This window comes from Crocodylus siamensis, chromosome 12, assembly GCF_052110815.1.
Source record: "Crocodylus siamensis isolate JL-2025a chromosome 12, ASM5211081v1, whole genome shotgun sequence".
Lineage (NCBI taxonomy): Eukaryota > Metazoa > Chordata > Crocodylia > Crocodylidae > Crocodylus > Crocodylus siamensis.
This window is the reverse complement of record NC_143406.1, coordinates 2,550,916-2,679,601: the sequence shown is the minus strand read 5'-3', so window position 1 is coordinate 2,679,601 and position 128,686 is coordinate 2,550,916. Positions and strand designations below refer to the sequence as shown.

Below are 128,686 nucleotides of genomic sequence, written 5' to 3'. Positions count from 1 at the left end.
TATGGATGCAGGTGCCCAGCACCAGGTACTCTGCTGCCACAATTTGGACCTTACCATCACTTCACCAGTCAATACCGTGAGGATAACACAGTCCCTAAACACGGACATTATTAAACCATGTTAATACATGGGACCTTTCAATCAAAGATGCTATTTAAGTGCAAAAGCACAGTCTGTCTGAAAGCAGTACTAGTGTCTGGCATTTACTATATATAGCATCTCATGCTTTCTGAGCACCCTGCAACAGCTGACTAATCCATTAATTAACCCATTAACACCTACATGTGAAACTGGGAGGTATTGTGCTTGTGATTTCTATCATCCTCTCCTTACTCAGACAAACGTATGAACCACAAGAAAAATATTTAAAGGATTTATTTCCCACTTCTTGTGTGGGTTCCTGAAGCTGCTTGTAAAGAGGAATGAATCTGTCACCGCTCAGCTGCTGCTGGAACTTGAATGGAGAAAACACAATAAATCTACCTGTAAACTTGTATAACTGCTTCTCCTCTCGTGTGTGGGGCTGTTGAAGTATAAATGTCAGATTTATTACATGCTATTAGGCTAAGTACCCAGTGCTCCTGGTGCTAGCACAGAGGACTCGAGAAGTGCACAGTGCCTGGAGGGAGAAACACGGACGCTCCTCCTCCTGCGTACGCACGGCAGCCACAGACTTTCTGTGCAAACTGTCTGTCTCTACCATGCTTATATGGACCCCTGCCCCTGTCATATCCAAGGGCTCTTTGTCATTCTTTCCCAGTGCAATTAGTACTGATTAACCATGACCATGATTGGAGGCAATGGGGATAGGCAGGAGGAGAGTACCTCTGAGATATATGGTTAACAGCTGGATGGTGCAGAGTTATTCCAATTCCCTACTGTGTCCTGGGATCCGAGGGCTTGCAACCTGTAAAATTCATGGGAAAATGGAGCAGGGAGGTTGTGCCATCCTCTTTCCTGGAGGGTTTCAAGAAGAGGCCTGACAGGTATCAGTCTGGGATGGCTTAAAAGCAGCAAACCTGACATCTGGGCAGGAAGCTGGACCAGATGGCTTCCAGTCAGGTCCCTCCCAACCTTATATTTCTATTACTTTGTAGTCTTAAGAGGCAGAAGAGAGGGTATAAGCTGTGTGTATCCTCGCCTTGTTTTACAGCATTTCCTTGGGGAAGAAAGCGGTCCATTTACTCCGTGTCTGCCAGCCCGCTCTTCGTAGGGATGGACAAAGCCACCAGTGAGGGCAAAAGTTGTGAGTGGGTAAATCCACTGCCAGGACACGGACTGGACAAGTGCTCTGTTTCATCAGGCAAAGATCAACATTAATGCATCACCCTCAGCTTTCCCCCAGTGCTGATCACCTGAAGTCAAGTCCTCACGCCCACAAATGGGTTCCAGCGACCATTTTTGCTTCTCTTTAGTAATATGGCACTCACTTGTAAATGCTGACATTTCTATGGCAATCATCTTATCACATAGGCTACAAGCTCTTTGGAGCACACCAGCCTTTTGTTCGGTCTTTGTAGAGCCCCTTGCACCACTGGGTCCTATACTATGGAGTCCTTGGACTACAACAGTATAAAGACTAACTCCTCCTCCTCCTCTAACTACTATAGCTAGCAATATGTTGTATTTGTAGTAGTATTTAATGTGCAGTTGGCCTGAGCATGCTATTGCAATATAGCTATTATTTAATTATAATAATTCAGCAGCATATCAAACAAACCTCATTTCTGCCCAGTAAAGTAAAATAAGAAATATAAATTATCCTATTGTTCCCTATTAAAACCTACCGTGGTGTCTTCCTGTGCTTCTATCAGCTCAGAGCACATATTTATTCTTTAACACAGTTCAATTCTTGACAAGTTACTCATCCTGAATTGTTGCTGCCTCCTGTTTCTGATGGCCAGGAATAGCTCCCATTTCGGAGGGCTGTGCACTACCTTTTATATCTCTAGGTGTCTCCGACCGCATGTGGTTGAGTCGACATTTTTTGGAATTCCTTTTATGCCTTCAGTAGCCCTTTCTGGGACATAATGATGCATGATTGTGCCTTTTTATAAAATCCCTGCCATCCCAGCAGCAAGGAGACCAGGTGTCTCGCTTGGATGCCTATCTCACTGGGGTGATCTGACCCTTGCTGACTTCCTGCCTCCTGGGACCTGCTGGACCTGATGGTATCGTTAGGTCCCTTCCAGCCTGATGTCTCTGAAATCTATGAACCTCTAAATCTAAATCTGAAATCTATGAATCTCTAAATCTAAATACAAAATTATGACTGATGACCAAAAATCCGATCTAGACTTTCCCAGGTTCCAATTCAATTTGGATCTACAGTTATTTTAGCAGGTAGTTGAAACACAAAGTACCAAAGGCCACTCATAATGATATGGGGTCAGAGAATTCTCAACCAGTGGATCCCCAGATATTAAAAGGCAGAAGGTCTTACCTGTGTATGTCTAGGAAGACCTCTGTGCCCACCACACAGATGGCATTTCTTGGGTGCAAAGGGGATACCTGTAGGACTCGTTGCTTGGTCATGATGAGCCTTGGACTGTAAAAGTGTGTGCAATTAGCAGCTGTGCTCCCGTTTTATCAGCAAACCTGCATGACTGGTTAAGAGGCATGGGAAGTTTAGCTCCTCCTTCCTCCCATAACTCTATCAATTGATGGGCTGGAGACACTGTCCTCTCCACTTCCGAGATTTCCAACTGTTGGGGTTTTATCATCAGAGGCGTGGTTAGAAAAGGCAGGACATATGAAGCCAACCTCTTGCTGGTGCAGCCGGTCACTGCAAAGTACTGGGTGCGCACGGTGGTTGAGTCATTTCAGATTCAGAGATGAGCTTAAAAACAGGCTGGGCCATTAGGCAGGGAAATCTTGGGCAACTGCACGGTGTGGCTCCTAAAGCTAATAATATTTCTAAGAGCTTAGAGAGTTGGAGCCTCTGAAGGACCCGTTGAAACAGGCAGCTATGATTATTATATATCTGAGGTGACTTGGCAACTTTGATCTGATGGGAACTTGGAGCTTCCAGCACAATGGATGATCCAACATCTCCCGCTGGTTTGATTTCATAGGCATCAGGGCTGGAAGGGACCTCGCGAGATCATCAGGTCCAGCCCCCTGCCCCAGGGGCAGGAAGTCAGCTGGGGTCTAAGGATCCCAAATGTTTCTTAAAAATCTCCAGGGTAGGTGCTTGCACCACCTCCAAAGGCAGTCTATTCCAGGCCTTGGGGGCTCAGACAGTAAAAAAGTTTGACTTCTTTTGGTTCCAGTTTGGAGCAAAAAGAATAAATAAGATCCCATAAAACAGAAGTGCCAAAATCACTTAGCTCGGGGGAAACGATTTACTTCAGAATGTAGTGCCCCAGCCCTGGCACAATCTGTGGGCAAGGCAAGAGCCCCCAAGGGCACACTTGCCTGCCTGTACACTAGTGCCAGGAGCCTGGGCAACAAGCAGGACGAGCTCGTCCTCCTGCTCAGTGCAAAGAAATACGATGTCATTGGGATAACGGAGACCTGGTGGGACTCCACCCATGACTGGACCACGGGTATAGAGGGCTATACACTGTACAGGAGGGATCATGTAGACAAAAGGGGCGGGGGTGTAGCTCTCTATGTGAAGGAAAGCTACACGTCCCTGCAAGCTGATGTTGGCGACCGGCATGGACAGCTAGAGACCCTCTGGGTAAAAATTCGTGGGGAATTCGGCACAGGGGACACAACGGTGGGAGTCTACTACAGACCTCCCACTCAAAGTCCCGAGCTTGACCAGGAGTTCGCCCGGGAACTGACTGAGGCCGCTTGCTCCAGGACCTTGGTTGTCATGGGTGACTTCAATTACCCGGACATCTCCTGGGAAGATCACTCAGCTAAATCCGAGCGGGCGCAAAGCTTTCTCTCGTGCGTGGATGACCTCTACCTGACTCAAGAAGTCTATGGGCCAACGAGAGGCAAAGCGCTGCTTGACCTGGTACTGGCTACGGGGGACGACCTAATCGGCGACCTAGTGATCGATGGGAAGTTGGGTGACAGCGACCACGAGCTGATCGCCTTCACCATCCGCTGTAAAGCTGGCAAGTCAGTCAGCAACACATAAGTCCTTGACTTCAGAAAAGCCGACTTTGACAAGCTCAAGAGGCTAGTCGGTCAGGCCCTCAGGGACCATGACCCCAGGGAGATGGGAGTTCAAGAAGAGTGGTTGCTTCTCAAGGAAGCGATCCTCAGTGCACAAGCTAAATCTATTCCAACACGGAGGAAAGGCAGCAAGAAGGCACAGCAGCCCCCCTGGCTCTCCAGAGACCTAGCGGACCTCCTGCGACTAAAAAGGAAAGCCTACAAAGGATGGAGGACGGGATTCACCTCCAAGGAGGATTACTCCACGCTGGTCCGGTCCTGCAGGGACCAAACCAGGAAAGCCAAGGCTGCAACTGAACTCCAACTCGCTTCAGGCATCAAGGACAACAAAAAGTCCTTTTTCAGGTATGTGGGGAGCCGGAGGAAAAGCAAGGGCAACGCTGGACCCCTGCTAAACCAGATGGGGCAACTGACAACTGACGCCCAGGAAAAAGCCAACCTATTAAATAGGTACCTTGCATCAGTCTTTCATCAGTCACATGGGATGCCCATGCCTGCTATGGGACAGGGAGATCTGGGTGAGGGGGATCCCCTACCCTCCATCAATGCTGACCTCGTGAAGGAACACCTTGAGAAGCTGGATACCTTCAAGTCAGCCGGCCCTGACAACCTGCACCCCAGGGCACTCAAGGAGCTGGCGAGCGTCATAGCCCAGCCCCTGGCACGGGTCTTTGAGAGCTCCTGGCGCTCTGGTGTAGTGCCCGAAGACTGGGAGAAGGCCAATGTGGTGCCGATCTTCAAGAAAGGGAGGAGAGTGGATCTGGCTAACTACAGGCCCATCAGCCTGACTTCTATCCTGGGGAAGATCTTAGAAAAGTTTATTAAGGAGGCCATCCTTGAGGGACTGGCCCAGGCTAACATCCTAAGGGACAGCCAGCACGGGTTTGTTGCGGGTAGGTCTTGTTTGACCAATCTCATTTCCTTCTATGAGCCGGTGACCTATCACCTGGACAAGGGAGAAGAGATTGATGTCATATATCTTGACTTCAAAAAAGCTTTTGATCTGGTATCCCATGATCACCTCTTGGCCAAACTGCCCAGTTGTGGCCTTGGCTCCACCACGATCCGCTGGCTGGGAAATTGGCTCCGTGGTCGGACCCAGAGGGTTGTGATTGATGGCAGTCACTCATCGTGGTGCCCTGTGACCAGTGGGGTCCCTCAAGGCTCTGTCCTGGGACCCGTACTGTTCAACATCTTCATTAATGATGTGGACATTGGAGTCAGGAGTGGACTGGCCAAGTTCGCCGATGACACCAAACTTTGGGGCAAAGCATCCACGCCAGAAGATAGGCGGGTGATCCAGGCTGACCTGGACAAGCTCAGCAAATGGGCAGACGAGAACCTCATGGTGTTTAACACCAAAAAATGCAAGGTTCTCCACCTTGGGAGGAAAAACCTGCAGCACCCTTATAGACTCGGCAGTGCTACGTTGCACAGCACTACAGAAGAAAGAGACTTGGGGGTCATCATTGACCACAAGATGAACATGAGCCTGCAATGCGATGCTGCGGCTAGTAAAGCGACCAAAATGCTGGCGTGCATCCATAGATGCTTCTCGAGCAAATCCCGGGACGTCATTCTCCCCTTGTACTCGGCCTTGGTGAGGCTGCAGCTGGAGTACTGCGTCCAGTTTTGGGCTCCACAATTCAAAAAGGATGTGGAGAAGCTTGGGAGAGTCCAGAGGAGAGCCACACACATGATCAGAGGTCAGGAAAACAGACCTTACGGCGACAGGCTGAGAGCCACGGGACTCTTTAGCCTGGAAAAGCGCAGGCTCAGGGGTGATCTGATGGCCACCTATAAGTTTCTCAGGGGTGACCACCAGGATCTGGGGGAACGTCTGTTCACCAGAGCGCCCCAAGGGATGACGAGGTCGAACGGTCACAAACTCCTGCAAGACCGTTTCAGGCTGGACATAAGGAAGAATTTCTTTACTGTCCGAGCCCCCAAGGACTGGAACAGTCTGCCAGCGGAGGTGGTTCAAGCACCTACATTGAACGCCTTCAAGAGTAAACTGGATGCTTATCTTGCTGGGATCCTATGACCCCAGCTGACTTCCTGCCCTTTGGGCAGGGGGCTGGACTCGATGATCTCCCGAGGTCCCTTCCAGCCCTGATGTCTATGAAATCTATGAAAATCTAAGAATGACGCCATTTTCCAGAAAGGACAGGCTTCATTTTGAAACACTTTTCCTGGGGTCGTTTTCACCAAAATGATGATATCATTTCACAGAATGATGACTTTTGGGGAACAGCATTTTCTGACCCTTGTCCCTCCCTGCAAAATACCTTATCTGGACTAGTTTCCAACCCTTGCTAGCTCGTTCATGGCTCGCATTCAGCGAGGTTTCCTGACTCAGTTTCAAGGCGGAATCAGGGTTTTGGTTGAAGCTTATGTTGGCAAAATTCAATGAGATTTTGGGTGTGTCTGAACAGGAAACAAGAGGTTGTCATCTTGTTCTGCCCGTGCACAGCCTCTAAAGCAGTCTGTGGCTGGGACTCCTCCACCGTACCGTAATATTAACCTTTGCCAACCCCAATATGGCTCATACTTCATCTTACCCAACGTAGGATCAATTTTGCAGCCTAGCAGAGGGAAGAAAAGGAAGTCTTTTCAGTTCTGCATTTTAAGTCTAGGAAGCCGTGATTCGGAGGCTGCACCCATCACTCCCGTGTTCAATAGCGACAGCTGCCCCTTTCCTCCAAAAACATGTCCAAGCCCTTTTTGGATCTGGCTGAACTGTCAGCTTCTCTGCCGCCTCATAGCAATGAGGTCCACACTTTCATTACAAGCTGTGTGAAAAAAAAAACAACAAAAAAACCTTTCTTCTGTTAATTTTAAACTTGCTGCCTACTAGTAAGGTTTTTAACTGGGAAAAATATTTTTCCAGCAGACTCAGAATGGTGAATTAAAAAATGTACTTGGTTATGGAAAGGAGTGGGAATATTGCAGCTTGTATTTTTTTTTCAAACACCTTGTGGCAGAATCGTTATAAATTTAGTTGAAGGCTGTTTGCTCAATGGTGTGATCTTATGGGCTCCCATTTCATTATGCACAAATCCCCACATTTTCAGATTTTTCTTTTCAGACGTATTTTTCAACCTAAAAATACTTAATACATAAGGTTTCACTCAAACAGACTTTCTTTTCTCAGCTGGGCCATTAAAACTGCCTGCAAAGAGGACCTTTTCATTAAAAAGAAGGTTATTATTAAGAATAATTAACCGTAGTTTTTCTTAACCTCATTTAAAGAAGATTTGGGATTGTTGCATATTTATGACTTAATTTTTAACACCTAAAATCTCCTATCCTTCCTCTTACCCCTTATGATTTTTATGATGTTATTTATATCATTAATAGAGAAAAAAAGTTTGTTTAAAAAAAAAACTGTTGAAATTTTCCATTTATTCTTACAGTAGTTGACCTTACCACCAGGACAGCCTCATTAGGATGACTGCTTTAATAAACTGTATGCCAAGTTAAAATCTAATTAATTATTGTTGTGATTCCTCCCAGCATAATAGCTTCTGTATAAATTGCTGAGGGAAGAAACTGGAAAGCATAGCTCATTATTTGGGAGGGGAAATGATAGCAAGCGTCATAATTTTATGGAGGGTGAAGAATCACTGATTTCCATAAACAAAAGAAAATGCCTGGAACATGGCTCACGAGCTGGATCTGATCGTGCCAGATATATAAACTCAGAACAAAGCTAATCCCTGCCCCAAGGCATTCACAGTATAAACAGCGGCCAAGGAAATGGGGAGCCCATCTAGGGCTTCGTGTCCTGCAGAGATTTTGGTGCTCCGGAAGATGAACCTTCAAGATTTTTTTTTTTTTTTTAAGGCTTCTTGACAAAGTCAAATTTCCAAGAGGACTTTGCAGGTGGATAATTTGATGGTTTTGTGAAGCTCCTTGCCTGTGCGAGGGGGCGGCATGGGAAAAAGCACAATGGGGCTTGTTTGAAAATTGTAAAGAGCAACCCTAAGATTTGGGGCTGACCAGGGGTGCAAACTGGCACCTCAATAGGCAATGAGAGGTGAGATACTAGGTATGATCCAGTGCCTCTTCTAGATACACACTTTGCACTGTTAAACTGGTGCAGCCCCTAGTGCAGGCACAATATATCAGCATCAAGGTGCCATGCACAGTTATCATTTTATTCCCCTTCCCTTTCACTGTTATGGCTTATTCCTACGTCTCTATAGCTAGCTAAATGCATCCTCCAGAAGAGGCACATTGCTTTAACTATCAAAGCAACATGTACAGGGTCCATATGTAGGCAAAGCCTGCATGAATTTGTCTTGGGACAGCGCGACATAGAAAATGGTCTGATATTCAGTAATTGCAGTTGGTTAAAACCTCTGCCCTTTGCTGGCCACATATAGTCTGATGCTGCCCCATGGAGGTTGGTCCCATGGTCTTCAGCAGTCTTGGGAGCAAGCTTATAATGAGCCAAACATTTAAAGATCACAGTGGGTCCTAAACTTGTCTGGTGCCCAAGTTTTCGTGCATATAGACATTTTAAAAAGGGGGTTGGACACAGATCTGTCAGTACAGGACCTTCCGCAAAGGGTGACGGAAAATGAAAAAATGCCAGGCACTGGTGCAGATTTGTATTGCCCACATTAGAAGTGAGCAGCCCTTTTGACACTAGTTTGGTGGGCAACACTTGGCATGGGTCCCTCATCTAAGAGCAGCAACGCATTTGCAAACCATCCCGTTGGTGAAGCCCAGAGCCCCATGTTGCCCCAGTAACACATCCCCATGGATCCCTGCTATTCCAGTCCATAAGCCAGAATCTTAAATGAAAAATGTAGACAATCTGATGTTTGTTAGCGTCTCAAGAGACCCCTAGGAAAGAGTGTAGCTTGCCACCGACCTTTAATGTCATAGGAGCTTTAGTGGGGCAGAGTCTGCTCTCAGAAGCATAAAGCCCTTCTTTCCCCCCGCTAAGGCAGTCATTCTTCCCAGGTACAGAGAGGATCTTTAATAGGCACTGTGACCACTTGTGATCTCCCTTACCTGCCTGCTACACACCCACCTGTTCCCTCTCCATCTGCCAGTACCTCCTGTCTGCCCACGCACCACCCGAGTGGTTAAAACTTTAAATCATGTACTCTCTCAGGCCTGAACGTTTGTCAGTAATTACACCTTGCACCGGAGGTTGCTAATTAAAAACTTGGAAGGCACCCAGATAGGGGTGAGAGGAGGAATTTGGACCATGGAGAGATCGGCAAATGCAAACCCGGGTTCCGGAAATGGACACTTGGACCTCTTCTCCTATGCCTCTTCTTCTCCTGTAACCCACTCCACCTTCTCCTGGGACCTTTGTGTCATGATGCGTCAACAGACTGCTGAGATGCAATCATCCATGAGAAGGTAGTATTAATCCCCCCTTCCCCCCAGCACACTGAACTGGATGAACTGGGTTTGGACTTGGCAAAATCCCCAAAGAGGCTGGTTTGGTCAGGCTTGTTTTTCAGCCCAGTGCATTCCCCTGGATCTGGATACAGCCTGAGCTGTTCAGACTGCCTCTCTGCATGACTTGAATTCGATCCTGGATTCAGGCAGGCAGAGTGATTATTCCAGTGGTTCTCGACCTTTTGTGGACTCGAGACACCCCTCAGAAAATGCCAGAAAAATAACAGGGCCATTCTTCTGTCACAAAGAGCTGACTGACCACAGCGGGTCAGACTGTTTTTGACACCGTGCAGATTCCTATTTGAAATCTCTGGCTTTGTCTTCTTGAATCGGGTTTGCACACCTAACAGTACTAATGTTGCATAGCACCCCATAGCACCCTTGAAAGGATCTCAAGGCACCCCAGGGTACTGCTGCACTGCCCTGTACTACGCCAACCAAATGCCAGAATCACTTCATGTGGTGCTGCATGGCTCTTTGCAGCTTAAGCAGAGAAATACAAAGGGGCAACATTAGCTACCTCTGCAGCCTACTGTATTTGAAAGTGGTCCCTTGAAGCCAGAGAAATCAATGATCCAGGATTTGTCCTTGGAAGCAGGGATCCTCTAAAATGGGTTGCTACTGACCAAATCTCCAGGTAGCAGCCGCCTCCGTACAGCACCTATAAATGTACAGGTGCAGTCCACATGCATGAAAAAATGAGATAGTAGAACTGCCTGCAATGCAGAACTGATTCACAGGAGGAAATGTATGCCATCATCATCATTATTACTATTATTATGGTAGTACCCAGTAATCCTAATCATGGACGATGAGCTTTCTGTACCAGGAGCTCTACAAATGCAGAACAAAGGTAGTCCCTCCCCACAAAAACACTGTTTAATTAGGATATCCCCAAACGGATACATATACAATTGGAATTTGCATTGGTTTCATGCAGCTGTTCCAAGGCTATTAGTGCTATTAGGTAGTGGGGAAGCAGGTAAAAGCCTGTCTGCTTCGAGCAAATGTCTGCCCCCAAAACAGATGTGGACAGAAAAAAACCTTAAAATGGTATAATTACCACCAGTTGAGCTTTTGCCTCCCCCACCCCACCCATGCTTCCAGGGGTAACTCTCCATCACTTTGGGTGAAGTTACCCTAATTTAGCCGTTTGCATTGACTTTCCCCTACTTGTGTTTGCTAATATAATGCCAAGCACTTTGGTATAAATGTTTCAGCGCTCTATGCCCTTAATCTCAATTGTATTTCACAAGTCTCTCTCAAGAAGGAAATGACACTGCCTAGCTTCCTAAGAAATTGTGGTGTAGTGAAACCATCTAACATCACCCTGGAGATTATGCACTTGATTTATGTGCAGTGGCTGAGAGAACTGGGCTGACTTAGTCTGGAGAAGAGAAGATGGAGGGGGATTGAACAGCAGCCTTCACCTCCCTGCCGGGGGGCTGCAAAGAGGATGGAGCTGGGCTGGTCTCAGTTGGGGCAGGTGACAGGACAAGGAGCAGTGGGCTCAAGCTGCAGCAAGGAAGAGTGACTGCCACAGAGTTCAGTTCTTGGTGCCATGGCCAAGGGAAAGGACTGGTACCCACTCAGCCAGTGCTCTCCAGTTGCCAGTATTTAATCCGGAAATAGAATTTGAGATGGAAACATACCTCGGTGTCTGTTAAATACTTCCACTATGGTGAGGGGTTCTGCCTTTTCCCCTGTTCCAGCCAGCCGCATTTCAGCAACGTCCCATCTAACAACGCAGAAACAGCAGGGTGATTAATTATTATTACTCCGTGATACCTAGACCCAATTCCCACAGCATCACAGCCCCCAGGTGTCCAAAGCCAGTGTGGACCCCTGTCGAGCGGTTGTTGCCATCAGCCTTGCCAATGATCCTTTAGCCTGGAAAAGTTTGCTAATCTCCATAAGCTGATAATTACACATTATTTATTCCTCTGAATGTATAATTGCAGATGGCAATGTTCAGAGCCTCATCAGTTAATCCCTTGCAATAAAGAAACGCAACAAAGTTGATATTGCATCCCGTTCTCATTGGTTTAAGGATTTGTCTAATTAGCTGGAGAGCTGTACCGGACAGAAAGTCTGTCTAGCAAAGGCAGAACCCCCCATGAAGTTTGGCAAGGACACAGCAGGCACTTCAGGGTTTGAGGGATAAAGGCAGGGTGTGTTTGCACGTAAGAGCTCGTCATCTTCTGTGTTGGTACAATGGGGTCCCGTGATGCGAGCACTTTTCATCACCCTGATGTGAGATTGTAAAGGATCATGGGTCAGAATCCCTAGTTTATGCCTATACATCCCAAGACGGCTTGTGTGGGAAGCAGATTCCAGCCATGCATCGTTGCTGCAGCTTTAGGAAAGGGATGGGGTAGGGACACAGAGGCTGGGTGGGTTTCTCTAGCCGCTGGGCCGGTGGCTCCCCCCCATGCCAGCGTCTGCTGTGCTCCAAGGTGGATTTAAGGAGCATGTGGCTTTGTGCATGTTTCCAGCAAGACACCTTGGCTGGCATCAAACCTGGCAGTTTCCTCTCCCAAGCATGTTCTGTTCCCTTCCCCGCCGGATGCCAGCCACCGTGTCTGGCGTGCTGTCAGGTCTCAGCTGTTGTTGAGGAAGAGTGATGACGAAAACCCGTTGCCGCCTGCAAGTCACGTATGTTCCAGCTGCCGTTTTCATCCCGTGAAGAGTCATTTTTGTGGCGCCTTATCTCAAGCTTTGCTGCCTATGTGCACCTGTTCGCAGCCTAAATGCAAAGGTCAGCTCTTGGAAATGTGGTGGGGGATGCACCCACTTCCCACTCCACCCACAGTGCTCTCTCTTGCACCGCCTTACAATAGAAATATCACCCATGTCATTCAGTAAAGTGAGAGCCCCAAAGCCCAGCCTCATTTTGCCAGGAAGGCTAATGCAGTGCCGGATTTAGGCTTAAGCTACTTAAGCTACAATTTAGGGCAGAGGCTGGCAATTATTTTGGGCGGAGGGCTGCTTACTGAGTTTTGGCAAGCCATCGAGGGCCACATGACAGGCAGCCAGGGACAGATAAATATTAATTCTCTAAATTTTTTAGGGGTCTCACAGGCCAGATAGAGTGGCCTGGTGAGCCACGTCTGGCCCGCAGGCCACATTTTGCCCACCCCTGACTTAGGGCCTCAAAATAGGAGGGGCCTCTATATAAGAAAAAAACCCTGGACATTTTCATTTTAATATGACGAAAATATACATATATATGGATCCACATCATATATAATATATATTATAATATATATTATTACAATAATATTTATTATAATTCACATTAAGTTCATAAATTTGTGCAGAAATAACAATAATTCATCTTAAAATTCCATGACAGTCCATTTTTGTTGATTTCGTGGATTATTTTTATCATATGGGGCCTTTTAAGCTGAACATATCTTGGGGCCTCGGCATGTCATAATCCAGCACTGGGCTAATGTCTTTTAAATCATACGTAGGGACAGCAGTTGAGCAAAGGAGCAATGGTGAACAATCAGGTTGAACACCCAACCCTGAACAGAAAACCTGGATTCAGTGGAGTCAGAGAAGGGAAACGATAAAAATTTTAGCAAAATTCAGAAGGTGATTGCACGTCCCCCCAGGAAACAATATCCAAAGCTGTCATCATTATGTGGGAGGGATAGTCATTCCTATACTTCTGGGTTTCATCCTATCTCCAGCTGAGACCTTATGTGGGCAGTGAACTATGCAACACTGACTTCTTCAGTGGTTTCGCGGCTTCTTCCGAAGCACCAGGTCTGGCCACGGTGAGCCAGGACGTTGCCTTTGGTCCAAGCCAGGCTGGGGGTGTCTGTACAGAGGCGCATGTCTCAACCCATGCTTATACAGAGGGGTCAGCTGAACCCTTCAGACTCCTTGACCCATTATCACCTGCCTTTGCCCTCTCCCTCTATCCAGCCTAGTAAAATATAACTTGCTTACTTGACCAGGATGAATTCTCATTCTGTTTAGCTGGTTGTTCAACATTATGCTGTCAGTGCCCATCAGAGCTGCTGTAATTTTGTTCTGGTAAATGCTCATGACAACCTTGGAAGGCTTCTTCTGAAGCCCCAGCATTGTATAGCTGTATCAAGAGGTTTTGTATTTAAAAGGCACCGGTTTGGCAGTATGTTTCCAGGCTTGTGAGAAGGGCCAACACCTGGCTTCCTCCACCCTGAACTCAGATTCCCTTGCCGGCCCTACGCGGGCTGCCCTTTCCCTGATGGTACAGGATGAAGCCCACGCCGAGAATAGCGATTCCACCCAGTCACATCCACATTGCCATTCTCAAGCAGGGAATGGACCCAGGGTGTGGAGACCATTTATTTAGCAACTGGTTGAGTCAGTTTGACATGCTTGATGCTCAAGGTTTTTGCAGGATTTATTGTCCCCTGCTTCGCACGGAGCAATGGAGTTGCAGGCAAGCTGGGTGGGGGAGGAGAGGCACCTAGGAGCATGAGTGCCGGCTCCGCTCGTGGCAACCTCCTTTTTCCTTCCCGTCAAACCAGTCCTTCCTCTGGTGCAGTGAAGGGAGTGGGCTGTGAGTTATTTCTGGGAGGACAGCTGACCCTGGGCTGGGATTGATGGTCTAGGTAAGCCGGCAGTGCTCTTCTTCTTTGGGATCTCATTTCTGGGGGAGGTAGTCTGGTATGATAGCTGGGAGTGGAGATGAAGAAGGCAGTAGGGGAAGACTTGTGTGATGGCAAGTATCTATGCTCTCTCTGTGGTGTATGGGGAGGGAGCTGTCTTCCCTCCTTCCAGACCCCCAACCCCAGGGCATGATGCAGTGGACCATCCTAGAGGAAAGTAGGGACGTGTTTCTTGGCCCCTCGGTTCCTGCCTTGAGGAGCAGGGGCCCTTGGGCAAGAAGGCGCCCGCCTGCAGAATCGCTGGGCCTTCTCGTGCGGAGCTGGCAGGTGCTCCCCCAGAGGCAGTTCAGGCCAAGGAATTAAAAACGCTCTGCCAAGCCAGCCAGCATGCTTCAAGGCTTTTAGCAAAAGGCAGAAACCCCACACATTTCCACTCTCTGGACACCAAAAATACGCCTGTTTGGAGTTTGTGGTTTTCCAACAAAAGCCAGAATGCTTCTGGTAGGGGTGGAAATTTGTTTTTGTCAAAACTTCCATTTGCTTAAAAATCTGCCTTTCTGTTTCTATCCCCCTCCACCCAGGTCAAGGGGCTCAGCTCTCCTTAAAACCAGGCCAGGGACCGACACAGGCATGGGCGAACCAGGCACCGGCAAACCAGGCGAACCTGTTGTCTGGTTATTATTATCATTATCTCTGGCGAATGGGGGCCTGATACTAAAAGTTTTCCGGTGCTGAGCCAGTCCTCCCATTGTCTCTGCCTGGCTGTCCTAAACCAGAGGCAGCAAAAAAGCAGGGGCAGCAGCAGTGCATTTAAAACTGTAATGACATCCTCTGCAAAGAGCCACAGGTGATAAGCTCAAGTGCCCCTTGGGAAACACAGGCTGAGTATTGCTGCTCTCAAGAGACCGACTGGGGCTATCTTGGGGGATGTAGCAGACAAGGGAGTACTCTGAGTAGTTCAGCATCCCACCGGCTACAAAGCAGCCACAATGTGGTACCCAGGCGACATCTAATGGTACCTGAGAGCTGGTTGCTTATGTGACTTCCAGCAAGTGCCGTTCAGGGGATTTCTTGAAGCATCCAGGCCCCCAAGCTGGAGAAAGTTGTTGTGAGTTACTGAGACCAAGAATACATGCTCTGTCCTAGCTATGGGTATATGCAGGGGAAGGGGCCTCTTCACTGGCTTAGGGCCACTGCAGTTTTATTCCCTCCCTGCATTATTTACTGTCATCCCTTTTATCGCCCTATCTTCCTCCTGGTCCATACACTGCAGCTGAGCAGCCTGGATCCAGCTGCAAATGCAGGTGGATTGTCATCGTTGTCTTACTTTGTCGGGTATCAGAGACCAACTCCTAGCTCCGAGAGCTGCTGCCCGGTGTTACCACGCAGCGTGCAGATTTTATTTGCCCATCTGGGCATTTGTAGAAACTGCAGCTTTCCACGGAGAGCTGTGTTGTTTGTTGGACGCTGCATTCACGCAGGTAGCTGTCCGAGATGCTCATCTTGTACACTGCTGTTTTGAAGCACCCGTATCCAGATCTCAGTCTGTTCAGCTTCTTTGTCAAGGTCGTGTCCAAGGAAGGACTCGTTAGGTGTTGGTATAAAATGCTGTAGGAGGAGGTCTGACCTTTCCCAGTGATCGGCCCACTCCCTTACAGCCCATAGGTTTGGTTCAGCATCCCCAGTCTCTTCCAGGAGCTTGTGGGCTTCATGTATAAATGGTTTATGACTTTTAAGCCTCTTAAGCCTCCATCTGTTCAGGTCTTCAATTCACAGTGGACGGAGCAGGTGATTTTTGTCATCTCTTGCCTCTCTTGCCAGTAATGATGGTAGGGCCTTTCCGCTTTTATCACTTGGTCTAATGCCCGAGGCAGATCATGATTCCCCCCAGCTGGGAGTCTGCCTACAGTTGTTTTGGTCTCCTCTATAACATCCATCTTTCAGGGGGAGACTCAGCTGTTTAAGGTCGAGGTCATTCTCATGGCCAACAGCCAGCCAGACCTCACTCTTTAGGCTTCTCTTAGTGTTTCTGCCCCAGATTTCTGATCCCACTTTGTGGACATGATGTGCACAGGAGCTCATAGCGCTGGGGCATATCAGATCTAGCCTAGGGAAATAGTCTACCAAGGAGGCCAAAAGGAGGCATGGGGGAGAAGGCAGAGTTTATTAAAAGCGCAGTGGTAGTGTTTATAATCTTCCCCTATGACCCAGAAGGTCATTCCCAATACACATGTCCCCCAAACAGGTCTCCTTACCCTGTTCGTTTAAATAATAGCATCCAAGTTTTGGCCCTTGATCCCAAGGTGTATTTAGTGAGCACATCTACATGTGCTTTTTCTACATGCACAAAAGCTTAATGCGCATTTACCTAATGTGCATTAAGGTGATTTAGGCGCTCGTCTACATGTACATGCACTCAGGCATATTAACATGGTGTGCATTAGTCCCAAATCAGTAAATATACACAGTGTTAATGCACCTTAGTGCATCTACACATGCATTAAGGCACTTTAGCTATTCCCACTTAAATTGGATTCTTGCTTTTGCTTTTGCAGGTATCAAATTTAGGCACGAATAACCTACATTTGCCATTTTAAGGTGCATTAAGTACATGCACATGTAGACCCACACCCTTACTGCACTTTAAAAATGGATAACACACTTTAAATCAGCATGTGTAGAAGCACCCAGTAGGTAGCATTTTCCCTTCTGTTATCCTGCTAGCAAGGTTGATAGGAGTTTTATTACATTCAGGAAAAAAAAAGGATTTATTTTCTGAGTGCTACCTGGGGATTGGTGTGAGTAAGAAAGAAAAAAGCTCTGTGGTATAAGGAATTCCAGCCAGCAAAGAGGAAGGAGCTCAATACCAGTCAGTGGATGTGACTGGAGAACTAGCTTTATGACCCTGCACAGAGGTTTAGAGCTATTCTCTTGACTCACCCGGATGCTAGATTGGATGGTTCTCATTTGTTCCAGACCAGGAGTATAAAAGAAGTAAGACAGCAAGAGGGTGGAAAGGAGGAATACAGAAATACCTAGCTCCGGAGGGAGCATAAGTGCAGTCTGTAAATCTAGTCTGGCTTGGGGGCTTCATGCAATAAACTGAGTGCAGACCCTTGAAAGGATGTGAGTTTGGCCAATATATGGAGAGTGTTGTACAGTGAGAAAACAGATAGAATAGACTGGAGGGAGAAGACACAGGGAACCATAGAGATTTCATCAGTGGGGGATGCCTCCCTTTTATGGACCAAGGTGGGAGGCAATGCACAGAGGGAAGGTGAAAGGAAATCTGGGCATGCTGAGTCCACCGCTGCCCTGGCGAGCTCAGCTGCAGTAAAATGAAGGAGCTGTAGAACCAGAGGATGCTCCTGTGACTTTGGGCCTGCTACTGTCCACTAATAACAACACATCACGTGGCTTCCTCTGTCTACGGGTAAGGTGAAGAAGACATTCGGATAACCTCTGGGAGGACAAAGGATGGGCGGTGTTGACAGGCGGTAAGCCCCTGAGCCTGCTCTTCTATTTTAAGATTGGTTGGGGGGTGTTTGGTCTGCGCAGGCTGTTTCAGAAATGCTAGATCCAGTTCTGCCGACCAAAGAGCTCTTCCTTTGAGCCCGAAAGACAAGACATCAGGAAAGAAGTTGGGCCGGCTTTGTGGCCCACATAACTCAGTCCATGTAAGTGCACCAGCCCTTCAGTTCAAGCCTCCCTACATTTTCCAGCTGCAGGATTCCTCCCTCCATTGGAAGGAGCAAAACTCTGCCGGGAAGAGGAGATCTCCCCAGGCACCACCTGGCAACCACTGTACCCACTGCTTGGGGCAATAACTGACAAAGTGGGGAAGGAAGATAGGGAGCCTCCAGGAAAGAAGAAATGCACTTCTCCTGGTTTCCCCTGTGCTGAACCCCGTAAAGAGGGTGGGCCTGGTTTCCCCCACTTCCCCCCCTCCCCCGGCAGAAAAAAAGCAATGGTCTCATAGGACCCACAGGTCGAAAAGACGTCCGAGGCAAGGAATAAAACCGCTTAGACCTGGGGACCTGACTTGGAGCTCTCTGTTACCCTGCGGGGAAGCCCCTGAGCAGTAGCAGCCTGTGGGGAGGGCAAACCATGTGATTGCCTGGGGCCCCACACTTTATAGAAATAAAAATGAATTACACTGAACGTTGGCATTATCAATATTGTATGGAGATACTTTCATTGCAGTTTCAAAGTTTCATAGTTTCATAGTTTGTTTGTAGGGTCGGAAGGGACCTGAGCAGATCATCGAGTCCGACCCCCTGCCACGGCAGCAAAGAGTACTGGGGTCAAATGACCCCAGCAAGATGTTCATCCAGCCTCCTCTTAAACACCCCCAGGGTAGGAGCCTGCACCACTTCTCTTGGAAGTTGGTTCCAGCTCCTAGCCGCCCTGACCATGAAGTCGTGCCTCCTGATATCTAACCTAAAACTACCCCCTGCCAGCTTGTGACCGTTATTCCTGGTCACTCCTGGCGGTGCTCGGGGAACAGGGACTCCCCCAGTGCCTGCTGGTCCCCCCTGACTAGTTTGTAACAGGCCACAAGATCCCCCTCAGCCTTCTCTTGTGGAGGCTGAACAGGTTCAGGTCCCGCAGCCTCTCCTTATAGGGCCTGCCCTGCTGTCCCCTGATCATACGAGTGGCCTCCTCCGGACCCTCTCCATGCTGTCCACATCCCTCCTGAAGTGCGGCGCCCAGACCTGGACTCAGTACTCCAGCTGCGGCCTGACCAGTGCCGCATAGAGGGGGAGGATCACCTCCCTGGCCCTGCTCGAGATGCATCTGTGGATGCAGGACAAGGTGCGGTCGGCCTTCCTGACCGCGTCCCCACACTGCCGGCCCATGTTCATCTTGGAGTCAATGATGACCCCCAGATCCCTTTCCGCCTCCGTGCTGACGAGAGGGGAGTTCCCCAACCTGTAGGTATGGTGCCGGCTGTTCCTCCCCAGGTGCAGCACCTTGCACTTGTCTGTGTTGAAACCCATCCTATTCTCGTCCGCCCATCCTTGTAACCTGTCCAGGTCTGATTGTAGCCTGTTGCATCCTTCCAATGTACCCACGTCCCCCCACATCTTAGTGTCATCAGCAAATTTGAACAGGGTGCTTTTTACCCCCTCGTCCAAATCACTGATGAAGATGTTGAACAGTGCGGGCCCGAGGACCGAGCCCTGCGGGACCCCACTGCCCACGTCCTTCCAGGTTGAGAAGGACCCATCCACTACCACCCTCTGGGTGAGGCCCTCCAGCCAGTTGGCGACCTCGGACTGTGTGGGTGTCTACACCACAGCCCCCCAGTTTCTTAATGAGAACGGGGTGAGAGACAGTGTCAAAGGCCTTCCGGAAGTCCAGGAAGATTATATCCACTGCTACCCCTGCATCTAACGATCTGGTGATCTGATCGTAAAAGGCCACCAGGTTGGTCTGACAGGACCTTCCACTGATGAACCCATGTTGGTTGCCCCATGTTGGTTGCCCCAGTTTCATGAACTGGGCAAAGTGAAATGGAAATGGAAAATGTCCAACTTGCTTATAGGTCATCAGGATTAAGCCTCTAAGTGGCCCAAATGACTCTCTCGCCCAGGACCCCAACAACCCTACGGCCACCACTGCCCTGAGCATCATTAACTCATAGAAAATTGTGTGGGACGGGAGGGACCTCAGGACATCACATCTAGTCCAACTCCCTGCTCAAAGCAGAACTAGCCCCATCCATCCATGCTGCTTCCATCCTTGAAGGGAGGGAGGGAGGGAGGGCAAAGAAGCCACTTGATTAAAGATTTTGTAAAAATACCTTGCTAGGAAATAAAGGCTAATACTACACAAATAATGCACACACAAACACACAGCTAGATGTATATCTGTGCAGTCCAATCTTTACCATTGTAACAGAGAGACTTTAAAACCCAAATGCAAAATTGTAAAAATACCTAATGAATGGCTCGCTGGTGGGGAAATCTTCCCCAGTCTCAGGCCCTGAGTTCTGCAAAGCCCTTGAAGGTCACACAGCTGCAGATGGGTCTATGTATTGGCAGCTACAAAAAAAACATCATCTCATCACAGTGCCTCTCTTTTTATCCCTTTCACAGTCTAAAGCTTGCAAAATTGCCAGAGGCAGCACAGTGGTAAGAAACAGCCAGTAACACTATGCTCAGGCTGGAAGTGGCCGGCCTTAAGCTACTAACGTGTCTCCAAACTGACCTAGCCTTCTCCGGACCACTCGCTTCTCTCTCCTGTAATGCAATTCCTCCTTTTGCTACTGCCCTCAACCTGATTTACATGACCTTGGCCTAGCTTAAACTTCTCAGCTTTTAGAAAGCAACCTGAGGCCTTGTGAACTCGCTACACAGTGCAAAAGCTAAACACCCCCTCCCCCCAAAAAAAACAAACCAACAGGAATCAGATTTGTCAAATGTCTACAAAGCCACCTTTCTGTAAAATGACATAAAGGCAAGAGCCTGTAGCTGCTTCGGGTCATCATGAAAGCTCACTTGGCACTCTTCACAAGGCTTTCAGGGCTGGCCAGAACAGACAGCGCTCCTGCCATCTTCAAAGAGTCCCTTCCAGAGCTCCAGTCCTCAGAAAAGACAAATGTTGGCTGCATTGAGCTTTAAGCTATTAATTGACTTCAGTCCCCTAAATACATACACAGCAATAGCTCACTAAATGACATGATGCATAGCATGTGTGTCTTTCCAGGACTATCAATCTCTCCCGTAGTATCTTCATTTCTGCCTCCCAGGAGTGAAGGACTGCTCCCTGCATGTACATGGCTTTTCTGCATGTTGTTAGACATGCCTCTCCCACAAAGATCAGAGACATCCAGCCACTGAGAAACAGCTTCATGAGACAGTGATGAGATTTTCTCGTTTTCCGAGATGTATGGAGTTCCAGCAGAAGTATGTCAAACTTGTACATACTCACTGCTACTCTGGCTGGCTTGAAATACAGAACACAGTGGGTGTGTCTACATGTGCATTTAAGCATGCTTAAATTTAATGGGCATTAGTGTAATGCACCTTAAGTGGGTTTATGGAAATTAATGAGGCTTAAACACCGTGGCGTGTACAAGTGCCCTACAAGCGCAGGCATTAAAGAGCATTAATGCACTTTAAATTAACTAAAGTTAGTCCCAAGTCCATCCGCACACACAGTGTTAATACGTTTTCATGCGAGCCTGAAAGGAACCTCACCCACATATAGTCTCTAGATCAGTAGGGGGGCAACCTTTTTAGCAGGTGAGCCACAGATTAGCCCTGCATCCTCCCTGAGTGCCACCCCCATCCCCTTCCTCTGGACAATCTCCTCTGCTTCCTGCCCTGCAGTCCCTGCCGGATTTCCTGCTCTGCTTTCCGCTCCCTGCCCTGTCTGCTGCCGTGCTGTCTGTCCGCTCTCTGATCTGCCACGACGAGAGACCGCTTTCCAGGTTGGCCACCCCTCCTTGAGAAGGATGTTGCCTTTATATCAATAGCTTCTCCTTTGCAACATGAAAGATTTTGTTTCTGGGAATAAGCATGCTTCCTCATTGAAAATAGCTAAATGGGAAGCAAAAATGTCAACTTTGGCAGGCCAGGTGTTTGTCTGAGACGTTTCTGGTGAAGCTACTCTCGGATGGGCTGAGTCAATTGAAAAAGAAGCTATTTGGGAATGGTGCATACCTGCCTGCCACTGTCCTTACTTGACATCCATTGAGCACCGTTAATGATGACGTATCCCTCCAGCCCTGGCCTTGTGACCATAGAGTCATAACAGACCGCTGTCAGGATCTGTGACCCTCCTCGGGCTTGTCATTCATTTTCCATAAATCCCCTGGCCAAGCTCCTGCATTTCCTTGCTTTCAGCGAGAGGCCCCCTCCCTGGCACTGGATTCTCTTCCATTGACCTTATCTCTTAATTATGGCATTTCCATCTAGCACGCTGGCACGACTCAAAAGCCAAATGGCTCCAAGATGCCACAGACTTTTTTCAACACCTAATTTTACTCTAGCTGACTGAAATGAGCTGGGGGCCGACAGCTGTCTCCTCTTCCCAGACCACGTGGCAGGTTGTTTTGCCTCTTCCCATTTCTATGGCTCCATTAGACAGCCTGTTGTTTGGTTTTTTTTAAACAGAGGTCATGCATATCTTTAGCTCCTGGTGGCTTTAATGGGACTAATTGGTGTTTGCTAATGGTGGAAAACCAAGTCAGGAAAAAAAATTGGAGTTGAAACTTCATCTGTGTAGCATCAAGGCATCAGTTTTGGGTCTCCAGATAGAAGGGGCAATCTGTGTTTCTGACTTGGTAGGACAAGCCGACAGGCTGTTTGGGGGGCATTTCTTTGAGGAGTTCACTTTGTACCATAAACAACAGGAGCATGGTTCAAAAACCTGAGTTTCTTGTAGATGAGGCCACTAGAAAAAGAGGTCTCTTCTGCTCGGGGTGATGGGTAGCACCATAATGTGCTTGAGTAACGTTTCCCCTCTGTTTTACATTGCTGTGAGTTGATGTTTGCTGATCTGATGTTTCCACCCCAGAAGCTGCTGCATTGTTAGGGCACTGGATTTATACCCTGTGTCAACTAGTGTAAAAGCCCCATGGACAAAAACGCTAGGGAAATGGAAACCTAGTAAACAGGCAATTAAAATGCTGAATTTCAAATATATTAGGTAGGTAGCTTTAAACCATGCTAACAAAGGATATACTCTCTCATTGGAGGAACAAACTACACACTTGAATAGATGACTCATCTTTGACCAGAGAAAAAAACCCAAACCAAACCCCAAAACAGCCTTTTCCAAGGAATGTAAAATATCCACTGATGTGACTGGAAACGATTTAAAGGGATTTTGTTGGGTCAGATTTGGTCACTTTTGTAAAAAAAAAAAAAAAAAAATCAGCAGAAATGTTTTAATTAATTTTCAAATGTCAGCAGTGGGGGTTTTCTTTCTATTTTTGGCCTTCAGTGCAACTGAAACGTTAAATCATTGGGCGAAGGCTGGGCAATCTGGAAGTGAAAGTGGCAAAAACTGAAACGAAATATTTTAATTGCTGAGCCTCTTAAAAGCTCACCATCTCCAAGCTAGCCCAGCAAGTCCTGGCCATTTGCAAAGCTTTGCTCATAGTTCACTGTTGTAAGACTGCTTTCAGGAAACCATCAGCTCATCCTGGCTAAGTAGATGTCCTCTGGGGATTCAATCAGATATGCTCTGCCTAAGCCTAGAAGGACTATCCAGCTGGTGCAATGAAATCAGGCCAGTTTTCATAGCCAGTGATGGGACTATCATCACCTCCAGTCTCTTGTCCTTCCCCAGTCCGAATGACTGATGTACAGCTGGGCCAGCTGGGACACAGCTCTCACCAATGCATGCCTAGGGGGTGGGGATCCCCCACTGCAGCTGGTGCAGCTGGTTCCCAAATCAGGGCCAAGAGGTGAACCAGAGAGAGGGTGCCGCAGCGCCTGCTGAGCACAGAAAAGGAGTTAGCCCAGTTGTTCTGCAGGGTGGTACCGCACCTGGCAGACAGAGAGATGTCTGGGGTGGTACCGCACATGAGACACAGAAAGCTGCGCGGGGTGGTGCTGCACCTTGCAGACAGAGAGCTGCGCGGGGTGCAGTTACACCGGGGACGCAGGGAGCTGCCCGGGGTGGTACTGCACCTTGCAGACAGAGAGCTGCGCGGGGTGCTGTTACACCTGGCAGCCAGGGGCTAGATGCCCGGGGTGCAGTTACACCGGGGACGCAGGGAGCTGCCCGGGGTGGTACTGCACCTTGCAGACAGAGAGCTGCCCGGGGTACGGTTACACCGGGGACGCAGGGAGCTGCCCGGGGTGCAGTTACACCTGGCAGACAGGGGATAGATGCCCGGGGTGCAGTTACACCGGGGACGCAGGGAGCTGCCCGGGGTGCGGTTACACCCAGCAGCCAGGGGCTAGATGCCCGGGGTGCGGTTACACCGGGATGCAGGGAGCTGCCCGGGGTGGTACTGCACCTTGCAGATAGAGAGCTGCCTGGGGTGCGGTTATACCGGGGGCGCAGGGAGCTGCCCGGGGTGGTACTGCACCTTGCAGATAGAGAGCTGCGCGGGGTGCGGTTACACCGGGGGCGCAGGGAGCTGCCCGGGGTGGTACTGCACCTTGCAGATAGAGAGCTGTGCGGGGTGCGGTTACACCTGGCAGCCAGGGGCTAGATGCCCGGGGTGCGGTTACACCGGGGACGCAGGGAGCTGCCTGGGGTGGTACTACACCTTGCAGATAGAGAGCTGTGCGGGGTGCGGTTACACCGGGGGCGCAGGGAGCTGCGCGGGGTGCGGTTACACCTGGCAGCCAGGGGCTAGATGCCCGGGGTGCGGTTACACCGGGGACGCAGGGAGCTGCCCGGGGTGGTACTACACCTTGCAGATAGAGAGCTGCGCGGGGTGCGGTTACACCGGGGGCGCAGGGAGCTGCCCGGGGTGCGGTTACACCGGGGGCGCAGGGAGCTGCGCGGGGTGCGGTTACACCTGGCAGCCAGGGGCTGGATGCGCGGGGTGCGGTTACACCGGGGGCGCAGGGAGCTGCGCGGGGTGCGGTTACACCCGGCAGCCAGGGGCTGGATGCGCGGGGTGCGGTTACACCGGGGGCGCAGGGAGCTGCGCGGGGTGCGGTTACACCCGGCAGCCAGGGGCTGGATGCGCGGGGCGCGTTACACCGGGGGCGCAGGGAGCTGCGCGGGGTGCGGTTACACCCGGCAGCCAGGGGCTAGATGCGCGGGGTGCGGTTACACCGGGGGCGCAGGGAGCTGCGCGGGGTGCGGTTACACCTGGCAGCCAGGGGCTGGATGCGCGGGGTGCGGTTACACCGGGGGCGCAGGGAGCTGTGCGGGGTGCGGTTATACCCGGCAAGCAGGGGCTGGATGCGCGGGGTGCGGTTACACCGGGGGCGCAGGGAGCTGCGCGGGGTGCGGTTACACCGGGGGCGCAGGGAGCTGCGCGGGGTGCGGTTACACCCGGCAGCCAGGGGCTGGATGCGCGGGGTGCGGTTACACCGGGGGCGCAGGGAGCTGCGCGGGGTGCGGTTACACCGGGGGCGCAGGGAGCTGCGCGGGGTGCGGTTACACCCGGCAGCCAGGGGCTGGATGCGCGGGGTGCGGTTACACCGGGGGCGCAGGGAGCTGCGCGGGGTGCGGTTACACCCGGCAGCCAGGGGCTGGATGCGCGGGGCGCGTTACACCGGGGCGCAGGCGGGAGACGAAGGCCGGCGGGCCGTATTTCCTCGTGTAGCGCCGCCAGGGGCGCGCAGCCGCACGTGCGCGGGCGGGGCCGCGGGGGCGCTGCGGGCGGGGCCGGCTCCGCCCGGGGCGGGCCCGCGGCGCGGGGGTTAAGCGGGCGCGGGGCGGCGCGGGGGCACCGGCGGGCTCGGGGCCGCGCCGGGATGCTGCGGGCCCGCACGCTCCGCCTGCACCAGGGCAGCCGCATCGAGGCCGTGTGCGTGCTGGGCACCCCGCTCTGCACCGACGTGTACGGGTGAGAGCCGCGTCCTGCCGCCCGGGGAGCAGCCCCGGGCCGGGTCTTGCGGGGAGGCTGGGCGGGGTGCAGAGGAGCTCCAGCCGCTGCCTTGGCTTCCCACCTCCGGCATGCCAGCCCTCCTCCCGGGCGCTCTGGTGCCAGGCGGAGGGCTCTTCTTTGGCCTTGTTCCCATGGAGGAGGCTGTCCGCTGGGCAAGCGAGTGGGTGCAGGGCCAGGCTCGCGCTGCCAGTCTGTGCCTGTGAAGCGTGGGGTGGAGGTGCACATCGGCCTGGGGGCTTCTTTAATATAAGCACAAGCTTCGGTTCCCTCTGCGGGTCTCTGCGCACAACCTGGGCATCGGTGAGTTCCTCGCGTGCTAGTGAGACCAGTGTTATTCCCATTTATTCCTGGCTGTTTTATAGTTGGTTGGGTTGGAAGGGACTTGAGCAGATCATCAAGTCCAATCCCCTGCCGTGGGCAGGAACAAGTGCTGGGATCATAAGACCCCAGCCAGATCTCTATCCAACTTCCTCTTGAAGACCCCCAAGGCAGGGGAGAGCACCAGCCTACTTGGCTTCCCAGTGTGGCTCCAAGGCATCACATGCTGGGACCACGAACTAAGTGGAGATGTTTTTGTCTGAAGATGCGTGTGCGTGCATAGCCTGCGGTACGTCCTTATGACAGCACAGCTCGCTTCCAGGTCCTGGCACCACCGTGACGGAGAAGGGTGGATGGCTTGGGGCAGGGAGGAGAGTGCAGCCACGCAACTGAGATCTTGTGGGGCTCGGTCAGGCCCTGCTTTGGATGCTCTATTTAGCAACAGGGTGGTTTGGAGGAAAACCTTGGGATCAAGCAAAGTGCGTCCTACTTAATATTTCCTCTGTCTAACAATCGTGTTTTGGAGTGTGGACGCCATGACCCCAGTCCTCTTCCATCATTCACACTGGTGATCCTGCCCTAAATTTTGCTGACCTTTTTTTATAGTCACCTATTATTTCTAGAAGCTGTCCTGCAGCTGGTACAGCTCTTTTGCAGAAACCCTGGCCAGCAGGTGGTCTAAAGTCTGGGAAGGGAATAAACTTTTAGTGCCCTTTCCTAGTCCACGGTGTACGCCGCCTATATTTTTAACAGCCAGACATCAGTTAAGAGCTCTTTTAATCCAACATAAACCTCTGTTGTCATTGTAAGCTCTTGTTTACAGCTGGGCATGCTCTGTCCCTCTGTTCGGCTCGGCACACCCCCAGGCTGTCTGCCAGACCGTGGGCAAATTGTCCCTTGGGCTTTATAAATCTCCCCTGGCAAGTGCATGTATAAGCCTAGGGGGAAACCAAGCTTTCAAGACCTCAGAGTGAAGTATTCACAAGAGGCAAACTACCAGCTACGAGTGGGTTAGGTACAGAGATCCACTGCAGGAATGGCAAACGCCATTAACTGGTGATATTCTCCAGTAAAACTTGATCTCTAAAATGATCCGGGCAAATAAGGGTCCTGTGATATTGATGGATTTACTTATGTGACCCTTACGATGATCACGGTCATGGTTTCTGAGTATCTCCCCGAACAGCGTTTGGCAGAGATTTTCTTCTCCACACGTCCCTGCAAGGTAGGGAAGGCAATCTCCACGTTACAGTGGAGGCATAGGTTAGTTTTCTCTCCTCCTTTTGACTACAGAAAAATAATAGAGCAGCTTTTTCCATTGCAAAGATCTCAGAAAGACCACAGCAGGTCAGAAAGTTTGTAACACTCTGGATTCCTGTTTGAAATCGCTGGGTTTGTCTTGTGAAGCATGTTTGCACACCTGTTGCACCTTGAAAGGATCTCAGGGCTGTAGGATCTCAGCACCGTAGGGTGTTGCAGCGCGCCGGTTGAGAATCACTGCTTTACGGTGAGAGTAAAAAGGATTTTTTCCCCCTAAAATGCCCTCATCCTAGAAACACAGGATCCCTTCCAGTCTCTTCTTGTGTGAACCTTGTTCATTTCAGCCGTGGAGTCAATGCTAATGATGAAAGAAATTGTAAATAGGAGGAGTTCCTGATGCCTTTTGTGACAGGTGCGGAGCCCCGGGGGCCTCAGTGTTTCATCCAGTTTATGGCTGGGATTTCCCATGGAGCCAAGGTTGTTTGGCACCTAAATCCCATTGATTCAGGCTGTGCTGTCTCCCAAGAGCTCCTTGAAGATCCCAGTCGATTGGTTTTAATTTTTTTTGAGAGCCACATCCTGGCCTGCCATAACTTGACTTTTTCCACTGAGTTCAATCAATGTAGTCATGTAAGTAAAGGGAGCAGCATTTGATCCCCAGCTGGAGATTAAGCAGTCAACAGGCTTCAAGATGAACAGAGATGAGGGAAAAGGTCCAAAACCTGCTGGAGGCAGAACAGCCTGCATTTCTGAAAGGCACCACAAATGCAGCACATCCATCAGACCCTTCCTTGACAAGGCATGGCTAATAATCACTTATTTGCCCACATTTCAGCCCGTTTTGGAGGTCGGGGTTCCCAGGTGGCTATTCCAGAGAGATTCTGGCTTTGCACTGGAGAACAGAAGCTGGTATGTTGAGGCTGGTCGTCATAACCCAGTCACTAGCAGCTGGGGCTGCTTTTCCAAAGTTTCACAACACTGCCAAAAAAAACCCCAAACCACACTACCCCAGAGCTTGCGTAATTGCAGAACCACAGCAGGCTGGTCACGCAGCTTTGGGCACGGGGGTCCTGTGTTTTTGCATGAGTTGCCAGGCCCTGAATGCTCACTTGCCTGCATTCACAGCTTCTGCCATAGCTTGGGCTCCAAGTGATGTTTTGCCAGCTGCCCCAGCCTTGTCATTTTACAGGGTAGGTATACCCACGGCACTGAGCTGACTGCCTCCCGCACAGCCCTGGTGACTGCGAGGGGAGAATGTGCCCTTTCTTTGTGTATCACATGCGCTGGCAGGGATTGTGCTGAGCTCGTACAGCTGTGGGCGCAGTAAATCTCGGGCTGGGTGGCCTTCCCCCTAAGTGTCAGGCTCCTATTTATTCTGGTAGCCTCCAGCACGCTTCAAGTGTGCTGGGACTCTGCTCAGGACAGAGAGCAGCTTTGTCCACTGCAATGCTGCTGCATGGCTTGGTACTTTTATCAGTCCTCCACTGTAGACTACAGCCAGTGCCAAAAAATAAGATGATAGAGGAGGAAGTTTGTTATTGCTGCCTAGTCGCTTCTACTTACCCCAAGGTGAAACCAGCAAGCCCAGAAGCTGCAGATGTGCTATTTGGGTGCCAGTTCTGTAGGGGGTGTTTGGACGCCGGGTTGGGTAGAGAGCACATTGCATTGGAAGTTCATAGGCTTAGTGCCTCAGCCATTAATGACGGCGGTCCAGTCACCCTGAGCTCTTTGCCCAGCTTGGTTTGAGCATCTCCAGGTAAATACACCAGGAGCTTCGGGTGCTTGGAGATCGCAGTCTCCATGTCTTTGATTGGGCTCTTTAAAACCTGAGATGCACAAATTATAGCCAATTTGTATACGGCAGAGCCTGGGCGAGTTCAGAACAGCCCTGTAGCAGGAGTCCCGGCACCTTCTCCTTCCCCATGGCTGGGGGTGATGGCTCAGCTCTGACTCTATTCCTATATCGCTTAGCTGCCTTGGAAATCCCGCTGTAAAATATAGCGGTGTTAAAAAGGGCACAGCTAAATCTGCAGGCTCCTAACTGGGGGATTACAGAATTCAGGGATGTGCAAGCCTGATGTGCCCACGTTTTTGATTTGATCATTTTAGGAAGCCTTGTATAACATCTGGCCGGTGCATTGCTCTCCTCTTCCCCTAGAGTTGTGGTTTTCAACCTGTGGTCCACAGACCCCTTGGGGCTCCCCAGACTGTCTAAGGGGTCCATTAAAGATGACTATGATCAATCCAGAGGATGTGAATCCCCACACTTACAATTCAAAGAGGTCTGCACCTCCATTTGGAATTTCCAAAGGGGCCCACAGATGAAACAGGGCTGAAAACCACTGCCCTAAAATGACTGGCTTGGTCTTGCCTCTATGCTCACTGGACCCGGGGGAGTCTGATTGCAGGATGCTTCATTTGTCTCAGTTAGACACTTTCATCAAAATCAGTGTGTTCCCGCCATACATTTTCGTTCAGACCAGAAAGGTTTCCCTATGGACACTTCTGCAAATGGGTTCAACCAGCTCAAGTCACTAATGGATTGTTTATAAAATGGGACTTAAAAAAAAATTAGACAAAATAGCGGTAAGTAAAAGCGAAAAGCCAGCTAGGGATAGATGGAAATGTGTTGTGGTCCTGGACCATTGTATCCAGCCCCTGCATTCACAGGCAACCATTTATCTCTAGTGGTGGTGGCTGACCTGTGTGCTGTGGCACACGTGCCAGGAGAGCTGGCAGTTGGGGTTGGGTGGGAATAGGGAACAGTACTTGGCGGGGGGGGGGGGGCGTGGAAATTGAGGGTTGGTTCCGGCTTGAGGGTTTGGCCCCACAGGGCAGACAAAGGAAGCACCAATGCTTTGCACCAAGGCAGAAAAGTTAGTGGGTTACTATATGCTTGATGCATTCATTTATTCATCTAAATAACTTCTTTGCAAGAGATCCTCCCTTTCCACAACAAACATCATCCCTGGGCAAACTCCACTGCACTTGGCTGGAAAGATTATCAGCCATAAAGATTCAGAATTTGGAAGTGACCTTGACCCAGCCAGATGCTGGACACTGCTATCAACCCCTGATGCTAAGATGAAAAGCAGCTATTTGTGCTTGCAGCTGGACTCTGCTGGGAGCTGGTGCAATGGTGGCATGGCCTGCTCTATACCAGGGATAGATAGCCCTGGTGTTTGCTACTGGTGGTGGGAGCCGGGACAAATCCCCGCCATTAATGAACGTGAAGAAATTAAAGTGCTTCTCTCCGGTTCTTTGGGTAAACCTGATATCTTTTATCAGACCAACTGAAATAGTTGGAAAAATTACTCTTCCCCAGTATAGCCTAAACTGAAAAGAGTTGTCTTCAGAGGCCAAGTCCCAAGCGGAGACCTCTCCACAGCTGATCTTTTTAGGAAGGGGTTGAGTCTCGGGTATGCAGTTCAAGCAGACTTTCTTCCATGCAGGAGGTGGGTGGGCAATTCTGGGAGCTGCCTCTTCCTCCAAAGACCAAAGCTGGTTTGCAACGGGGTATCATCATTTAAAGACACAGGGCTGGGAGGCTCCAGGTCTCCCAGAGACAGGTTGCACACCAGGTTGGTTTTAAGATGCAACCACACATGTCTCTGGCCTGGCATACTCCAATGTGTTGTAAAGTACCCAAGGGGAATGGAGGGGACTGTCGCTGTCCCTGCAGAGACACACTACCATCACCCTCCACTCACTGCAAAGCCACTGGTTGAATGTCTCTCTGAAAGCTGAGAGGCTCCAGTTTCTAGGCATGAGCCGTGGGGTTGGAGGAACAGAATTAGTTGCTTTGGTAACTGACAGTTTCTTGTTACTTGATGCCCCATCATAGGCTGGTTATAGGATTATCTCAGCATTACCTCTCAGCAGGAGGGAGCTTATAACATGACCTGGTAATGTCAGGGTGAAGCTTCAAGCTCTGTTTGCTGTACTGAGCCTTGCGGGATGGCAGTGACTGGCATGTGGTTGTAGGACCCTCTCCCATCCTTGAGACCTGGGAGACTGGTGGACAGCCCCAGGGCTTGAAACTCGCACCTGCCCCATACCTTGAAATGATTCCAAAGTCTTGCTATGGATCCGCCCCGCTTCAGACCACCTGGGCTCTTGAAGACATGGGACTGAAAATCTGCATTGCCAGATATCCTGCATTCACGTAGTTTAGGCTACAGGCTTTCCTCAGCTAAAATGAATGAAAGGTTATCCTCGGATGTCCTACAACAGGTTTCTTAGCGGCCCATTTTATGAAAGGTGAGGGAGACAGACATTCTGGCAGGCTGATTAGCACTAATTAACCTATCCCTGTGCTTCTTAGATGACCCATGGTGCTGTGCCACAGTCTTTCTGATTTAGGAACTAGTCCTTGAGCTTGCTACTGCCAAGCTCTGTAAGTTTCCAATGGGGACCTGGCCCCCGTTTTTCCCCATCTCAAAAAGGGGGCCCTGCCCCTTGGGGGAGAGTAGTGCATTGAAGACTGCAAAGTGCTCAGATCCCGCAGCAGTGTCTAAGGCAGGGAAACATCTAGATAGCAATCAGCTCCAGCAACTTGCAAAGAGGGGGAGATGCCCCCTGCCATGGCTTTTTCTGAGCCAGCAAGCCCATCTCCTGGTGAGAGAGACCATTCCCTACATCTGACCCGCTGTACATCAGCTGGGTCTGCTCCTACGTGCCTGGGTCCGAAAGGAAACTGAATCTGTCTCTGCCAGCATCACTCTGCTATGAGAACTTTGCCCTTGGGTTATTTTAGTGACACCAAGGAGGATGCAGCTATGCAGGGCATGTTGGGAACTCTTGCATGTCAGACTTCCCAGGCGTAACTTGGGCTGACCATTAAGCTACTTGTATGGTTGCAATGAAGAGCATTTTGTAGCCGAAGCCAGGTGCAGCACAGGGTCCCTGCTCCCTATGCTGCGTGGTGAGTGGCTGAAGTGGTTCTGTGCCAGGTGGTTAAATGCAGCTCCCTGGTCCATGATCCCTTCCATTTGGGCCTGGATTTGGACTGCAGCAGAGATCTCTGCTCCCACTGAGGTTGGCAACAATCAAAGCAGCTCAGCACCTCGGAGATTAATTCCTAATCAGGCCATATAGTCCAAGGGGCTGCTGTCCTGATCCTGAACCTAGAGGCAAATTCCCCATGGAGGTCAAAAGGGTGACGTTGGCCCAATGGTGATGGAAACGTATACGCCCAGCAAGCTCCAAAAAGGACCTCCTGCAGGAGCAGGCAAAACATCTGCCAGGTTTTCTGTGCTGCTGCAGGACTATTATCCTCATCTGCTGGGAGAGGTCCTTGGGGTGTACATGAGTTCTGGGTTTGGGGGAAAAGAGGCTCAGTGTGGAGACACTCGAGGTGGTCTGCCTTCATCCAGGAGCTTGGTCCAGAGGTAGCTGTCCCGCTCACAAAGAGCAATGGGCTGACTTTCCCCAGAGGGCTGATGTTTCAGTGGGCCACAGGTATTGGCACTCAAAAGGGATGGGTCGGGTGAGGATGATCCTTCCTTGAGCAGGGGGCTGGACTAGATGTGACGTCCCAAGGATCCCTCCAGCCCTTCCACTTTCTGAGCACTCTGCAGTCTTCAGTACATTACTTGGCTCCCCTGGGAGTCTAGCACATCAAAGAGTCCTTCCAGCCTATGATTTGATGCAATTGCTGCTGTCAACTAATTGCAGCCCATCAGATGGTCTTGAAAAACAGCACTTGGGTATGGCCAACCCAACTGGAGCAAACCTGGAGCCAGTGGAGGGGACTGGGCTGCTGAGCTCTTCATGGTGACTTCTCCAGACTGTCACCCTCGCTTGGTGCAGTGTGACAGTTTTCCACTTGGGGAGTGAAGAGGATCAGTCTGGTGTGATGTTTTTCCAACAGGAGGAAGAAAGGCAGAGGTGAAGTGAAGCATTTTTAATGGCGATGTCACCTGACAATCCAGGGTCAACTACACATCCTGGGACTCTGAGACGTACTGCCTTTTTTCATGGAAGAACAATGACCTGGTTGGGTTTCAAAGCATTTCCTCCTTTCCCCTTCCAATAAGTATCTTTTCAGCCTTACTGGGTGTGTCTACATGTGCAATTAATACTATTTAGCTTTACTGTGCAGTAGACTACTGCACAGTAAGTGCCTGCATGTGTAGACAGTGACACTTTACTGCATAGTAGATTAGTCTACTGTGCAGTAAAGTGTAGATGTGGTCGCTAAGGCTGAGTTTGAGCCAGCTGCTCTCTAGGCAGGGGCTGACCTGTCATAAAACATCTCCATCATAGTAACAGTGGTAACTGCACTGGTGCAGAATGAGTGATGCAGGGGTGTAACATCAGGGTCGTGTTGTTGGTCAGCAGTGAGTCTTCCCTGTGGAGGGGAACAGCTGGAGATACTGCAGTGCTATGCTGTCTTCCCTCGTTATATCCCCAGGGACACGCTACACTGCGATGGACTCTGCGAGATGCCGAGAGGTCTGCTGAGATGTGGCCTCGCCAAATTTTGCCATCTGGCTGGGGGACTTTTGAATACTTAGACCCCACAGACCTCCTCCACGCTCCCCTGGAGCCAAGACTCCTTTGCACTAAAATGAATGGCCAGCATCTGCCTGACAGCAAAGTGGATAAAGCTGGGTCCTTAATTTGGCTCTGAAACCACACCGCTGAGCTTGTCGATTTGTGAGACAACGCAGATCCTGCTCTTACTGAGTCTTTGGCCATATTGTCTTTGACAACAGCGGAAGAAAGGATCCCATAGTATAAAGGACTTCGGTTTTTCTCCTGACTTGGACCAGCTCATGGGCTTCTGCCTCGGCCGTTTCTGCAGCTATGTCCCCTCTTCCTTCCTCTGGGTGTCAACTCCAGGTGGCTGCAAAGCGGAGGGTGTCTTGGGGAGATGGAGAAAGTGATGGAGAACAGCCCAGACCCTGTGTTAGCCGCGTGAGCCAACAGGTGCCAACATGCTTTGGCTGGGAATAGTGCTAGTGCAAATGAGTTCCTAGAAAGATTTCCTGCTCTGAGCCCTGGTAGGCCCCACTATTCAAAATACATGTCTTTCACAGAAGTATAGCTTGGGCCAGCTGCAATCCTAGATTTGCCGGAGCAGTGGGCTATGCGGGCGGGCGCAGGGGAGCCACCAAATGACTTGTAACAAGAGCTGGCAGATATATCTTTCACTGAGCATCCACTTGGCTGGATTAGTCGCAGGCGTGCCCACAGCCCCATTGCGACCGCTTGCACTTTCCCGGGTAGGATCTTTCCTGGCAGCAGGGAATCCCCAACTGGGGAAATATAGTCACAGAGAAGTACTTGCAGATTCATCTGAATTAATATTTGCATGGAGCCTTACATTTAGCCCCTTGCCACATTAACCTCTGGGTCCCATCTTGCAGCCAGGACAAGCATACCTTTGAACTGCTTTAAAAAGGGAGGGGGATCCACTTCTGTTAACAGCTGGCAAGTCCTATCTGCTACATCAGCAAGACCCTGGAGCTATGCAAGTGAGCTAAATTGCGCTCACTCTGAGCCCAAATGAAGCGGTTAAAGCGCTTTTTGCTACACTTGCATAGCTGCAGAATGAGGTGGGCATAGCAGTTGCCTCGTAACAGCTCATGTTGTCATCCGTTGTTGATAGATTTGGTGCGTCTCTCTGTGCCCAATGGCACTGGGCAGACATCAGTTCCTAAAGGCTGGTTTCTAGATTGTTTGAAAGGTGCAGCTAGCAAAGAGAGTTGCCGGCACTTGAAACTTGGCAGCAGCATGGACCTCATGAAGGAGTCATGATTTTGTATGGCTTGAGGAAGGTATGGTTTCTGCACGCAGAGGTGAGCGGCTGATGATAGCTTTATCCTGAAGTGTGCATACTGTGTAGAAGAGATCCTGGAGTGCAGTGGTACCCTTCACATAGAGACCATTTTGAATCGGCTTGCTTTTGCTTCCCGTTGCTGGTGCTACTACACTTCAGTGCCAGCCCCGTGCCCCACAGAACTTGCAGTTGAGTAGGCAGGATGGATAGGGGATGAGACAAAGGACTAACATATGCAAGCAGGGTCACTGGTGGGAATGGTGACACTGGTTTGAGTGCTGAGATGGGAGAGGCTAGGCTGGACAGGCCAGTGGAGGAAGAAAGGGGTCCTTCTCCTTCCTTTCTGTGGTCTGAGGGAAGGCAGAGGAGGAGTGTGAGGATGTGCATTGCCCACACTGCAGTCCCAGCGGTGGCTGCAGTGCAGGGTAGATGGACCTGAGCTAGCTTGCAGACTGCTGCCTGTGTCTGTTTAGCTTGTAAATACTACAGAGTGCAACGGTGCTTGCGTCCGGTCTCTGCTGCACTTGTACCGAGCCTCGCTCTGGTTGTGATTGGCCTCTATAGATGCTGCTGTAATCTGTTGTGTGTGGATCTTGCAATATAGAAGTAAGGCCATTTCTTTTACCTTTAAACTCAATACATAGAAGTGGACACAGCACATACTAGACCGGTGAAAGGGGAAGTGTTGTGTAAAGGGTTACTGATAAGGATATGAAACTAGCTGAATCCGGTTGACGGAGGAACCTTGAAAGCCGTGCAAGGATTGTTTTTGTAAGATAAAATACGTGTTGGCAAGAATATATAAAACATCTCAGACATGAGAGTTAAACTTCAGTGTTCACGCACACAGTGTCACTTGATTGGATAGAACAGTAATTTAGTTAATAGATGATTGGGTATTCTTATGAGCACAAGCTAATCATGAACTAATACTGACGTACTAACAAGGTATAAAATAGTATTATAATTGGTAAGCGGGACGCACCAATTTTAATCTTGAAATGTTTTGTGCAAAGGTGGGGCAGATGGAGAAATTGCTGGTCACAATATCATAGAAAATGAGCGTGGTAACAAACCTCAGGAGGTCACATCTAGTCCAAAGCAGGGCCAGCCAAAGCTTTGTTTAGCCCGGCCTTAAAAACCTCCAGGGTTTTTAAAATGGAAGTCAAAGTGACTTTCAAGGTTGCAGGCACACATGGAGATAGTAGCTGAGTGGGAAAGAGAACCCAGGCCCCGCAACTGTTAGCCCCATGCTCCAGTTCTTTCCATGCACCGCTCCTCTAATGTAAGCAACAGAAAGCCATCAAAGCAATCATCATTTCCTATATTAATGAGCTAGAGTTTGGGATGATTTTTTAATGATAAGGAAGGACAATCCTGGTTACCCAGATCAGGGACCATCTGAAGAAGATGAGTGTGTTATTCTGCAGTACCCAGAAGCTGAAATAACCTCTGTGATTTATTTCCCTTGCTAATAAGGGATCTGTGTTGGTGCAGAGGGGCTTCTTTTCTCCAGAGTCTTTTGACTGCCTCCCTTTCCTCCCTCCATTGCAGAGCGGCCCCTGCTGATGCCGTGTCATTCAGCGTGAAGCATACGGACGGGGTTCGCGTGGAGGTTGTTACAAATGACCAAACGGAGGTGATCCCAGCAAACGGAGCAAAGCGATGGCCTCTGGACAAGGGGACGACCCTGAGACTCAGCATGAGCAAAGCCAGCACAGAGGTCAATGATAACAAGGTAAAGGAAGGCTGGGGGCAGCGCAGGGTATCCTGGGCGGTCCTTGGAAATGGGGCATGTTTAGAGGAACTGGAAATGTTAGGGAGGCTAGGAATAGGGGGATGCATCTTCACGAATGGCTACAAGCTGGTGTTGGTTCTCATTCCTTGATGGGAGTTTCTGACCCCATCTCTTATGGTTTTGAGTTGGACAACGGTTAGTCCTCCTGTGCACAAGAAGACACAGCAGCAATGGAAGAGTAGATCCCAGAAAGATTTGGGAATTGAAAGTGTCCTGAGCACATCTATCCATGCCTAAGAGGAAGTTGGATGGTGCCCCTGGGCCTGATCAGCACTGAATTCACAGTGCTGGTTAAGGATGCTTGTGTAGGATGGCTCCATTCCCATGTGTCTTCCACCAGACTCAGAAGATCCAATCTGGTGTTGCCAACGTGACATAAGTTTGGGCTCAATGGACGGCTTCTTTCTAGCTTAACCGCACTTTTGGTCAAGGTGCAGAGTTTGACTGGTACCTTCGGCTGCAGTTTATTAAATGCAGGTGCTAGAAACCTGTAGTCTGTGATCACAGTGAAGACTGCTGCGCTGAGGTCAAGGAAAAAAGACTCACAGCCCCTCATGTTTGCAAGCGGCCTCGTTTTTCTCTTTGCCTCCTGCTGTTTTGTAACTGGTACCAGGAGAAACCATGCAGGGAACACCAGATGCAAACAGGGCTATGTACCCGAAGTCTCTTGGTTGAAGATGCTCTGGGGTTACTGGTCAGTTGATCGTGGTGCATTTGAGGGCACTGGTGGGCTGCATCTGACATGCTCTTCAGTGGGAATGCTCAGTGGCTAAGGTCAGTAATGCAACATCCAGCACAAAAAAAGCCCAAGATCTGCACCCTGTCAGGTTTGACGCTTCCTTGGAAGCTGTTGCAACTCTTGTTAGGATTTGCTGTTTCCCCCATATGCAAGGTTTGCAATACAGGGCATGTGGGAGCAGTTTGCAAATAGGGGGCATGGTTAAGTGCAAGAGTGGAGCAGACAGAAGTGGCCTCAAGGGCAATCCCTTGCCCTCTTCTCCTCATTGACATGCAGGGCAGTGGGCTGCTCCTGGCGTCTCCTCCATGCCCTTCCTCAAGCCTGCAGATCTCCCTGCCTCTGCTTGCCTTCCCTCTTTCAGAAGAAGGCCTGTTGCACCAAGAATTTGGGGTCTTCCACCTCTGCTCTGCAGTTCAGTGGCATCATTTGCCTCCTAGCGAAGTGCTGGAGAGAAGAGCGGGACAAGGCGAGAGCAAAGATAACATGGCCTGATATTGAGAGCTGTCCAGTGCAGGGATACAGGGCAACATGTTGGCAGAGCTGCATGACAGACTTACTGCCCCTGGCCTCTGTGCTGTGCTGGTCAAGCTGCCTCCTAACCCAGAACTAACATAGCCATATCTCTGAGGCACTGCAGGCCGGCTAAGAGGTACTCATGTGTGATGGTGCTAATTAGCCTGCCTTCATGCCAATTAGCCTGCTCAGGGCATCATAGGGACGCATCCTGGCTGCCTCTGGTTTAGCAGGCAGCTTGCCCTGAGCCGTGTTGCCTGCTTGAGGGCAGGGCTGCCTGGCACAGTAAGTTTACCATGCTGACCTGGTGACACCGGCCAGCAACCAAAGGCAGTCAGGTTGGCCCAATATGGGGAAACAGAAGTAGTCAAGGCAGACGTGAAGCCAGTGCATCCTGGAGAGGGATGTCTGAATTGGCAGCTAGCGCTGTGTCCCTCTTGGGTGTTACCGGCCACGCTCTGGTCCTCCTGGCACCTCTCTCAGGAGCCTGTGTTTTGTGTTTCCAGGTAAATGTTAACTACTATGATGAGAACGGAGAACACCCTGTAGACCATGCCGGGGTCTTCCTGACAGGCATTGGTAAGTGCAAGCCCTGGTGGGCTCCACAGAATGGTTGCAGTTTTCCTCCCAGTCCAACAGCCTGCCCACCCCCTTCGTCTTGTGGCTCAGGCATGTAACGACGAGCCAGGAGACATGGCCTGGCCACAACTGTAGGCAAGTGTCTATGCCATGGTTTCACCGTCTCTAAATGCAGTTAATCCTGGAAGAGTCAGGGGAGGCTTTGATCCCTGGGGGAAGGTGCTATAGAAGGACAAAAGATGAATGCTGGAAAATTTGCTGAACTCTCAGCCTAGGGGCATGGCCTTGTGCTTGAGGTCCATAACTAGGACTGAGAGGGAGATCCATTCAACTTTCTCCCCAGAAGGGTGGTGAAGCACTGGAACAGGCTCCCAGAGAGGTGGTGCAGTCTCCAACCTTGGAGGTTTTTAAGACCCAACTACACAAAGCCTTAGCTGGGATGATGTAGATGGGGCTGATCCTGCTTTAAGCAGGGGGTTGGACTAGATGTGACCTCCCAAGGTCCCTGCCAAGCCTTATTTTCTTTGATTGTTGGCTCTGCTATAGATTAATTCTAGGCTCTTTGCAAGTCTCTTACAGGCCAGATTTTCAAAGCAGTACTATTTCCTTTTTGCAAACCAAAATAAGAGCCTGATTTTTCAGGATAGTGCGACAGCCAGCGGCCAGGGTTTCAAAATGGCCCAGCACCTAGCACGCAATCACCCAGCCTTCTGGGCTCTTGGGAAAACCCAGCATCTTACCTTTGGTGCTTGTGTAGTAAGTGGGATCCCTGAAGATCTAGCTTCAGCGGTAGATGTTGAGCAACCCTGAAAACATCAGCCTTCAGTACTCTGCATCTCCGTTCTCATCTGTAAAATGGGGATCATTTTTTTTCTGCCACCCTTTTGCTTCTTTAGGCTGCAAGTTTCTCAGGGTAAGGATGGTCTCAGACTACGGCTCTGAATATATGAGTACAAGCCAGTGCTCAAGCCCCTAATTTGCATGGGGGTCTGCTGCTGTAACTTTACCACATTAAAGCTACACAGGTAGGTTAAGGCTAGACCTGATATGTCCACATCTGCAATTGCATCTCTGATTGCATTGTAGATGTGCCCTCGGTATGTAGAGCACGTAGCAAAATGGGGCCCTGGTCTTCACACTACTGAAATACAAGTCTTTGACCTTCTCTGCCTAGATTGATCTTGGTTATTGCTGTAAATGTACAAGGGCAAAGTGGTGTCTAATCTCTCTCATGGCCTCTTAAGTCCAGATAGTATCGGGGGAGTCTCTCCTGCCTTACCCTAATATAATGGAGTGCAAAACGTTGGTGTCTGTTTTGTGCATAGCTAGTGCTGAGGAAACAGTGCTCATATGCCTTTGCCATCTCCAGCGGAGGCTCTGTTCCTTCAGGCTGGAGGCCTATTAGTGTTTGGAGGGGTCTTTTTCCCCCTCTCCTTGTAAAATTCACTTGACAGTAACTAACTATAGCCAGGCAGGCTGTTCCTACCGTTGCCTTAGCAGCAAAACAGCTTACAGGGGGACAGAAGTGTCTCACATGATGTCTCAAAATGCATCGGGAAACCTGATATGCCACAGCCTTCCCTCCGGGCCCAGGCGACAGTGGAAAATGACTCCATGCGAACGTGGTGGGGAAGACGCAGGGAGTTTAGATGGCCCCGGGGGAGCACAGCTTGATGGGGGGCACGAGGAACAGGCGGCTTTGTTGAGGAATCTGGTGCTGACATATGAGGCCCCTAGGGCAGAGCATTATGGCCACTGACTTCTATACAAGGAAGTAGATGCTGAATATTTTGACTGAGCGCTGCACCGAGCCCATCATTGCACAGATTCATTTGACTCTGGATGGGGCGAGTGGCCTCCAGCTGTGAACTCCCAGAGCATCTGAGATAACTGCTGCTGCCCAAGGTAATCATGCAGCAGCTTACCCCTCAGTGGATGCGGAGCAAGCTCACTCCTAGCTGATGCCGTGTTAACTTGCTTGTGTATTCATACCCCAAATCATTCCTACCATATGGTCTCAAAGGGCGCTTGTACATGGTATAAATTGTTTAGATGTGCGGCACGAAACTGCACCAAAAACCACCATTTTGTTAGGTTAGTCACATCTGAAAATACATGTTGACGTCTTTTTATCATGGTAAATTAGACCACTGAAAGTGGCTAGTTCACGAGCGGTAGTCTGGTTTGTGAGCCAAGATGAGCACTGTTCATTGTGATTGTGCCTACAAGACCCATCCCCACGAACGCCTGTTGTGCTAGCCACAGAGAAGAGTCTCTCCCCACCCTCTCTGTAATCACCCTTCAGGTATTTGAAGACTGTTTTCAAATCCCTGCCCCCTCCCCCCCAGTCTTCTCTTCCCCAAGCTGAAAATAACCTTTGTTCTTCCAGCCTTTCCTTGTAATTCATGGTTCCCACGCCTCTAATCATTTTCATTGCTCTTCCCCGGACTCTTTCCAATTTATCCACATCCTTCTTGAAGTGTGGGACCCCAAACGGGACACAGTAATCCAGCTGAGGCCTTGCCAGCGCTGAATAGAGCAAGTGGTAAAACACTGGAACAAGTTACCCAGAGGTGGTGGATTCTCCATCCTTGGAGTGTTTCAGGACCTGGCTATACAAAGCCTTGGCTGGGACGATCTAGTTGGGGATGACCCTCCTTGGAGCAGGGCATTGGACTAGATGTGACCTCCCGAGGTCCCTTCCACCCTCATTTTCTATGATTCTGTAATTTTATGATAAGCTAGAAGGTGCATTATAGTGCCTCATGGGAACAAGCAGGGATTCATAATGCCCTGACTCGAACCTAAATGCACCATGAGCTATTTATACAGCTATCAGAAACATCAAAAAAGAAGCCCTGTCAAACTGCTGGCAATGCAGCATGTTGAAATAATTAGTGCATGGCAAAACAAGATGTTGAAAGGAAATGCTAATGTCAGGCCTGTGTTCACCAGCCTCTTTTTCCCTATCATGAAACCATCTAGGAAGCTCTCTATACTGTTAGCAAGCCGAGCTACTCAGAGTATGCTGTACAGCAATGTAGTCACATGCTTAGGTTGCATGATAGTTACTGAGGCCTGCTGGATCTGCCTTGGGGCCCAAGCTCAGCCCATGAAGTCACAAGATTTATCCATCCATTTCAATATGCTTTGGCTCCTGGGCCAAGGAAATAGATTCTTCTTCCCTTTGCCTCCATAAAAATTTGTAGCAAACCTATTCCTGCAGAGTTTCCACCTGCTGCAGCTAAGAGCAGAATAAATCCTTTTGCCTGTCCTGCACCTGAGCAAGATAAAGACTTTTTTTGCAAAAATCTAGTTGGTCTAATAAAAGATACCACCTCTACCATTAGTCCCTGAGCAAGATAAGCTTTTATGGGCACTATAGAGGTGATTGATATCTTACCTGGGAAATTAACTGGTATTGTAATAACATTGTAGGCACTGAAGGGCCAAGGGGAGGCATGGAGGCTGAATGGAGCCCGGCCCACACCACTTTGCACAGGGCTATGCAAACTGCCCACTCACATGGCGAGAGTGTTACAGGCACCGTCCCTTGCACCAAACCTCAGTCTTGGTTTGGAGATGAGCTGCTTCTCCCTGTCACTTGCCGCTGGAAGTGCGAACAGTGACCTGACTGGTTCTCTTGCATTTCTAGGCATCTCTCTGGATGTCGATGCAGACCGCGATGGAGTGGTGGAAAAGAACAACCCACGGAAGGTAACTCTGCCTGTGTGAAGGGTCTGGGATGAAATTGCTGTTTGGTCAAACTGCTGCTTTTCTTCCCTTTAGCCTCTGTGCTCAGCCTGTGGTGCCCAGCTGTGAGGACACAGCCTTGCCATCATCCCTGGCACCAGCAGCTAACTAGCTTTTGATACCACATCTGCTGTTCCAGCCCCCTGAGGCCAAGCCCTATTTCAGGGCAATTATCCCTACCCTTTCCTCTGGGTTTGGTCATGTTTGAAAGGAAATCTGAAAGAAGTTGCGGTCTGGAAATGGGTAGGAGGATACCCATGGGTCATCTTGGCACCAGGAGCAGCTGTCTTGTTCTCCTGTCCCATTCCTTTGCAGGAGAGCAGCAAGTAGTAGCTGCTGTCACAGTAGGAGCCTGTGAAGTACAGTATTAGAAACTTGAGCCTAAGGTCTGTACTCCTCCCAGTGAGCTGAGATGCGGGTCCCTTAGCAAATGCAACAAGGAAAGCATAGGCATTGATTGCACCCAGACCTCCATTGCCCAGCTCCTCTCAATCGCAAGATGTCCCAAATATGGCCTGAGAGTTGTATTCTGTACTGGCTGCCTGAACAGGAACAGAAGGCTGATTTCTGAAGAAGCTGGGCTGATATACCGAGGGCTGCGTTCACTTGACACCACAACACTGTAATTCCTGGAAAAGCATTCAAGAGATGGAGAACAAGAGTAAATTATATCTCTTTGCTCTGCTGAGCAGTGCCTGCCTGTGGAGCCCTCTCTGAAAGGCCAGCTTTCATCACTGCTATTTGAACAATGTTGCAGAGCTGTCTGGAACAGGAATGGACGATGAAGACATAATTGTGGAGTGCGAGGAACATTCATTAAGTCACTGGCAGGTGCTGGGATGGGGTGAAGGCAAAGGTTTCTCCCCTTGCCTGGATTGCCATTGCTTTTTAGAGATGCTTTTCATAAAAAAAGCTCCTTTCATTTGTAAAGAAGAACACTGCCCAGCCCGTGGTTATCAGCAAGGACTGAGGGTGCATGTACACACCATGAGATTTGCCCTTTCAGGCAATGCTTAACCCTCACCCAAACTGTTTCTCACTCCTACAATGAACATAGTGACTTCTTTCTTTATGAATAGTTGCCAGCAGGCTGATAGCAACTGGAGCTGGCTACTAGAGAGACATCGGCATACACACACACACTAAGCCACTGCTTCTCAACCAGGGGTGTCCTTAAGATACCTTCAAGGGTGCTATGGGGTGCCATGCAATGTTAGCACTGTTAAGTGTATAAACATCATTCAAAAGACAAACCTGGAGGTTTCAAACTCTGACCTGCTCTGGGCTTTCTAAGTTCTTTTTCAATAAAATAATTGCTCTGTTATTTTTCTATAATTAAAAAAAGAGTGAAAGAGTGAAGGCCGGCATTTTCCAAGGGGAGTCTTGAGCCTATCCAGCAGTGCCTTGAGTCTAAAATTGTTGAGACCCATTGCGCTAAGCCAAGCTTTTCCATTTTCAGGCGACCTGGACATGGGGCCCAGATGGGCAAGGAGCCATCCTGCTAGTGAACTGTGACAAGGACAATCCCCTGATCTCCATGCTGGATTGTGAGGATGAAAGAGTATTCAGCAAAGAAGGTATTTTACACACAGCCCCCACCCCCAGTGCCTCAGCATCAGATTAGAAATGTGGGCTTGGTTTTGTCTCTACTAGTGAATTTCATGAAAAAATTAAAATAAAGTAGAGCAAAATTCAGACACCTGATTTCCTTTTTTCTGTTTGCAAACTGTCCATGGTACTCACTAGTTACTTTTAAGGGTTTAATTTGCTAGCACATGGGTGCAGCCTTTTTCCTAGAAGAAAACCTACCAAGGAATGGTTGCTCATTCCAAAACCCCCAGGTTCCAGAGTAATTATATTTTAAAATGAAATGTTTCTTTTTGCCCTACCTAGCTGAGGCATTGATTTCTGAGAGCCATCCTTGAGCCTGGCTGTGTGGTTTTGTACTGAGAAGTGATGATGCTGCCTTCTGACTTCTCCAATCTGCTTTGGCCCCAGATTTGCTGGATATGGCTCCGATGGTTTTGAGAACCGAAGGCCCCCAAAGACTGCCTCCAGGATATGAAATGGTTCTCTACATTCCTGTATCTGACTCTGACAAAGTCGGGGTTTTCTACGTGCAGAGTAAGTGTTGCCTCTTTTCCTTCTCTGCCCCCTCCCTTGTCTGTCATATCATGGTGCTCCAATGATCTCTGGGGTTGCAAGCTTTGTCCCTTTTCTTGTTGGCCATGTCCTCTTCATATTCTTTGCACTGGCTTTCCATGCACACACGTCCCACTAAAATAATTGCCTCTCCAGCAATCATTAACCCAGTGTGAAGTTGGTCAGTGTCAACTGTGCTTTCCCAATGTCTCCAGTGATTTTCCCCCCACAAAAAAAAATGTAGCTGGAAAAGAATGATGGGTCAGGACTGACCTTTATCCCTTTTGCTATTTTAGTAAAACTCTCCAACTCCTCTCAGCTTGCGCTCTCCCCCTCCATTTAACATCCTCACAGCCAGAAACAGTGTGGGAAAACATTTTCTCCTCAAGTCTCCTAACTTTTTTTTAGTCCGGGGGTGGATTTGAACGTCTGAATGCAAGGAGTAGGGACCGTTCTGGGCAGAGGCAGCATTTGAGGAGGGGGGTGCCTGGGCTTCACTCCTTGCAATGGTTGCAGCCGGGTATAGAAATCACCGAGCTAGTTGGGTTGCACACCGGTAGCACTAGTGTGTCTGTGGCACTGCGGAGCTCAGTGCAGGCTGTAACACTTGGACCAAAATGTTACTCAGGCACTTGGTTTATGCAGTGCTCCTGCTGCCCCAGCTCCACTGCTTCCAGCTGGTTTAAAGCTAGCTTGAGCCTGTCTACATTGCACCACAGTTGCCTTGTAGACATGCCCACCGGGAGGGCAGATCCTTCCACGGTGCTTTGTTGATACTATAACAAAGGTTACCGGAGCAGGTAAGGGGGCCGAGGAGGAAGAACTAGGCATGGAGTCGTATCACAGAGGGTTTTGTGGGTGATGCCATTCACGTCTTGTTTGTTCATATTCTTTGGGTCTGTCTTTTAATATGATGGGCATCTACTGAATAATTGGTGCCCTTTGCTGCAGCCTTTGGGGGTTTCTTGATCCTCCCTGGGGGAGTCCTCCCTACTTTGTTTGGGAGAGTTGAATGGTGACAGGTGACAGAGCAAGGAGCAATGGTGTCCAGTTGCAGCAAGGAAAGTTGAGGTTGGATATTAGGATAAACTGTCTCCCTAGGAGGGTGATGAAACACTGGAACAGGCTACCCAGAGAGGTGGTAGAGTCTCCATCCTTGCAGGTTTTTAAGATTAAAGCCATGGCTGGGATGATGTAGTTGGGGCTGGTCCTGCTTTGGACTAGATGTGACCTCCTGAGGTCCCTCCCAACCCTCAATTTCTATGATTCGTTGATTCTGTCATTGGACCAGAACACAACGAGGGATCCACAAACACCGGCCCATTTCCCTCCAGCCTGTGGGAGCTGTCTGCATGGCGCTAGCACCATATCAATTAGGGGACACTGTCCTGTGCTGACATGTCCAGGCATGGCATGTTCCCTGCATGCCAGTCTGCAAGTTGCCAGCAGCCTTCTACATCCGGTCGGGTGGTGAAAGGACGGGGCTTTCCTGCAAAGGCAGAAGCCAAGGCCATGCCCCAGGCCAAGCACCTGAACATTATGTAAGGTCACTAGCGGGGGAATGAGTGAGTTAATGGTCGAGTGATGAGTTGATTCCTCTCCCCTGCCAAAATTCCTCAGTGGTTCCCTTGCCAGATCTAATTACAAAGAAGGCTGAGAAGTTGCACGTATTCTCTCTGCTGACATTAATTAAGCACGGGGAATGCAGCAGCAAGCAAGCGCTTATGATGGGGCTGCTCTCCACAGATGTTAATAGATATCCCAGAGCTGGGCCAAGGTACCACAGCAAGGCGGTGTGATGCCTGTACCGGAGCTTACACGACCTGGGCTTTGTGCTGATTTAAAAATGGAGCATCTGCATGTGCGAGGCAGGGTAGTTCACAGCCAAAGAGCATGCGCCATCCCTATTGTACTAGATCAAGAGAAACAAGATCACAAAGGAGATTTTAATTGTAAGTGCTGCCTGGCTAGCTATGTGACAGGATTCACCAGGAGATCTCACAGCAAAGGAGGTCCGTATTTTTTTTTTTTTTTTTTACTCTCATTTCACAGGTGAGGGAAGCTGAGGCTGCAGAGAAGTGATGGGACTTGTGCAAGGTCCCCCAGCAGGCCAGGGAATGAGATGGGAATCAAGCCCAGGTCTTCTAAGTCCTGGTCCAGTTCTGGATCCGTTAAATCACTGCAGTTTGCAATGGTTTATCTTGCCTCTGGGCAGTGTGAGACTGTGAGTGAAAGAAGCCTAAGAAAAAGCAAGCTCCCCATACTGGATTCTTCTGCCTCAACACCTATTTAAAAACAAAAAAAAAAGTCAGCTCTCTCCTTTGGTGCACAGTTTGTCTAGGGGTCGGAGGCAGAAGGCTGAGGGGCATGAGGCCAGGCGGAGAATCTTAATAGACCTGCAGCACTGTCCGGAGGACAGTTGCACAAGAGTTGGTAGGGCAGTGCCCTGCCCACAGCACAATGGCACCCTCTGCTCCCAACAAGCCAAGGGCATGATTTGGGATTTCCCAATATTCCTGATCAGAGCTGTCATGCTAAACAACTACATGTTCACCTAGCACCAAAACTCAAAGTCTGGACCAGTAAATCAGGGACCAGCCGCAGCGGACTTAGTTGTAAAGGTGGATACAGGAGGGTCATCGGTGCCCAAGACTGGGATCATCGTGATGGAGCTTTGCTCTTGGCTTCAAGGGGCTGTAGGCCAAGGTAGAAACCCCGAAACACAAAGCACTCCTAAAGCCTGGGGGTCACAAAGGAAAATTACCAGTGAATCTTTTCCACAGATCTGAGCCTGCGGCCGGTCGCTGGACAGTCGCAGCACAGCTCTCAAAGGCACAAAGATCCCACCACCCCCAGGCTGAAACCAAAGACGCTTTCCTGGCGAGACTGCACAGAGTGCGTTCCCATAGCTCAAATGACAGTGGACTGGCCCCGGATGCAGGCCACTTGGGCTTCTTAGTTCATCACTTAATTAACCTGTTAACTGTTACACTGGGCTATTTAAGAGACAAGTGACAGTCTCCAGCTTTATTCGTATAGACCAGTAGTTCTCAGCTGCCCGTTGCTTTGTGGTTACAGATTTTGAGATCCAAATTAAAGGCGGGAAGGGGACAAAGAATGAAAAAGCTGGAAGGAGTGGGTACAAGAAAGACCTGTCTTTTCTGCATGTTCCTTTTCTCCTGCTGTTTCTAGATCCTTTCTTTGGCCACCGTTACATCCACGTCCTGGGCAGGAGAAAGCTGTATCACAGCGTGAAATACACCGGTGGATCCGCGGAGCTGGAGTTCTTCGTCGAGGGACTCCGCTTCCCAGACGAGAGCTTCAATGGGCTGGTTTCCATCAGTGTCAGCCTTTTGGCATCGTTGACTGAGGTTTGGGAATAATGGGAGAAGGGGTCATATCGGGACATTCAGCTTCACAGCAGAGTCAATCGATTGCATCCTTGGATAGCTCAGTGCAGTAACGCTAGAGAGCCATTTGTTCTGATAGCTACTTGCAGATGAGGATGGGTCAAACGTGTGAAAATCAGGGATGTTTGCAAATTATTTCTCCCCCTTGTGAGCTATTGTGCAACACTTACAATAGCCACTGCAGGGGCCTGGGTGGCTTGGAGAATGAGTTATGAGATTGCCAGGTGGCTAAAGACAGGCTTGTATTACTGGTTGCCTTTATGTGTTCCATGTGAAGTGCGTCTGGGTCTCCTTTCTTGAGCACAATCTATAGCATGTCATCACAGCTGGCACTGACCCTTATTGGCAGCTCTGGCACCAAGTCAAGGAGCAGTTGGGCCATGAGGGCTAAGCTGCTGTTACCCCAATCCCAGAAATGATCGTTCCAGCTTTCACTATGAGCAAAAAGCAGGAAGGGTTGCTGCAGTAATCCTGTATGCAAAGTAACAAATAGTCCTTTACACCAGGAATCTCCATGGCTTTGCATTTTGTTCTCATTCACTCCCAAGGACATACAAATGCAAAATGCTTCTGACTTAGGCCTCTTATCCCATGAAAAACCAGGAGCCATTCCCCTGGAGTCTTGCCAGCATAAACCTGGTGTGAGCAGGGTCAGAACTGGGCCCAGAAAGTCTCTGCATACTGACACCAGTGGCGGAGTTTAGCACTCGCGTTGCACAAGCGTCAGTGCCAACACCAGGCAGGAGGCAGGGCAGGTTTTTAGTGTCCTGACATGAGCAAAGCAAACAACATGCCGACCAAGCAATAGCTTAGTGGGGCGAATATAATGGGATCAAGTCTCCCATTGGAAAGAGGAGCACGTTCCTGTTAATGCTGTCCAGATGTAGGGCCCCATGATGGTCACCATTGCCTATTCTGAAGAAAATGGTGATCTATGCTTAGACCCTCAAGGATTTCCTGCCCCATGGTCACTGGAGTTGCACTTGGAGTGGGCCTTAATAGAGAACCTCTCTCTCTGGTTGTTGCACCTACATAGTAAACCCTGTCCCCCACCAACTCTGACTTCCAAATTTCTTGCTGCAATGCAGGGTTTCCATTCATGCAGGTCCCCCATTAGGCACCAGCTTGACCCTCCAGTTCTCCATTACATCTGTGTTATGAAACAGAAGAAGCTGCTGATGTTACCGCTCAACGCATCACTTGGCACATATAATATGCCCATTTCAGCCCTGAGAGATGTTATGTCAAAGCTCCCCCCTTTTTTCTGGTTCAAAGACTTAAGTGCTTTTTTTGGAGTGTACCCTGCCCAGGCCCCGGGTGCCCGTGTCAAAGCAACAAGACTTGTAGCAAGCTGCAAATCATCTCATGAAACTTCATCCAGCACAGAAGGACTCGGCCCTTGTCTGAGGTCAGGGAGGCTGCGTGCTACGTGATACACGTGGGGGGCTTGACTGTGATCTGCCTGTTAGGAACATGCAGGAATGTGAAGCACACGGCAATCTCAGGTGTCTTTCTGCCAGCAGATAGGAGAGGCAGGAGGTTGTTTCCAGTCTTGGCAGTACCCCCTCCCAGCTGGCCCTGAAGACAGTCCTAAGAAATGCCCCTCCCTGGGAAAAAAAAAAAACAAAAAAAAAACCCAGCACCATGGGGTAACACCAGCAAGCAGGTCCCCATGGGGAAAAGGGGTTCCTCAAGCACCGCCACAAATCCCATCTCTAAAAGAACTGGGACGTCATCTCTCCTCCCCACAGCACATCTGTGTGGCCACTTGCTCACTACTACTCTTCTGAGGATTCATAGATATTTCCAGACCACCTTAGGACACTTCACACACTACCTCAAAATGCACCAGAAATAGGTCCCAAAGGAGAGCTGCAGAAGGGTAGGCAAGGCCAGACCCTTAGCTGTCGTGCAAATCAGCTGAAGTGTAGAGCTACAAAGCTTAGGATCTAGTCCATCAAGTCCTTTGGGTCAGAAATGTAGGTAAGGCAAAATGCTGGTTTCCTTTGCTCTCTTGAGGCAGGATGGAGCTGATTAGTTTGATTAGCACCTAGAGGGTATGATGTGCAGTCCGGCGTTAGCAGGCTCTGGGAGAAAAGGTTCAGAGCTCATTAAACTGTGGTTGACTCTGCTCGTTTGCCTCTTTTGCCCACGATGATGGTGCCCCCATCTTCCGCCCCTCAGTTAAGTAGTCCCCACGCTGAGTGTGGAGCTTTGTGAGCAGATGGATGCGATCACCATGGATGTTGTTTCTGCTTCTCTTCCAGGGTATCCCCCAGGCTCCGATCTTCACAGACACCGTCGTTTTCCGGGTCGCTCCATGGATAATGACTCCAAACACGTTGCCACCGGTGAATGTTTTTGTGTGCAGGTAAAAGCAAATGGAAAAGTCTCCCTATGCAGTTTGAGCTTACTTGTGGGACAGCTGTCATTGCTGGGCATCATGTAGGCAGAGGCATGGGACTGCAGATCTGTATATTAATATATAGCACTGGTATTAGAAATCCCAAAGATGTGAGCTGAGAACTCTCCCATCGATTTGCCAATCCAGTAAGTATTGAGAGTTGTCTTGGCTGGACTCAACCTATTGATGCTCATTCATTTTGAATTCATTACTGAGCTCCAGTACTGCTCTGGATATTGGGTAACACTCTTCTTAGTGCAAGGATCTGTCTACTAAAGCGCTGGGTCCGAGTCCTTCCTATGGTAGTCCATCAGGAATAAACTAGGCCCCACTGATTTAACTGCATGAAGTCAGAGGAGGCTGGAAATACTGAAGTGTTCAGTCCACAACACGACTGCAGTCTCCAGAGCCCCATTTTTCTATTAGTTGGTTCTTGCTGGAGGTACATGATCAAAGTATTTATCAACGTACGAATCAATGTATGATTCAAAGTACACATTCATCAAAGCATGAATAGTTTGTGCACTTCCAGTGAAAATAACTGGCTTCACTCTGAAATGCTGAAAGGAATTATCATGTCCCTGTTCCTTCTCAAGAACAGGTCAACTTGGAAGGGAAAATTGCATTTTTTCCCCCTCTTCTTTCAATCGCATCTCTTTTCCCTTTGTTTTCTCCCCCCATGAAGGTCTTTCCAAAGTGGCCCCGTCTCCAAGTAAAGAATTGTAAAATCGAGGGGCTTTCTTGAAACTGGCCTAGACACTAAATGAAAAGTGACTATTCTGACTTCTCGCTAGTTTTGTGCAGCACATTTGGTTTTTCAGATAGTGAGGGTTATTATTCACAGTTTTAACATAGCAGAGAGTTTAGTGATGATGGGTATCAGGGCAGGTGATCGGCCTCGGGCAGCAGTTTCCCCCCATCCGAGACTTCACCAGCCTGTCCTTATAAGAAGGCACTGATCCCTACACATTGGCTCTGCAGCTCCAACTCGCACCGTTCATAACTGCCAGCTTCCCCTCTTCGGTGGTGTGTCCTTCTAATTTATTTTTGAGGGCAAGGGGGAAGGAGCATGTATTGTTTTCTTTTCCGCTGCAGTCCCATCAGTGGCTTTTTTCCTCTCCTCTGTCAACCACTTCTCCTTTTTCCTCTGCTTTCCCAGCGTGAAGGACAATTACCTGTTCCTGAAGGAAGTGAAGAATTTAGTGAGCAAAGCCAGCTGCGACATGAAGGTCTGCTTCGGGTACATGAACCGTGGTGACCGCTGGATGCAGGTGAGGAGGCGACCAGGGGCATGCCGGACCATACCAGGACTTTTTTTCTTTGAACATTTAAAATCCAGCAGCACAAGCCACTTCTAGATGAAGTTGTCATTGTAGAAGCCTGCATAGCATGGCTTGCCCAGCCTAGCTTCATGCTGCGGTGCTACCTCAGTTTCCCCTTTTCCATAGGTCAGGCCCACAGGCTCCCAGCTATGGCTTCTCACCCAGCAAACGCCTACCCCTGCTCCTGTCTGGTCTCTTTGGGAGCTCCTATCATCCCTCAAACTTCCCCTGGGCATGTCTGCATGAGATGCTTAATGCACATTGGCCTAATAACACCACGCAGTAATGTGCCTTGGCAAAAACCCTGCTAGTAGCCAACTGCACAGTTTTTGGGCTAATGCTCAGTAAGCATCCCTAAATAACCATGCACTGATGCTACTGTGCAGTAACTCTAGGCACTGTGTATTTAGTTAGTACTTTATTAAAGATGTACTAAACTAAAATCTACGGCGCATTATTGAACGTGTAGACATGCCCCCTGGCATTGATCCCTTTATTAACTGAAGAGAAAAGTTGGCACAACCACCTGGAAAATTGGGCCCAAATCATCGCCAGCTGAGAACCCAAACACTGAATGCCTCCGAAGTAACAATCAGGACTCACAGTAGAGTTGATATCTTTTATTAGACCAACATGATTTTTGCAAAAACATTTAATTGCAAGCTTTTGGGCACAAAAATCATTCATCAGGCATTGGAGAAAAGATTTGTAGAAGTTCTCCTGGGTAGAAATGAAAGTTCATACTTAATAGGATTTCACGTTGTGAAGCTGTCTCCCTTCCCCTCGATGTGTTCCTCCTCCGGGAAACAGAGTTAATGCTAGTCTGCTTTGTAGGGGCCCTACTGAAAGGCTTTTTGTCAGGCCTCACTGGGCACTTCCCCCCCTTGCCTGCATTTAATAAATGGGTTTTCTTCCTTGACCAGGATGAGATTGAGTTTGGCTACATTCATGCCCCTCACAAAGGCTTTCCAGTGGTCCTGGACTCCCCCCGAGATGGTGGGCTGAAAGAGTTTCCCATCAAGGAGCTCCTGGTAAGAGCTTTGCATCTTCTCGGTAAACACGCGTGGTATCCCTTGCCTGGTCTCCCAGCAGGAGGAGAAGCTTACGGTGATTCGCAAACATCTTCCAGGATGGTTCACAAAAAAAAAAGGAGGGGTTGAAAGGGAGGCAGATGAAACCAGTGGTGGCCTTAGGGTGGTTGGAGCCCTGGGCAAGAGAGTCATTTGAGGCTCCTTTGAGGTACTTAGGTGAATATTAACCCACCAGAGTTGCATCGTGGATCTTTTTAACATCCATGGAATGGACTTAGATAAATAGTCAAGTGTTAGCATGCAAATAGAGCCACTTCCTTGCAAAAACTTAACCTCCAAAAAATTTGTTGCAAAATTTTGGGACCCCCTAAAATGTTGGGCTGGGGGGTGGTCACCCAGTTTGCCTTCCTCATAGGCTGCTACTGATTAAACCATTGGGGTTTTTTTACTGTAATGTCCATGAAGAAATGATTTCTACTGTGGCCATGCTAGAGAAAGGTGATTCCAACCCCAGCAAAGTCAAATGAGAATGCTTTAAAGCCAGCTTCAAATGTCTGTGATCCACTAAAGTTTACAAGGGGGTCAGGAGAAAAGGTGCTGGCTGAGACCATGAGTATCTGATTCACCTGACTCTCAGATCCCATCATTACAAAAGGAGTCACTGGCCTAACTGAATAAGGGAGAGTCAAATGTGTGAGAGAAGAGCACCTGCAATGCAAAGCAGGTCTGGCTAGGTAGAGGGTCTGCCATCATTTGGCTGAAGATGCCAAGGATACAAATATCTGTGCTATCAAATAGGGCAGCATCAAAGGGCAAGTTGGAGCCTAACGTACCTAGAGATGGTCAGAAAATGGAGACCACCATCCAAGCACTTGAAATAGTGCTTTGGTCTCAAATGGAAACAAAAGGCCAAAGCATCTCAAAATGTAAATCCCAGATTCAGAAGTCTCAATGCTGCTTCAATGAAACGTTTAGTTTCAATAATGTTGAAATATTATAATATGGAATACCGGTGACTATACATACACTCGGTATTAAACATGATATATCAATGCTGCTATGTTATAATGTGAGCCAGGTTTCTTGGCTGCAATGTTTCCCACAGACTCGCTGGGACACAGACTCTCTTTTGATTCTGCACAACAGAAAGCGCGTCGGAGGCAACCTTATCCCTCGCATGGGTTCCTGGTTTGGATCTTCATAGCTATAATAGCTGCAAAAGGACCAGCAATGAGATAGGTGGACCCAGGTCAGAAGATCAAAACGAAATGCTCCAGTTAGATTGAGGACTGTTTAAAGCCGTTGAAAGTGTTGTTAAAATGGACCTGCCTCCCACAAACAGATCTATTTTGACAAAAAATGGCATTTTCCAGTAGAAAACCACCCTGGTTTTGACTGTGCTGGTCACCCGTGAGCTATGTTCTCCTGCACGCTACAACTGTGCAAGTGCGCCAGCCTTTTGCAGGCCCCCAGAAGTATAACCACGAACCCTGGGGTCGAATTGTACATGCCAGAGCAAAAGAGGGAGTGAATCAAAGACAGCCTCAGGGAGGCTGACAAGGAGACGCTGGAACAAATCGGCCATGAGACGGGCTTTGAATGTCATTTGTTCGCTCGGCGAGAGGCAACCGTCCCCCTCAGTCCACTTCCAGGCAGCTGGTCTTTTCAGGCACAGGTCACAGTTCAGCAAAGAAGTGTCCCTTTCAGACCAGCTCCCTGAAATCCCTCCTGCTCCAAGGATCAGTCGCTCCCCTGCCTCACAGAGGAGCCTTTTTGCAATTTGTACCCACCTGCCTTAAGCCCAGAAAGCAGGAAACATCCTTCCTCGTCTTGCCCATACGATAGATCCCAAACACCTCTTTAAAAATGAACTACCACAGTTGCATCTTCTTGCTATCATCTGGGAGCAGGAGTAAGCTGCATCCATTTGAAATCGGGCAGAAGGCCAGGTCGATTTGCACCTTATAGACTAACTAAATCAGAGATGCCTAATTCTGGGGCCAGGTAGATTCCTAGATCCTCAGTATTACAGGCTTGTATTTCTTCTCAGCTCATTAACATGTTTCGCCCCCTGCTTAAAGAAAAGGAAACCCTAATAGGAGCTGATTTATCCAGTGAAAGGGAGCAAGATGCAACCGGCCGCCAAGTGATCATTCTCCAGGCTTATCTGTGCCAAATATAAAGGGGACAGCTCTCCAGGAGGCAGGCTCAGAAAGGTTATCTTGAAAGCAGTGAGGCTAACCTGGGAAGTGGCCGTAGAGAATGGGGATTGAATGCGGGGTGCTTGGGGGAGGAAAGAAAGAAAGCAAGACTGGATGTGCTGGGGTCTGAAACCACTGCCTCTTACACAGACGTAGCACGGTTCTGGGATGGGATGTCTACCGCAACATGGACTTCGGCTGCAGGCTGCCGATGCATCCCCTCGGCATCGCACCGCCCATCAGTGGCCTAAAGGGTTATGAACACAAACCCTCTGACCCATGCTACCCACATCCATTCTGCAGACAGCTCCCGCTGAGCACCAACAAGATCCTTGTCAGCATCTGCCACTGCTGTGGCCTATGGCGCAGGCAGGGAGTTCCCATTAGTCCTTGCTGGGAAGCAGCACCGAACAGCCCTAAAATTTGTAAGCTGGGAGGTGGATCTTGGATTTTGCCGTGACCACGGTAGCACCGGCCCATCTCTGCTGCTTGCTCCTTGGCACTTCTGGTAACCGGAGAAGAGAGCGGCGTGCCGCAGCTATCACACAAGCAGCTCTCTTTTGCTCCGTGTCCATTTGGAGAAGGTTAATCGCTTTCAAATGCATTGAAATATATCATTTATCATGCCTGCAACAAGTATAAGCAGTCCTGGATTCGTCATGCAGGATGGGAATAGCACATTGATCGCCCTTCTTTACAAAATAAGCCAGGCAGCAACTTCTATCTGCCCTCTTTGTAAATTCTTTGCTTGGTATTTCGAGAAGCAATTTCAGCCTTTGGAGCAGCAAACACGTTATAGGCTCCAATCCTGAGCTCCCAAGCTTTGCCTAATCCTCCCTCTATCTCTTCAATCTCATTTTCCAGCTGGCACAATTTAGCCAAACACCCTTTTTTTTTTTCATTCCCACCCCATAGAGAGGCGCGTGCTTTGCTCTAAGCCTTCAGGGAACCGCTCAAGGGGGAAAAGGAGACGTGGGAGAATTAGCCTCTCAAAATGGAACTGGCTGTGCTGGAGCTGATAGGACGCAAATCCTCCCGATGAAGCAGGGATGAAAAAGCAATCATTTTGAGAACGAGGGTGCGTCGTTGGGGATTTGAAACCTGGCTGGCAATGGTGTCCCATGCCAATGCTTATTAAACCAGGCTGTCTGAAAGGCTCAGCCCTTTCTCCAGTCCCAGCTGGAATAGCAGGGCAAGAGCAGTTCATTTTATAGGGTCAAGGGAGGGTGCATGGCCTTCCTTCTTTTCCCCAAAAACACATTGCAGGAGTGGAGCTACTTCACCATGTCTGCTCCAGTCTAAGGGCAGAGGATGATCCACCCTGATGCAAGTGGGTTTTCTTGTGGTAGAAAGGTATCGACAGCCTCGTGGCAGTGGATCAACCCACAAAACATGTCATGGAAGATGGGGAGTCTAAGAGGAGCTACGGCCCTTGGTCCTGTCCCCTGCAAAGCTGAGCAAAGTCATATAGAACTTAAATGTTGGTGTATCCATCAATCACGGCTGCCTCATCTGAGACCACTGGGGACTAGTTTTCAGAAGGCCTGTGTGTCCTCCAATGCCAGTGACTCCAGCTGGAGCTGGGAGTGCTCACAAGCTTTGAAAAATCAGGCAGATTTCCAGATGAACTCTGCTCCCATTTCAATGGTGAAAGGATGTGCGAGGTGTTGAGGCGCATACCGCATTGAGCAGTAAAGTGTAAAGTATGCCGGGTACTGGGCAGATCTCGAAATCTGGCCTCTTGATTTAGGCACTCAGCTGAAAGCTGAGCTGACCCACCTCAAGTTGGGGACCTACAAGAATGGTCTCTAGAACATGCTGCTCTCCGTGCCTCCGTTTCCCAGTTTTTGTAAAAACACATTATTTTCTCCATCAGTTTTTTGAGACCCTTAAATGGAAAAGAGCTCCCGGGGGTCAAGCACTATACAAAGCAATAGAAAAGTGAGTGTAGGAGCCATTTGCTAGACCAGAGAGCACCCCTACTGGCCCGCCACAGGCTCCCTTCTCATATCTCTAGGGTCATATGCCTCCAGAATGGCTGGAGGAACCAGCAGAAACCAACCTGTTAAGTGAACATATCCACATCCTCTCATAAATCCTTTTGATGACCCCACAATGACTTGGATCTTGTGCCCGCTGTGCACGGGAAGGGATCTCTTTCTGCTAAGCATGTCGTCCAGAGCTAATTTGAGCAAACCAATGGGCATTCCAGGGAAAGAAAAAGATCCCAGAAGACTGGAAACCATGAAGATGAGCTGCATCCAACATCCTCCCCACTGGCTTGGTCAAGCTGACCTGAATGTAGACTTTCTGATCATCCACATGGGGCTAATTGCAGTATCTACAGGCTCTGTCCTCTTTCTAATGAATACATCTCTAGATTGGATCCTTCCACTCCAGCATATAAGCAAATGAATATCAAGCTGATACTTGCTGTCGACAAGAGGGGTCTTCAAATCCCCTAGTCCCCTACAATTCAATGACTATGAATGAGTTCTCTCTCTACCTTCAGCATTATCCCCTTTATATGAATGAGGACGCTGCAGCATAGGGAGACGCACAGTGATCTGGGCAGGGATTAGACTTGGTGACTCGTCTCTTGACCTCTTGATAAAACTTAAATGTAATTTATAACTCAGCAGCTTCAATTTTTTTTCATTGTTGTGTCTGGACTGGAATATGGGGGCAGGGGGCCAGACTCAGTGACCTACTGAGGTCCCTTCTGACCCCAACATCTATGAATCCTATAGGGGATTTTTTTTTACCAGCAAGACGGACAACAATGCATTATGCTTCTCCCACCTCTCGGCTGAGAACCTAGAGCCAAGAAACGTCGATATGCCATCTCCATTGGGAGCATCAAAGCTGGACTTTGCCGTTCTCATACCAAGAGGTCACAAGATAACACGTGGGGCTGGCCAGGGCACGCAGGGCAGATCCCACTGATGGCTAAGCCCAATAGAAGCATATCAACTTACTGAAAAGAAAACACTGTCATACTGACGTGTCTAATGAGTTTTTTATTAATAGGTCTAGAGAAATCCGTGCCTATTCAGACAATTGACCTGGCTTATGGATAGATGAGGAAACCCAGCAGTGCTAATTAAGGGGATGAGCAGTTCTTGGATCCACTGAAAAAAAATGGGAGCTATTTGATCCCATGTACATGGCTTCTTTTTGCTTCTTGACATGTCTTTTACTGTCATGGACTCAAAGTCTGATCTTGTGAGGTCTCTTTCAGCCCCTAACATCCATGAAGCTATAAGTCTTTTCTTCAGATTGACTGAGAGCTTCCAGTTTCTTCCCTGTTCCAGATGAATGAAGACATCACACTGTCACTTGCTGTACAACTCTGAGTTTCCTGTCTCTCGACTCTGCCCTCCATGCATCTCCTGGAAGAGTGCTTCTGCAAGGCCTTTCTCCATCCTTTCCAGTAACCAAACCATGAGGATGTGATCAGATCTCCAAGTCCTCCCAGAATAATCTTATTTACAGTGGAACAGCCTTGCACAGGCTGTAGTTTTTTTTGCTGAATCAAAAAGTCTAAGTAGTACTGACCTGAGCACCTAGCCCAAAGGAAGGACACAGAGTAGAGCCTAGACCTGGCTGCTCAGTGGAGCTGATCTTGTAAAGTTACTGCACCTTGCAACTCTTCTCTTGGAAAGAGTAAATGGAGAATTTGGAGTCACTCTGTGCTAGTTCAAGGGACCATCCGAGGTGCAAAGGAGAGGAGAATCAGTCCACTAGGACCCTATGTTGCACACAATAATTCTCCGATGTTTGAGGTCAAATGCTTCAGGGAAAGACTGATCGTGAAAAGAAATATATATATATCAGTATCAATAAATATATGTATATATGTGTATGTATAGATATATAGATGTGTGTGTATCTCAAACATCAGAGAACTATTGTGTGCAACATAGGCAGGGTAAAAAGCACCCCTCTGCAAGAGGATCACCCTAAGCTCTGTGCTTCACTTAGTATCATTAATGCCCCCTTTTGAAGCCTTATGAGAAGTGGGATTGAATAGTTGGGATGTTGGAGATTCAGCACTGATACAGATTTCACCCTGTGTGACCTACCATCTGACTAACTTTTTCTGGCTGGTACCAAGAATTGCTGGTTCAGAGCTTTCCAGCTTCTCTCTGACAATGTTATGACAAAGATTATTCCTGTCTCCTTTTGTAATCTGGGGCTGGCTCTCACCCAAGCACTTGTTTTTTTTGTGGCCCTGATATTTTTACCTTCTGGGGGCTGGGTGGAATTCAGCAGGATTTTTTTTTCTGCCTGCCTGCCTTGCCACTGCCAGCCATTCCTCTTGCTGGAGATCCCTTGAGCTCTTCCTCCTACTCACTTGGCCAGCAGAAGGTTTGTAACACAGCAAGGGAGTGGCGGATAACTCTGTTGTGGGCAGGGGTAAGTGACCCGGCAGACACTCTCAGACGGCCTTGTAGCAGGGGAGCTAGAGGTCCTACTGAGGCTGGGGTCAGTGCAAAACATCCCGTGAATTCTTTTGAGAGGTACAGCTGATTTGTGGAGCTAAAGGGAACAGACAGCCCAGTAGTAGCTGAAATAAAGAGCCGGCTTGGCTACAAACCACCACACCCTGAATGAGTCTCTGTGAAATCCTGGGTTGGGCCTAAAGAATAGAAAGATGCAGTGTTGGAGCTTTTACCCCAGTGACTTCAAGTTCCTCTGCTGCAATGTTCCCGCTCTCCTAAGGATGTAGCCAGTGGTTATGTAGAGTCAAGGTCATGGCCAGTTCCCACGGGGCTCCCCTGAAGCGTTGGTCTCGGAGGCTCTGACCTGTTTCTTAGTCGGTGGGGGTGGCCAGTCTCTAATGGCTTCAATCCTGTCCCACAGGGGAGCGATTTTTGCCCTCACCCACAGCGTCCCAAATACACCACTTCAGGTAATGTCAACTGACATTTCTTTGCCTTCCCAGCCTGTTTGGTGTCATCTAACACAGTGGTTAGATGAATCCAGTGCAATTCAAAGCCCTGACTGTAGATGACAGTATCATTGATGTAAGCCATTGCAAACTGCTCACATCCTTGTATTAATAAATTATTCATCAGTCTCTGAAAAGAAGCAGGAGAATTGCGCATCCTGAAAGGTAGGATTGTGAAATCATACAGTCACTCAGGGGTGGAAAAGGCAGAAGGACTAGGCCAGGTTTCTTCCCAAGAAGAGAAGTTGCAGTGGTAGCTTTCCCTGCCGCCCCCCAGGATGGGGGGCAGTTAGCACTTCCCTCCATGCCTGGAGAGACCTGCTACTGGTGCAGGGAAGAATAAGGGCATCGCATGCAGAGAAGGTTCCTTGCCCTCTTCCCTCCAAATCCTCATCCCATGTCCATGCAGTATCGGCATAACCAAGGTCCTATACAACCTTCAAGGTTATATCCTTGGGTATTGTGCATGCCAGATGCTGAAGACTGGACGTATCTGATGGTGTTGCTTCCCCTTTTTCCGTTAGCTCTCCCTGTGCTCCCTTCTCCAGTAATACAGCAACTGTGGACCCTTCACTTTATTCTTTCTAACCCTGTTTTTGCTCAGAAGCTCCAATGTAATGGGTGTTTCTAGCCTGGGACTCACCAGCTGGAAAAAAACGAGGAAGAATTCATAGTTTCTAAGCTCTTGTGATGACTTCTTTTTTTTCAGGGTCCAGACTTTGGCTATGTCACCAGGGAGCCTCTGTTTGAGGTTGTCACCAGTCTCGATTCCTTCGGCAACCTGGAAGTCAGCCCTCCTGTGACCGTCAACGGGAAGGAATATCCCCTGGGGAGAATCCTCATTGGAAGCAGTTTCCCCACGTAAGAGAGTCAGAAAACCTGCATGTTTCGTGAGGATCAGGGAAATCCTGCAGTGATCACTGATCCCAGCTAATTCCCCATCTCCCTCCATAATATACTGGGTATAGAAGCAAAGCCTGTGTCTGGATCTGTCTGGCCGGGGGAGCTGCTGTTAGCAGCTAACCCCATGGATTCAGAAGTCTTGCTTTGGCCCATAACAAGCTAAACAATTTTTTAGAAAACCCAGGTTGCAGTTTGTTTCCTGGTTTCAACACACCCTTCACCAAGCTCTCCAGAGGCTGGGAGTGTTTGGACCTCTCTGTAGTCAGCGGCCATATGATTTGAGAAGCTCATTTGCTGGCTCTCTGATCTGCTCAGTATTCAATTTTATCAGGATCACGTTGAGAGAGGGTGGGTATGGGGGTGGGGTTGGATCTCTGTGTTTTACCTGTAAAGTGTTTTTTAGATCCAAATTTGAGTGCCTCGCTGCTGTATGAGGTCAGACACCATGGGAATAAAAGGGAATTGGAATTTTTTCTTGCATTTCCTTTTCAGACCATCACGATTAAAACTTTTACCCCAATTGTGAAATACAAATTTTTGTTTTCCCCTCTATTTCCGCTACTAGATCAGCCGGAAGGAGGATGACCAAAGTGGTGAGAGATTTCCTATATGCCCAGCGGGTCCAGGCACCCATAGAGCTCTACTCCGACTGGCTCACCGTGGGTCACGTAGATGAATTTGTGACCTTTGTGCCCATTCCTGGCAAAAAGGTGACCTCCCTGATGGCAATTCTGAAAAGTTTACTAAGGATAGGGATGGATTTGAATGCTCTGCTGTGCATCAAGAGCTGATTTGCTAAGCTCTTTGGCCACAATGCCCCATAATGCCCACAACACTCGCTCTGTATTTGTGGGGGGAGAAGGATATCTGAAATCTCTACTTGCTTAGGTTGGGAAGAACAAAAATAATTGGCCTGTTTGCTGCTAGCAGGGTCTGCTGAGATTTTTTAAAAGTGCCCGAGCTCTAAATTAAAATTGGATGCCCTACTCCTGTTTGAAAAACCCAGCCATCGTTCTCTTTGTGTGGTGCTTAGATGCCCAAGCCATGGGTGCTGTGCAAAGGAAACGGGCAAGAAAACTCATCCTAATAATGCATGAAAGATGGCAGCCTCAATTGTGGGGCTTCAAGAGACTTCAGGCAGTGTAGACTTCCCTATGGACCAGCTGGGTGTGAGCCACTGCTCCTCACCTCTCAGCATATGGCCCAGTCAGAGTATTATGACCTCTATAAAGACCTAGATCACTGACCTGTGAAAATCCGTCTCTGTTCTGGGTTCATTCAAAGAGAAATGAGCAGAAATGTTGGTACTTCCTAATATACCTGTGCGTTGCATTCTTCTTCCCATGAGACGTGTCTTCCTAAATTAGGGCCACCAAAATGGGACAAAATAGTCCGGCCTCATAAGCAGCTTGAGAGGTAGCTTGTGCTTTGGTGGATGTAGATGCGTCTCAAGAAGCAGCACCTTGGCCATGAGGAAGGTCCAGTGGAGGTGGTCTTTGCAGATTACTACTGAGGACTTTGTATGCAGCGATCGAGACCCTACAGGCATGGCAGTAAATGCATAGGGTTCGGTGCAGGTTAAAAGACTTTGGGGACTTGAGAGTTTGGCTCTGTAGCTACACATTTCCAAGTCAGGGTAGGCAGACAGTTCCCAAGTATCTCCCTTCTGTGCTCATGGCAGCCACGGAGCAGAAGGTTGCCTGGCGTAGAGGCAGCGTGTTGAGAGATCGTGCTGTATGGGTCTGTGGTGCTCTTGATGATTGCTGTTTCATCCTCTGGGCCAAGTATTTAACTCTTTCCTTCGGTCCTGCCTTCCTCCCAGCAATTCCGGATGCTCATGGCCAGCACATCTGCCTGCTACAAGCTCTTCCAAGAGAAGCAGAGAGAGGGCCACGGGGAAGCCACGATGTTCAAAGGTCAGTTTGTGCAGACAAGCTTCCTGCCAAAAAGAGAGAGGCCTGTACTCTTAGAAGGGAGCATGGGCTAGTGGGCAGAGCACATCATTAGTACGAGGAGACCTGAGCTCTATTCACCTCCATCCCATTACAAACCCACTTTGTGATCTGGGGTGAGTTACTTAACCGGTCAGTGCCTCAGTTTCCCCATACAAGACTCAGTTTGCCCTGACTAACCCTGAACTGAAATACTGCATCACCAGCTCAGCTTTCTTGTCTGTGGAGTCATTTGCTATGGGCTGAGCATTCGGGCTAATATATTCTCCAATGGACGCATCTTATTTATTGTCATTCCCTTGCTTCAAGCTTCACAAAGAACCAAGGGAGCAAGAACCACGTTGCAGAGAAGGGAACCAACAACGTGGCCATCTCGCTGTGTCCCAAACACTATTATTTACATCTGGTGGGAGAAAGCCTGTCGCTCTCCTGAAAAAACATTGCCTCCTACAGAAATGCAAAACTCTCAAACTCTCGGTTCAGAGATGATGCCTTTTATTAGACCAACTAATTTCCTCCTACACACACACGGAGGAATTTGGATGCGAGATTAGAGTCATAGTCCATGCAGTCAGGCATCCTGACTCAGGGGGCTTTGGTTGGAAGCAGGAGCTGTTCCCAGGTGATATATGCACCCGGCTGTTCCCAGGTGATATATGCACCCGGCAGGGGAGTGGAATAGGATCTGTGTCTTGGGTCCTACAGGAATGGTCTTAACCTGCTGGAGAAGGGGACTGATGCACCTTTGTTTTAAGCAAGCAGAAGGGTCGTTAATGTTCATGGATTTGCCTACCTCCAGTATCTGCCGCCGACCACCCACAGCGGCAGATCCCGTGGGCTGGCCATCCGCTGTGGGTGACGTTCATCCAGTGCTTACCCAGGAAGGTTGATAAACCCCATACATCCCACACAGACCCTATTTTGAGAAACTGCGTGGTACTTTAGCACCTCTTTCCCTGCGTGCTGGGCTGTTGCTCCGGGATGAATTTCACATTGAGCCACGCAGAATCCCCTCATCTTCTATATTTAGATGCCATTAAGCCTCTACATTGTTTTCACAGCGTAGCACAGAGGCCCAGCACGCCGATGGCACTGGTAGATGAGGAGATGTGCACCTGCCGACAGCAGGCGCTCGATGCCTCTGTTGACACAGGCCTTGAAATCTGGTCTCGAGTTTGCCAGCTAAAGACTTTCCTTCCCTGCAGATTTTCTCCTTCCTTGGGCCTGCAGCACCTTGATTTATTGAGCGCTGACTGCGCCAGAGACTTATCCCTCATTTAACAGGAGAGAGACCCCCCAGACGGAGCACCTGCCAGCTAATAAAACATTCACCTGCCGTAAAGGCATTACCAAGTGCATGTGTTTTTGGTTGAAGTCATGGTGGTCTAAGGACATCGGCGGGCAAGGTTTTTTGAGTAGATGTGAACTCTTTTATGAGACCAACTGAGTTCAATAAAAGATACCACATAAACTAAAATAATAAAAGAGATCACATCTACTCAAAAAACTGTCTGTCTTGCCGAGTGCATAATACACCAAAGGCCCTGGTGTGCAAGCTTCTCTGGATGGGTAGTTGGCTTGGGCACTTTCTAGTTACAAATCCCTTCCACAGTGGCTTTGCTACACTTCCAGGATTTTGCCCTTGTTGGTGCTTCTCAGTGGCATTCCCAAAGGCAGCACAGGTGAGGCCTAAATTTCTCCTATCAGCGTCTGGTGTAGACCCCACTACTCCATGTAGGTATTTCCACAGCACTCGTCCATGCAATGACTGAGGGCCTTGTAGCCCCAGCTGCTGTGTTCATCCTCACAACACCCCAGTGATGTGGAGATGAGTCATCATCCCCATTGCATGGAGGGGGAAACTGAGGCACAGAGAAATGAAGGGGGAAACTACCAGAGATTTTCTAAGCACTGCTATTTTTTTTTTTAATCTACCTGTCACTAGACAGTATAAGGCAGATGTTCACAGCTGCTGAGCACCCCAACCTTGAATGAAGTCAGCAGGAGTGCTCAGTACAAAGCATCCCTTGCCTGGTACAAAGCATCTCTGCTTGAGACCCCTCCCAGTCACTGGCCACCTTTTGGAAGCTTTTCCCCAAATGATTTGCTTGAAGAAACGTGGCAAGTCCACAGCGAGGTGATTAAATCTCCTGGGTTGCAGTGCAATACTGTATCCCTCAGACTGTCCTTCCTGGTTCCAGAAACCCCTGCTCACCTCGGCTATTAACATTTTAAATAAATAGGACAGAAGGAACTGATTGCTTCTCATGACCAGCCTAATGACATCAGTGAAGCTATGCCATTAATGTCAACAAGTTTGACCTGAATCCCAGGTCTTTTGATGGCCCAGAGGCAGATCCAAGCTTTGCCAGAGCTTGGGGGGGGGTGTTGAATCCAGGGGTGTCTGATCCCAGCTACTTGGATCAAGGGTCATGGTACCACTGCTCCCTCATTTCACTGCAAAGTGCCGTCTTTGGGTACTATTTCATTAAGCTAATGGGTGGCTTTGTTTCCTGCATACAGGTTACTCAGGAACAGACACAAAACGGGTCACTATTAACAAGGTCCTCTCCAATGAAGTCATGATGGAAGAGAGCCATTATGTGCAGGTAAGAGCTACAGAGGGTTATGCATGGGCCTGGACCCCTTGACTGCTGCTGGAGAGCACAGGCAGATGGCACTGAGTAGTGGAGCTAATATGTGCCACAAGAATAATAGCCGGTGGAAGCACAGGAGGATCCATGACAAACCAGGGCTAACAGCATGGTGGAGGCAGGGGAGCTGGGCTACAAGGAAGCATTGCACCTGGAGGAAGGATGCTGCAGGTAGGACGAAGGAGTAAAGGAAGTGAATCTTGCAGTATTGCATCTGGGGCAATGCTGCAACCCCCTGGCCCTGCACCTTCCCGATCGGGCTGGGGCAGCAGAGAAGGTAGAACAGCAGTACCAGGTCAGAAGTGGGAGGAGAAAGGAGGAAGGCGAGGCACCCCTCGACATCCATCCCAACCTCCCTCCCCAGGCCATGCCCATGGCTCGTGGCCCACTCACCCCCTGCTGCTGGACTCTTCAAGCTCCCAACAATACCTGGTTTTGCATCTGCAAAACCTGCCTGAAGCCTACAGCAAATATTTGAACCATTAGCACTGACTACCATGGCCAGGTCTGTATAGGACCAGGAGACAATGGTGAAGTAGCTGTGACCGCAGTGTGCCCATGCAGTAGGAGAAACACAGGCCATAAATCTCATTAGGCAATAGTCCTCCTTCCTCCTTCCTTGTCGCCCATGCCTTTCCTTCAGTTCCTCTCCTACACATGCTCCCTATCTTACTACAGGGCACAGCAGGTTGGGGCTATAAGGTTGCAGGACAATTAATCACAGGGATTTCTGAGAAATGGGACATGAGTTTTATTTTAGGCCTCCTTCCCGCTCGGGTAGCAGAATGTACTGAAAGAACGTGCTAGATTAGGAAAGGTCTCCCTACCTGCTTTGAAAGCAGAAGGGGAAGAGAAATACGATGATCCTGGGTGCCAGCTGCTTGCAAGTTTCCCATGTTAGCCCCATTGCTGGAATAACTCGTGAGATTTTGCATTGCAAATGAATTGGCACCTTCATTATACTAGGAGGGCCAGGGAGAAGGAAGCAGATATGGGTGGAAGCTAAGGTTTTCTGTGATCATCTAATACATGAGAATGCATCGTAGACCTGTTCGACTGTCTCATGCTCAGCTGTATTAAGTCTGTGGTTGTTTCCCTTCCCTGTGTCCCAGCGCTGCATTGACTGGAACAGAGACATCCTCAAGAAGGAGCTGGGGCTCAAAGAAAAAGACATCATCGACCTCCCAGCTCTCTTCAAGATAGACAGGAATGGCAAAGCCATGGCATACTTCCCCAACATGGTGAGAAACAGCCCTACCCTGGGAGAGCTTGGCTTAGGGTCAGCCCTGGGACACCTGACAGCAGCCACTGGGTTGGACAAAATGATCTACCGGCTAGACTCATTTGAGTCCAGTCTTTTCTCCCACCCAGGCAGGGGGTCGGACTTGAAGATCTACAAGGTCCCTTCCAACCCGACTTCTATGATTCTATGATACGATTCTATGATCTCTGGAGGTCCCTTCCAGCCCCGCTTCTCCAGGAGTGTAAGACCCCATGATCTGTCAGGGGACAGTAAAACATGAGTCTGTAGGTCACGACCATGAAGTACCTGTGACACGAACAATAAAGAGCCTTCATAAAAGTAGAGCAGCACCTTGAACTGCTCCCAGACATCAGAGCAAAGCAACTCAGTCTCCAAAAAATAAGAGTAATGTCAGCCAGGGGCAGCCCTTTTCAACTGTCTGTTTGCCGTGGAGAGTGTGGAATAGCAAATGCCAGTCTTACCTCCATTTCCTGCCTCTCATTAGCGCTTTAATTTTAAGTGATAAGGAAGTGTCGGTTGTAGCCGTGCGGGTCTAAGGACATAAGCAGACAAGGTTCTTTGGGTCAATCCAGTATCTTTTATTAGACCAACTAAATAGTTGGAAAAATTAAGATGCACTCCAAACCCCATGCATGACTTGGCCTGAGCTCCCCCAGGCCGTAACCCCATGTCTTATCGCCCCCTGCACAGGTGAACATGATTGTGCTGTCTCGAGACCTGGGGGTCCCGAAGCCATTTGGGCCCATCATCGAGGGAGAATGTTGCTTGGAAGAGCACGTCCGCTCCCTCCTGGAGCCTCTGGGACTGAGGTGCAGCTTCATTGATGACATCTCCTCCTACCACAAGATGCTGGGAGAGGTCCACTGTGGCACCAATGTGCACCGGCAACCCTTCTCGTACAAGTGGTGGAACGTGATTCCCTAATCACCGAGCAGCCTGGGATTCCTGCCTTAGACACTCACTTGGAGGCTGCTTTTTTGTTGTTGTTGTAGTTTGTTTGCTTGCAGTTGGTCAGGTTAATCTATATAACTCTGCTACGGAGTCTGATGGTGCCCTGCTTTGGCAGCTGTGTGTGTGGTGTGTTTTGCCTGGCAGGTGGTAAGGTCCGTCAGCAAAGTGCATGCCCCAGCTCTCAGCCCAGTCCACCCTTGAGAGCGTGTGGAGGTCTTGGCAGCTGGAGGATGAACCAATTGGGGATGGAAAGGCACAAAGAAGGATTTGCAAGAACCACAGTAATGAAACCCATCATCTGCTGAGTTTTGCTGACAACAATTTGTAATAACAATAATAAAAGGGTGGGGAGGAAAGTGCGGAAATCTCTCGGCCTCCTCTTTAAACCTGTGGGTCCTGCGTTGTCATTTCTCCTCTATGTTGCACAGTTGAAGGGATGGGCTTTTCTTTAGCAACAGAAATGAGAAGGTGTTGACTGTTCTCTAACCATCATGTCTTTTTCTATTGGTGTAGAAACCAGGGTGCAGAAAGAAGACAAAAAAAGAAGGGCAATCCAAATGGGAAAGAAAGTAAATTCCTTTTTCTGACCATGCTTTGTTCAGAAGAGGATGCAGGGATACCACTAGTGCCCAGAAAACTTTTGTGTTTCTTATGCCAACAGAAGAGTTGTAAGGGCCTGTGGGTTCTTTTGTCTTCATGCAAGGCTGCAAGAAGCCCTGCCACACTTATATTTTGACAGTCTAACTTCTTCCCTTTTGGTGTCACTGTTTTACCGAATGTGACAATCTCAAGCCTTCTCCTCAATGTGATCCATTTTAATTCCATGGGCAATGATGCTCTTGGAGCCTTTCCCTGAATGGACAATGTGGATATTGTCTCCATCAAGTGGACAGTTTAAGGGATGGTCCCCTCTCCTTCCAATGAATGGCACTGTTACCTATCAAGTAGATGAGAAGGATGAGCTTTGTTTGCTTTCTGGAGTTGACATTCACGTCGTATAAACCCTAGACGTAGAGGAATGAATGTCTTGTTCCTCTATAGGAATGGTTAGCTACATGGAAAAACCTTATAGATCATTCATCCAGTCTATCCTCCAGCCAATTGGGAGCTATTACACGCTTTTAGCATTTTTCCAGCCTACTTTTAAATCTCACACAATAGGGTCCATTTCCCTTGCAAGATTTTAGTAGTCTTAGTAAATCCCTCCTACAGGCAGATTTTCCCCTATCATCAGCCTAAATATTCCCATTCTTAATTGCATGCTTTTATCCTCACTTATCCCACCATAACACCTCTGCCAGCTTACATCATTCTGGTCATAGCTTGTCCCAGATACACATAATCTTCTCTCATTGATTGATATTCCTTTAACTCTCTGTATTGTTTTGTTCTTTTCTGTGTCTCCTTAAAGTCCTCTGTATCTTTTGGAAATTGAAGTGCAAAACGGAATATGGTTTTGGGGGTTTGGTACACTGAGAGAGGGGCTGCCGTGTTAGCTGGGAGCATCCTTTCCCAAAAGGAAAGAAATTGGGTCTTTTAAAAGAACACAGTGGGAGCAAGACAGAATTAGCTCCTCCTGTGTGGTTGGTACAGGAGACTCCCTTGGATCTCAGTGGATCACTCGTAAATGAAGCAACAAACTGATGCTGAAATCTGTATCTAGACCAGGCTTGTTTTGTGCTATTCAGTCATACCCAGGGGTTTGGGTTTTTTCCTCTCCGGTTCTAGGATGAGCCTTATGGGACCATCCAGGTCATCTTCATTCCTCTTAATGATGATACTTTACAAGATTGCTTTAAACATAAAACTGCCCAATGGAGATGCTCTTTCATGCAAGTTGCATTGTACATTGAGGCAATTTCTGCTCGTAGATATTTTGAGAGTCCCTTTTGCTGTGCTTTTCAACACAAAAAAGAGGTTGGGTTTTTTGGGTTTGTTTTTTTTTTTTTAAATACAGCAGTACTTTTTCTTGTGGATTTGGATTTCCCTCCTGAAAGTGCGTGTGTGCTTACTCTTGCTCTCTGATGGGCAATGTTACGTCTGTCTTTGCTACCAGCCTCTTCGTAGGGTTTTGTACAGGCCTCACCTGAAGCATGTCTCCAGTTCTGGGTCATATATTTAAAAAAAAAAAAAAATGTGGCTAAACGGAACAGTGTCCAGAGGACAGCGACAAAAGTGCTCAGCAATCTAGAAACATGACAGGAGGAGGGGTAGGTGGGAAGACTAAGGTGGGGTTTGACAACCATCTTTAAATACAAAAAAAGGTTGTTACAATGAGGATGGCAATCAGTTGTTCCCTGTATCCATGGGGGACCGGATAAGAATTAATTGGCTTCAACTGCAACAGGGAGATTTAGGTTGGATATTAGAAACAATTTCTAACCATGAAGATTGTTAATTACTGGAACCAGTAGCCTAGGGAGGTTCTGCATTTCCATCACTGGAGGCTTTTAAGTGCAGGCTCGATGAGGACAGTTCAGACAGGGATGGCTGCCTTGAGCTCTGGACCAGCTGATCTCCCAATGTCCCTCCCTACCCTCTTGTTCTGTGACTCTGTGTCTAAAACAGATTTCAAAGGCCTTTTTGCCCTGCTCCTCGTACAGTCCCTCGCACTGATACAAAGCAGGAGGAAAACTCAACAGCTCCACTTTGGCAGCACTTCTAAGTACTGTACGTGACTGGACAAGGTGCAGTTCAGCGGAGAGTTTGGCCTCCATTCTCTGTGTAATGCAAGCTGCACATAGCTAGACTTCAGGGCTGATTTCTCTGCGATGCTAAGCACGGATTTTTGATGGCTCTTCCAAGGCCTGAAGCAAGTCGAAAAGATAAAGCCCTTCCATTTGAAGTCTATACCTTTTTTCTGACATCTTCAGCCACATGTAACAGAAAACAAATCTGGGGCTTATAGCAAGCACTGCTCGGACCTAAGGGCAGTCTTCGGTTACATGTCAGGCAAGGTAGCCAAGTGGTTGGCTGAAGGTCAGCAGAGCGAAAGGTGCCAAGACCACATGTGAGTCTGAAGTAAGCAACACAACCTACATCTGATGTTACTCAAACCTTGGTCCAGTGGGGAGAAGTCCAAAACGACTCTTTTGAAATTGCATTTTAATGAGCTGCTTTCCATTCAAAACCCACCTCCGGGGAGGTGGGAGGCACAATACAAGGGGAGTAGGGTGATGAAAGGATGAGAGAGACATGAAGGAAGCCAGATGGTGACTCTTCTATCCTCCCCAACAGCCTTGGTCGCTGGGAGATGGTGGGGGGGGTTAACTCCCTGGTCACTGGGAGATGGTTTGTGGGGTAGAGTGAAAGCCAAGCACACGCAATCAAATCTTTCCAACCCACCGTGCAGGATGTGGATGAATTGCTCTAGCACAGCAGTGCACAGGTAGGATGTGACAGCCTTTCAAGGGCCACCACAGCCACTTTCCAGCCTGGCCTTGCATGTGCTTCCTTGGACCCAGAGGCACACAGGGCAGTTCCACCAGCCATGGTGGCATGACAGCCTGGAGATACAGTAGATCTTATAGATTTTATAACAGGGCTTCTCAACCGGGGTGCTAGGAAAGTTATGGAGGACGCTTCAAGTCTAAAAAGGTTAAGAACTACTGTGCTGTAGCAGCTATGTCCTTTCTGTGCACTTGCTATTCCAGGTTAGGTGGTAGGCATGAATTTGCTGGCAACCGATGACTTCCTATGGGATGGTCATAACGCCTCATTTATTTGAAGCAAGAAGTCCCCCTTTTCTGGAGCTTGCATGGAAATTAATTTCCTCTGCACTGCTGGATCTAGATTCATAGACTGTAAGGCCAGAAGGGACCTTGGAAGATAATCAGGTCCAGCCCCCTGCACCAAGCAGGAAAGGATATACCGAGATCTTTTCCTTCCTCTCTGGCTACAGGCTTCCTGTAAGTCCAGAACCCCCAGGAAAGGGGTCCAAACTGTGGAAGTAACCAGAGTTGCTGCTGGTGCAGCTCTGTTCCCAGCTCTGCTGTGGATTTGCCCCACGACTGTGAATAAATCGATCTGTGCCTCAGTTTCCCCATTGTTCATAAAGGGGGAGGAAAGTCCTTTGAGATCCTCAAGTGAGAGGCACTATTTGCCTGTGCAAAGCATTGTCAACATCCAGAGTAGAGACAGGTCTAATCCCAGGGCATCCAGCAAGGATATCAAGTTAGAAGAACAGGGGGTATCAGGTTAGATGACGTGTAACTAGGGAAGGCTCCAGCCCCCATAAAGCTGGGGCATGCAGGAAGGCAGTGTCATCGCAGATGATCATGCCACCAATGCCCAGCGCCAAGATTAAATTTAGTCCTGAGGTGCTCAAAGAATAATAAATGGCTTTCAGAGTGTGAGACTCTCAGTCAGGAGAGTGTCAGGGAGGGTCGCCTCATGGTATGGCCTTGTGTGTTGGTAACCTGCCAGCTGCTGGGAGTGAAGGTGGTCTGGAGATGTACCACATAGCTGCTGAGCTTCGAACCCACCTGTCTTTGTTGTGCTGCGGGATAGGGTTACGATCCTACTCAAGTGCCTGACCACTTTTAACTTGCAGCAGCTGAAGTGTCCTAAAGTATGTGAAATGTAAGCCTAGCTTGGGGTGATGACTTATCACCCCGGGGGCTCACCCGGTACCCTCCCCACAGAGGCCCAGATCGGGCTTGTGTCATTTCCCTTCTCCCCCATCTCAGAAGACGGAACCATTCTTCACACATAGTCTTCCTCCCAAATGAAGGGTCTAATTATGCTTGTCAATTTGTGCAAAATGTTTTCAGTGCCCTTCAGCCAAAGCAAACAGGAGACATATATAGCTGACTTGTGAAGCAATGACTGCACTGATTAGATGAGAACATCCACTTAATGAGCCCAGGTCAAATTCCCACTGTGATTCCTAACAAGTGGTAGTGACTTATGCATATGCTTTTTTTTTTTCACATTTTTCACCGGCAATGAATGCAGAGGGAGATCAGCTGTTAAGATTTCTCTCAGCCAAAGAGAAAGCCAGATTCTTTCAAAACCAAGGGCACAAAACCACAACCCCGTCTCTCTCTCTTCCTTTACCCAGTGGTGTAAATCAAGATTAACTTAATGTATTCAATAGAGTCCCAAGAAGATGAGAAATTGTGTGTGTGCATTGCCATAGCACCCACAGGCCCTGAGATGAGCAAATCTCTTAGGTGCTCTGTATGTACCTAATAAGGGACCCCAAGGGGCAGACAGATGGGAAGGAATATTATCCTCCTATGATGGGAAATCTGAATCACAGATTTAGCAACTGCCCCAGGGAGCAGGTGAAGTCAGCTTCACTGAGCCCTGGTCCACTGGTATCCCCACATGGGCACATGGAAGCACACCTCTCTTCATTCACATATAATTGCTAACCCAGCTACTTAGAGACAGCAGTGGATCAGACAAAACACGTGAATGCACAGCACAAGATCAGGTTATGGACCTGGTGGGAATGATTTAGTTAATGCTGCCCAGGTCAATCGGGTCCCACCAAACAATTGCAGTTTAATGGACCCACTGTTTAAATGGTTTCACTATGAAACAGTGCTCATAGACTGTTTATAACACCCCATAAAACAGAACCAGGAGTCTCGTTGACTGATGATCCCTGAAGATAGTCTTCATGGACTTTGAGAAGAAGCATCTGATCAGAGCTGGAGGAAAGACAACACTGAAGAAAGGAAGTTTATTTCTGCTACAACTTCAGGTTATGAAAAAGTCCCACCCTGAGTCTAACACAGTCTGATGAGACTTACCCAGCCCTGTATCTGCAGGTATGTCTTGTATCCTGTGGACCTGACTGTCACTGCTGACAAACTCCAGCTCCCATTTAAGCCAATGCAATTGCAAATGCTCAGCAAATGCTTAGTAGATCTGGCTGCAAGCTTCTGAGCTGCTGGGAGAGTCATGTGTTTTGCCTGTGATGAGTCTGAACTTCATTACTTCTGCAGCTAAGACTAAAGGCTTCTTTGGCAAGGACTGCACCGCCTTTGTTTCGTGTTGTTTAGATGGGATCAGCTGGTAATAATCCAAACAGGCTAGGCTGAAAGGGGTGAGACAGAGTGCCTTGCTTCTTATCGTGACTTGGATCGTTAGTCTCCAATCTTCACGGGCCTGTGGGTAACCATACTGAGCAGGTAACATCAGACTTTGCTCTCTCTCAGTCTGGAAGAACATGTACCTATAAAAAGCAAAATACCCCATGGCCAAAGAATCTTGTGGCCTGGGATCAATGCACTGGAGATCACTGATGTGGATCATTTAGTCTCACAATTAGCCACTAGGGATGATGGTTTAATGGCAAAATTTGTGGAAGACTGTCTAAAATTAGAGGTTCTTAACCCATATAGCAGCTAGTCCCAAGGCTCCTTCAATACTGCCCCAAAGTGACCAGATCCTAATAACTTCCCTGTCTGGACAAAGGGCACATGGTATGATCAGCACAATCAATTGTTCAGTGGTTAAAGCAGCAGCACTCATCTCAGGAAGCCTCAGTTCAAATGCTGTTTGAGGTCAGCTCTCAAGTGCCAGTCAATCATGTGGTTTCAGCTGAGTCCTCAGCGGACATCTATCCAATGCATAAAACAGCTATACATTTTGGCACAATTGAGCATGACTGGCAAGCTCATGGGAGGCATAGAACAGAAATAGCAGGGAAAGCTGCAGGTCAGAGCTGTAAGGGGTCCCACGACAGGAACAGCAATGGGCTGCTACAGGTCAGGGTGGAAATGGGTTGCCAGAGAGCGTTGAAAAGGTTCAGAGTGATTCCCCACCCTGCCACTCCTCCCAGTGTGATAGATGCAGAATGACCTACCGTATGCATGCAGTATGTGATTTACATGAGCATCACTAGAACATAAGGAACTTCATCTCAGCTAATCAATCATTTACAAACCAGATCCCTGGAATGTGCTGGGATCTAGTGGATCCTTTATCCCCATGAATGCAGCAGCACAAAAGGATTCATGACCACTTGCTCACTTCAGTGCCAGCAAAACACCCCTCTTTAAAATAAAGCTGGACGCAAAATTGATTCTCACAGTGTGAATACGCTCAGCTTGTTGGGGGTGGTGGGGTGCACACATATGTGTGTGTGTAAGAAGGCCACTGGTGGCAAAGACTCCAGGATTTGCTAAAGAAGATGCTTGATTTGCTAAAGAATATGCTCAATTTTCTCAGCAACTACAACACAAATTTGGATTTCCCCTGCTGAGGTGTTCGAGAACTTGGTTCCAGAGAACACCCTGCCCAAACCTAGTGTGGCTAGTTTGATCTCCAGTCACCTTTGACTTCCCAGACAACAGGGTCCCCATTTGTACCTGGGGAGCAGCCTTGGGGACAGGACCATAGCAAGGCTTGAACTCATCCCTCAAGTACCCTTGCAAGGTACTTTAACTGAGCTCTGCTTTTTAGCCACTTGCTACAAACATCCACCAGGAAACAGTGCAGCAAAATGCTCTGCAAGTGTGTGGCACGGCTTCAACTTGCGCTCTGTGCTGACACCAGCTGTTCACCGCGGTTCTTACTGTCCTGCAGGCCAGCCCATAGCACTCCCGGCTTGTAACGAAAGAAACGAATCAGAAACGGCCCCTTTGGGTGAAACTCCAGCCTCTTAGAAACTGGGGAGGGGACCTCCACCTCACCATTCCTCTTTTGGCCAGATATCCTGAGTTGCTCAATGTAGTCTTGAATCCAAAGTTCTGGCTCACTTCTGTGCAAAACCCATAGATCAAATGAACACCCAATTTACTGGAAGCTAAGCACTGTGGAGCTGCTATTCTGGCCCCAAAGGGATCAAGGTTGGTCAGGTGCTATAAAAATCAGCCCTTGCATGGCAAAAGGAAGTCAAGATACTAAAAAGGTTCCAGGCTAAAAGGCAAGACGGGTCAATTCTGTTCCCACTGAGATAGTCTCCAACAACTATGAACATATTGGTTTTAAATGAGGTTTCCCCCTCTTCTGTGTTGACGAGTCCCTAAGCCAGTTACAAACAACTTATAATGGGTCAAAAGAGAAAAGCCTGAGGTTTGTGTGAGATGGGACTAAGCAAGAGATATGAAATGTTGATGACAGTCACTCCCCCAACAGTTCGTATTTGTTACTTTGCTGACAATCCTAAATTGATGAAAATGCACCGCAGATGGGCATGAATTGAACCTCACAGGGTTTTGAATGGGAATGTTTAAGAAACGTGGTGGCATATAAAAATGGCAAGTGTCATACGGACTCTGCCATTCAAAAACCCGGGAGAGAAAGCAGCATGAAAGAATTCAGGGGGAAAACCTCCCTTGGCTGCTAATGTTGGGAGCAAGGAGCGGATCTGGGGTTTCAGTGCTTTTAATAGGCAGTCTTTCCTAGCTGGACCGCAAGATGGAGCTGGGGGATTGGTTTGCTCCTGCATTGTGGCACACTGGGAAGGAGAGCAGTAGTTAGCAGCCAGGTAGAAGGCAAGGAAGAACTGCACCTTCTAGACTAAGTAAATTATAAACTAACAGCTAAACGGAGTTAGTCTGTCACGTATGGTGTCCCTACCACAGCAGGGAAGACCAGTTCTGCTCCACTTCAGGTGGCATTACCCCTCAGCGCTGCAGCCAGTCCAGGGTATGTGGCTGCCAGGTCTTTGCATCTCTCCCCAGCTTCTCCCACTGCTTGAACCAAGTCAGACCCATCACGAGGGACCCTGATTTCCTCTGATTTAGGAAAAACACCCCAATTTTCAGTTACTTTTTAAACTCCAAATCCACATTTTTTCCATGATTAAAATGAAACACCACTATATCAATGTATTATATATAAAGAGATCTATTATCTCCTTGAGGGGCCGCGTCCCCGGGCCGGTGTTGAGGCCGGCAAACAAACCCCGGGCCTCCCTCAGGATGGGCGGGGAAACTGAGGCACGGAGGGCAGTGCCCCTCCCCCTAGGCTCCCAGCAAGTCCTGCCCCGGACGCCACCGCCCAACCGCGCTCTCGCTGGGCTCATCTAAGCCCTGCCTACCTGGCCTCCCATTGGCTCCTCCTGTTTGGCCCCCATCCACGGCGGCTGCCCATTGACTCCATCTCTCTCACGCCTTCCCGTCCTGCCTCCGCGTCCTTATCCTAGCTTCCCATTGGTTTCCGCGCAACCTCTCGATGTCCTGCTTCCGCCGCAGCGGCCTTGTGGGATAGAGGCGGACTTTGCCGGGACCCAAGATGGCGGCGGCCGTGGTCGGAGTCTCCTTGAGGAGAGGCGTCCCCGGGCCGGTGCTGAGGGCGGCCGCGCTGCAGGTGGGGGAGGGGGAGCTGCGCCCGCCTGGTGTGTGACGGACCGCAGCGTGATCGCATCGTCGCTATCAGTCATAGTAGATGCTATATTATGATTCGATTATATGTATATATTATTGTTATAGGATATGGTATTATATATAACGACGCTGGGTTTGATATATAGCAATGTCCTGCATATAGCATAACGTAAGTGTAATATAATATAGTATAATACATATAATATATAGTGTAATATAAGCATCTCATTATGTTATGTGCCATGCATTGCTATATATTAACGTTGCATTGTTATGTAATATATATGTATATATATACACACACATATATACTTATGTGCAATGCAGTCATGTATGTGTACATATATAGGAGTGTAGTATATAGTAATATTATATATGATGCATCATATAATATAATGTGCTATCAATATGGTATAATGTGCTATTGACGTGATATAACATAATGCTCTATTATGTGCTGTGATAATCCCTGGTAGAAGCCGTGCCCCTGCTGTAGGGGAAGGCTGGGCTAGTCTGACAGGGATGGGGAATCCCTTCCTGCCCCCATTGCAGGTGGGGCTGAGCCCAAGCAGACGGGCAGGACCCTCCGGGGTCGGTACAGCCCAGTCTCTATCCCTGGACTGCAACCAGCACCTCTGGGGGAGGCTTAAATCCCCCCAACACTGGTAGCAGGAAGGTGGGTGAGTAGCTACGTCTGGGAACACCCCCCACCCCCAGCAGAGCACAGGCGCTGTGGTGCCTAAATAATCCCTGACGAGGATGCATCCGGCTTCTGCTTGACCCCCCTCTGGTGATGGAGAGTATGTAGTTTCCCCCGGCGTCCATGCCACGGCCTCCTGGCTCTACCGGAGAAGGGTTTGTCCCGGTCTCCAGCCTAAATGCACTTTGCTGCAGTGTCAGGCCATTGCTCCACATCCTCCTCTCTCTGGTGCTGAGTGCTGCTTTGGCAGCGCCATCTCCAGGCCGGTTTGATGCACGTGGAGCTGTGGGTGTGAGCCCGCCGAGGAAGGTGCTCCGTTAGTAGAGGGGGTTGCTCATTGTGCATCTGCTGATGCTGGGGGGGCAGCACAGGTGAAGACGGGGATGGAAGTGGGGGTTCATAATGAGTGCTGCAAGGGGGGGACATGGAGCAAAGCGCACCAGCTAGCGCCTGCGGGCTCTCTGATGAATCCAGGGAGCCCATGGATGCTGCCCAGAGACATGAGCAGAAGAGGGGTAGGAAGACAGCCCTACAGTTAGTGCAGTCATCCTGGCCAGGTCCTCCATCCTGATGTGCCACATCCAGGCATGTACACACCATCTGTGTGTCAGACTGATGCTGGCCGTGCACAGCCACTAGCCCCAGATCCCAGACCACTTTGGAGCCACACCGAGTACACAGTAATGAGCACACCTGCTGCGCAGCCCCTGAAAGCATCCAAGTACCCATCCAGCAGTACTCGGAGGTGGCTGCATCGTCTCCTTCCTGGGATGTGGATGGGGCCTGCGTCCTGGTGGTGGTGCTGCTGACCAACTCTGAGAGGCTGTTCTCTGATTTGGGTGCAGGTCTGCCGTGGGGCACAGACAGCAGCTGCTGCAGCTCCCGCTCCCCGGACAGAGCCGCGGATCAAGAAATTTGCTATCTACAGATGGGATCCAGACAAGTATGAAGACAAGCCCCACATGCAGACCTATGAGATTGACTTGAATAAGTAAGTATGCACCTTGAAACTTGCACATACTTGGCACTTGCACTCAGCCAGAAGGCTGATCGGTGCAGGTTACGTCCCCCCTCAGTTTTGGACCTGTGAAAAAGCATTTAAGAGTGTGGCTGTGGGCTTAGGTTAGACCTCTTCTAGCTGCTGTTTAGAAAACACTATAACTTGTGCAGCATGATCGTGCCTCAGTCGTGCTGTAGTGCGATGTGGTTTTGCCAGTATAGATGAAACCAAATCTTTTATTTAGGCCTAATGACCCTTAGTACAGCCACCAAGTAGGGTTTCCTTAACTGGATGGTTACACTGGCCTTTCCCGGCGCAAGCAGAATTGTCAGGGATTCAGATTCCAGCTTGGATGTCTCCCAGCACATTTAAAGTGCAGCTTTATTTCTCAGTGTCTGTAAGCTGGTGTCCTCAAGCTATGTTAGTGGCATGCACGTGCTCAAGAGTAGTGTGACATAGTAGTTATGTACGCACTTAAATGGAGGTGCTGTTAGGCTCATAGATTGAAAAAGCAGTTCTGCAGAAATGATGAAAACTATATCAGTCCCTTCTACAACTGCACGCATGCTTATGCTGCTTAATGATGCAATATATAACTCTAGATATTGTGTAAATTCTTAGCTACTATTTGAGGTATGAGAGAGAGCATTTTTTCCCTCTGTAGTTATCAAGAAGGGTACAGCCTTCCTCTGGGAGATGGAAACCGTTGTACAGTTCCCCATGCCTTTATTTTTTCATGACTTGATCGCCACAGTGCTGTTTATGAAGGGAGTCGCCTCAAGCTCATTTTGAAACTTCCGGCTAATGCAGAATGTAGCTTATTAAGCAGCAACTGATAGAGCAAAGTCCGTTGTGCTGTGAAGTCAACAATATCTTCTAAGTTCTGGGTGGAGTTTCAGGTTTTGTTTTCTTATCTGTTACATCAAACCTTGTCCAAGCTTCTGTATTCACATGTACAGTTCAAGCATGGTTGTGAATGAAGAGACACAACCTTGCAGTGTCCTGGATTGAGAGGGCTTGAGTGGTAAAAGAAATCTATGAGGCAAAGTGTTTTGTTTTGTTTTGTTTTTCCTGTGATCTGTCTTACTGGACCAGCTGCATAGTTGGGGGAGAAGTTTGACCAGCTTTTGGCAGCATGTGCCTGAAAAGGGGGCATCAAACTTTTCTCTGAGCTCTGCAAGTGGGCCAAGAAAAATGAAGATCACAGAAGAAACCTTTGCTTCTAGTTTAAGAGGGAAAGAGTTTGTAGGCAGGTGTCTCCAATGAAAAGTTCTCGCCCTGCAACAGTGTCGGATCTGCAAGGCAGAGTTGAGAAATTCATTACCCCCTGCGGGGTGTTACTGAACCATGGGGATAGTATGATTTTTATGATTAAATCAGGTAATGTGGGATTGGTTTAGATGGGCAAATTAGTGTGCTTAGGATTTTTTGTATTAAAACATTTCTAATAAATTTACTAAAAATAAATGTGGATTAAAAATCCAGTTCATGTAGCACTTTTGTTCATTTTGTTGCTAGAGAGCACAGCATTGGTCCAGAGCTGAAAGGGTGTTGCAAACAAGGCAGTCAATCTCCGTTCATGGTAGATCTTCAGTAGGGACAGTGGGAGTTGGTGTGAACAAAAAGTTCAGCTTCCATAAATCTGGGGTGGCTTCATGAATACATGAAGGGATTGGAGAGGAAATAGTAGGGCTGAGAGAGGGGGATGTTTTCAAAGTCCTGTTTTCTATTATAGGTGTGGGCCTATGGTGCTTGATGCTCTGATCAAGATAAAAAATGAGATGGATGCCACCTTGACCTTCCGTAGGTCGTGTAGGGAAGGTAAGGCATGCTCCTTTTTTCCCTCTATCTGCCATGTTGAGGATGATTCAATGCACTGTGTTCTCACAAGATACTCGTCCAAACAAAGGTGACTGCCAAAAGCAAACATAAAATACAGCACACTTGACCTGTCTTTGATTCAAGTGCTAGATTCAGATAATTTGTTAATGGATCAAAATGGTCATATGATCTGTGTTGTCTGAGCACTTCAGACAAATTATGGCCCTTGAATTCATTTTGATTGATTGGAAAGGTTGGAGAAGTTGTCAGGAATTGACTGGATAAAATAATGGCATTAGGGAATATCAATGGTTGTGGTGATGGTAGGATTCACTTCTGGTATGTGTGGTAGTAACAGTCCCATTATGTGGGGTATCCTGAAGTATAAGGGTTTGCAGGGAGCTCTCACCACTTCAAATCTGGAAAGATCAATTGTAAGAGACTTTCTGCAACAAGTAATTGATTGCGGAGGACTTGCAAATACTTATGTTCAGGTATTGCAGACCATTTGATATATTTTTAAGGCCAGAAGGGACCATTGCGATCATCATCTAGTCTGATTTTTTTTTTTCAGTGTAATGTAGACCACAGAATGTCCATTACTTAATTCCTTCATCAAATGCAATAGCTGTAACTGAAATAGATGATTTTGAAAAAAGCAATGCTGTTTCAGTTTCTAGTGATGAAGGATTTACTGCAGCCTTTGGTAAACTGCTCAAATGGTTAGTTTCCTTGCTGTATTCTAGTATTATTACAATTTACTAAATGGAAGAGCTTCCTATTAAATTGCTTTTTGCCCTGCAGATACTTAAAAGGTCCCTTGATCACGCTATAACCTTATCTCTGATAAGGCAGATAATTGGAGTCCTTAAGGCACACTTTCCAATCTTCTCTTCATTCTCATGGCTGCTCTTTGAACCATCTTTAATTTAGCATTACCTGCCTTGAATTGTGGATGCCAGAACTGGACACATTTTTCCAGTAGCAGTCACAGCAGAAGCATACATGGATAACAGAGCCTCTCTACTCTTACTTGATATTTCCTATCCATATAGCCAAGACTTGTATTGGCATTTTCAGCTCGTGTCTAAGGATATAGACAGACATGGTTCTTTGAGTAAATGTGATTATCTTTTATTAGACCAACTAAACAGTTGAAAAAATTGTTCTGAATACACTCTTTCAAGCTGAGGCTGTGTAATTTTTATATAACAGCTTCTGTATCTTCAGTTCCTCTGTACATCCTAGTTTCACTTGCTTTTTTGAGCAATGACAGCCACTGTGCAGAAACTTCCCTGAGCTGTTGATAGTGACTCCCAGGTCTTTCCTGAATAACAGCAACTTGACAGTGTACACAAGGAGTTTAAATCACTTGCTTCTAACATTTGTCAGCACTAAATTCACCAGTCACTGTACCACAGAGGAAATGTTTAGCCCTCAGTTTCTTTGCTCTCTAATTATTAAGTGGTGATGGTTCTGGTTGGCCTAGGTAGCAGCTATTGGGGAGATTGAGTGATTTCTGTTTTATCTTCTGCTGGGATAATGGCAGGAACTATAGTCTTAGAGATGATATAATGGAAGCCAGTTGGGGGTGATGATTTAGGACAAGGAAGACTACAACAAGTGAAGCACCTGATCTCCCTTCTCTCCCTCACAGGTATCTGTGGCTCGTGTGCTATGAACATCAGTGGTGGCAACACCTTGGCCTGTACTAAAAGAATCGACACCAACCTTGACAAAGTCACTAAAATCTACCCTCTGCCCCACATGTACGTGGTGAAGGATCTTGTTCCAGTGAGTTCTGCATATGTTCTGATTTGTGTAATGAAAGCTGACTGTGTAGCAGTCTGATTTTTGTAGTGAGGGAGGATCATCCCAAAATGTATACATCCTCGTATACATAATGGTTTTCTAAGAACATCTGACAATGATGTGTATTGAGATGGAGTAATGTGAGTAACTAATTCCCAATTCTTCTGGCTTCATAGCCAGTGGTTAACCTGTGGGTGTTAAAAAAGAAGTTGGTATACAAAATTTACGTTTCTGCCTGACTCTTGTAGCATAATGTTAGATCTTGCACAAGCACAAGCCACAATAAATAATGAATATGCCAATTCTTCTGTTTTTAAAAAAACACAGGACTTGAGCAACTTCTATGCACAATACAAATCCATTGAGCCTTACCTGAAGAAGAAGGATGAATCCCAGCAGGGTAAAGAGCAGTACTTGCAGTCCATAGAAGATCGCCAGAAACTGGTTATTACTCCTTTTTTTTTTTTTCTTATATTCCTTTAATTCTTTCCAAATGAGAATTGGGTAAGATATTTTAATAGATGGTGGTCATCCTCAAGTAAGGGCAGTTCTTTTAGAGCAGCGGTTCCCAATCTGGTATGGGTACCACCAGTGATGTACAGATAACCTGTCAGTGGTACATGTTAACAGATTTATTATAATTACTTTGTATGATAAAAATTTGCTGGTGGTACTGAAGGTTGTATCCTTTTAAATTGGTGGTGTGCAATCTGTCAGAGTTTGGTTCAGGTTGGAGTGTAAAATCATCTCCACACCTTTTGCTGGGATCTTTGTTTTCAAAGAAACTTTATGCTGTGGGATCTTCTCCCTGGAAGGTAGTACAATGTTCTTTTTTGGGATTATCTGTCCTGGGATTTTGCAAGATGTTAGGACGCAACCTTTAGCAGTCATGTTCAATAATATGATGTAAAAGGCAGCGTAGGTGAGTCGCTCATGTCATTTGCCTATACTGAGGCTTCTCCCTCACTTCCAAAGAAGCATAAGAGCACTTTCATTCATTATGTGAAAACAAGGCACTCCAGTCCCTATCTGACACAGGTTGGCAAAGTTACCACTATATTCCCCAACCTTGGGAACAGACGAGGTAAAACCATTGTGGTAGACTGCAGTTTGTCTCCACTAGAATTTTAAAGCAAGCTAGCGAAACGTTTAAACTACACTTTTTTTTTTTTTTTTGGCAATTAAAACAGCCATGGTATTCACTTGCATTTAAACTTGTTCCTGACCATAAATCCCTTGAGCCCTTGCCTCTAACTTGGTTTCCAGGATGATGTCAGTCTTTTGGAAACTAACCTTTTTTCAAAACTAGTGGAGAGGGTTTGGTATTTAAGCCACTCTATAAATACTTGAATGGGTCTTTATGTTGCCAGCATATTTCTATGTGCATTTTCCCTGTGGCTACTTTTGCATATTTCTGTGTGCATTTCCCTTGTATATTTACTTTTTCCCATTCTTTCCCCTCTTTTGATCGATTTTGAAGTCAAAGTAAAATTCTGTATAGGAATATTTGCAATAGCCATTGCTGCTGACTGAATTCTTTAAGCAGTGAAAGACTTTGGTTCAAACTGTAAATACTCTTTTTTTCAAGGTAAACTACCAAGACCTTACTAAAAACGTGTGAGAAGGAACAAGATCTAACTCTGTAAAAGAATAGCTGCGAAACTTTTTTACTGTGCATCTCAATTTTTGTTTAAAATGAAGCCATCATATGACTGCTAATAATGTCAGTGATAGCATGAAAATACCATAACTTTTTTTTAGCAAAACCTAGAATTGTCCTGCTTTTGAGAACTTCCCATCCAGCAGTTTAAGACTGGATTTAAAACTGGAAAGGATACAACGGAACTAATTGTATGATGACCAAGTGGAACACATTTTTTTTCAGCTGTGTGTTCAAAAAAGACTGTTGGCAGCTTTCTTTTCTAAACTGAAAACTTCATTTCCAGTGCTATGCCAGAATTTGATTCTCACTTCCAGTATTTGTGGTCTACTGTGTCTTCAAGATTTCTTATTTTGCATTATGCAAAATAAATACGAATTAAAAGTCACCAGACCTAACTTTATGCAGAAGCACAAAGGAAACCTATTTTATTCTAATCAGTCATTTCTAACTAATTGCTGGTAAGTGATAAAAATTATGGAGCAAGAAGTTTTAACTTCAGCTTGATCTGTGTACTGTTTAAGTCACCTTCTGGAAACTAAAGATTCAATTATTTGAAAAAATATAGTTTCAGGTATCTTGTATCCTTGTAAAAACCCATCTCTTCCTGCAGACTGATCTTATTACTCCTCTTTGACAATTTTTGCCTGATTATTGTAATTCAGAACCCTTAGATGTGCAATCCACTACAAGCGGGTTTATTCCTTTCAGAGGAAACCTGGGTTTTATGAAGTCTTGAAGCGATACTCAGAAATGTAGTTTAAATAAAGTGGGGCAGCATCCTTTCACTTAGGGTCTGGAGAACACTATTTTAAGTAACAGTAATTGTTTTTTCCTCTTAGCATTCTCTGATAGGAAAGATATCTGACTTCTGTCTCTTGAGAGCTCCACTGTGCAATAATGGAGTGTGGAGTTTCTATATAGTCGTACCTTATAGTGATGCATATTGTCCTAGAAGCCAAAAGCCTTGCTGGACAGTACTTCTCCTTCTCTTCCCAAGTCCCTGGTTAAGAGACCCCAAGTACTGTGATCAGCATGGAGATAACTGAATCGTACCTGTTCATACAGCTTGCCAAACTCTGTGCTCCAGAAAATTGGAAACTCTGTGCTCCAGAAAATTGTTAAAAGATCTGACTTAAGTGCTTTTGTACAAAAGCACTCTTATATTATGGGTGGCGAGGGAGGGCAGGGCTGGTATGATTCCTTTGGGTTTGCACACTCTTCCTTGACTGCTTGTGGGATTCATCCTATCGCATGCTAAAGTATCGGTACTTCTTTCTCTTCTGGCAGCCACCACTAATTCCTTTTCCTTGGTAACATTGCCTGGAGCTGTGGTTCAAATTCTGCACCCTTTCCTTTCCTTGAAAGCTTATTGGAGCCTACCAGAGACTAGCTGCTTGAGGGGAAATGAACATGGCTTTCTCTTGCACTTCCCCTTCTCCACTAGCGTAATTGTTTCCACTCTCAGCAACAAATCTGCCTTCAGTGCTGGAAATGGAGGATCCTAGTGTCCTGCTTCAGAGGACCAGCTGACAAGAACTGTCCTTTGCAAGCACGTGAGAACTTGCACATGAGTTGAGGAAGGCAAATCACCTGTCAGAAGAGTTGGTTCCTAGGTGGTCTTGCACTGCTGACTGTCTCCTCCTCCCCTTCCCTGCAGGATGGGCTGTATGAGTGCATTCTGTGTGCCTGTTGCAGTACCAGCTGTCCCAGTTACTGGTGGAACGGAGACAAATACCTGGGCCCTGCGGTACTGATGCAGGTAAGAGGTGCTGATTGTTTAGTGGTGGGCAGAGAGTGAGCTTGATGGGTAGGACTGTTTTTTCTGGCTCTTCCTCCTTTCTGCAAAGGTAGTAGAAATGCCTAGCTTGCTGCCTCTTTAACCCCTTTGAGAGGGGACATGTTTACCACAACAAAGGGATCTTAGCTTGTGGCATCAGATATGTTAAAAAATAATTGTGAGAGCTCCCTGTGAAAGTGCTCCTCATTTCAGTCCTGCTTTGTTCACCACTTGTGATTTGGTTATCCACTCCTTCATTCGGGTCTGTTCTGCCTCCTGCCTCCTTGGGTTGTGCTGACAGCACTGAGGATTCTCGGGTGGTCTCCCCACCAAACACTAGTCAGGCCCAGGACTGCTTCGCTTCTGAGATGACAGATGGGTGCATTTGGTTCAGTGCCACCTTCAGCTGATAATTTATATTAAACTATAATTAATGTAGACAGATGGGTACTATAAAAGGCCCTGAAATACTACTTGGGTGTCAAATCCTGAGATAAGCTGGCACAAACTCAAACTGGTCTTCTGGATTATAACCACATTTACTTTGGCTGCTCTTTACTGTCCTGTAGAAGGTCTTGTGCCTGGCCTGTCCTTTTGCAATGCCCCAAAAGTGTCCTGACACCACAGTATGACTAGCTCTAAGACAGCCCTTGTTAGGAAACCTGGAGTGAGGGACTGAGCCCTCTTGTATTCCAGTGTCAGGACAGAGACAATTCTAGTAGTGATGGGCATCTCTCTCACTTTTTCTCCTTGCATTTCCTTGCCTAAAGTGTAAGTGCATCTCACTGAGCTATGATGAAAACCAGATTTTAAAGTGTCTTGAAATGGCCCAATTTTCAAGTGTTAAGTGGTTTTTAATACATCCTGTCCATCATGCTACATTACAGAGCATATTCCACAAATGGAGAGAGCAAATTCATCACCGTTCAAGTGATGACAGGTCATATTAAGTATTGCAGTGTCTCCAAGTGTGTGTGTGATTTATATAATTGCTTTTAGTCACAAATCACATCCTTGATTCTCCTGCCTTCTAAAGAGAACAGTAAATGATCTGAACAATACAGCATGCTAATGGCAATGGGTTAGATTCTGTACTGAAAGCCCTAAATTAAATCCTGCTTTTGATATGGGACTCTAATTACTTTGGACATAGGAAAGGCAGTGTACAGTAACGATGCTCTGGGTTTCAGGCATATCGGTGGATGATCGATTCCAGAGATGACTACAGAGAAGAGCGGCTGGCACAGCTTCAGAACCCATTTTCCCTCTACCGCTGCCATACGATTATGAACTGCACAAAGACCTGCCCCAAGGTGCATTCCCCCCCCCCCCCAACCCTTGCTAGGGCAACTGGAAAGCATGTGCAGACCATGTGAGCTGTGGGGTGAGGAGGGAGAAGTACCTCTGGGTTTTTAGGCAATTAGAGTGAACACAGTCCCTTCTGACTTTGCCCTGGTCTCTGAAGTGCACTGAGCACTCAGCAGCTCTGCTTGTGTGGAGATCAGCAGTGCCTGCCACATGACAGACGGCACACAGAAGCCTGTTGTTTGTGCTAAAGATTAACGACTTCTTTCCTTACGAATGAGGATCACGGGTGAGTTGTTTGGGGTCCTGTTGTAGAGGCTTTCAAACGGAGGTCTGCGGCCCATTGACTGGTATAGGAGCCAGAGAGTCTCTTGGTCAGTGTGACTGTGGAAATCCAGAGGGGGAGGATTTTTTTCCCTCCCCCTAAACCACCCCTAGCAAAGGAGCTAATTAATCCTCCCTCTGACCCCAAAAGGGGGTGTGTATTAGCCTTAGGAAGGCTGCCTGCACACCGTTTTATCCCAGCAGAAATAGTCTCCATCTGGGAGACAGGGCTGTAGTGCATTTGCACAGTGGGGGTAGGGATAGCCGGTTTCAGAAAGCTCTGAATCAAGGTTTTTAAAACACCAAGCAGTATCTTTTACGTGTACAACAAAGTAACTATGCATATCGCTGAAGCGCTTGACAGTACATGTGACAGAAAAGACTAAGGAGTTGGCTACACTTGGTAAACAGTGCACTGGGATCCTCTTACAAGTGTCACTGTTGTTTCGTTTTGCTAATATCTGACTGGGTAAGACATTGAGTGGAATTTTCCATATTTAACTCCTGCATAAAGTCTCCATGCTGCAGTGACCCAGCTGGCTTGTATGGCAGACATTACAGCCAAGCAGCTTTGCTGGTCCTGCAAGCATCAGCATTCTCTTAACTGGACCTGGCTTACACCTGGAAGGGCATGAAATTCCCTCCTGACTTTTGCAAACAGCAAAAGCTACTTCTAAGCAGCTGCTCTACAACTGAAGGCCCTTTGCCCAGCTTGAGTGAGGCAGATGCCTGAATTGATAGCTCATGACTCTTGGAAAACAAGATGCTTGGGGGTCGCTGGCCTGCTCTGCATGTCTCCCTCACTAAACCTGAATGCAGCTGTAAATATTACGTGATTCAGAATTGCATTTATGAAGGCTTTACTGGAATATAAGTGTTTGCGTACATAGGGAGGCAGGTCTTCAGGTGTTGTAAATTGATGTGCTGCTTCGGTTAGTGTAAACAGCTATGGTTTCATCGACTTCCATATAACTAGCTTACAATGTATATAAACAGCATGAATGTCATAATGAAATAATGCATCAAGGCTTTGCCTTTGTGATGGATGTATGTCATGTTAGCTAATAACTACTGTGTTTCAACCAATACGCTCTTATTGTATTAGAATCACAGAAAATAAGGGTGGGAAGGGACCTCAGGAGGTCATGTCTACCCTGCTCAAAGCAGGACCAGCCCCAACTGCATCATCCCAGCCAGAGCTTTGTCTAGCCAGGTCTTCAAAACCTCCAAGGATGGAGACTCTGCCAACTGTCTAAATAACTCTTCATCATCTCTGAAGGCTGCACATGAGCTGTCTGACACAATTTCCTGTTGCAGTCTCTCTCATGGACCTGCTTCTCTCATCCCAGTGAAAAAGCAGGCTGCTTGTTATTTCCCCCTCATTTTGAGATCAAGCATGCACTCAGGCCTGAGTGAGCAAATTAGGCATATCTGCAGAAGGACCCATAGCAGCAGGGGTGTGGTGGCTGTAAAACCCAACAGAAACCCCTTTTTGGAGAAGCCGAATGAATTCTGTGCTAGAAGTGTTGTATGGTGGTCTGGCTGCTTTGCCTTTAGAGCCCTACTCCTTGATATTTTTTTTTCTCCTGGCATTAAGTAGAACGCAAGACTTTACATCTGGACAGCTGTGAAATCTGGACACAGCCACCTTGTTAAAACTGTCCCATGCTTCTCAGTGCCCCGATTGGGGTTTGAGTACAGTTACGTGCTCAGTTGACTAAAGGCCTTCTCTCCAAGCAAGTAGGTGTTCTCATCAGTTGCTTCAGTGGCTGCTTAAGATGGGTCTTGCTGTATTTTAGCCAAGTGGCAAGAGTTGGTGCCAGCAAATCTCAGACCAGGACCAGGGCCCTATTGGGGATTGGCATTTCAAACCCCACCGCTGAATGGAGTGGTGCTGGAAATATATCCGTTCCCATGCAGGTTAACACGGCCCTCTCTGACTCCAGCTTGGCTTCTCTCCCCCACGTGACCCAACCCTCCACCTCGAAAGATGCAAATTTAGTGCACCCCAAGCTTCATCTTCTCACATTCTGGCAGCATCCGATCCTCTGCCAGCCAGTCTTGTCCATAACTCTAAGCTGTTCCCCTGTATATACACCATTATTTTAAATACTGGAAGTGGGGCTCTATGCTGGGCTCACAGGTGGGCACCCACTTTCTTTCCAAATGGGCAGCAAAGACTGCCAGCTGACCTCATAGGGACCCCCTGTAACCAGTAGCTCGCTGCACCAGCCCTGGCCCTGCTCAATATGAGGATATAAAGGCTGTGGTAATTAAATTTTCACTGGCAACTCACTGATCCCTTTCTCTCTCTCTCTCTCTCTCTCTCCCCCCTAGGGTTTGAACCCTGGAAAAGCAATTGCTGAGATCAAGAAAATGATGTAAACTTAAAAAGAGAAGGCAGCCAGTGCACTATGCCATTGCCCAGTCAGGGCTCTGACACGCACATACCATACCGAAGTGTAATTTGTATCTGAAATCAGAGGACACGGTTCCCACAGGGCTTGTTTTTTTTCACTGCTGTGCATGTACAATAAATGTTATCAAGAACAAGCCACTGGTGCTTGCTTTCATTAACAGAACTGAACTAACTTTCCCTTCTTCTCTTCTGTCTCTTGGCTGAACAAGTAAATTCCAACTGGAATCTGAAGCCAGTTGTTTTTGGTGTGTGCAGCTTACAGAAGCATTAGAATTAGACTTTGCTCCCACATTTTGCCCACCCGGTGCCCGAGGCTGTCAGTTCTAGCCTGGCACCAAAGCAGAAATAGTTCAAAGATGCAATTAATCTAATAACATTCATTTTAGTAATAAAACCTCCGCTTGGGTTAAAGGTTGAGGTGCAGATCTTCAGGGAGGGGGTGTGTGTGTGTGTGTGTGTGTGTGAACAGAAATGAAGTATGATGTGAAGATTCACCAGCCTAGAGACTTCTTAGGTCCAGGGGAAGACTCTTCACTGATTTCAGTAACTAGGTTGAACCTGGAGTGCCCTATGGAAGCACAGGAAAGGAGTGGAAGCACAGGAAGTAAACACCATTTCCTTTTAAACATGCATGCGGCGTGCTTGTTTAAACATGTTGCAGCATGTCGCCAAAGAAAAAAGGCAGCAGGGAGGGGGCTTTTAACACATCACTGCCCATATATGAAACAGTCATTTCTCTTTGAATCTCTAAAGTATGTATGCCATAACGTGAATTACCTCTTTCCTCCAGTCTAGTCCAAGCTGATTTTGTGCCCCAATGGCTTACTAAAATATAGTGCCATCAACATAGGGTGCTGGGATGTCATTCAGACCGGTGCAAGAAGAGGTTTGCTTGCTGCTGTTCTGCTAAGAGGGACATCTTGAATACGCTGGATTCAGCCCCATTTGGGTGGTGGAGCCTATAATCCTCAGTCTGTTCAACCTCACTGCAGACCATACTTTAAAAGATGAACAGATAACAGTAATATATATATATATATATATATATATATATATATATATATGTCAACTTCCTGAATTCAAGCAGGTGATTGTGAAATGGCAGCAATGGTGAAATAAAGGTAACTGAAAGAACCAACTGCAGGGTTTCTGTTTTGCTGTGCAGTGGATTGGACCTGCAATACAGATAAATGTCATAGGAGCCAAGAACTTCGAATTTGCTGTGCATCCAGCTCAGCATGGCCCGTGAGAGATTGCACGAGGATTTCTTGCTCTCCTGCAACGCACTGAGCCCCAGAAGCATTCTGGGAACCAACAGAGGTGCAAAGAGCCTGTTCTGCCAAAGCTCCTTATGTAGATTTAAATTTTAATAGCAAATGACATCCACATACAATGCAAATGACCAAACAGTATAGGTAAGCTCAAGCACAATAATCGTGCTGGTATTTGGAAGGAAGTAATCTTAAACTCTCTAAGCCCTAAAGCCGTGCTTCTCAACCTGGGTGCCATCCCTTGAAGGATGCCGCGTGATGTTTCATAGATTTCATAGACATCAGGGCTGGAGGGGACCTCAGATGATCATAAAGTCCAGCCCCCTTCCCGAAGGGCAGGAAGTCAGTTGGAGTCATAGGATCCCAGCAAGATAAAAAGATGTTAGTTTAGCGCAGTTAAGCTGACAACACAGTTCACCAGATAAACCCAGAAACTTCAAATAGGGATTCATAGGTGGGGTCTGAGTTCTTTGCAACAGAAAAACTGCTGTATTATTTATTTTCTCTATTCAAAGAGTGAAAACAGCTGGCATTTTCCCAAGGGGCCAGAAAAGATCTCATGGCACCCCAGGGTGCAGCAGCCCCCCGACTTGAGCATCTCTGCCTCACACCAACAAGGTGCCTTGAGATCCTTTCAGGGAGGCCACGCACCATGAGGTGTTGAAACACGATGAACTCAGCTAACCTAGAGATTTCAACAGCAATCCACTGTGTCCAAATCACACCGACCAGCTGGAGGTTTTCCAGGTCCTTGGTGACAATTGCTTTGCTGTTTTCCTACAAAAAGCACAAAGCAAGAGCCACCACTTTCTGAGGGGCCCTTGAGTGTGGAAAAGGCACTGAACAACAGTGCTGCTCAATCAAAGCCTTTCAAGGGTGATGCTGGGGGTCACTCAGGGTTTGCACCGCTAGGATTCGCAAGACAGACCCAGGGTTTTCCCCTACGCAGCTGCACGGTATCGGAGAAAATTGGGGCTGGAAGGGCCCTCAGGAAGCAGGCCCAGCCCTAGCTATGTTATCCCAGCCAAGACTTTTTTGTTCTTGTCTTTAATGGAAAATGTTTCGCATCCCAAAGCGCATCAGCTAAATCAATTCCAAATCCGCGTGAATCATTCGAGACCCACAGGCGGCTCTGCCAGCATCCTCTGCCTCCCAGCCGAGGCTTTGTGCAGCCAGGCTTCAAAACCTCCAAGGATGGGGAGTCCACCACCTCTCCGGGGAGCCTGTCCCCGCGCTTCACCACCCTCCTAGGGAGAGTTTCTCCTAATATCCAACCTCAACCTCCCTTCTTGCAACTGGAGCCCGTTGGGCTTGCAGACAGGATTTGCAAGGCAATAGGGGGGAACGGAAATCAAAAAGCAACCCCGGCGCTTTGCTGTCCGTGCAGGGCAGAGGGGGAGCCGGGCTGGTCCCAGGGACGCTCCGGCCCCTGCGGGACCCCTGGCGCTGCCCAAGCGGGCGGGGAGGGGGAGGGGGAGAGGGAGGGACGGGAGGACTACAGCTCCCGGCAGCCACAGCGCGGCCTTCCGCCCGCCCCACCGGGGACCAGCTGAGCCAGGCTCTTTGTGTCTGCGGCTCCGCACCCGCAGCTCCCGGCAGCCGCAGCCCCGCCATGAGCGCAGGTGGGTCGGGGCATGCCTCCGGGTCGGTGCACGCCCCTAGGGTGGGTGCATGCCCCCGGGTCGGTGCACGCCCCTTGGGTGGGTGCATGCCCCCCCGGGTCGGTGCATGCCCCCTGGGTGGGTGCATGCCCCCCCCGGGTCGGTGCACGCCCCTTGGGTGGGTGCATGCCCCCCCGGGTCGGTGCATGCCCCCGGGTCGGTGCACGCCCCTTGGGTGGGTGCATGCCCCCCCGGGTCGGTGCATGCCCCCGGGTCGGTGCACGCCCCTTGGGTGGGTGCATGCCCCCCCGGGTCGGTGCATGCCCCCGGGTGGGTGCACGCCCCTTGGGTGAGTGCATGCCCCCCCGGGTCGGTGCATGCCCCCGGGTGGGTGCACGCCCCTTGGGTGGGTGCATGCCCCCGGGTCGGTGCATGCCCCCGGGTCGGTGCACGCCCCTGGGGTGGGTGCATGCCCCCCCGGGTCGGTGCATGCCCCCGGGTCGGTGTACGCCCCTTGGGTGGGTGCATGCCCCCGGGTCGGTGCACACCCCTTGGGTGGGTGCATGCCCCCCCCGGGTGGGTGCATGCCCCCGGGTCGGTGCACGCCCCTTGGGTGGGTGCACGCCCCCCCCCGGGTCGGTGCACGCCCCCGGGTCGGTGCACGCCCCTTGGGTGGGTGCATGCCCCCCCCGGGTGGGTGCATGCCCCCCCCGGGTCGGTGCACGCCCCTGGGCTCCAGTCACTCCTTCCCAGCGCAAGGGAAGCCGGGGGTGGGGGGATACGTCTTGTGCCAGTGAACAGGAGCCAGCAGAGCACAGCGCCCCGGAGGTCTGGGGCATAACTTGGCTTCGCTCCCCCGGGAGCAGCTGCAGGGCTCGGGCGTGCTGCGGCGGGGGTGTCTCGGAGCTGGCCGAGCAGCCCCCTGCGGGTGCCGGCTTCGAGGGCAGGCCGGGGGTGCTCGGGACCAGCCCGAGCTGCCCTGGGTGCGAGCGTCCACCTGAGGCTGGAGAGCTTGTTCCAGGTGCTGCCCTCCCAGCGCCCGGCTCTGCCCGTCTCGCGGGCGAGATGGATGTGACCCTCGCCAGGCCCAGCTCGTGCCCCTTAACACCGCCGCAGGAGCAGCTGGAAGCGGTCGAGCGGGGTTCCCTGCGGGTTTGCATCCCCTGCCTGGAAAGCCCTGGCAGGGCGGCCCTTCCGCACCCTGGCTATCTCTCACCTACAGGCAGCAGCGTCTAGCATCAGGGATTTCAGGCGCGGGTTCGACAGACCTCCCAGATGGCTCACACTGGGGCAGAGACTGAGCAAAGTGATGCCTTGAAGTCCTTTCCAGCCCTATTCGACATGGTCACAGCAGTGTAAGACCTAGTGTAGCTGCATTTGTGGCGGTTTCCCATGCTGTGACCGTCCCCTTGTCCCTGCCCGCGGCACAGTCATTTATCCAGCTTTGTATGCTGAAGTCGTGGCAGATGCAAGCCAGCTTTGCTGGTGTTTGTCTTGGTCGGAAGAAAATCAGTCAATTGGATTTTGGCTTCTAGTTTTTAAAAAGCTGGGGCATCAATAGGCTCCTTCTATAAGTAATAAATGCTGAAACTTTTCTTTCAAGACCCTTTTAACGAGAGAGAAGCCAGGCGCCTGAAAACCCTTGTTCACGCAGAGCGCGGGCCTGCAGCGGCCATGGGGAGGTCAGTGATGCCGGAGCAGTGTTGAATGCCCCGGGATGACAGAACAAAACACAGCCCCATCGTTTGCCTTGCTTGGTGTCACAGCTGTGCGAGCCCTGGTGCTGCAGGGGGTGCTAAGCAAGGAGACGGCAACCCCAACCAGGAACCAGGCAGCTTTTGTGGGGCTCGGTCAGGAGGAGGCCTGCTTGCGACTACAGGGAGGGTGGAACGTGTTTCTGGGGTTTGCGAGTTGTTCTGGTCTTCACCGCACCGGCGAGAGAGCTTTGCCCCCAAAACAAGGGCTGCCCTTGTGACAATGGCATCTTCCTGTGCCGACCGGGGCAGCTGTGCCGGCGTGATGGGAGCCTTGATCGCTGTTGCAATGAATATGTGCATTATGTTCCCACCCCAACCAACACGCCTCTATAAAACCCAACTTCAACAGAGCTGAAATTGCTTTTGGGAAGAGAAATGACTGTGCATTATGGACTGCTTCTCTACTTCATTACAGGTTTCGGTTCTTCGCAGTCTTGGGCACTGTTTTGCATGTGAGCACTGAGATGTCTTCATTAGTTGCCTGGGGTTTCATAGGCACAGTTAGGGTTGTTGGTTGTTTTGTTTTTTTAAATGTGTGACTACTGTTATGATAAAGGGTGAGCTCATTGCTTTGTTCGAAGCAGACTGGGTGAATGTACTTGGAGAAAATGATCTCTAGCAGCTGCTGGCTTGGCTTGGCTTGGAGGTTCACTGCAAGGGATTGGCCTTACAAGCTTTGGGGCAGTCAGAGGACTTGATTGTGCCAGCTAGGACCAGTTATGATACTGAAAGTCCTGTACAGACGCCCCATCTGCTGTTTAGCCAGTGCAGCTCAACCCCTGGCTGTTCCAGCTGTGCATCCAGCTGTGGCCTAGCCAGCACATCTCCGTGCTGGGGGGCAGCCCTGGGGTCCCAGCCAGGCATGTCAGCAAATGCGTTTCAGCCCTGCAGGACTGCGATGCTTCCTCTTCCGGACCGGGGGGCAGCAAGGGTTGCCAAACTGTGCACTGGCTTTGAGACGCAGAGCTAGCAGGAAGCGTCGTGTCCATATCTGTCCTGGGCCTTACCTCAGGTGGGTCATTTTGCATCACTGGAAAATACGATAAGCCCAGCAGGCATTGATGGATGGGTGCGGCCAGGCCACCGAGGGGAAAGGGAATTGCCTGGAAGTCATCATCATCACTCTTGTTTTCTGTAAGAATGATGAATTTTCTGTGTGACCTCCTGCCTGAATGGTCCTAATTAGGAGCAAAGCCTGGGGGCCTGGGAAGAAGTTTTAATTCGGGAAACCGAGTGGCCTGTGCCCTTAACAATGCTGTCTGCGGACGCCGGAGCAAGTATGTCAGGTCACGCAGCGGTAGCAGAGCTGAGGTGCTGGAGAGCAGATCTGCAAGGAAAGAAACCCGCAGCACGTTCTCTTATTGGACACGCGGGGCCCAGCTGCAGGCATGTGCCATCTGCCCCGTGTCTGTTGCCAAGGGGGAAGAGAGCCCTTTGGCAAGCGTCGGTCATCCTGGAGGGGGCATGTGCCACCGTACAGGGGTCGCAGGGCCTTGCGTGGCTGGTGGCCCCATCCCTGGGCTAAGGTACGGGCAAGGTCTGCACATTTCTGGGTGACTGAACACCCATGTGGCTGTTACCTGACCTTCCCCTGTGGGGCTCATTGGGCACGCTGCTCCTCCCGGCAGATTGCAGGGGGAGCTGGGTCAGGCGATAAATCTGCTCCCCTCTTCCTCCTTGCCTGGCCCCTGAGGGTCACCCAGCCCTTTGCAGAAAGGAAAGAGTTTCCTCCTCTCCCCAGCATCTGTGAAATGGGCTCTTTCTCTACAGCATTCATTAAAAGGCTAAGCAGGAAGCTTGCATCCGAGGTGGGAGCACTGCTCTGGGCCTTCACACACCCTGCCTTCCTCTCGTGGGCTCTTTGCTTGTGAGAACAGCCCAGGTTGCACAATCCGGGGCAGATGCATGTTGTGCTGCAGTGGAAAAACCCTCAGGCCCTTGACCTTCAGGCTGCTCCCTGAGCCCCCCTCCATGGGGACTTCCCTGACCGGGTGCCACGGCATCCGGGTTCCCGCGCACGGATGCTGCTTTTAGGCAAGAGCCATCCAGGGTTATGCCTTATCAGGCAGGAAGCTTGTCTTTCCCACGAGCAGTAAGGGAAGCTGCTGCTTCCAGCTGCTCAGCTCCCCGCCCCCAGGGATGCTCGGTAGGGTGCATCTCATTGCCGGAGCATCCGCCCCTGTGTTAGCCTCGGCCCCTCTGCACATGCAGGCGATGGAGGAAGTCCAGAGGGCCACAGACGGGGTCGCTGGGCTAACATCTGGCTGCTAACACGTTTGGTAACACTATGCCGGCGCAGTCTGCAAGGAGCTGCCGGGATTGCAACCCACCCAACCCCACAGGGTTGCAGCACGATCACAGCCCTGACCACTGCAAGAGGGAAGTGTGTTATAGCAAGGGGGTCACGTGTGCTCAGCATGGCAGGAAGCGCGCTCCAGCAAGGGGATGGTTGTGAGCCTCCCTGTAGCATCGCTGCTGCCCTTAAAGGTCCAGCTCTGTTCCCAGCTGCTCTCCAAGTCAGGAAGATTTTCCCCTGGGGTTTGGATCTGGTTGATGGGCAACTTGCCGTTCCTTCTCCATCCATCCTATGGGGCAGCTGGTGAGGTTTTCGCTGGGTTCGGTGACCTGCCAGGAGCTCTTCCAAGCCCAATATTCCCTGGGCTATGCTGCCTCCGCTCCCATGCCCTGCCGTGAGCCCTTGCTGCGATCAAGTCTCAAACGTGCTTGTTCCGCCTGGACCCTGGTCTGAGAGGAGCGCGCTGATCCCTGCCGGGGTGTGAACGTAACACCCTGCTTTGGGGATAAGCTACTTGAGAGCACTTTTCCCGGGGGCCAGCAGCTGGCCAGTTAAATCCCTCCCAAGAGGGCAAGTTTCCCATGCGTCCGCTGATCTGGGAAGGGCTGGCAGCGTTGGGTTCTCAGTTGAGTCCAGAAAGGCTTGCAGGGCGGCGAGGTAGTCCAGAAAGGCCCCCCGCTCCCTTTGCAGAGAGGTTTAGGGGAATTAGGCACCCAGGTCTTGTGGAACGGTGCCTGCCCAAGGCATGAGCGGTGCTCGGGGTGTGGCATGGGGTCCTGTGCACATTGCAAAACAGCGAGGCAGGGGCTGCAGCCTGGCCGAGGTTGCATGCTTGAGCCTGGCATGCGTGGCAGGATGCTCTGTGCAGATGCCATCCGTGGGCATCTCTCTGGCCTTTTCCTTAGGAAGTGGCTGTTTTCCCGTCTGATTCCTCCCCAGGCAATGCCCAGCAGAGGGTGCCCTGCTACCGAAGAGGACAGGCCCTTTCGTCCTCGACGGCGACTTGCCTGGGCGAAGAAGACACCTCGGCCTAAAGCCCCAGCAAGTGTCGGCTCTCGGGGGTGGAAAGGCTTGATTTTAATCTGAGTCTTGTGGCCTGAAAGAAGCAGGACTGTATAAGGTCCCTGACAAGTCCTGGCCACTTTGCTGGTCTTGGCATGGGGTAGGAAAGCCGTGGTCCCCGCTCCTGATTGAGACTGGGTGTTGATGGCTGAATGTGAGCTCTCCCTACAGCGTGCATGGGCTGGGATTGGGGGTTTTTTTTCCTGTTGTTATAAGTATTTTTCTTGCAAAAGAGGCTTTTCGGCCAGAATGGGCTTGAGCACCATTAAGAGCAAAACACAGACCTTTGCCACGCAAAGTAAAAAAAGTATTAACTCCATGAGCTGGTAGCAGTAGTAGGCTATTCTCTTCTATTTCAGCCCGCTGCTGGCTAACAGGCGTTGTGCAAGAGTTGCGTGTGCATGCCCTGTGTATGCTCACTCCTAATTACAGTGTTGGTAGGACAACAGGACACCGTAATTAGGAGGCTGACAAAAAGCAGCTTGCATGTGCTGACCCCTGTGTTGTGTCCAGGGGCTGACACAGTTTGCAGGGCCACCTAGGACAGGCTGCTGCTACAACCAGGCAATTTGCTGCTGGAAAATGCTTGAAGATCCTGAAAGAAGTTGCTTGGGGTCAGCTGGTCACTGAGTAACAGGCAGGTAGATTTGTGTGGTAGGAAACAATCCCACGTGGGCAGGTCAGTGCCCAGAGCTCTGCCTCCGAGGGCCCTGCTACATGGTCAAATACAGCTGGGTAGAAGCCCCCCGTGGAGTCGTTCCTCATTTTCAGGCACTAAGTGTATATAGCTGGTTGCCTCTTTACATAGCTCAATGGTCATTTTTTATCGTGTGATAATTACTTCGCCCGTGAAACGGGTCTGAATGTATTGTGTGATTTGCCCATTAATTGCGTGCTACTTACATTGAGACTAGCCATGCATGCGAAATATTGCATGATTGACCAGGCCGTTGCGTGATGTACGTAACGTGTAGCGGTGCAACCCACCAAGACCCTGCCAGGCACCCAGGGTGTCTAGGGTGGGTAGGGGCGCTCCGTGACTGGCAACCAGGGCTCGCCCAGACCCCCGTTACGTTTGCACCTTGCAGATCAATGCCTGCCCCTTGCTCTGCTCCTCTGGGGCTAAGGTTGGGCTGGGGATGCATATCTGATATCCCTGCATCCTCTGATATCCCTGTGTCCGTTTGCTGAGACTGAAAGAGATTCTTATCTGCAGCTGCAGATGACTTGCTGGTGCAGAGAGATTGCTGATGTGGAGGAGGATGCTTCCCGTGTTGATGTAGTAGGTGTGGCTGCTCTGCTCCATGTCAAACTGGTTGCGCCGGCCAGATCCTCCCCCTGGCACGGCGTGTTACGTGGACACGTCTGCTCTCGGGCAGGTTGCAAAGTCTCCGGGTCGGGCTGGGACAGGAGGAGATTCACCTCGCCCTGTTCTGAGCCAGGTGAGAGCCGCCAGCCCCCGGCAGACAATTTCCCGAACCTGCAGCCTGGGTGGAAGCAGGGCAGGTGCCGTCGTGCTAGGGCAGCTGGTCGCAAGACAAGAACCACGTATCTTTGGGGGGGGGCCGTACACCCCCGTCCCTAGTGCCGCAAACCCCTGGTAGGCGGGATAAAAAAGCACCTGGGTGACCCTGCAGCTGCACCATGACCCCTCCAGTGCTGCGATTTTCCTGTTTCTTCCTTTTCCTCCATTCACGCTTCCCTTCTGCGTTCCCATTCCTTGCTCTCGTGGACTCCGGAGCGTCTCCGCGTCCTCCCGGGTTCGGGAAGCACGGTCCTAGCAATGTCGGCATTACCTTCCTGCAGCTTTGGTCAACCGGCTGTCTCAGCTGTGTCGAAAGGCGGGATCACGGACGGGAAATAAGAATCTGGACGTCGTACCAGGATTTCTTTTGTTGCTAAAACCGGGTTGTTAAAGCGGAAGATGTTAACGCTGTGCCCTGCCTTTTGCTATTTATACTGCCTGGCCCAGTTTGGAGAGATCCTGCAGGCAAGTAAAGCAGTTTTATGTTCTTCTGGGGGCTGTTTCTCATCCGTTTCCCTCGCTCTTTCCCCCTGCCTGACGCTGAGCTGCCGCGCTGGGGTTCAAGCATGCCGGGGGAGATCTGTTTAAAACAAGCTCTCTGTACATCTGTCTTTTCTTCCTGCCTGGCTTAAACGAATGGCTGCATTTTTGCCGTCGGTCTTAAATTACGTCTCCTCGGCCTTTGGGGCATGTCTGACCTGCCAAAAATCCTTTTCTTTTCAATAACCGAACCAATACATCCCACGGGATGAAGCAGATTACTGACCAGCCTGGAATGTGGAGTTAATCCCACCACCAGCCAGGTGTCCTGCAGACTTTCTGGGCTTCGATAGTCTCTGTTTCATGCAAACGGTTGCTCAGACTTGTTCCCTGCGAAGCTGGAAAACACCCAGCGTTCAACACTTGCAGTCGAGCGCTGGGAATGCAGAAGGCACCGCACGGCGCCAGGAAAGCAGCCAGCTGGTGGAGGGAGGCAGGACCTCCCCTTTGCTCCTTCCCAGTGCTCTCGTGGCACTGGGTGCTGGTCGTCCTTCCCTTTAGCCGGGCAGAATTACAGATCCTTAAGCCCGAGCCTTGGAAAACTATAATAATAGTGGCTGAAGGTGGCGTCAGTCATTTATCAGCTGCCCTGGGGGAAGTCCCGGGCCGGAGGAAACTTCCAGGCTCTTTTTCAGTGGGGTGTGCGAGGCCTGGCTGCATTGGGGTTGCAAAAGAGAGCAGGAGGGACACCCCTATGTCTGCCCACGCGGGACGTACAAATGAGTTCACCATTTGCGAGAGGGGTCTCGACACCTTTCCTGCTCCCGCCAGGCGTCCCGGGCAGTGTCGGCACACACAGCTGGCAGCGGACTTCGCCGTCGTGACCCCACTGACCGCAACCGAGGCTGCGAGGGTCAAACCTGTTTGCTGTGATGGTTTATAACCCCGGTGGTTACCTTCCCTTTGCTGTGCTAATCCCTGAAGGCTGGGCTGAGACCTTTACTTATGCTGGCTTTCACCTTCCTCTGCAGGTAGCGCACCCTGCAATTGTGCTAGTCACGGTGTGGACAGACATTAGAGATACTCTGGTGTTAAAGCAGAGGTAGACGGTGCCACCAGCAATAGAGATCTAGCACGGCCGTTGTCAGTGTGACCCATTCAGGGGACAAGTTGCTGTGATTTATCTCCCGTTTTTTGCTTGAGGAGCATGCAGAGGTAGCAGTTGGGCCCCACCGCCGGTGCACAAACCACCTCTCCCTTTTAAAGCAATGGCAAGTTACATCCACCTGTAGCTGCAGCAGATCGGGACGCGGCCCTTGGTTTGCTTCTCTTTCCGATTGCGGCCACTTCCTGCTCCAGCTTGATCCCAGTCTCGCCCTGCATCGAGGCTCTGGCACCAGTAAAGTAAATAAGACTTTGCCCCCATGTAAGCACCTGGTTGATGTTTGCTTGCTTCCTCCTGCCTTGCTGGAGCTTTCCCTGCTGCAAAATTGCCCGGGTGTTGCCATCCTCTGCCTGTCGGGATTTCCTGCCCACTCCAGCTCACATCAGTGAGAAGTGGCTGGGTGTCTGTGCTGGCTATTCAAGGCCTCTCTGTCCTCCCTGTGCAGGTAGGTCTTTAGTCGAGACTGATTTTGCAGGGCTGGGCTCTGTGTGGGGAAGGATCTGAGCAGGGAAAGACCAGCTGGGCCGGTGGCTAATTGCAGTAATGATACCAGGCGTCCTAATAAATGCCAAGCGGAGGTGGGAATCTCCCCTCCGAGCAGGTCAGCACACCTGGAAATGCAACGCAGATCTATACCAGGGCTGGATTTAGTGTCAAAGCAGGGTGGAAGGGACCTCAGGAGGTCATCAAGACCAGTCCCATGTCCCAAGACAGAATTGACTCTGCCCCAGTCATTCCAGGTAGTAAGATGTCCAGTTTGCTCCTGCGATAGGCACTACATCCCTGTCCCTGTACCAATCCATCCTGGCTGTGCTCGGCTGTCCTTACGGCTCAGTTCAATGTCAGGACGTTTTCTGTGTTGCCATTTCAGCCATCCTTTCTTGTCGTGTCCCCGGCGAAGGCAGGGAGCAGTTTATTCCGACCTTCCTGTTTACAGGGGCTTGTTCTGCACGCAAAAGTCATCTCCTCTCCGTCTTCTCTCTAGACTAAGCAAACTGGCTCTCCTTGGATGTCAGGTCCTCTAGTGAACGTGGGTTAACCTCCTCGCCGTGCAGATCGGGGAGGTAAAGTCTCCCCCAGGCTGCTTCTGCATCTGTCCATGGGCAGCAGGGGACGTCCATGTTTCTGGCTCGTTTGTCCCCTGTCCTCTGAGGACGAGGACGGCAGCAGCGGTGGGTTTGGGTTTCACAACCCTTTGTCTTGTGGGGACTGGATGGATGCTGCTGGCTCATTTTAGGCAGGGCCCCCATTGCCCGTCTGCTGGGATTTGCTGCTGTGACCTAATGCCAGACTTGAACCGGGGATTTGGGGGCCACAGTCGGCCCTGCTGTAAAGTAGCACAAGTCTCTTGCCTCGGGTGGAACAGCAGCTGCTGCCGTCGGGGTGCACCAGGGTCCCTGGGAGCATAGGCAGACTTGAGGCTTATAGCACTTGAAGGCGCTCTAAGAAGCAAGCAGACAGGTGACACCGCTTTGCAGTGCCGTGGGTCAGTCGAAACGGTGCAAAAAGTGACTCTGAAGGAGACAGGTAGCTGCAAAACGCTGCATGGTGAGGCTTGGGCTTGGAGGCCAGCGTACCTCCGCGCACAACTGAAGCATTGCCGATTCAAAGTGCTTCCAAGAAGGCAGGTAAGGTTCTTTGGGTCGATGTGATATCTTTTATTAGACCAGCTAAACAGCTGGAAAAATTGGTCTTTGCAAGCTTTCAGGCACAAACATCCTTCTTCAGGCTTAGGGAGAGTCTGCTGGTGTGCACACGCTCTCCTGGGTGGAATAGAAAGAGTTTGAAGTGTGCTATGTACGTGTCTGTGCACCCTCAGCCAGCAAGGCCCCTTGGCCATTAGGAAACCATTCAAGCCACACACAATCCCTTTTTGCTGCTTTTATTATATATCTGCAGAAAGCAGAGGAGACATCATGGGGTCTTGCATCCTGAAGGATCCCAAAGCCCTGCACAAGCCGCGGCCACGCACCCCACGGAGAGGCAGCTGCTTTGGGATGAGAGTCCCTTGGGAACAGCTTGACTGGGGGGAAAAAGCATCTTTGGGGAGAGCTCCGGTGTCCTGCCTGGAGCGAATGACCTCTGGGTGCCGGCGGGCCGCGTTGCAGCGTGCTTGGCGGCACTGCACCTCCCAGCCGCCCCTTGGGGGCTGTGGGAGCCTCCCCGGCTCCGTGCCGCGCGCATGGATCAGGTCCATGCGCTTGAGTCTGAGCAGACTGCCGCGCGACACCCGATCGGCCTGATGTCTGGGATCGATCCGTGGCTGCCGTCAGCTCTGCCTCTCCCTCTTGAAATCATCTCCCACATCAGACAGGCCTCGTCTTGTCCTCTGCTGCCTTCTCCCTGGGCTCTGTCGCCTCCTTGCCTGGATCTCCACTTACAGCCTTCGCGCTTTGTCTCCCCAAGGTGACAGTCCCTGGGACCAGCCGCCTCCTGCACCAAGGCAAGTCCTACTAAAGTCACGGGAGATGTGTCTGAGCAGCACGGGGGCAGCTCTTCTCCGTTCGGAGCCAGCCTAAACCACACCAGTGCATGCAGCAGCTTTGCTGGTCTGTGCTTGGGGGAGGTTTTCTCTGATTCTGCCTGTAATCAGGGTGGGCCCCAGCGCTGACCATCAGTCCCTCTGTGCACCGGCTTCCATATAGCACCGTCCTAGCACGATCTTTGAATTGCCTCTTGTGATCTCAGGGCACGCTGCAGGGGACTCTTCAGGTTTTAAACGCCTTGGAAACGGTCCGTGAGCAAGCTGGGGGGAAAAAATGCAGTTGTACCTGTCTGACCGTGCCAGGGGCATATTGTAACCTGTTGTTTTAAGAGCAGTGAAGATCATTTCCTGGATTTCCAGGTTATTTCGGTGACAGGCAGAAGTGGGTAGGGCAGGGACAGTAGGAGGAAGCCAGTGCGTGAAAGGACCCTGGTTGAACTGTTGAATTACTTGGGGACTCAGCAAAACCTTAAAGGCCTGTTAGAGCCAACGCCGCGTCTCTCTGCTGACGTGGCATCCGCGGCGCTGGAGTCTCCCTGCCCTGGCTGTTATATCATTGGGACCTGAGGGCCGGGGCTTGGTTCTGCTCTGCACAGCCGCAGCAGATGCTGAGGGGTCACGGCTTCGTCGCCTTGGGGTGGGAGCCGCGCCGGGTCACGCACCTGGATGCAAAGGCAAAGTTGGGTGCCAAGGCACGCCTGGATGCACGGTTCTGCTCCGACGCCCTTGTTCGCGGACAGATTCAGCAAGCCTCTTGCATGCTTGGTTGCCCCCATCGGTGTAACCTTGCCTCCTTCCTGGGGCATAGTGCAATGGTCAGCGCTCCTGGGCAGAGCGGCGCGTGGGTGCAAACTGCCACAGTTTTGAAGGCAAATAGGCCTTTAGTCAGGACTTCTGCCAGCGATGGTGCTACCTTGTCCAAGCTGAGGCTGGCTTCTTCCCAAGGGACATCCGGCCTCGTAGGGCTGGGGAGATAAACCCCGTGTAGCTCACAACGCAGCATCGGGCTAACATCTGGTCTCGGGCTGCCCCGCAGGGGTTGGTGTGGCCTGTTATCATGGTGTGACCATTTTTGTCCTTCCGTCTGTGGCCAGACTGTGCTAACGGGGGCTGCATGAGTCCTCGCGCAACTGGCCTTGCGGTCGCAGGCTGCGGTGGCTGGTCTGAGTCTTCCACGTGGTTGGCAGGATCCCGGATGCCGCTGTTGGGATCTGCCTCCTGCCTCGGGAGGTTAAAATGCAGGGGACAACCAGGCCGGGAAGTAACGTGGCGATCCTTGCTTTTGCAGATAGCAGCAGGCTGATGAGAAACCAGCAACTGGGCTACGGGACACTACTGCAAGTCCCGGATAAACCCTGCATGGTACGTGCGAGGGTCCCCTGGGGGGACGGGGCAGGAGATGGTGGAAATCAAGGAAGCGCGGGGCTGGGAGACGAGCACTGTTGCACCGTTCTCACCAGGGAGAGGGGACGTCTGCCGGTTTCATAGATTTCATAGACGTTCGGGCTGGAAGGGACCTCAGAAGATCATCGGGTCCAGCCCCCCGCCCCAGGGGCGGGAAGTCAGCTGGGGTCATAGGATCCCAGCAAGAAAAGCATCCAGATGTCTTTTGAAGGTGTTCAGAGGTTAATGGTGTCTGATGGGCTCTGAGCAGGGCGAGGTGTGGAGCTGACTGGCGAGCCAGGGTCAGGTCCGGAGGGGTTGGTAATGCAACCTTGGAGGTAGCTGGATGCCACGATGAACGGTGCCCGGGGAGACGTGCATAACGGCTGGCGTCTAAGTCGTCCTTGCCAATGAGACTTGAACACCACGCAGACGCGGGCTTTGCTCCAGTGCCCCCGTTGACATCGGCGGGGCCGGACCTGGCCCGCGCAGCCTCGGGTGTTCAGCTCGGCGGGCTCCGAGGCCGCGCTCGCGGGTGGGCAGGTCGGTGCTGCTCACGGGGCTGCGCTGTCGTCCCCGCCTGCTTTCCAGGAAGTCAGCGGGTACCAGAGCAGAACGTGGAAGGTCGTCCTGTGCCACCTCTTCTCCGTGCTGACGGCCGGGCTTCTCCTGATCGTCTTCCACTGGAAGCCGAGCCTCGAAGTCCGAGCGAAGTGCAGGCCTTGCCCTCTTAGCCAAGCCGATTGGGTCATAATCCAGGTGAGGAGGTGTGGGTGGTAAGAGGTTCATCTCGTGGTGAAGACATAGGCTTGGATTTCCACAGGCTCCCCCTTACAGCAGCGGTGAGGATGCTCCACTTTCCCCCACCCCTGCCCGGCCTATTTTGATGACACTCTTTGGGGCAGAAGCCGCCTCATACAGCACCTAGCGCGGCGGGGTCCTTATCTCCACCGGGGCGAGTACTACGAGCTGGCCCAGAGTGGAAGGGGTTGCTCCCGTCAGAGGTCCTACCAGCCCCTCCATCTGCTTGACTCCCCCAGCACGAGCAGAGCAGTGGAAGTTAAATCACGTAGTCCTAAAATGCTAAGCCGATGTTTCTGGAGCAACATGCAGGGCTTCCTCGTTCTCCTCCTTTCTATCCTGCTGCCAAGGGCCTGGTATCTCCCTCTCCCTCCCCTTCCCCACCATCCTTCTGCAATAGCAGGAGCTTGGGGATCAGGACCGCTGAGTTTTGCTACTGGTTCATTGGCACACCTGGAGCAAGGCATTGAAGCCCCCTGCGAGAGCAGCTCCCCCCTTGATCGATGCAGTAGATACAATACAAAGCACAGAGCAAATGGTGAAAAGCAGCAAATAAAGCTGGGCCCTATGTGGTGACCTTTCAGGGGCCTCGGAGCTCTGTTGTGCCCAGAGAAAAGGCTGTAAAGTCCCAAATGATGATGTTTTGAGTAAGATTTTCATTGGCAGGTCCTGCAGAGACGTGAGACCCTGAATCCCATCTGGGCCCAGAATAGGTCAGGAAGTTAGGCCCTTCGACATCTCCGGTTATCACTGATCCCAGGGGTCCCTTCTGGCTTTATGGTGCATGACTATGGAGCACAATCATTTACCATAGTAAGCATCCTACAGAGAAGCTAAGTGACTTGCCCAGGGTTACCTAGTGAGGCTGTGGCAGGACAGAAACCTATACCACCGGTGAGCGGTGGCAATCCTCCCTTTCAGGACCGGTTTGGACAGTGCTTCACCACGCGGGTGCAGACGGAGGAGATCGGGGACGCCTGGGAAGCCGGGCTCCTGCGCTACAGACAAAGGTACCTTTTGTCCGCTTTGGAGCCTGGGGGGGAGCTCCGGCCCAGGCGCTGGTGCCTGCTGCCTCAAGGTCCGTGTCCCGTCACGGTGCTCTTGAAGCAGTACAGGAGAGCAGGGTCACTCCGTCTCTGCCCCTGGATGAAGCAGGGTAACATTGCAAGGGCTTTGCTACACATGCATCACTGCAGCAGCATGTGCAGCTACTGGGTCAGAGCAGCAGCTTGCCTGCATATTGGATGGCACCAGCTAAGTCAGTCTGTGCCCTAGGACTTGCTCCTTGCTGGCTATATTTCTTGTCTTTCACTTTTCCCCCTGGGCTTTGCTAAGAGAGAAAGGGATGCCTAAGGTCCCAACAGGGGCGCAGTGGAGTGAGTGCATCCCCCTTCGCTGGCAGTTCACCATGGGGAGCTCCAGTCTCACCCAAGCCGATGCTTGTGCAGCGGGCTGATAGATGCTTGCACAGTGGGCTAAACACACAAACTTTGCCCTCTGTCACCTCTGCACGCCCCTTTTCACCATCCTGGATCCGTTCCAGTCGAGGGCTTTGCCCTTTCTTTGGCGATGCAATAAAACTGGGAGGCGCGGAGAAGCGCAGCACTCGATCACTCCCAACCCTGGGGCTTCGGTTCCACCTCCCAGGCCCTGAGTTTTGCTCTGGGCTTTGGAGTTGGAGCTGTTTGTCCTGCAGAGAACAAGGAGCTGTGCTGTAAAGAGGTGCTTGGATTTCCCCACCTGTTTCTACTTCCCGGCCAAGAGATGCCCCACACTTGGTTACGATTCCTTTACAAAATGATCAATTATCTGGCAATAGCGATTCATTTTATCTTACCTTCCTACCAGAGTGTCCACATTTAAATGTCACTAGGTCTCCCTTGGGCTCTGCACTTCATCATGTAAATCCAACTCTATTTTACAGTTGTTTTTTAGCGAGGGAGGGAGACTCGTGCTCTGACTAGCTGCAGAAGTAATTCAGTTGTGATCTGGCAGCGATTTCCGTCCTATGCTTAACTCCAGCACACCCCGTTTGCAACTGCAAACCTGTTTGCCTCCTCTGAGGGTAAAAGCATGGGTGTTAGGATATTAAAGAGGCACAGTGAAAGCCTTCCAGTTTTAAAAACGAGAGGTTATTTATCACTGACTTGGATGGTGGGAATAGGTAGGAGCCCAGGTTATGGGCTCCTTTGTGCCAGGACCTGTCCAGAAGTAGCTGGAAATATTAGAGCAGCCCCTGCGTCTATCCACCAGCTTTTGTCAGGCAATCACATTTGCTGCTCTGGAAAATGCTTTTGTTTCTCTATGAAAAATCCATACAAGTAGCAAGAGGACCTGGTAAAGCTCCAGGTAAACTAAGAAAAGAAATCTTTTTTTCCCCCCTTGATCTTTCAATTATAGTGAGCGTCAAGGGGTGTGGGTAAGAGGTTGCCGTTTATTATATATTGAATTTTTTAGAGAAGAAGCAACCTTAATTTTTTTCCTAACAATCTGCCTCTTCAGAGAATTTCATAGCAGCAAGGTCTCCCCAGCCCCGTGATGGCTCTGGGGACGCTCTGTGCATAGCTGGGAAAGAGCACGTGCTCTTACCGGTTACACTAGTTCAGCCATGGGGTTTTCACTGGGGTGAAGAAGGCCTCCGATGAACTATCTGAGGCAAGTGCCGTTGGCGTGAGATGCGCCCGAATGGGGTTACAGGTAGCATTAGCTTTTGAAGCTCTCCAGGTCCCCATGGGATACCAGAGGGCATTAGGTAAGGCAGCATCTGGGGATAGTGCCAGGGCTGCTGACGTACCGGTGTTGTGTTTTCCTTCCCGAACAGCGTGGAGCAGCATCCTGGGACGAGACCCGACGATGGGCGAGCCAGTGTCGCGGTGGGCGTGACAGATGAGGACGATGGCAGGGACACCATCCGGCTCCACAAGAAGGAGGAGGTAACTTCTCGCCCTGTGCTCCCACCCGGGTCCCCTCCTTGCGATCCGCGCACCCTCCTCCTCCGCGAAGGGCTGCCGAGCTTCGGGCCGACCCAGGCCTGCTCTGACTTGGCGCCTCTCTCTGTGCTTAGAAGAACATCCTGCGCTACTACCTCTTCGAAGGGTCGCGCTACGTCTGGCTGGAAAGGCAGCAGGCCTACTGCAAGGTCAGGTAAGGCTGTTGTCCACGGAGGAGCTGTTTCCCACCCGGTGATGGGTGCATGTGTCCGTCGGCTCCAATGGGACCGGATGTGCTGAGCAACAAGGTGCTTTTCTCAGCCCTGTTTTAAAGAACGAGAAGTTCTCAAGCGCCGGGTGGGAATAACCAGGTGCGTTCCCCAGCTTGTGTTGTGTGGGGGATTGGCCCCCTGTGGCCGGAGGGGCCAGGCTGCTTCTCGTCAAAGACCACGCCGTGACATTGGAAACCGCCTGCCTCCAAGCAGTCTTCTGTTTTGTTCCTGCCCCGGGGGGGCACTAGACCCGGAGTTTGGAAGCCGGATCAACTTGCCTCCTCCCTCGAGGAAGCCCTGTGAGCTGTGCTTTCTGGGCTGTGAACTTTCAGGAGACTTTTTTTTTTTCTCCCCTCACCGTGTTGTGGGCAGGGTGTATCCAGAAGCTGACTGCAGACAGAGCGACTGAGGCAGCGCCCATCGCAGCTTCGCCCTTGTGATTTGAAATGGGATATCTCATGATGAGATGGCAATCCAAAGCAAATGGGGAGAAAAGCGGCGGGGAGTGATGGGCTTTAATCTATTTTTAGCTCTTAGCCTGGCTCAGAAGGATCAGAAGCAGAAATTCAACCGTTCAGTCTTGCTAGAGATGCACTGTGTGTGGGAACGTGGGCTGAGCGGTCCGGACATTGCTGTCGACATCCCTGCTCATACACTGAGCTATGAACATACTTTTTAATCTGCTTTCAAAGGGAGGAGAGAGCTGGCACTGAGGTGCGTGTCTCAGCTGTTCGGCTGTAACTGTGGCCTGCACCTAATCCTGGAGCTGTACAAGAGGGTGGATCGCTCTGGTTCTGCCCCAGAATGAGGCAGGGTGAACATTGCAATGATTTTGTTGCATTTGTATTGCGGCAGAATCAGGCTGCAGAAACAGCTGCATTATAACTGCTTATTGGCCTCATTTGATGTGGATGCTGTTGTAACATATGGCTGTACCCTTCACTGGGTTTTGTTATCGTGTCATAGGATTGCTGCCGTGCATAGATGTTAGCAAGGTGAGTCAGAGACTCCCCGATGGGTTCTTCTCCCCTTGGAATTTCCTGGCGTCTTAACATTTGATCTTGCAATCTGGACAACTTGCTCATCTTGAGCAATTAACTTCAGCCCCAATTCCCTGCGCATCCACTAGGTCACATCAATGGCTCGATGTGAGTGGACACTATTTCAGTGTTGCACTCATGTGGAAGTCCATTAAGAATTTGCATCTGTGTGTGTGTGTGTACATACAGTGGTACATGATGCAGTATTGTATACATGACTATTAGATCTCATAGCAAGGGGCTTGACAGTTCAGACAGCCTTCATATAACTGATAAGCAGCGTGCAATGACACCACGCTGCATTATTTGGATGCTTCAGAAAGGACAAGGATAAATGTACCTTTGTGGTGAAGGCCACTTGAGATGCTAACCAGAGTGTTGCTCACCTGGATGTGTTTTTGTTGTGCGTGTGTTTTTCAGCATCTTGGATGAGGGCTGGACCTGCGCAGACATCCGTCTCTCCCAGGCTGGGCTCACGCAGCAAGATCACAGCACAAAGTAGGTGCATGCTGGCTCGGGGACTTGCATAGAAGCAGCTGAGGCCTCTTCAGGGAGCCGGTGGGCTCTGGGCTGGCAGCGCCTATGCCGGGCCCTGCTTTTACCTGTCAAGTCTCCTGCTGAGGTCTGGGCGCTGCGTCGGGCTGTTCAAGAAGAAAGCCTGAAACACAGCATCCTTACCTCGGTCTTCTGGCTTCTGCTGTGTTTCCTGCTCAGGAGAAAGATCTACGGGCCGAACCTAATCAACGTGCCAGTCAAATCCTACCTCCGGCTGCTGGTGGACGAGGTACAGCTCTGCCAAGTGGCCCACCTGCTGCCCTCCTGCCTCTCCAGACTTGGCAAGAACAGGGCTCGGCTAAGTCTGGAAGAACCGGGCGGGGCTTCAAGCCCTGCTAAGTGTGTGCCCAGGAAGAGGGACCTCGGAGGCAACAGGAGACGTGACTTTGAGTCTCTTCTCAGCCCTGCTATTGTGTGACGTGGGGCAAGAGACCTCCCTTTGGTCCCTCCTCCCTTCTGCATGCCTTGGCTTGGCTCCAAAGAGCTTATCAACGCTGTTCTTCATCGCACCCTTGTAGCACACCTAGCATACCAGATCTCAGGTGGGGCCGTGAAGTGCAGCACTCATGCGAAGGCTGAGTGTCACAGTAATGTGACTGTCAGAAGGACGAGCTATTGGCCCTCCAGTATCTTCAGCATCCGGGGCCTGGGCCATTGAGCCGTTGATAGGGCTGATACAATTGAAATAGGTCTGAGACTGGGATGTGTGTCCATTGCTTTAGCAATATGGAGTCATGTCCCAGCTGTTTCCTCCCCCGAGATCAGCGCAGCAAGAAGCAGCAGCCTTCAGCCGAGGCAGCTGGGACAAACCCGGTGGTTGTGGGAGGATAGGGCAAGGGGGAGAGGTTAGATCCAAGGCGGGTGGGTGATGGAGGGCAGAGCTGGGCACAGTATAGGCAAGGGCTGCAGCATCTGGAGCTCCTCCAGCAAGTGGCAGGAGATGGGGAAAGAGCTCTGCACCGATGAGCCAGGGGCTAAGAGGACCTCTCTGGCTTTCCCACCACCCCTGCAAGTCTCAGGCACCAGTGAATGAGCAATGTCCTCAATGACACCTGTCTTTTCCCTGCCCCCCAGGTGCTGAATCCCTTCTACATCTTCCAGATTTTCAGTATCGTGCTGTGGATCTCTGACACGTATTACTACTATGCTGCCTGCATATTCATCATCTCTGCCATCTCCATTGGGCTTTCTCTCTATGAGACCCGAAAGGTGGGTGCAGGGCTGTGCAGGGGGGATGTGTAAAATCTGGAAGGCCTCCCAATCTGACGCTCCAGATCTGCAGCTGGGAAGAGCAGGCTGGTCCTGGTGTTGCGGGCTCTCAAGAAGCAGCCTCCATCCCTCCGTGTCCTGTTTGCAAGGGGCAGGCTGGTGTCCGAGTCTTTGCACGTGGCAGGCGTTTTTCCAAGTGGTTTATGCACACCGGCGTGGGGACCAGGAGCTATTGGCATGGCATCAAGTGAAATTCTTGCATTTCTAACTGTAGCCCAGTGGAGCAAGGGGGTGGGAGAAGCAGCCTGGATTCACCAGTCCCCTGATCTGCCTGCAAAATAGCCAGGACTGGCAGGCAGAGGGTGGGTGGATCCTACAGGTATCCTCCATCCCTTTTGTGAAGGGGAAGGGAGGGGGGATGTATGAGTATATGGGGAGGGGAGGGAGAGTGTGTGGGGGTGGGGGTGGGCATGGAAAAGAGGAAGGAGTAATGGCTGACCCAGCTCTTCAGTAGCTTCTGCCAAGGTCGCAGGTTGGATCCTCATGTGGGACACAAGACCTTTCCTGCCTCAGACAGGAGGCTGGACTAGATGACTTCTTGAGACCCCTTCCAGCCCTACCTTTCTAATGATTTCTCCATTGCTTGGGGTATCTGCCAGGGCTGCATGTCCTTCTCAAAGCCCTGCTCTCCCAGAAGCGCTGGTTTTGGGGCAGGACCCTGGGGCTCCCAGCTCACATGATGCAGGAGGTCCACCGAGGGGACTGGCATGGCTTGTTCCAGCCTTAAAATCCAGGAACCACCTTAGGAAGTTCAATCTTAAGCCAGTGCCTTTTAAAGCCCTTCCTTGCTTGCTGGTTTATCCACCCGTCTGCCTGCTTGCAGCAAAGCAAGACCCTGCAGAACATGGTGAAGATGACGATCAGCGTGAGAGTCCACCGCCCCAGCGGAGGTGAGTGCTGGGCAGAGACTGCAGCCCTGCTGTGCCCGCTGCCAAGGCAGGGGCTCTTGTGTGTCTTGCTGATCAGCCCTTAAGCAAATGAGCAGAGGTTGATGGGGGGGAAGGTCTCGCAGGGTCTTTCAGTTGCTGTTGCAGCACCATATGAAGGAGGGCAGCCCTGTCTCCCATATAAAAAACAGGTGAAGTGATGTGCCCAGAGCTGCCAAGCAAATCGGTGGCAGAGCCAGGAACGTCCCACCCCTGCCCCTAACGGAGCATCTTCACGTGGGACTCAGGCAGATAGTTTAGGCCCCCCTTTTTTGAAGGCACAATGTACCTAGTGCTGTAGAAACCTCAGGTGCATGTTCAGTCTTCTCCATCAGGCTGCAGCCTTGCCCCAGAGCTCTTATAAGCCCCCCTATTAGTTAAACTTAAATGTGCTCAGTAGGTAAAAGGCTGCCCTCCCCTCCATTTTAGCGGCTGTTTGCCTGGGGTCCACCACCCTGCAATCACCGGATTAGAGTTAAAAGGTTAAAAATGACATGGGATTTACAGAAGGGATTTCGCCCCCCTCTCCCCCACTGGCTTGTCTCTTTAGATCTGATCTCTGAAAGGTTCTTGATTCACTGGCAGCGATTGAGGGTTTGCTCTCTCCCCCGCATGGGGTAGCGCCTCCCGCTGTGCATGCATCTACCAGCCAGGTGCTTAATGTTATCCACCATAATGGCACAAACCCTCCGAGCGCTCAGATTCAATGCGCCCCAGCACGTAATTGGAAGCCGTTCAAGCGGTAATTACAGCTAGCTCCAATTTAAGCCTTGATCCCAGGCAAAGCAAAGCCTTTTGTAGGGATTTGCCTTTAACCATGGACTTTTAATTCGGTAATTAAGTTCCACTGATTAAAGGGCAGCAGGGGAAAGTTGGAGGCCGGGTCGTGGAGGGCTTTCTTCCTAAGCAACGTGGCTCTTGGGATGCTGGTACACTTCCCCTTAGGGGGGGAGGGGGGCAGGCGCATCCCTTGCCCACGTGCAGATAGGTGCCCTTCCAGAACATATCATTTGTTTGGGAGATGCTGGTGCTAGAAGAGCTGGGCCTGTGGTCGGGTCCAGGCACCCCTGCTCTCGTGGGGACATGGGATTGGGGCATCCTGAGCCATTGAGTCCAGGGCCTTGTTGAACTGCAGGGGCTTCATGAGGATCCAAGCCCAGGATCGGGGCCTTCATGGTGGGTAGAGGCCTTGTGGGTGAAGCTGCCCTGTCCTTGTAACAGCCGCTCTCGCCTTTGCCCTGCCAACAGCGGGGATCTCCCAAGGGAAAGTCCCGCATTCGGTGGGATTTGAACCCCCGGATGAGCTGACATTGAAGTCTTGTGTTTTAGTGAAAGGGACCTGCGGCATTTAACTCCGTGGTGATGAGGGCTGCACTGAGGGGGTCCTGATGGCGCCACGCTTGTTCTTGCAGGGGAAGCGATGGTGAGCTCGGAGGACCTGGTGCCTGGCGACTGCATTAGTCTCCCCTGCGATGGGTTTCTCATCCCCTGCGATGCCGCGCTGCTCACTGGCGAGTGCATGGTCAACGAGAGCATGCTGACGGGTGAGTGCCACAGGGCATTGCAGTGCAGGGGAAGGCACACCCATGTCTCTGGACCAGAAGGCTGCATCCCTGCAGCCAGGGGCAGGGAGCTTGTGAAGAGGGCAGGTGCTGAGATTCTGGTCGGGCGGGCAGCAGATCCGGAAGATCCCAGTTCTCCGTGCCATGCACGCAAGGGCAGTGGAGAAGCTCTGGTTGCCATGTTGGGATGAGTCTCTCTTCATGGCCTTTATCACCATCTGGGTGTTTTCTGCAGGGGAGAGTGTCCCAGTGATGAAGACCCCTTTACCGGATGGGCCTCAAGCCATCAACCTGATCTACTCCCCCGAAGAGCACAAACGGCACACGCTGTTCTGTGGGACGCAGGTGCTTCAAGCCAAGTCCTACGTGGGCCAGGACGTCCTGGCTGTAGTGACCCGCACGGGTAAGCACCAAGCCACGGGCTGTCCCAGCTGTGCTCACCCCACCACCCAACAATCACACTGCCCAAACAGCGCCTACAGCATGCAAGGACCTCCCGGGACGTCGGATCCGGGTCCCCACCAGCAGGCAGCTACGTTACAGAAGCTAGTTCATAATTTCATCAAGCTCCATTTTCAGCCTGGTTAGGTTTCCCCTCCCAGCTCCTGCTGGGAGGCTGTTTTAGTATCTCTGTGCTCTGATGGCCAGGAGCCATCTTCTGTCCTCGCCCTTGGATGCTGCAAACGAGCCTGTTCTGGTTTGTGGCATCCAGGCAAGGAGAATCGCAGAGGGGCTCCACAGGTACCGGTAAGGGGTTCCCCACCCCAAAAGACCACAACTGGAGAACATCAAGGGCCCGCTGAAGGGAGAAAAATCAGCCTGTCTGAATGGATAGGTGGCATTTTAAGCAAGGAAGGCTGGTGTTGGAGAAAGTTAGGCTCACTTCTAGTCTTAGGAGCTGAGGCATTGTGGGCAGGCTTTAAATGGCTCGTGGTAGGATTACTAGCAGTTCTGGTTGCATACCTATAGGTACACACATGCATGTGTGCGCACACACATACTCAGACAGGTGATCCCTTTCCCAGAAAGCAATCTTGGTCATAGTCTCAGTATTGTTGTGTAGTTCAGCTCTAGCGGGTCTCAAGCCAGCACGTGCAGAGATGGGAATTATGAATTAAACATAGGACCGGGGGGGGTGTACATGGAGGTGTAGGCACTAACCCCGCACCGTGTGACATCTTTCCAGTGTGGCCCACTGCCCTGACACCACTAGGAGAAAGGGGGAACCACAAGACACCTACAGTACTAGTCATCTTGAAGTGCCCCGGTTTCATTTTTTCCCAGCAGATAAGAATTCAGGTGCTTGGGAAAAATGAGCCATGCATGATGTTTTAGGAGCCACCATGCCAGCAGCCTCCACGATAAGCCCCTGCCCCTTGTCTTCCCCAGGCTTCTGCACAGCGAAAGGGGACCTGATCAGCTCCATCCTCTATCCCAAGCCCCTGAGTTTCAAGTTCTACAAGGATGCTATGAAGTTTGTTCTCTTCCTCGCTGTTCTGGGTAAGTCTGAAAGCGGGAAGCCTTATTGGCACCGATGCATGAATGCGAGGCTGTTGTTAATGGATGCATCCCTTCCCCTCTCTCTTGCAGCTCTTATTGGGACCATATACAGCATCTTGATTTTGATTAAAAACAAGGTGAGTTGCTGGTGCTTCGGGAAGTTTTATGCTTCTGCTGCTCTCCTTTCTGCTCCCTGCCTGCATTTGGGAGCTGACTTTGATGTGGAGACAGGACTTAGCCCTATGACAGTCCATAGCTGACATGGCTGTAGTCCATACCTCCAGATTTCTGAAACACCCAGTGCTGCAGGAGCCAGCCAGGCTGTGCAAGCCACCTCCTGTGCAACACAGACAAAAGCCCTGCTGCAAAGCTCACCCCCGTGTATAAGCCAGCAGAGATCCAGCCTCCAGCTCCATGCCACTGTGGCATCTCTTTAGGGCTAAGAGAAATTGGTTTGGGGAGGGCTGGAAGCTGGCTGGTCGCTCTCAGCAAACCATGATGCAGGCTGCAAGCTAAGATGCCCTGGGGAGCCTGTGTTTTGGCTTTATTGAGTACAAGCATGTGATGCGCTGTGGGCAGCTGCACTTGCTGGTCCATCTCCCCTGGAGCCAGGTGCTGTACTGCGGAGCCCCCTCATCCCATGCAAGCTGCTCTCTCTTTCCCTGTCTTCCCGCTCCCGGCTGCCTGACGTGAACAGGTTGCCCTCGGGCAAATCATCATCCGTGCCCTGGACCTCATCACTGTCATCGTGCCCCCGGCGCTTCCCGCCGCAATGACTGTGGGCACCATCTACGCGCAGAACCGGCTGAAGAAGCACGGCATCTTCTGCGTCAGCCCGCCCCGGATCAACCTGTGTGGCAAGATCCACCTGGTCTGCTTCGACAAGGTGAGTCCCAGAGGGGCTTTGTTGCCTCGTGGCATCCAGGTCAGTGACTGGGGTGGGCTTGGTTTTGATTCCACCTTCCCTTGCCTCCGCCACAGACAGGGACCCTCACGGAGGATGGCTTGGATGTCTGGGGTGTCGTTCCCCTGGAGAACAGCTACTTCCTCCCTCTCATCCAAGAGCCCCGCTGCCTGCCCGGCGGCCCGTTGCTGTACTCCCTGTCGACCTGCCACTCTGTGTCTCTGCTGAGGGAGCAGCCCATTGGAGACCCGGTGGACCTGAAGATGATGGAGTCTACTGGCTGGGTGAGAGGAGACGGCCTGACTTCGGGCTGCCTTGGGTCCACACAGAAGCATGTGTAGGCCTGTACCCTTCAGGGGTGGTTTAGGAAGGAGGAGAAAGTGTCTCCGTCCTTCTGTGCCCTCTTCAGAGGCCTGTGGCTCTCACTTCACCCATTTCCTCCTGCTTTACACCTCTGCAGTGCAGCCTGCTTCCCACCAAAGGATGGGGCAGCGACCCTGTGGCACTGAACCTGGGGGTTTGTCGGGCTCTGCAGAGAGACCCCAACTTTCCTGTAGATAAACGCTGAACCTCACTGTCCAGCGCGATGGCTGGGGACTGTCTGGGTTTGGGCTGAGCCAGAGAGGTGGAGTTGGCCGGATGTAGATGGGTGTGCAGCCTGCTTGGTTTCTAGCCGAGAGGGCTTCGCCTCTTTGTTCTCCGGGTGTGAAAACATGCGGCGAGCACGCAGTCGTGAATGGGGCGAGGCTCAGAGATGCATGAGCTGCTGGAGCTGTAGTACTAGAAATAGCTAAGAAGGCAAGGCTTGCTCTGAAAGTTAGTCTCAGGCAGCAGCCACGCGGGACAGCTTCACTGCTCACCAACGTGGGCGTCCCTGGATGGGAGGTCTAGAAAATACCCAGAATCACTCTAGTTTTCAATCTACTGATTGAACCCTTTCCTATGTGTAAATGGAGGTGGGGCAGGGTATAACAGTGCTATGGCAGCCCCTGAAGGGAGGTGACCTGATGCCCTGAAGAGGACAGGACTGTCCAGGCATGTGCTGGAGCTGGCAGCAAAACTACAAGCTGCGGCCGAGCCGTGAAGAGCAGCCCCTTGTTTTGTCTGATGGCTTGGTAGGGTGCGGTGCTGCCATGTTAGCTGCGGGGAGGGGAACAGGCTCTGAGCTGTGCTTTCTGACCCCCCTCCCTTGGTTTCAGATCCTGGAGAAGGCAGAAGGGGAAGAGGCTGACCTGCACGCCATCCAGCAGTTTGGGACGAAGGTCCTAGCAGCAATGAAGCCCCCGCCTGTGGAGGAGCAGCCCCATGGCACGGTGAGCCCGTGGTGAGCTGGTACAAGGCGGGCAGTCTCTGGTCTCTGGGTGCGTGGGGGGTGGAAGGAGAAGGGAGTTAATCCCATAGTTGAGACTAAAACAAGGACCTACATCTCAATCCGGAAAACATCCAGGTACCCCCATCGGTGTGGCATGGCACTGGTGAAGTCAGGTTGCTGTAGCAGTGCGTGCACCGATCTCAGCACCGTCAGGGTACTTATCAGGGTAACCTGCACCCTCGATAGGGTGGGTAGCGCCCTCTTGACTAGGCCATTTCCGATCACCCTGGAAGTGGAGGAAGTCCCTGACACTGGGTGTGGGCTGCTGGTGTGGCCGGCTGTGCCACCACCACAGGCTGATGTGGCCTGTGGCCCTCTTCAGCATCCCCAAGCCTGTCAGTGCCTTCCTTTCCCTCCCCAGAAGCACCAGGTGCCAGTCGGGATCCTCCGTCGCTTCCCCTTCTCCTCCTCCCTGCAACGGATGAGCGTGGTGGTGAAGCTGCCTGGAGATGCTCCCGCTGAGGCCTATGCCAAAGGGGCTCCGGAGATGGTGGCCAGCCTCTGCAACAAGGAAACGGGTAACTGTGCCTCCCTCCGCTTGCCCAGATCAGCTGACCACGATTCCCTTTGCCCTCCAAGAGAGGAGACCAGTGATCCGGAGCTCGTGGAGCAGGCGCAGGAAGGACCCATCTGCCGGCGGTTCAAGCCCACTGGTCACTCGTACTGGCGTGGACCCGTCGGGAATGCCGGGTGTTCGTAGAGTCTGGGGTTTTATTCGTGTTCTTCTAAAAATAATGCCCAGCTGCTCACGCTGGAGTGGCAGGCTTGTCCCCGCAGGGACCTGCTCCTGACGAGCATCCGCTGCATGCTCTCTGATCTGAGAGTCAAATTAAAATGGGCCTAATCCACTTTGGAAGTGTAGTAGCCATGCAGATCGGGCAGCTGGGTTTTAAGTTTGGTGATCAGTTCAGGGTCAAGAACCTGGGGTTAAATTGAGCCAAACCGGCTCTTCTAACCCGAATTCGCCAAGCCAAGGGACCTTGTCTTAGCCAACCTGAGTTAAAGACCTGCTGAAAGCCATTGTGCCTGCTGGTCCCCAGGGTCTGCTCTCAGCTACGTCCGTCCTTTCTGGACTGATTGATCCCTGTCTTTCCGCAGTCCCGGGGGATTTCTCCCAGATGCTACGACACTACACAGCTGATGGCTTCCGGGTCCTGGCACTCGCCTACAAACCTCTCCCTCCAGTCAAAACCTTTGAGGACGCCCAGCAGCTGACGAGGTGCGTGAGCCTGCTGGAGACCCGGCTCCATCCTCTCCTCTGAGATCTTCCTCCCTCCTTTCTTGCTTGCACCCAGTGAGTCAGGGCTGAATGCAAGGAAGCCTTTATGGCCTGGGTCGCGCAGGAGGTGAATGGTCCCTTCTGGCCCTGAAATGCAGTGAAAATGAGCATGGCTTTTAGGGATATGGTTATACAAGGATTAAGGGTTATAAAGGGGTCAAACACCTAAATCAGGACAGTGTTGCTGCTGCCCAGGGTTATTGCATAAGTTCATTCACTCCCATATCCAAATCACAGCCCTGCTGTGTCCTAACAGGGACTCTGTAGAGAGCGGATTGACCCTCCTCGGCTTCCTAGTGATGAAGAACGTGCTCAAGGCAGAGACCGCTCCCGTGATCCACCTGCTCAGGAAAGCCAGCCTCCGCCCCGTGATGGTGACGGGTAAGGACCGGGCTCAGTGGGGCAGGAGGGACCCAGCATTATTTATTGTCCCTGATAATGAGCAGGCTCCCCAGAGCTCTTTGCCCTTTACAAATGCTGAAGGAATGGGCCCATAAGGAAAACTGGTCACGTGCCCCCGTTGCTTCCTTCTGATGGACCAAAAAGACTTGAAAAGGGTTTTCCTTGGTGGGGAAGAGCCCACAGGAAGTGGATTCTGCTGTCAAAACCTTGCATTATTGACCCTTGCTGTAGCAGCAGCATTAAGTCCAGCCTTCGTTTAAAACAAGAGCCGGTATCTTGGTGCCCACCTCGAGCCTGGAACAGCGTCCTGTTCATCTTGGGGTGTTGACTGTAAACCCTAATGATGGCCGCACGCATGTCAGCTGTTTCACCACTGGGTGTTTTAGTGAAAACCCCCAACCAGCACATTTTATTAGCTGGAGTTTTGTGGATGTGATGGCCGATCTTGGGTGGGGGTCAGGGAGGCAGCCAGTTGCTGAGGTGCAGAACAAGGGATTATAGAGCTGTCTCCTCCCAGTATTAAAACTGCATCTATCAGCCAAAAATGGGGGACCGTAAAGAACAGATTCACTCCCTCCCCGTGCCAAAATGCACCGCTCCCTAAACCAAAATCCCATTCCCGTGCTATCCTGGGGACCCTAGGCACCAAAACACCCCACATCCAGGAGGATTTCCAGCAGGGATCTGCCCAAATCAGTCCAGGAACCAGCGGAGGTGTTTCCGTTCCTATGATCCCATGTGGGAGAGGGAATGAGTCACTTGTGAGAGATGTTGGCCACGTCCCCTCGTGTCATTCAGGTGCTGCCGTGGTGGAGGTGGCCCCAGCCCGGTGCTGGCTTCTGAAAGCCATAGTCCACCATCCTCACTGGCCGCCCGCTTCTCGTTGGCAGGGGACAACATGCTGACGGCGGTGAATGTAGCCAAGAGCTGCCGGATGGTGGAGCCTAAGGAGCGGATGGTCTTTGTGAACGCCTCTCCTCCCGACCGCGACAGCCCCGCCGCCCTCAAGTTCAGTCTAGCCGAGCAAGCCCAGGGGCAGGAGCTGGCAGAGGTGAGGCCAGGCGGGACAGCAGCCGGGCGAGGGGTTCCTCTTTCCCATGAGATGTTGCAGCCAGCTTGGGAAGCAGTTGCCATGAGGAGCTCTCACACCTGGGTGTCCCGGGAGAGATGGACATCCAGTGTCCCGAGGTGCAGGGCACGGCCGCCTCTGGCCTCACATCCATGGGGGTGACCCTGGTGCTGTTGGCAGCAGAAGCTCAGGCTGGAGCCAGGGCACTGGTACTGGGAATAGGGCCTGGACCGGTCAGGTCTAGACCAGTGGTGCTTGAACTTCCAGCCCCAAAAGCCAGGAGAGGGGCACAGGGTGAGTCCGTGAGGCCAGATCCCATAGGCAGGGACAGTCTGTGGGCCAGCTTCAGCGTGCTATCAGCACCCAGGTCAGTCCATGGGGTCATTCCACATCTGGCAGTGGAGTGACCCCATTCCCCAGCACATGGGGCCGTGCCATCCAGGCCACAGGGTCTGGAGATGCAGCAGGGGGTGGTGGCGATGACTAGAAACCAGGGCAGGGGATGCTGCCAGCACTCCCCTGGATGGCCCACCCGGGGACGGCAGCTTTGTTGCTGGTGTGCTCAGCAGCGGATGGGTGGGCTTGGTTCGCAGGGCCTGTACCAGCAGGAGGGCTGTCTCCTCAGGCAGCCGCCATGCCACTTGGCGCTGAATGGGAAATCCTTCGCGGTGGTCTGCGAACACTTCCCTGACCTGCTGCCAAAGGTGAGTCCTTCCCTCTGGCCCCACCTTATCCACTGGCCATGTAGCTGGGAGTGTGGCCCCTCTCTTGGGCAGCAGCTTCCCCCCCATGTGCCAGGGAGCTGTGGGCTAGCACGCTGTGGCATTGGCTCGTTGCTGTCCAGGTAGCCACGCCGGTGCCCTCTGCCCCTCCAAGGCCATGATGCCAGGCTGACATGATGCTGCTTTCTCTTGCAGATCCTGGTTCGGGCGACAATCTTTGCTCGCATGTCTCCAGACCAAAAAACTCAGCTGGTTCGCTGCTTACAAGACCTAAAGTAAGGCCGGGGGCGGGGAGGGGATGGGGCAAAGACCCAGCGTTTCCTTGCAAAGAGGTCTTTTGTGAAGCCAAGGCAGGAGGCTCTTATGCCCCTATGCCATGTGCAACCCTGAAATCCCTTCCCCCTGACAGTACTATTCAATCCACCGCAGCACCCTGGGCCAGGAGCTAATCTGTCCTCAATACAAAGCCTGATGCTATCTCTGCCTCCAGTTCATCCCCAGTTCACAGATGATCATCCAGCACATAGAGAAGGGTCCAAGCGGTGAAGTTCAATGTGAAGTCCCCTGAGGGGCTGGGGTTTGAGAGATTTGACATTCAACCCCGTGGCCATCTCTCCTGCCTCTGGGCAAAGAGAGACAAATGGCTTTTACTTGCAGAGCAGAGATTTTAACCGGGTTCAAGAAACCCCTTGGATAAGCTCTAAGGGACTCTGAGCACCTCAGCATTTAGGGACTTCTTCAAAAGCTGGAGGCAAACTTTGAGGCCTCCGGCTATGCTTGGGACCGCACTTCCCGAAGCTCTGGGGAGGCCGTCATCTTGATCTTTGCTCCAAAGGTCAAAACCCCCAAACTGTGGCAAGGGTTTGTCTACACAAGCCTTCCCTGCCAGATGCCTCCCCCGTTTCCAATGGGTCCATGGCTGCTGATAGCAGCAAAGGCAGTCACTTTGCCCTGCCCTCCCTCAGCCAGGGAGAGGCATCTTCCCAGTGATTTCTTTGCTGAAGGTTTCTCCATTTCTCACCTCTCTGCAAATGGTGCCACGATTAGGGCAGCCAGGGGATGGACGCTGGTATCCTGGATGGAGATGCTGTCAAGCACTGTGTGCGCCAAATACTGATGTTTTCCAACTTGCTGGTCCAGAGAGCTCCTCTTCCTGGGGCAGTACAGGCAGGAGAGGGGGCTGGGGATCCCCTCGGCTTATGCTGGGAGTCCACAGAGGTCTCTTTGCTGCAGCTACTGTGTGGGGATGTGTGGAGACGGTGCCAACGACTGCGGGGCGCTGAAGGCCGCTGACGTGGGGATCTCGCTCTCTGAGGCGGAGGCCTCCGTGGCGTCGCCATTCACCTCCCGAATTCCCAACATCGAATGCGTGCCCCTGGTCATACGGTGAGCTCAGTCTTCTGTGCTTGCTGGGCTGGGCTGGGGTGGCGGGGGCGATCCCAAACTGGCACGTGTGGGGATGGATTGGCAGGGGGCTAGCAAAGAAGACCCCTGGCTTATGTGGCACCTGCCATCTGTGGGTCTCGGCGCCTGCGCTCTGGTGGCAGCGGTCTCTAGGCTCCCACGGATCTCGCTCTTCTCCCCGTTGAAGCTTGGCGTGCAGGGTGCTGTCCGTCCCGAAGCGCACGGGGTCCCAAGCGGCTCTTGGGCTTTCGCGCTTCTTCTGTGCCACTGTCCTTCCTTAGCCTTGGGCCACAGGGCAGAGGTTGGCTGGCTCAGCAGCGTCATCTCGGGGTGTAAAACGATGGCACAGCTTGAGTGACAGCCCCCCGGCCCCGCCGTCCATGGGTGCAGCTGTTCCAGCTCCTGCTGATTTGGCTTTTGTGCCCTGGAGAAGTGAAGGCAGCAGAAAACCCCCTTGGGTCACCATAGCACGGGCGTGGTGGCAGCAGCCCCATGATGTAGGCAAGCCGGGGGTCAAGGCCACCCTGACCGTCCTGCTCAACAGCACAGCAAAATGCTAAGAAGAAGTATCTCTGGTGGTCCCATGGCCCGGCCGTGGCCCCTCGGCATCAGGCCTTGTGCCCAGAGCCGGGTTGCAGTCGACAGAGATGCTCGTGAGCTGAACAAGTGCCCCCTTCTCCACGCTCCCACCTTGAAGGTGGTCGCTGAACTGGAGCTCCTGTGCTGCCCAGCGAGGCATGTCCCGCACCCACAACCCCAGTGCCCCCCCAGGACGGCGGAGCCCTTTCAGGTCCCAGCTGCCAGCCCGCGCAGGGACGCCTCGCTGGTGTCTACGGGCCATCGGTGTGTAAAGTCTCTGTCTTATCCCACCTTTCAGGGAAGGCAGGTGCTCTCTGGTCACGTCCTTTGGGGTCTTTAAGTACATGGCCCTGTACAGCCTGGTGCAGTTTGTGTCAGTGCTGCTGCTCTACACGGTGAGTGTTTCCGGTACGGGGGATCGTGGCTCAGAGGAGAAGGGGTCCGGGCAGGGAGTCGCTGCAGTCGTTTCCCCCCCGCCCAGTTCAAATTCCTCTGGCTTCCCGCTGTCCTGCAGCTGCTGCAGCCTGGGGAAAGGTGGTTTTCCTGGGAGTGCAGCTTCGAACAAGCCCTTTGCCTGCAGACTTGTGCCCCCACGGCCCGGCAGGCAGGGTCGATGCGCTCTGACTGATCAGAGAGAAGCTGGGGATCTGTTGCCTGGGGACTTCTCAAGGCCGTTTGAACCTGGGACACTTCTCCCCGTTGTGCCGGGTGACTTCCAGATTTGAACTGGCGAGCTAGCAGTGAAAGGCTGTGCCCCCATCTCCCACCCATTCCCCTGAGCCTCGTTCAGCGTCTCCCACGTTGCCTCTCGCCCCCAGATCAACACCAACCTGAGCGACTTGCAGTTCCTCTTCTTCGACCTGGTCATCACGACGACCGTGGCCGTGCTGATGGGTAAGACCGGCCCGGCACAGGAGCTGGGCACGCGGCGTCCCCAAGGGTCACTGATCAGCATCCTCGTGCTGGGCAGCCTCCTGCTCCAGACAGCCATACTCATCATCGTGCAAGTCGTGAGCTACTTCATCGCTGTCTCCCAGACCTGGTAAGCAGCTGCCTGGCCTGGAGGGATAGTTGTTAGGGAGCAATTTGCCTGCCAGAAGTTGTTGCTTCCTGACCCCTCTCTGCTGCCCTGAAGCATGAGGGTTTGGGGGATCTGAGCCCTGGCTTCCCCGTGCCCGCTCCCAGGTACGTCCCGCTGAACAGCACGGTGACGGCCCCGCAGAACCTGCCCAACTACGAGAACACGGTCGTCTTCTGCATCTCGGGCTTCCAGTACCTGACCCTCGCCGTGGCCATGTCCAAGGGATACCCCTTCAGGAAGCCGCTCTACACCAACGGTGAGGACAGGGCAGGGGTGTCTGCGTGGGCTAGCAAAGCTGCGAGGCCTGTCGCCAGCCCCTCGTGCATGGAAGCACGGGGCCCGCTCTCCCCCGGGCATCGCGGTGGGGCTCCCGCCTCCTGGTGACACCTCTCCCGTCACCCAGTCCCGTTCCTGCTTGCCCTCGTCTTCCTCTTCGGCCTGATGATTGGGGTGACCGTTTACCCGCTGGGGTTCGTGAAATCCCTGCTGACGCTGAAGGGCATGACCGACATGAACTTCAAGCTGCTTCTGGTGGGCATGGCCACGCTCAACTTCTTCGTGGCGTTCACACTGGAGGTAGGAGGGCAGCCGGGGCCGGCACGCCGGTGGCGGTGAGGACACGGGGTACCTGCTGGATTGATGCATGTTGTGCCCCAAAGAGCGCTGGGTGCAAAGTCTTCTGCAGCCCAGCTTAGTGTGTGGCTGAGGGGGTGAGGTGGGATTTGTCGTGAGCATGAGCTACAGCTCCGCCTCTGATAGCTCCTACCCAAGCCCCCACCTCAATCTCAGCAGCCAGAATTCATCCCTTTCTCCCAGGGGCAAAGAGCCCTGATAGCCCCCCACCCCCTGCAGTGGTCCTAGGTCCCCTGCAGTGCTTTCCAAGCCTCTGACCCCCCAGTCCATCCTCTGCTCTTCTGCCCCATTTCTCCTCCAGACAGCCCTGGACCACGGCATGCTCAACTGGCTGCGGAAGCTGCGGCGGAAGAAAGCCTCCAAAAAGCTGTTCAAGAGGGTGGAGGAGGAGTTGCGGCAGCAGCCGCTGTGGCCGCCCCTGGACCAGCCGCTCCTCGCCACCCCCCGGATGTCCATCGCTGTGAGATAGCCCCGTGCCCGCGTGGGCCCTGCTCGCTGCACCCTCCTGCTGCCGCGGGAGGAAAGGGGGAAGCTCCGGGAGTCCAGCAAGGCCTTTCCAGCGCCTCCGGACACACGTGGGTTTATTTATTGTTCCATGCTGCGCGCTGCTCTCTTCTCCCCTCAGCTCGGGTCACAGCCGGGCGCCACGATGCTCAGCTCCGGGGTCGCTCGAGAGGCGTCCGTCTCGGAGGATGGACGTGGGTGGCAGAGGTCATCTTCCCCCATGGGGAATCCCTCGGCAGAACTGCTGCCCTCCCTTCAGGAGACCTGTTACACATTTGCGGAGTTTGATGCCAGCTGGGAGGAAGCCACAGCTCCACCCGGGCCCCCGGCATCTGAGGCTTGGCAGGGAGAGAAGGAAGCTGGAAGACGACCTGCCTGGGGCCACCCTTTGCTGCTGCTCCTGTGTTTCGGTGGCTGTGCCGGTAGGACCCGGCAGTACCTCCTGCGAGGTCGGTCGCCCCGGGGACCGTTCCCTTTGGCTCGCTCAGGTGCTCAGGGCCACAGCCGGGCGATGTGCCCATCGGTGGGCACGGAGCCATCCTCGTATGGAGAAGTCCTCGCTGCACCTGGCACGTGGGCCAGGGCTAGTATTTCCCCCGGGGGGACTTCCTGCCTCGTGCCCTCCATGGGATGGGCTCCAGGATGTTCGCTGCTGTCAGCATGAGCCCGGGCACACGGAGATGGTGGGACCTGCTTACAAACCAGCGTGCCACCTGCATGTGGTGTGCCGCTTCCAGCTTTTCTGGACGCCAGGTGTAGCCAGCTGCTGTCACGCTCCAGGATGGGGTTATAAATACTGAATAGTGTTGCTGGCATCTCGTCATCCATGTTTTGGCCTTCTGTTCATCACAACAGCTAGAACTGTAGTGACCCCATGCAGCCCCTCACCCTGGGCTACCTCGCCCATCCTGGCCAAACCCTGCCTCCCCTCTTCCACAGTGGGAAGTCGTTGTTCCCCTCTACCAGGCTCCTCGAGAAGCCAGAAGCAAGCCTGCCCCAAGCCAGGATCTGTGCACCGGTATCACTGACGATCCTTCCCCCAGGACCCTACTGATGCGTCTGCAGAGCACCGTCATTTGAACGGACGTTTTGTTGAATGAGAGATCTATTTTTGAACGGAAACAGATAGAGGTGCATGCATACAAAGAGATCTTGCAAGTCCTCCATTTCTCCGTGGTGGCGTTTGTGCGTGTGCCTCTAATAAATCAGGATTATTTTCTTGAAAGCTTGCGCCATTTTTAGTTCTGAGTGGCGACTTGTTCTTCACGTGCCTAGTAACTTCAATAGGCCACGGGGCAGGAGCAGCTTTTGGGACAGGGCTGAGGCTCCCAGCCAGGAACACTGTTACCGCGAGATAGGAATGCATGTCTTTGATTACATGCACCATCCCTTTCTCCAAGCTGACTATTATCATTACAAGTGTATTTGTTGTTCTGCATATTTCGGTAGTGGTACTTCTGTATTCGCATTGTCTTATGTAACCTGCTGGCTTGAGCAATACAAAGAGCCAAATACAAGGTTATATGTAAAGGAACAAAGAAATTGGGTCACTCTTCTGATAGTTTAAGACCAGAAGGACCATTAGATCATCCAACTCCTTCTATAACTCAGGACTGTTGAATTTCATCCACTTGCCACTGTGCAGAGACCACTGACTTGTGCTGCACTTAAGCATTTCTCCAGAAATGTTTCTTGTTTCAGTATGAAGATGTCAAGAAATGGGAAATCCAATACTTCCCGTGCCAGGGGTTTGTTCCAGCAATTAGTCACTCTCATAGTCTCATATCTGTGGGGGGTGTATGTGTATATAATATTTATGTGTGTGTGTGTGTCTATAAATCTCTCCCTCTCATATCTATGCTGTGTGTGTGTGTATAAATGAATGTATATTGGAGGGTGTGTGTGTGTGTGTGTATATAAATGAATATATATTGGAGGAGGGCTCTGTATGTATATGTTTATGTGCATATATATATATATTGGGGTGTATATTGGGGGGTGTAATGGAGGGGTGTGTCAGTGTATAATATATATGTGTGTGTGTATAAATATAGATTGGATGAGGGTGTGGGTGTGTGTGTGTGTACGTGTGTATATGTATATATATGTATATATAGGTTCTTTCTCTTTTTTTGAATTGATCTGCTTCTAGCTTTGGGCCATTGGCCTTTGTTAGGAGTTTCTCCAAATGTGGGAGCCTCTATCCTGGAGAGCAACAACTCTGAAAAGGATGTTGGGTCGCAGAGGACAAACCACGTGAGCTCCTGGTGTTCTGTAGGGACCAGGACAATCGACGCCGGCCTTGGATGCCCTGAGCAGGAATGGGGAGGTGACATTAGCTCTGCATGTAGCATTAGTGAGACCAGTACTAATGCTGAGAGAAGAGTTACAAGAACGATGTAGGATAATATTAAAGCAAGCAACGACAAAGATTGAGCTTCATCAGACTACGGAAGGGGGGTTGAAGAGGTGACTTGCAAGTACTTACATGAAGAAGAGGCATCTGACGGCAGCCAGCTCTTGATGGTCAAGTGAGATCACTGAACTGCATCCATCCTGGTATAAATCTGTGCAGCTTGCACTCAAGCAAAGCCATGTCCGCCGTGGGCGAGGGACCTGGACCCTCTGAGAGTCTGCGGCGCCCTGGGAAGAAGCCCAGAGAGCACCGTTTGCCTGGAGGGCCATCACATTTTTACTTTCTGGTCACCTGCTCTTTCCAGAGCCAGGCTACTTAATTTTGCAGCTTGCAAACCATCTGACAAGGGAAGAGTGGTCAGCAGAGAATTACCAGGGTCTTCTTGAATGAAATGGGCCTGCTCCAGGCTCTGCTAAAACAGATTCACTTCCCTGGGTGGTGGGGCAGGGCAGGTTTGGCCTGTGCCTGTAAGGCTGCGATGCAGAACGGGCGCACCACGGCTTCTGCCCGTAGCCAGTAGATGGGGATGCAGCATTTGAGCTCAGTTCTCTGGGGGAAAACCAGGGGCCTCCCTGTGATTTCCCTTATGAAAGCTTCTTTCCTTCAATCGATGTCCAAGGGTCAGCAGATCTGAGCAGTTTCAGAAAGACACAGCGAAGCATTGGAGCCGGTCCTGATGGTCCTTTTTTTTTTTTTTTGCC

The 128,686-nt window shown here is 50.6% G+C and overlaps 3 protein-coding genes across 11 annotated transcripts; all 3 read left to right on the top strand.

The window, feature by feature from the left end:
- Window positions 1-25,505: 25,505 nt before the first annotated feature.
- Window positions 25,506-68,018, top strand: LOC149854459 (protein-arginine deiminase type-2-like). Its single transcript, XM_090023230.1, has 16 exons — window positions 25,506-25,656; window positions 36,617-36,800; window positions 38,619-38,691; window positions 42,347-42,408; window positions 43,904-44,021; window positions 44,443-44,568; window positions 47,779-47,957; window positions 50,264-50,367; window positions 51,560-51,671; window positions 52,646-52,753; window positions 60,618-60,769; window positions 61,377-61,521; window positions 62,634-62,727; window positions 65,287-65,372; window positions 66,530-66,658; window positions 67,372-68,018. The coding sequence occupies exons 1-16, from the start codon at window positions 25,565-25,567 to the stop codon at window positions 67,603-67,605; spliced, it is 1,998 nt and encodes a 665-aa protein (XP_089879356.1). The 5' UTR covers window positions 25,506-25,564; the 3' UTR covers window positions 67,606-68,018.
- Window positions 68,019-76,745: 8,727 nt separating this feature from the next.
- On the top strand, window positions 76,746-89,874 carry SDHB (succinate dehydrogenase complex iron sulfur subunit B). The gene is made up of 8 exons (XM_090023233.1): window positions 76,746-76,902; window positions 78,465-78,610; window positions 80,355-80,440; window positions 82,098-82,234; window positions 82,580-82,696; window positions 85,573-85,674; window positions 86,883-87,005; window positions 89,659-89,874. Exons 1-8 carry the CDS (start codon window positions 76,828-76,830, stop codon window positions 89,704-89,706), a joined length of 834 nt encoding a protein of 277 aa, XP_089879359.1. The 5' UTR covers window positions 76,746-76,827; the 3' UTR covers window positions 89,707-89,874.
- A 2,669-nt stretch (window positions 89,875-92,543) lies between these two features.
- ATP13A2 (ATPase cation transporting 13A2) lies at window positions 92,544-126,794 on the top strand. 9 transcript variants are annotated; one of them, XM_090023564.1, is made up of 31 exons: window positions 92,547-92,633; window positions 93,634-93,967; window positions 104,671-104,744; window positions 105,357-105,524; window positions 106,488-106,576; window positions 108,388-108,499; window positions 108,631-108,710; window positions 110,229-110,306; window positions 110,523-110,592; window positions 111,438-111,572; window positions 112,456-112,522; window positions 113,971-114,102; window positions 114,356-114,523; window positions 115,510-115,620; window positions 115,711-115,757; window positions 116,318-116,506; window positions 116,602-116,808; window positions 117,724-117,848; window positions 117,972-118,083; window positions 118,258-118,414; window positions 118,995-119,115; window positions 119,432-119,556; window positions 120,468-120,628; window positions 121,240-121,350; window positions 121,564-121,643; window positions 122,602-122,754; window positions 123,650-123,746; window positions 124,170-124,393; window positions 124,537-124,688; window positions 124,836-125,008; window positions 125,367-126,794. In XM_090023564.1, exons 3-31 carry the CDS (start codon window positions 104,685-104,687, stop codon window positions 125,532-125,534), a joined length of 3,672 nt encoding a protein of 1,223 aa, XP_089879690.1. In that variant the 5' UTR covers window positions 92,547-92,633; window positions 93,634-93,967; window positions 104,671-104,684; the 3' UTR covers window positions 125,535-126,794. The 9 variants fall into 9 exon arrangements, with proteins under 9 accessions (XP_089879687.1, XP_089879690.1, XP_089879689.1 ...); XM_090023561.1 differs by lacking the exon at window positions 93,634-93,967 and having other exon boundaries at window positions 92,544-92,633; XM_090023563.1 differs by lacking the exon at window positions 92,547-92,633 and having other exon boundaries at window positions 93,276-93,967.
- The last annotated feature ends 1,892 nt before the right edge of the window (window positions 126,795-128,686 follow it).

Excerpts from the sequence above, each read along its gene's own strand:
- LOC149854459 (XM_090023230.1), top strand. The coding sequence starts at position 25,565 with ATGCTGCGGGCCCGCACGCTCCGCCTGCACCAGGGCAGCCGCATCGAG. Across the intron at positions 25,657-36,616 it reads CTCTGCACCGACGTGTACGG|AGCGGCCCCTGCTGATGCCG; the intron begins GTGAGAGCCGCG and ends CCTCCATTGCAG. Across the intron at positions 36,801-38,618 it reads CAGAGGTCAATGATAACAAG|GTAAATGTTAACTACTATGA; the intron begins GTAAAGGAAGGC and ends TTGTGTTTCCAG.
- SDHB (XM_090023233.1), top strand. The coding sequence starts at position 76,828 with ATGGCGGCGGCCGTGGTCGGAGTCTCCTTGAGGAGAGGCGTCCCCGGG. Across the intron at positions 78,611-80,354 it reads TATGAGATTGACTTGAATAA|GTGTGGGCCTATGGTGCTTG; the intron begins GTAAGTATGCAC and ends TTTCTATTATAG. Across the intron at positions 87,006-89,658 it reads GCACAAAGACCTGCCCCAAG|GGTTTGAACCCTGGAAAAGC; the intron begins GTGCATTCCCCC and ends TCTCCCCCCTAG.
- ATP13A2 (XM_090023558.1), top strand. The coding sequence starts at position 101,174 with ATGTTTGCTTGCTTCCTCCTGCCTTGCTGGAGCTTTCCCTGCTGCAAA. Across the intron at positions 116,507-116,601 it reads ACCTGGTCTGCTTCGACAAG|ACAGGGACCCTCACGGAGGA; the intron begins GTGAGTCCCAGA and ends CCTCCGCCACAG. Across the intron at positions 119,557-120,467 it reads CCGCCCCGTGATGGTGACGG|GGGACAACATGCTGACGGCG; the intron begins GTAAGGACCGGG and ends TCTCGTTGGCAG.